The sequence below is a fragment of the Tachysurus vachellii genome, chromosome 17 (genome assembly GCF_030014155.1).
Source record: "Tachysurus vachellii isolate PV-2020 chromosome 17, HZAU_Pvac_v1, whole genome shotgun sequence".
Taxonomy (NCBI): domain Eukaryota; kingdom Metazoa; phylum Chordata; class Actinopteri; order Siluriformes; family Bagridae; genus Tachysurus; species Tachysurus vachellii.
In genome coordinates this window covers 5,900,585-6,044,763 of record NC_083476.1, presented here as the reverse complement: position 1 = coordinate 6,044,763, position 144,179 = coordinate 5,900,585, and the positions used below count along the sequence as shown (strand labels likewise).

Here is a 144,179-nt window from a genome sequence, read left to right as displayed (position 1 = left end):
CTAATAGATAAACAAACTACTGTAGTTGGCATTTTAAAGCACCACATTGTGAGGAAACCGAAACTAAAATTCCATTAATTTGAATACATTCATAATTGCTGTCAGACATGTTTGTTTAGAGAGCTGTAGACCTTTTCAGAATCTTCCAGATGATTCTTGTATTGGGCACAGTGGCTTAGTGGTTAGCACGTTCGCCTCACACCTCCAGGGTTGGGGGTTCGATTCCCGCCTCCGCCTTGTGTGTGTGGAGTTTGCATGTTCTCCTCCGGGTACTCCGGTTTCCTCCCCCGGTCCAAAGACATGCATGGTAGGTTGATTGGCATCTCTGGGAAATTGTCCGTAGTGTGTGATTGCGTGAGTGAATGAGAGTGTGTGTGTCCTGCGATGGGTTGTCACTCTGTCCAGGGTGTATCCTGCCTTGATGCCCGATTACGCCTGAGGTAGTTCAGATAAGCGGTAGAAAATGAACAAACGAATGATTCTTGTATTTAACTTTGTGTGAAAGCAATAAAATATTTTCTTTTCATCTTATCTTTTATCTTTACTGTGGTATTTGTACATGTTATCTTCTTGTGCCAGTAGCTATTTAACGAAAGCAATGAAAGAAAAGAATATGAAGAAACATATATTGGATATTAAGATTTTAACGGTAGAAAATTGGTACAGTAGCTCTAAAGCTGTCAAAACCTTTGAAAATATGAAATTCAAAAAATTGACATAAATTTGTTCATTACTGCATTTTGTAATTAAACATTTAATTTACATTTAATTTTAAATAAATTGTAGAGTCCAATTTTTTAAATATAGATTTTTAAATCATTACAAGAAAAGTATATTTAAAAAAATATTACGACATATATTTGAAAATATTACTTAAGCTGTTAAGCTCTAGTTTATCAAGAGCAATAAATGTTTCAAATAAAGACTACAAAACTCACAGAAATTGAGCTGTTGTTTATTTTATTTCATTAAGTATTTCAAAACTGATTTTCAATTAAAGTACAGGCAAAGGATAAGAAATAAGATAAAATCATCAGTGAGTACATTTTTGTAATTAGTGACAGATTGATGAGTTATTATTATACATATAATTCACTCAGATATATGATTTCATGAGAAATAAAGAGATTTTGATTCTTTGTTAAATGTAGTTGTCTTCATTCATGTTCTTGTCATGTCAATTCTTGCTGTAAGACAGAAACAAATATCAAAATGAGGCCAAAAAAGAGTTCTCTAGTGTACACCATTTCCTTTTTCTGCCTTTATGCTTTCTGAATAAAAGTGCAATGTCGTTCCTTTTGTGATCCAGATTTGGTAAAACGTACCTTAGTTGCAGCAACTGAAGATGACATCATTAAGACTGGTGTCATCTCCTGGGCCCTGAGGTGATTCCACTTTTGTTTTGATGCCACAAATCCCAGTTCCACCACAAAGCGAGCTCCAGGAACCCCAGCTACCCCAGCTCATACCACTGCCTTCCAACACAGAGCCCGTGGAGCATTTGAACCTGGAATTTTAAGTTAGAGAAACATTCCCTGTTATCTTTTCTAGTCAAATTGCTTCATCAAGCAAAGTTATGAAAACGTCCCAACTTTGTTCATATCTTGTTAATAATTACTGAATAATCCAATTAAGATTATAGTAACAGATCAAAAGATTTTTAAATATCAGCTTAATCAAAAGTGTTAATCTTATATTACGCATGTTATTTTTAAATAATATTGGAAATGTGTTTTTTTTTTGTGAGTTACTAATTACCTTATATTGTTAGCTGCAGTATCATCTTTCAATCCCTGTTTACCCTCTACTCGCAGCTGGAAAGCTTTCAGTACTCCCCTGGGGCACCAAATAGGCGATGACCAAGACCCCCAGCTGTAAAAAAACAATTAATAATAGTTAATGCCACTACTATTACTACTTCTACAATAAATAATAATAATAATAATAATAATAATAATAATAATAGGACGAAGAAGAAGAAGAATTTCTATTATAATGATTGTCGTTCTGTTGATAAACCTCCAAATTAAGAAATAATTAACACAACTTACATTTTAACGATTTAAATCGATTTATTTTGAACACATTGAATTATGCTCTATCTTATGTAGATCCTGTAGGTCTTGTATCTATGTATATAATATTCAGTACATATTGTATAACTTGTTTTTGTTTTCTTGCCTTTTTTTTTTTTTTTTTCTTTTACCTTCCTACAGCAGATCTGATAGTTGTGAAGCCCCCAACAAAGCCGTTGGAACCAATGGGCTTAGAGCAGTGAAGAGCAATTCCATTTAGGGCTGTGTCATCATACCAGATTCCCTGATATGACTGAACCTTAAAAACAAACAAGGAAAGAAATAAACAAAAACCTATTTTGAAAATTAAAATCATTTGTTGATTAAATTTATTTAAACTGTGCCTTTTACCCAAACTACACAACAAATATCTATTGTTACAGTCTGTGGTCCACTGGAATAATTCAGCTACTCTTTGCTTTAAATATATGGTTTAATACATTGTGACTCTGACTTCATCATTTATTTCACAAAAAAGCTGTACTTACCTTGAGGCTAAAGCCTGTAGCATAGGTGCCTGTAGGACACTTCTCTGAAATTCCCCATGTTCCCCAGATCTGTCCGTTATTCACAGAGATCGAACTGGGAAACGGCCCGGTAATTCTGCTTTGTGTATCGTTGACACTTGCACACTCCCCGAAGGAAAGCATTAGCAGAGGCAAAACAAGCACAAGATACATTCTTTTGGATAAAGCTGAAACTAAAGTGAAACTGTTATCAGGTAATCAGAATAATTCTCCCTGCAAAAGTGCTCATGCTGACAGAAGATGCTTTGGTATTTATATGCTCTAGCCAATCAGTGCCAGCCCACAATAGGTTAAACTGGTTTAAGTTGAATAGTTCAATTCTTTTCCAAGTGGCTCTAAGTGTGAAAGAGTGTCTGTATAAGTGTGTACATGGTGCCCAGTATTGTTTCACTATAAATAAATAGATATGGAATTAAGTTTTGCAAAAATGTGTGTGTGTGTGTGTGTGTGTGTGTGTGTGTGTGTGTGTGTGTGTGTGTGTGTGTGTGTCATGATTCCAGTTAATTATGTTTATTAGTCACAGATGAAGCATGTGTTGGTTGCCAGCACACAGACTTAATTGTAGTGTATTCTGTAAAACTTTAAATCTTGATCTTTAAATCCTAAATCACTGCTTGGTTCAGTTCTAAGTCCATACAAGAATTTAGTAAATAATTTGGTGCTGAATGTATCTTGATAAAACTGAAAATTAAAATATGTATTAAGATTTGAGATGTGATACACAATTATCTAATAAGTACATAAGTACACAATCGTATAAAACATACTTTCAGTCAATATGTTAGATGTGATATTTCTTTAATACAGCATTATTTAACAATTCTGTCTGTGCTGTATTTAATATTTATATATTTACCAGATATTACCGGAAAGGATAATGAACATAAATAATAAGAGTGTTTATTTTTCCTGTAACAATGTTGAGATGAACAAACAAAAGTTTCCTTGGTATGAATTGCCTTGTTCTTCAGCTCAAGAAATAAACAGTGATGAATTAGATTTATATTATACATTATATAGTATTTTGTGGCCACTCAGCTCGTTTTTAAGATATAATTGAAAGAAATGTAGGGTGTGTGTGTGTAAATAACTACATTAATTATTTATATTTTAATAGAAATAAATAGCAATAAATAAAAGTAAATAGCATTTTTTGTTTTCTTGCATTTAACTTAGATATACATAGATATGAAGCTACAAGCCTATTTTATTTTAATTTGAACATTTTATATTATATTCTCATCAGATTTTTTCTGTGGTATTTGTACATGTTATTTTCTTATGCCAATAGCTAATTGATGAAAGCAAAGTAAGAAAAGAATATGAAGAAACAGATATTGGATCCACATTGGATGAGTTAATTTTTTAGTTTTTGTCTCCTCACACACTCTACAGTTTGCAGTTAAACTAATAATGGAACTCACACAATGTTAGGCAGGTGATTTTAATGTTATGGCTGATCAGTGTACAGTACGTTCATTCCCAGAAATGCCCTGAGAAAACACGGATACTTGTTTTCATTGTGAGCTGTAATTCTTTCCACAATCTTTGACAGGTACAGTAGATTGAGAATATAAAGAGCCACATTTCTGCCAGCATTGTGTGGAAACAGAATCTCAAAATCTATTTCCTCAAATGTAAGCAAACTTGTTCCTTCTTATGCTAGGATTACAGGTAGCCCTTATCAACAGAAGCATACAAAAGATTTGTTTCCTGATAGAGGTCAGCCTCTGCTGTTTCCTCTACCTACCTAAACATTGTCGCAGACCATATAAAATGACATAATAAAAAAAATTATCTGGTTTTAACATAAAACATTAGATGCATGATCGGGACTCATTGAAGTGATTAGTGTTCATCAAAAAACAAATTTTTCCAGTCAACATAAATGAAGCATTTTGTGTTTGTCGGGTTGTTTGCTTTTATAATAAACTTTACTAGAATTGTAACACATTGTCTCTCTCTTGCCAACCTTGAATCCTAGCATTAATGTGGATGTTACTTTGACACCTAGAACATATCTAAACCTTGCTGCAGACTAAGAACACCACGATTAACTTGATTCATGTAAACATGGGGGTTGTTTTAAAGAACTGAAAAAAGACTAAGACGGAAACCTAATCCTCAGGACAGCCAAGCAAAATCAGGCATTTGTACAATTTAGCCTCAGATTAGTCAGCAAATGATCATAAATATATGTTAAACAAATAATCTTTTCACATGTATCGTGTTTATACATAATGTCGTGTTAAAATAAACAGTAGATTAGCTGAGAACTATACAGTAAGTGCATTTTTATTTCCTTCTAAACACTAAGACATATTCCTGCATTATACAGGAAGATTCTCATTGTTGATTAATTCTAAATAATTGCAGTGTTCATACTGTGACAGTTATTCATCACTACTGGCATTAGTATTTGACTGAGTAGATCCCAGAACAAAATTATGAGTTAGATTCACTGCAACACTTCATTCAGATCAACACTTTCATCTCCTTGTAGATCACTTGATGTAGTTAACATGCTCTTCTGAGACTTTTAAAAAAAAAAAAACACCTGAACTAAATATAAGTTTAATCCAACTACAGTAACTACAATTACTGTAACACTTACAACTCACAAACAGTTTAAAATCTAACAATGTCACAGTAAAGCGATAGTGGTAGTACCACTGGAAATGTTTTCAGTTGTTGGTCTTTTTAGGAAAACATAGTAACAGTCAGACATATTTGTCATATGGATTGGATTGTGGTGTGAAGGCAACTTTCACCTTCCACTACTTTCACCTTCGACAAAAGATGGCTACTTTCACCTTCTACGAGAGCAACTCATCTACTAAAATTTATTTTGACACTGCACAGAATTCAGCAACTAGTGTCCTACTTGTGGCCTCAAGATGGTAGACAAAAACGTTGCTTCCAGTGGCAACCATTTCATTGCATCAGCACCATGGATAGCACCACTTTTGGCCTTATAAACAAATTACGGTACCTTTCAGACAGGAACAAAGAGCTACCATCTTCCACAATCCACCAATACCTTGTTTTGGGATCTATCCCTTGTGCTGGAGTACATCAATACCTATTCTTCTGAGAAAGTCCATTTTTGTTAGCAATCAGTTTGAAAAAAACTCATCTTATATGTGTTTTTGCCAGATGATTCTAAAATAATCTTATGACTGCTTAAAGCCATGAAGCCCATATTGCAGTGTTCCATGAAGGCCACCTATTACAATTTTTTTATAATTATCTAGTAAGAAATTGTTTTTGTTTAGTTCATGTAGAGATAAGTGAAGATAAAAAAGTAACAATGATTTAGAAAGAATCTGATGAGACAAACAGTACAAAAACAGCATGTGGAGGCAAAGTAAGTAAACTTACATAAAAAGAAGAGAGCAATAACCAATGGATGAGATTAAACATTAAACTCATGTAAACAGACCAGAAGGCAAACAAGATGTAGAAACCAACTAAAACTACAGTAAATAAAGTGACTGAATTCATAGCAGATGAAATGTGGCTGTAGTTTTACATGAGCAGAGGTGAAGGCTTGGTTATAGACTGGGGTTTCTTCATGGAGTTGGAGCTCCTAGAGATTGTAAGATTGTTTGTAAGATCACTCTTGTAACTCACTCTTGTAATTTGTTTTTCACTTCCTGACAGCGGTTACATACACTAGATAAACTGTGTTACATATACATTATATCACAGTAAAAATTATTATTATAATTTTTTTTTGCTGATCCCAGATTGTTAGGAAGTTGGGGTTGTTGGAGTGACCGCATTAAAATGCCAAATTCAACAAAACGGATCATTTATTAATGATCATTATCATTTGTTATTTTCATAACTATCACTTAGCAAATGATTTATATTATAGTGGTTAATGCTCTGGGTTGTTAAACAAGGTTTAAGCCCCAGCACTGCCAAGATGCCACTGTTGGGCCCTTAAACAAGACAATTAACCCTCACTGCTGCAGAGGCGCTATATAATGGCTGACAATGCACTCTGACCCCAACTGCCAAAGTTGGGATATGCAAAGAAAGAATTTCACTGTGCTATAATGTATATGTGATAAAATAATGGCTCTGTGTTGATCAACAATCCAGAGTGTTAACCACTGGGGCCACAATTGCCACACATTAGGAAAAAGGAATTTGAGTATGTTTTATGATTATATACGATCATTAGCTTCAAAAATGCTGACTTAACACCTGTATCTTTTGCATCCAAACTATTTTAACAAGCCTTTCTTAATTATCCTACCCTTTGGTTGAATCATTGTTACGTTAACTTATCACGTAGATTAAAGTTTGTTAGAGAGCAACAGTGTAGACTTCAGAAGCAAATCTTTGACAAAGTGTATTGTCTAATTCAATTGCCTTTCTGAGCATAAAAAAGCAGATGAAGCTGTTTACATGTGTAAGCAACACATCCTTTCCTCAGTCTCAAATGTCCTTCATTTTCTCTGAGTGGAATTTTGTTACTTTATTCTACTTACTACCAAGCTGATATGATTCTGTTCTGTTTTGAAAGTGCACAATTATTTTACACATATGACAGATCTCCCTCTTACATAAGGAAGTAAACAGGGTTATGGAATTTTTAACTGATCAAAACTGATTTTTTTTTATTTTTCTCATTTGTATCCGTCTGAAATTCACCAGCAGGTATTTGTTCATCAGTGCAGCCTACAGGTACTGAAGACATACAGTACTACAACATGAAAAAGCAGTTAAATGGTATACATTTATACACTTTATATTTGTTACTGTAAAACATACATTCTGCTCATTTTACAGGTTAAATGAGAAGAAGTCTGGATGTTTGCTATGACTGAATTCTTGAAAAAGGGCAAAAAATTTTAAACTTTAAAAAAACATAAATACATTTTACCAAAATGATGAACATCTATTTCTACTTTAAGCTACAGAAATTGGCTGTTTACCTGAAAAAATCTCACTGGGTAACAACATGCCAGTTTAACAACCACAATTGTTCTGATAATGATGAGGCTGATGTTGAAATGCCACGAGTGACTGGTGTGGATGATGCTGATAATCGTAGTGAGATAATCGTTTGTGCTAATCAGCTTTTAGAGGATGCTAGACAGAGTGAAGGCTGCATGGATCTAAAATGTTCACTGCACGTGATGAATCCACAAAGCCAGACCACTACTTGTCATGGCGGAATCTGTTTTCTTCAATCGTTTTCATAATAGTGATTGACAGACTGGTAGCTGAGCTGGACCACCGGTTCAATTCATATGACATTGTAAACCAGCATTTTGCCATTTTAAATAACATTATGTTCCTGACTCCAGAAGATCTCGAATTGGCTGCAGTGAAACTACAAAATAAATACTGCAGATATTTATAAATTGACTTAGTTGATGAACTTCCACATTTTAAGGCAGTCATACAAAAGGAAACTGACACCACAACACAAATGCTTATCAAGACAATAAAACAATAGTATTTAGTGTTTGTATTTCCAAACATAGACATTACTCTCCGCTTATTTCTCAAGCTACCTGTAACAAATGGCAAAGGTGAACGGTCATTTTCAAAACTGACCTTGGTAAAAAAAAAACAGGCTGCATTCTGTTAATAAACATTAATGTCTCTAGAGAGCAACATTACCAATCTCATCAAAGACTTTGCAGCAAGAAAAATGAGGAAGAAAACTTTTCAAAGTTAGGCAATTAAATTTTATTCGTACATTAGCGTAATTTTAAATTGTTCATGGTGAGGGAGGAGCTCATGGTAATGCTGTAGTTCAGGGGCCTTTGCCTATTTAAATGCACCCCTGCCAACACCTTAACCACTAGGCTACCACATCACAATAGGGAGGATTGTCACTGGAGGATTGTCCCAAGAGCGCTCAGCCTCTAAAAGCTCCTCTGTGGTTCCTGGACTGTCATGCTGCTCTTTATCTGAACCATAGAATCCTAAAGACAGGGAATTCAGCACATCCTCAGATTAACTTTCTTGTTTGGCTCTCAACGAAGGCGGTCACATTTTCTCTTCCTCTCCTCCCCTTCACTTTCCCTGCTTTGCTTCTCTCGTGTCGTCTATTGTCTTATACTTTGAGAGACTCTCTCCGCACTGCTCTCCAAACTAAAAATATCATGGATTTGATAAACTGGTCTCTCAATGCAACTGACACTATCCTCTCGACAAGAAGCTTGGGTTCGGGGGAACCTGACTGTCCTGCCGGAACTTTCGCAGCTGGCTATACAATGGACGCATGGGAGAAGTGGCTAGTCGTGTGTCTGGCGCCTCTTTCTGTGGAGGACATTGAAGATATCTACCTATTCAGAACCATGATAACAGGAGTTCTGCTGATTGGATTAGGCATTGCCCTGGTGTATCGAGAGAATCAGAAAACGGTAACAGCTGTCCAAAACCTCCCAAGGCTGCCCGTCATGATTGATGCAGTGGGTAGAGCAGTCAGCACTGAGGCTGGGACTAATAACCGCAATATGGATAACATCATTGAGAAGCTCACTGCTTTGGAAAGAAAAATGGATCGATTTCGAGACCAGAATATACTGAGAGAGTAGTCCTGTAAATTGAAATGCGTCTACTCGCCCCAAGACCAAACAATCCCAAACTTATCTGCTTTCGGCTCCCCTCAACCAGCACTGGCCGTGGCCAAGGCCGCTGTTGGAACAACAACTCCCCCGGCAGAGCACTGCAGCGAGACTCTCTTGCGTTCCTCCCCCCCACTTCCACAGACACCTGCTGATTGTTGACTCTCTCTGGGACCTAATCCATGTTGTCTCCATGGCAATTTGCTGTGTATCGCTATGGCAACCTTGCGGACTGAGGCACCAAGATTTGCCAGGAGAGTGATCTCCAGGCCTACACTTTTACATACATACACACACACACGCACATATATAAAGAAATGCATTCACACCCCACCCCCATCCCACGCCTTCACCGCTTTGTACCACCAGTCTAACAAGCGGGTCTGAGACCAGCTGGATTACTTCCACCCCCCAACTCCCCTCCCCTGTTGCAAGTTGTGTGTTTATATGGCATACTGATTATGTGCTTATGTTGCTGAGGTGTTTTTTCCTGTTCCCACACTGTACTCCCCATAGGAGCATAGTCTGGGGGTTGTTGTGTTTTTCTCCTCTCTTCCCTTATGTTATGCTGTATTTCTTTCCAATACCCTGTCTTCCTGTCCTGTTGTATGTATTGTATGTATGGACAGATTGATGGCTAATTTCACGGTACCTGTGACCAGTGACAATAAAGGCTACTACTACTACTACTACTACCTAAGCACCAATCAGAGCCAATTTTCTTACATAAGCTGTGCCTCTTTTTAGCATTTTATATACATCAGTAGTTTCTTCATCTTCTTCTTTCAGCCTTTTTCCGTTAGGGGTTACCACAGTGAATCATCTGTTTCCACCTAACACTATCCTCTGCATCCTCTACCCTTGCACAAATAACCTTCATGTCCTCATTTAACACATCCATATATCTCCTCTTTGGACTACCTCTTGACCGCTTACTTGGCAGCTCCATCTCCAACATCCTTCTACCAAAATAACCACTCTTTTTTTTTCCTCTCCCTCCCCCTTACTTTCCCTGCTTTGCTCCTATCGTCTCATCTATTGTCTTATACTTTGAGAGACTCTCTCCACACTGCTCTCCAAACTAAAAATCTGGATATTGATTTTATAAACCAGTCTCTCAATGCAATTGACACCATTTTCTCGACGAGAAGCTTGGGGTGCGGGGGAACCTGACTGCCCTGCCGGAACATTCACAGCGGGCTATACGATGGACGTGCGGGAGAGGTGGCGGGTCGTGTGTCTGGCAGCTCTTTCCGTGGAGGACATTGAAGATATCTACCTATACGGAACCATGATGACAGGACTTCTGCTGATTGGATTAGGCATTGACCCAGCTCAAGAAATAAACAGTGATGAATTAGATTTAGTTAGTTAGCTTTTACAGCTCTTTTGGTTGTATTATACATTATATAGTATTTTGTGGCCACTCAGCTCGTTTTTAAGATATAATTGAAAGAAATGTAGGGTATGTGTGTGTGTGTGTGTGTGTGTGTGTGTGTGTGTGTGTAAATAACTACATTAATTATTTATATTTTAATAGAAATAAATATCAATAAATAAAAGTATAAAATTCAATAAAATTCAAGAGCCCTTTATGAAGAACAATAAAACAAGGTCCGTGACGTCGCCCGGTATGGCGCAACCGGGGCCCCACCCTGGAGCGCCTGGTGGCCGGGTCTTACCCCATGGGGCCCGGCCGGGCACAGCCCGAAAGAGTGACGTGGGGCCGATCTCCTGTGGGCCCACCACCTGCAGGAGAAACCGTAAGGGGCTGGTGCAATGTGGATTGGGTGGCAGTCGAAGGCGGGAGCCTCGGCGACCCAATCCCCGGACACGGAATCTGGCTCTAGGGACATGGAATGTCACCTCGCTGGGGGGGAAGGAGCCTGAGCTGGTGCGGGAGGTCGAGAGATACCGACTAGATATAGTTGGGCTCACCTCCACGCACGGCTTGGGCTCTGGAACCCAACTCCTTGAGAGAGGCTGGGCTCTCTACTACTCTGGAGTTGCCCGCGGTGAGAGGCGGCGGGCTGGTGTGGGCTTGCTCATAGCCCCCCAGCTCAGCAGCCATGTGTTGGAGTTCACCCCGGTGAACGAGAGGGTCGTTTCCCTACGCCTTCGGGTCGGGGAGAGGTCTCTCACTGTTATTTGTGCTTACGGGCCAAATGGCAGTGTAGAGTACCCGACCTTCTTGGAGTCTCTGGGAGGGGTGCTGGAAAGTGCTCCGACCGGGGACTCCGTCATTCTACTGGGGGACTTCAACGCTCACGTGGGCAGCGACAGTGACACCTGGAGGGGCGTGATTGGGAGGAACGGCCCCCCCGACCTGAACCCGAGTGGTGTTCTGTTATTGGACTTCTGTGCTAGTCACAGTTTGTCCATAATGAACACTATGTTCAAGCATAAGGGTGTCCATCAGTACACATGGCATCAGGACACCCTAGGTCGGAGGTCGATGATCGACTTTGTGGTTGTTTCATCTGACCTCCGGCCGTATGTCTTGGACACTCGGGTAAAGAGAGGGGCGGAGCTGTCAACTGATCACCACCTGGTGGTGAGTTGGATCCGATGGCCAGGGAGGAAGTTGGACAGACTTGGCAGACCCAAACGTACTGTGAGGGTCCGCTGGGAACGTTTGGCAGAGTCTCCGGTCAGAGAGATCTTCAACTCCCACCTCCGGCAGAGCTTCAACCAGATCCTGAGGGAGGTTGGAGACGTTGAGTCTGAGTGGACCATGTTCTCCACCTCCATTGTCGACGCGGCCGCGCGGAGCTGTGGCCGTAAGGTCTCTGGTGCCTGTCGTGGCGGCAATCCCCGAACCCGGTGGTGGACACCGGAAGTAAGGGATGCCGTCAAGCTGAAGAAGGAGTCCTATCGAGCCTGGTTGGCTCGGGGGACTCCGGAGGCAGCTGATAGGTACCGGAGGGCCAAGCGAGCTTCAGCCCGGGTGGTTGCAGAGGCAAAAACTCGGGTCTGGGAAGAGTTCGGTGAGGCCATGGAGAAGGACTATAGGTTGGCCTCGAAGAAATTCTGGCAAACCGTCCGGCGCCTCAGGAAGGGGAAGCAGTGCCCTGCTCACACTGTTTACAGTGAGAGTGGGAATCTGCTGACTTCGACTGGGGACATTCTCGGACGGTGGAAGGAGTACTTCGAGGATCTCCTCAACCCCACCGACATGTCTTCCACTGAGGAAGCAGAGGCAGAGGGCTCAGTTGAGGACTCATCGATCCCCCAAGCTGAGGTCACTGAGGTGGTTGAGAAGCTCCTCAGTGGCAAGGCACCGGGGGTGGATGAGATCCGCCCTGAGTACCTCAAGTCTCTGGATGTTGTGGGGCTGTCTTGGTTGACACGCCTCTGCAACATCGCGTGGTGGCTGGGGACAGTGCCTCTGGACTGGCAGACTGGGGTGGTGGTCCCTCTGTTTAAGAAGGGGGACCGGAGGGTGTGTTCCAACTACAGGGGGATCACACTCCTCAGCCTCCCCGGAAAAGTCTATGCCAGGGTACTGGAGAGGAGAATTCGGCCGATAGTCGAACCTCGGATTCAGGAGGAACAATGTGGGTTTCGTCCCGGTCGTGGAACACTGGACCATCTCTATACCCTCACCAGGTTGCTGGAGGGTTCATGGGAGTTTGCCCAACCAGTCCACATGTGCTTTGTGGATCTGGAGAAGGCATTCGACTGTGTCCCTCGTGGTGATCTGTGGGGGGTGCTCTGGGAGTATGGGGTCCGGGGCCCTCTGCTAAGGGCTGTTCGGTCCCTATATGACCGGAGCAGGAGTTTGGTTCGCATTGCCGGCAGTAAGTCAGACTTGTTCCCGGTGCATGTTGGACTCCGGCAGGGCTGCCCTTTGTCACCGGTCCTGTTCATTATTTATATGGACAGGATTTCTAGGCGCAGTCAGGGGCCGGAGGGAGTCCGGTTTGGGGACCACGGGATTTCGTCTCTGCTTTTTGCAGATGATGTTGTCCTGTTGGCTTCTTCAAATCAGGACCTTCAGCGTGCACTGGGACGGTTTGCAGCCGAGTGTGAAGCGGCAGGGATGAGAATCAGCACCTCCAAGTCCGAGGCCATGGTTCTCAGCCGGAAAAGGGTGGCTTGTCCCCTTCGGGTTGGTGGAAAGCTCCTGCCTCAAGTGGAGGAGTTTAAGTATCTTGGGGTCTTGTTCACGAGTGAGGGAAGGATGGAGCGGGAGATCGACAGGCGGATCGGTGTATCTTCTGCAGTGATGCGGTCGATATACCGGTCTGTTGTGGTGAAGAAAGAGCTGAGCCGCAAGGCGAAGCTCTCTATTTACCAGTCGATCTACGTTCCTACCCTTACCTATGGTCATGAGCTTTGGGTCATGACCGAAAGGACAAGATCCCGGATACAGGCGGCCGAAATGAGTTTCCTCCGCAGGGTGGCTGGGCGCTCCCTTAGAGATAGGGTGAGGAGCTCGGTCACTCGGGAGGAGCTCAGAGTAGAGCCGCTGCTCCTCCACATCGAGAGGAGTCAGCTGAGGTGGCTCGGGCATCTGTTCCGGATGCCTCCTGGACGCCTCCCTGGGGAGGTGTTCCGGGCATGTCCAACCGGGAAGAGGCCCCGGGGAAGACCTAGGACACGCTGGAGGGACTATGTCTCTCGGCTGGCCTGGGAACGCCTCGGTATTCCCCCGGAGGAGCTGGAGGAAGTGTCTGGGGAGAGGGAAGTCTGGGTGTCCCTGCTCAGACTGCTGCCCCCGCGACCCGGCCCCGGATAAGCGGTAGAAGATGGATGGATAAATAAAAGTAAATAGCATTTTTTGTTTTCTTGCATTTAACTTAGATATACATAGATATGAAGCTACAAGTCTATTTTATTTTAATTTGAACATTTTATATTATATTCTCATCAGATTTTTTCTGTGGTATTTGTACATGTTATTTTCTTATGCCAATAGCTAATTGATGAAAGCAAAGTAAGAAAAGAATATGAAGAAACAGATATTGGATCCACATTGGATGAGTTATTTTTTTAGTTTTTGTCTCCTCACACACTCTACAGTTTGCAGTTAAACTAATAATGGAACTCACACAATGTTAGGCAGGTGATTTTAATGTTATGGCTGATCAGTGTACAGTACGTTCATTCCCAGAAATGCCCTGAGAAAACACGGATACTTGTTTTTATTGTGAGCTGTAATTCTTTCCGCAATCTTTGACAGGTAGATTGAGAATATAAAGAGCCACATTTCTGCCAGCATTGTGTGGAAACAGAATCTCAAAATCTATTTCCTCAAATGTAAGCAAACTTGTTCCTTCTTATGCTAGGATTACAGGTAGCCCTTATCAACAGAAGCATACAAAAGATTTGTTTCCTGATAGAGGTCAGCCTCTGCTGTTTCCTCTACCTACCTAAACATTGTCGCAGACCATATAAAATGACATAATAAAAAAAGATTATCTGGTTTTAACATAAAACATTACATGCATGATCGGGACCCATTGAAGTGATTAGTGTTCATCAAAAAACAAATTTTTCCAGTCAACATAAATGAAGCATTTTGTGTTTGTCAGGTTGTTTGCTTTTATAATAAACTTTACTAGGATTGTAACACATTGCCTCTCTCTTGCCAACCTTGAATCCTAGCATTAATGTGGATGTTACTTTGACACCTAGAACATATCTAAACCTTGCTGCAGACTAAGAACACCACGATTAACTTGATTCATGTAAACATGGGGGTTGTTTTAAAGAACTGAAAAAAGACTAAGACGGAAACCTAATCCTCAGGACAGCCAAGCAAAATCAGGCATTTGTACAATTTAGCCTCAGATTAGTCAGCAAATGATCATAAATATATGTTAAACAAATAATCTTTTCACATGTATCGTGTTTATACATAATGTCGTGTTAAAATAAACAGTAGATTAGCTGAGAACTATACAGTAAGTGCATTTTTATTTCCTTCTAAACACTAAGACATATTCCTGCATTATACAGGACGATTCTCATTGTTGATTAATTCTAAATAATTGCACAGTGTTCATACTGTGACAGTTATTCATCACTCCTGGCATTATTATTTGACTGAGTAGATCCCAGAACAAAATTATGAGTTACTGTAGATTCACTGCAACACCATTCAGATCAACACTTTGATCTCCTTGTAGATCACTTGATGTAGTTAACATGCTCTTCTGAGACTTTAAAAAAAAAAACACCTGAACTAAATATAAGTTTAATCCAACTACAGTAACTACAATTACTGTAACACTCACAACTCACAAACAGTTTAAAATGTAACAATGTCACAGTAAAGCGATAGTGGTAGTACCACTGGAAATGTTTTCAGTTGTTGGTCTTTTTAGGAAAACATAGTAACAGTCAGACATATTTGTCATATGGATTGAATTGTGGTGTGAAGGCAACTTTCACCTTCCACTACTTTCACCTTCGACAAAAGATGGCTACTTTCACCTTCTATGAGAGCAACTCATCTACTAAAATTTATTTTGACACTGCACAGAATTCAGCAACTAGTGTCCTACTTGTGGCCTCAAGATGGTAGACAAAAACGTTGCTTCCAGTGACAACCATTTCATTGCATCAGCACCATGGACAGCACCACTTTTGGCCTTATAAACAAATTACGGTACCTTTCAGACAGGAACAAAGAGCTACCATCTTCCACAATCCACCAATACCTTGTTTTGGGATCTATCCCTTGTGCTGGAGTACATCAATACCTATTCTTCTGAGAAAGTCCAATTTTTGTTAGCAATCAGTTTGAGATTTAACAAAAAACTCATCTTATACATGTTTTTGGCCAGATGATTCTAAAATAATCTTATGACTGCTTAAAGCCATGAAGCCCATATTGCAGTGTTCCATGAAGGCCACCTATTACAATTTTTTTTATAATTATCTAGTAAGAAATTGTTTTTGTTTAGTTCATGTAGAGACAAGTAAAGATAAAAAAGTAACAATGATTTAGAAAAAATCTGATGAGACAAACAGTATAAAAACAGCATGTGGAGGCAAAGTAAGTAAATTTATATAAAAAGAAGAGAGCAATAACCAATGGATGAGATTAAACATTAAACTCATGTAAACAGACCAGAGGGCAAACAAGATGTAGAAACCAACTAAAACTACAGTAAATAAAATGACTGAATTGATAGCAGGTGAAATGTGGCTGTAGTTTGACATGAGCAGAGGTGAAGGCTTGGTTATAGACTGGGGTTTCTTCATGGAGTTGGAGCTCCTAGAGATTGTAAGATTGTTTGTAAGATCACTCTTGTAACTCACTCTTGTAATTTTTTTTCACTTCCTGACAGCAGTTACATACACTAGATAAACTGTGTTACATATACATTATAACACAGTAAAAAAATAATTTTTTTCTTTGCTGATCCCAGATTGTTAGGAAGTTGGGGTTGTTGGAGTGACCGCATTAAAATGACAAATTCAACAAAACGGATCATTTATTAATGATCATTATCATTTGTTATTTTCATAAATATCACTTAGCGAATGATTTTTATTATAGTGCTTAACGCTCTGGGTTGTTAAACAAGGTTTAAGCCCCAGCACTGCCAAGCTGCCACTGTTGGGCCCTTAAACAAGACAATTAACCCTCACTGCTCCAGAGGTGCTATATTATGGCTGACAATGCACTCTGACCCCAACTGCCAAAGTTGGGATATGCAAAGAAAGAATTTCTCTGTGCTATAATGTATATGTAATAAAATAAAGGCTCTGGGTTGATCAACAACCCAGAGTGTTAATCACTGGGGCCACAATTGTCACACATTAGGAAAAAGGAATTTGAGTATGTTTTATGATTATAAACGATCATTAGCTTAGAAAATGCTGACTTAACACCTATATCTTTTGCATCCAAACAATTGTAACAAGCCTTTCTTAATTATCCTACCCTTTGGTTGAATCAGTGTTATGTTAACTTATCACGTAGATTAAAGTTTGTTAGAGAGCAACAGTGTAGACTTCAGAAGCAAATCTTTGACAAAGGGTATTGTAATTCAATATGCTAATTCAATTGCCTTTCTGAACATAAAAACGCAGATGAAGCTGTTTACATGTGTAAGCAACACATCCTTTCCTCAGTCTCAAATGTCCTTTGTTACTTTATTCTACTTACTAGCAAGCTGATATGATTCTGTTCTGTTCTGAAATGCACAATTATTTTAAACATATGACAGGTCTCCCTCTTACATAAGGAAATAAACAGGGTTATGGAATTTTTAACTGATCAAAATTTTTTTATTTTTCTCATTTGTATCCGTCTGAAATTCACCAGCAGGTATTTGATCATGAGTGCTGCCTACTGGTACTGAAGACTCACTGCAACATGAAAAAGCAGTTTTACATTTATACACTTTATATTTATGTTACTGTAAAACATACATTCTGCTCATTTTATAGGTTAAATGACTGAATTCTTGAAAAAGGGCAAAAAAAGGGTATGATGTTTTTCAGTGGCACTGGAATACTATCTGTATGTGTGATATTGTCTGTTTTTTACTTTTATAGGTTACCAGAGTTTATGCTAGATCATTATGTTTGGATGTTTGCATTTCATTACATTTAGCATAGGCCCTTATCCAGAGTGTCTTATATTGATCTCATTTTATACTACTGAGCAATAGAGGGCCTTGGACCTGGACAGACTTCCGATTGGTAGTCCAACACCCTGGAGAGCATTAATGCACGGGCTTATACAGGATGAAGCCCAGGGGCCTGCACTGAGCATTTAAAAATAAATGTTATTAAACATTTTATTTAAAAAAAATGTATAAATATTTTTTAAATAATGTTTTGGTTTGCAGATAATAGTAATACACTCATAAATAAAAAATATATAATCAACTTGATTTGTAAAGTTCGTCGCGACAAACTTTGATGTTGGCTTTGACAAGGCAAGTATTCACTGTTAGTTTTCAGTGTTACTTTTGGAGGCAAGTGGACAGAAAGATAGGATGCCAAAACATTTGGAGGCAAGTGGAGACAAGCATGTGACGTCATCCGAATTCTCCTGAGGAAGTTCCCCTCATTGTTCTGAGTGTTTTGATATGTCACATGTCCATGTTGTAAAAAGTTTTTTGATTTTGCATATTTTGGAGGCGGGGCTGTGGCACAACCGTCCACAAAAGTCGATACACCAATTTAAAAGTTTGTTCAGAGTATCACCCTAAAGGAACTGGCCAAATTTGGTGTAGATAGTTTGAAAGCTTGCCGAGTTATAAACCTCCAAAGTTTATAATGGGAGTCTATGGGAAAAAAGGCAAATTTGAGACCCGGTACCGGAAGTACCGGTACTCAGATCGCTTAGAAAAGTCATAGCAACAAACTTCAGACCATGATCTACAACATATCCAAATTTGGTGCATGTGGCTCGAAAGCCCTAGGCCACATTCAATTTCATAAAGTTTTTTCTAAGCTTAAGTAGGAAAACAGAATGTTTTCTACAAAGCCAACATAATTAGGGAGGTGTGTTATGTGGATAATGGGCACATCCTTCCATCAACCAGTAAGCAGTGACTGCATACAACCATATAGTGTGAAAGATGGTGGATTTCAAGAAGCACAAGAGTGGGGCACAAAGAAAAATGCTGAAATCGATAAAACCATGCAACCAGCAGCTTTGAAAAAAACCTGAACTTACAGGATATTCAAGCCTGCAGACACCAACACCTGTGCAAAAATTTGTGCTAATCAGCTTTTAGAGGACGCTAGACAAAGTGAAGGCTGCATGGATCTAAAATGTTCATTGCACGTGATGAAACCACAAAGCCAGACCACTACTTGTCATGGCGGAATCTGCCCTGTTTCCAAACATAGACATTACTCTCCGCTTATTTCTCATGCTACCTGTAACAAATGGCAAAGGTGAACGGTCATTTTAAAAACTGACCTTGGTAAAAAACAGGCTGCGTTCTGTTAGCAAACTTTAATGTCTAAAGAGAGCAGCATTACTGACCTCATGAAAGACGTTGTAGCAAGAAAAATCAGGAAGAAAACTTTTCAAAGTTAGGCAATTAAATTTTATTCATACATTAGCGTAATTTTAAATTGTTCATGGTGAGGGAGGGGCTCATGGTGTCAATGAACGTGGGATAAAAACGGACCCAAACGCAGGACAGCTTAACAAAAACGGGGATTTAATAAATTAAAGAAACACGAAACAGGACACAGACATAACCAGACATGACAATAACAGGAGACAATAGGATTCCGCGCTGCACGAGGCAACGCGGCTCAATTAAATAATACAGATAATCATTACACATAAGGGACAGGTGTGCAGAGGCAGGGCAGAAAAGACAAGGGCGGGGCAGACATGTGAACATGAAACATAAACAAAAGGCACATGGCCAAAGTCCAGGCAGAGTCCTGACAGGACCCCCCCCTCAAGGCGCGGCTCCCAACGTGCCAAACCATCCTGACAGTCCCGACGGGTCCAGGAGGGGGGAGCAAGGCACACGGCGAGGCAGGTGGGGGGAGCAAGGCACACGGCGAGGCAGGTGGGGGGAGCAAGGCACACGGCGAGGCAGGTGGGGGGAGCAAGGCACACGGCGAGGCAGGTGGGGGGAGCAAGGCACCCGGCGGCGCAGCCAGAGTGGCCGATCGACGTCCACAGCCGAACAGGAGGGCCGAGCGACGTCCACAGCCGAACAGGAGGGCCGAGCGACGTCCACAGCCGAACAGGAGGGCCGAGCGACGTCCACAGCCGAACAGGAGGGCCGAGCGACGTCCACAGCCGAACAGGAGGGCCGAGCACAACCCCCGACGCACCACGGCCAGACCCACCTCTCAGAACCAGGAAAAGGGGAGGGAGGGCAGGGAAAAAACAAAACCTCCACAGAACAGAAAAAAACTCCAGTGGGCAAAACACGGGCCTGCAACACCCCCCGCGGACAGGAAGCGGGGCGATGTCACAGGACACCGAAAAAACAAAACAAAACTCGGGCTGGTGACACGGCCCGCAACCAGGAAGTGGAGCGGCGCCCCCCGCGGAAAAGCCGGAAGCGGAGCGGCGTCCCCCACCGAAAAAATGCGGACCGATGTCACCAAAACCCGCAAAGTCCAGGGAAAAAAAAAATCCAATAACAAAAAAAATGCTCCCGAGCGGCCGGTCCAGGCTGAAGCTGTCCTGCTGGGTCCTGATCTGGCGGAATCCTTCTGTCAATGAACGTGGGATAAAAACGGACCCAAATGCAGGACAGCTTAACAAAAACGGGGATTTAATAAATTAAAGAAACACGAAACAGGACACAGACATAACCAGACATGACAATAACAGGAGACAATAGGATTCCGCGCTGCACGAGGCAACGCGGCTCAATTAAATAATACAGATAATCATTACACATAAGGGACAGGTGTGCAGAGGCAGGGCAGAAAAGACAAGGGCGGGGCAGACATGTGAACATGAAACATAAACAAAAGGCACATGGCCAAAGTCCAGGCAGAGTCCTGACAGGACCCCCCCCTCAAGGCGCGGCTCCCAACGTGCCAAACCATCCTGACAGTCCCGACGGGTCCAGGAGGGGGGAGCAAGGCACACGGCGAGGCAGGTGGGGGGAGCAAGGCACACGGCGAGGCAGGTGGGGGGAGCAAGGCACACGGCGAGGCAGGTGGGGGGAGCAAGGCACACGGCGAGGCAGGTGGAGTGGCCGATCGACGTCCACAGCCGAACAGGAGGGCCGAGCGACGTCCACAGCCGAACAGGAGGGCCGAGCGACGTCCACAGCCGAACAGGAGGGCCGAGCGACGTCCACAGCCGAACAGGAGGGCCGAGCGACGTCCACAGCCGAACAGGAGGGCCGAGCACAACCCCCGACGCACCACGGCCAGACCCACCTCTCAGAACCAGGAAAAGGGGAGGGAGGGCAGGGAAAAAACAAAACCTCCACAGAACAGAAAAAAACTCCAGTGGGCAAAACACGGGCCTGCAACACCCCCCGCGGACAGGAAGCGGGGCGATGTCACAGGACACCGAAAAAACAAAACAAAACTCGGGCTGGTGACACGGCCCGCAACCAGGAAGTGGAGCGGCGCCCCCCGCGGAAAAGCCGGAAGCGGAGCGGCGTCCCCCACCGAAAAAATGCGGACCGATGTCACCAAAACCCGCAAAGTCCAGGGAAAAAAAAAATCCAATAAAAAAAAAAATGCTCCCGAGTGGCCGGTCCAGGCTGAAGCTGTCCTGCTGGGTCCTGATCTGGCGGAATCCTTCTGTCAATGAACGTGGGATAAAAACGGACCCAAATGCAGGACAGCTTAACAAAAACGGGGATTTAATAAATTAAAGAAACACGAAACAGGACACAGACATAACCAGACATGACAATAACAGGAGACAATAGGATTCCGCGCTGCACGAGGCAACGCGGCTCAATTAAATAATACAGATAATCATTACACATAAGGGACAGGTGTGCAGAGGCGGGGCAGAAAAGACAAGGGCGGGGCAGACACGTGAACATGAAACATAAACAAAAGGCACATGGCCAAAGTCCAGGCAGAGTCCTGACACATGGTAATGCTGTAGTCCAGGGGCCTTTGCCTATTTAAATGCACCCCTGCCAACACCTTAACCACTAGGCTACCACATCACCCCGTCGGTTTAGGATACTAAGCACAATAGATTGTGAATATATAAATTGATGTACAGTATCACATGTACCTCTCAGTCCTTGTCCCCAAAACAGCCAACCAGAGCTGTCCCTCTGATGTGCTTGTTTCTAATCCTGTCCATCCTCGTCACTCCTGAAGAGAACTTCAACATCCTCTGCTACTTCCATCTCTGCCTCATGTCTTTTCCTCACTGCTACAGTCTCATTCCCACACAGCATAGCTGATCTCAATACTGTCTTGCACACCTTTCCTTTGATTCTTGCTGACACTCTTCTGTCACACAACACTCCTGACACTTTTCTCCACCCACTCCAACCCGCCTGTACTTGCCTCTTCCCCTTTTTTTCCACACTCCTCGTCACACTGGGTGGTTGACCCCAAACACTTACTGTAAACTCCTGCACCTTCTTGACCTCAGATTACCTGTAATCTCACTGTTCTACTTTCCTCACTCTTGTTCAAACACATGTATTCTGTCTTACTACGACTGACTTTCATTCATCTTCTTTCCAATGCAGAGCTGTACCTTTCCAGGTGTTCCTCCACCTGCTCCCTACTCTCACTACAGATCACAATGTCATCCGCAAACATCATTGCCCATGGAGATTCCTATCTGACTTCATCTGTCAGTCTGTCCATCTCCATAGCACACAAGAAGAGACTTACAGCCAATCCTTGATGTAGCCCATCTCACTGCTGTCATACTCCTCTCATACATATCCTGAACTACTCTGACGTACTTCTCTGCCACTCCTGACATCCTCATACAGTACCATAGCTCCTCTCTCTGCACCCTGTTACTTGTACTTCTCCATTAACAATTTCAAAGCAAAAATTGCTACGGTAGTCCTCTTTCTGGGCATGAAGCCATATTGCTGCTCTCAAATCATCCTTTTCTGTTACACATACTTCCCATCTCTATTTCTCTGTCTCGCCAATCTGTACTCCTCCCCTTCCCTGTCTAACGTGGCATACAGTAGAAACTCATTATATGCTTTCTGTTTGTCCTTTGCCACTTCCCTCTTCATTCTGTGCTGTGGTTCCTTGTAATCCTGTCTACTTTCTTCAGTCCTTTCTACATCCCACTTCTTTTTAGCTAGCCTCTTACTCTGAATGCTGTCCTGTACTTTCTCTTTCCACCACCATGCTTCCTTATTTTCTTTTCTCCTCCCAGATGACATACCTAGCACTCTACCAACCTATCTCACTAATCACTACTTCTGCTGTAGTTTCCCAGTCATCTGGAAGCTCATATTGACCACCCAAAGCCTGTCTCAGCTCCTGTCTGAATTCCTCAAGACATTCTTCCTTTTTCAACTTCCACCACTTGGTCTTCTTTTCTATCTTTCCCCTCTTCTTCCTACCAGAGACATCTTACACATCACTATCCGGTGCTGACTGGCTACACACTCTCCTACCACCACTTTGCAGTCACTAATCTCTCTCAGATTGCGTGGTCTACATAGAATGCAGTCTACCTGCGTACTCCTACCTCCACCCTCTTCTGGAAATACAGTAAGTGTTGACTACAGCCATTTCCATCCTCTTAGCAAAGTCCACCAACATCTGTCCTTCTAGGTTCCTTTCCTTAACATGAAACCTGCCCATCACCTCCTCATCACCTATTCTCGCTTCCCTCACGTACAGTACATGCCCACTGAAGTCTGCTCCAATCACTACTCTCTCTTATCCGGGAATATTCTCCTTTACCTCATTCCAGAATATCTCCTTCTCTTCTAACTCACAGCCTACTTGAGGAGCATAACCACTGACCACATTCAACATCACCCCTTCAATTTTTAACTTCTAATTGATTACCCGGTCTGACATTGTTTCACCTCTAAAACAGGATCACTTCAGGATCACTCGTGCACCATTTATCTTCCTATCCAATACTACATAATAAAACAGTTTGTATCCCTCTCCAAATCTACATGCTTTGCTCTTTCTCTGACTGGTCTCCTGCATACACAGTATATCTACCTTCCTCAACCATCAGTAGAACAATTTCTGCCGGCACCCTGTAGGTCAACAGTGCTGGTGGCGGTCGTTGTTAAGTTGGGCCTCAACTGATCGGTTATGGAATTCACACTAACGATTAGAACTTACAAAACTCTGAAAATTATTTTTAATGTTTTATATATATATAAAACATAATATATATATATATATATATATATATATATATATATATATATATATATATATATATATATATATATATAATATATATATATATATATATATAATATATATATGCGCAGATGGGGTGTGATATGTTGAGCCTTGCTGTGGCCCTCACTCATCCTTTGTACCTCGCTGCACTCCTTGCTCCTCCTGCATCTCACCGGCATCATTTGTCCCCCCAGAATTTTCAGCATGGTCCTGGATTGGCACGTCAGGAGATGCGCCTCCATGGGTGGTACTGTCAGTGTCATGCTTGGACAATTTCCTTAAAGTACAGTACACTGAAATGAAACAACGTTTCTCCAGGACCATGGTGCAACAACAACAAAAAAACAAAGCTACATAAAACAAGACAAAAAACAACATAGAGCTAAGAACTCAAGATCATCTTCACAAAACGGTCTCACCAAGATTATGTAAAAAAAAATATAAATATATAAAACTATTTATCTATTTACCTTTTGTGCCAACAGTTAATTGACACAAGGAATGAAAGAAAAGAATATGAAGAAACATTGGATATTAAACAATCTGTTTCTTCATAAAATTGCTAGTGCTAAAGCGGTCAAAACTTTTGTAAAATATTAAATTCAAAAAAGTTGACAAATTTGTTCATAACTGCATTTTGTAATTAAATTTACATTTAAATAAATTGTAGAGTCCAATTTTGTTATCTAGATTTTTAAATAATTAAAAGAAAAGTATATTTAAAATAATCATACCACATGTATTTGAACATATTAAGCTATTAAGCTCTATTTTATGAAGAATAATGTTTCCAATAAAGACTACAAAAACACAGAAATGTTAAGCCTTTTAACATTTTTATTTCATTAAGTAATTCAAAAGTGATTTTCAATTAAAGTACAGGCAAAGGATAACAATCAAGTCAAAATCATCAGTGAGTACATTTCTGTAATTAGTGACAGATTGATGAGTTATTATTATACATATAATTCACTCATATATGATTTCATGAGAAATAAAGAGATTTTGATTTTGTTAAATATAGTTGTCCTCATTCATGTTCTTGTCCTGTCAGTTCATGCTGTAAGACAGAAAAAAATATCAAAATGAGGCCAAAAAAAAAAACAAAAAAAAAACAGAGTTTTTTATTATTTAAATCATCTTTAGTGTACACCATTTCCTTTTTCTGCCTTTAGGCTTTCTGAAAAGTGCAATGTTGTTCCTTTTGTGATCCAGATTTGGTAAAACGTACCTTAGTTGCAGCAACTGAAGATGACATCATTAAGACTGGTGTCATCTCCTATGCCCTGAGGCGATTCCACTTTTGTTTGGATGCCACAAATCCCAGTTCCACCACAAAGCGAGCTCCAGGAACCCCAGCTACCCCAGCTCATACCACTGCCTTCCAACACAGAGCCCGTGGAGCATTTGAACCTGGAATTTTAAGTTAGAGAAACATTCCCGGTTATCCTTTCTAGTCAAATTGCTTCATCAAGCAAAGTTATGAAAACGTCCCAACTTTGATCATATCTTGTTAATAATTAATGAATAACCCAATTAAGATTATAGTAACTGTAATGGAACGTCATAGGGCTGAGGAGCCATTTGCAGGCTTTAATAGAATGCTCGTAGTACAACAGGCAACGGTCGATGATGGCAAACACAACAATGCAGAGTAGACAGAAATCGTGGTCTAAACAACAGGCAGAGGGTCAGGACAGGCGGCAGAGAATCGTAAGACTGGAATACAAAAACAAAGTAACAACCGGAAAATCACAAGACAAGAAACGCTCAGAATGATAGCCGTGGCAAATCGAGACTTCACTCAGAAGTCAAGTTCAAGTTCGCTTTTATAGGAAGTGGATGATTGTAACCAGGTGGCGGTATAATCAGTCCTCTTATATAATCATAATAAGAGGGTTATGGGAAGTATAGTCCGGAAATACTAATACTCAGGGGAACAGTCCCTCTGGTGGCGATCGGAAGGACGAGGCAGGTGCTTCAACCATGACAGAAACAGATTAAAAGATTTTTAAATATCAGCTTAATCACAAGGGTTAATCTTATATTCTGCATCTAATTTTTAAATAATATTGGAAATGTGTTTTTTTTTTTGTGAGTTACTAATTACCTTATATTGTTAGCTGCAGTATCATCTTTCAATCCCTGTTTACCCTCTACTCGCAGCTGGAAAGCTTTCAGTACTCCACTGGGACACCAAATAGGTGATGACCAAGACCCCCAGCTGTAAAAAACAATTAATAATAGTTAATGTCACTACTATTACTACTACTACTAGTATAATAATAATAATAATAATAATAATAATAATAATAATAATAATAATAATAATAATAATAATAATAATAGGAAGGAGAAGAATTTCTATTATAATTGTTGTCCTGTTGATAAAATTGCAAATTAAGAAATAAATAACACTTACAAATATAAACTTACATTTTAACTATTTAAATCATATGACATGGTTTTCTATTTTGAACACATTGAATTATGCTCTATCTTATGTAGATCCTGTAGGTCTTGTATCTATGTATATAATATTCAGTACATATTGTATACCTTGTTTCTGTTTTCTGTTTTTTTTGTTTGTTTGTTTTTTTACCTTCCTACAGCAGATCTGATAGTTGTGAAGCCCCCAACAAAGCCATTGGAACCAATGGGTTTAGAGCAGTGAAGAGCAATTCCATTTAGGGCTGTGTCATCTCCAATTCCCCGAGATGACTCAACCTTAAAAACAAACAAGCATAAAACTGCTTTAGTAATAAATTTCTTTTGTTGAGTAAATTTATTTGCAGGGTCATTTACTGTAAACTGCACCATTGAACAAAACTACACAATTCTGTGTTATGTTTGTTACATTTTGTGGCCAACTGGAATCATTCAGCTCCCCTTCTTCTCTGACTTCACAATTTATTTCACTTGTACAAATATAGATCATTTAAGTTACACCACAAATACGCTGTACTTACCTTGAGGCTAAAGCCTGTAGCATAGGTGCCTGTAGGACACCTCTCTGAAGTTCCCCATGTTCCCCAGATCTGTCCGTTCATCACAATGATCAAACTGGGAAACGGCCCGATAATTCTGCTTTGTGTATTGTTGACACTTGCACACTCCCCGAAGGAAAGCATGAGCAGAGGCAAAACAAGCACAAGATACATTCTTTTAGATAAAGCTGAAACTAAAGTGAAACTGTTATCAGGTAATCAGAGTGATTCTCCTGCAAAAGTGCTCATGCTGACAGCAGATGCTTTGGTGTTTATATACAAGTTACCTACCCATTCAGTGCAAAGTATTACATAAGTATTGACAGTAATTATCATATTTTCCTCTCAAATATTTGGCATTAATCCAAGTCAAAACCAGTGCACAAAATATTAAACTGGTTTAATTTAATTGGTTCAATTCAAATCATGTTTAAAGCAATAACAAATATTTTACAAATTAAAAAAAGTTTTCTTCAGCAATAATTTGATTGTGTAAATAAAAATTAATCGTTATAAAAAATAAATAAAAGTAATAAATGTTTGCACATTGGTACAGAGTCACTGCTATTGGCTTTAGGTGTGAATGAGTGTGGTATGTGTGTACGCCCTGCAAAGGATTGGCATAATATCCCTACAATCTCCAAAATAAATAAAAATGAAATTAATTGAGTTAATTATGTTTATCAGTCACAAATTTTGATTTTTAAATCAAGATTTTTCTGTTACAATTCAACACTTTAGTGAATCATTTTGTTCTGAATGTATTTTGTCAAAGCTGAAATTTGAAAAGTATTTAAAGATTTGAGATTTGAGATACAAACACAAACACGTATAATAACAATTCTTGAATTGTGCCATTGTTTTAGTTGTCAGTTTTTTAATCACTACAGTAAATTATTTATTACTTAGAAAACTGTATTACATAATATTGTGCCAATAATAAGTATTTATATTAATAAAATCTATTATTATTTCTATAATTGTTCTTCTCCTTATTATTATTATTATTATTACATATAAATTTCTATAAATTTCATATATAAATATGAAAAAACTTTCATACTGTATTATTTAAGAGTACTGTATTTGCCGTACTTAACATTTATATAACACAAGAAAGGATAATGAATATAAATACAAGGGAGTTTCTGTGCCATCCAGGGTATGATTAGATATAACTGTTGAGATGTTTGAGACACACACTAACACCCACACAAAAAACACACACATACACACCCACACACAAACACAGAGACAAACAAAACAAAAGTAAATGTTTCCTTGCTAAACCTTTCCTTGCTCTTCAGATCACTTAGTAAACAAAAATAAATTAGACAAGGTTACTTACTTTTTACAGTTTATTTTTATTTTATTATATATTCTATTTTGTGAACAGTAATCTAAAAGCAGTAATCCACCAAAAAAAAGAAAAAAAGATTGTTTTCAAAAAGATTTGCTGGTAATTCAAAAAACTGTCTTAAACAATTAATGTTGACTGTACTAACACTATCCTGTAGTTTATGTCACTTAGATATTTAGAAAATACAAATATATACTCTGGATGACAATTTATTTAATCAATCAAAACTTTTTCTTAATGTTATAAAATATACACACGCTATATACTGTATAGTCCCCTGAAAGTATTGGAAGCAGCCATTTCATTTGTTTTTCTATACACTGAAGATGTTAGTGTGTGAGATGAAAAGATGAATATGAGACGATAGAGCAGAATTTCAGCTTTAATTTCTTCATGTTTACATCCAGATGTGTTGTTGATTTGTTTGGTAAGTCAGTTTAGAGCCTCATTTAGATTTAGGGCTCAAAATGTACTAAACAGATATACTGTACAGTAAGGGTTTAGAAATGAATACAATTAAATGAAAGCTGAAATTCTGCTCTGGTGTATCATGTTCTCACAGTCTTCTCATAATCGCTTGACGCACTCACCAACACTTTCAGCGGGAAATGTCTGATATATAATACGAATGATATACAAAGGGATCATTTTTAATGATTATAATTATGCTTCAGAAAGTTGTATTATGTTTCCTTTAATCATGCAGCTAAACAGAAAGTAAAACTAAATAAATGATTATGAATCCAGAAAATAAAATAATAATACCTCCTTTATGAATATCACCCACATTCACTGTTACATTTGAAATTTCAAAATTGAGTTTTGGTGGTTCCGTAATTCACATAATGTAGCAACAGAATTAATGTAGTTTGCCTTAGAATTTTAATCACAGTTTATTTCATTGTTCCTTAACTCAAAAATATGAATTTTAAAATATAAAATATTCTGTATTGTACAGAACAATGTTGCAAATGTTGATTAATTATACATAATTGCATGGTGTTGGTAATGTGATGGCTCTTAAGGATCCCAGTAAAAGGACAAAAAGATCAAAAAGGGTTTAGTTACATCTGTGTTTGTTTCCTTGTCAGGAAGTTTCAGTGTTTTTAGAAACTGGAAAAAAAATCGTTGCTGAATATTTTCTTATTTTAGTACATTTACAAAGTAAAAAGCAGAGATGGGGGACTCGAGTCATATGACTTGACTCGAGTCAGACTTAAGTCTCAAATTTGAGACTTGAGACTTGCTTGACAAATATTTAAAAAAGACTTGACGTGACTTTGACTTGACATTCATGACTTGAGACTTACTTGTGACTTGAGTTAAAAGACTCGAAATAACTTTTTTTTTTTTTTTTTTAAATCTGTTTTTGAACGCACGCAAGAGCGTAATCTAACTACGTGACGCAGCAGGCAAACAGAGCAGTAACGGAGCCAGAAGAGTGTCCCTGACATCTGATTGGCCACACCAGGTGCCACCCCGAATTTTTATTTGATAGCATTGGAAGTTTGATGCTGAACGACATCTCATTTCACCTATCAAAAGAAGTCTTCGTTTGACGTTTGGTCGCGGCGCCGCTCAACATTTCAAATCCATCAATCAATGACAATAAAGAGTTGAGAGGTAGAGAAGTATACTAAAACAGACTAATAGTTAAACATCAAATTTCGGTAAGTTTTGAGATTAAACATCAGGATTTAGTTTTCCAGAAAAATATTTTGAAAGTTACGTCGCTATATAAATTGACGTTAGACGCTATTAACAGATTACTCAGACAAGAGAGATCGGTTCGTTCCCCAGTTTAGCCATAATATACATAATATACCTAAAGTTGCCTTGGCCACCCCATGTATAAAACTCTAGTTCCGCCACTGAAGCAGAGGGAGAGCGCGCACTAACTAATAAACCTTAACAGTCGTGACAAAACATGGAAGGTGCTACAATAATTAACCAAAAATAATCACGTTTGGGTACCGGGATTTTGTGATGGACAGGACTCCCTGCAGTTTTGGGCTGTGAACAGACACACCCTCCCCTCTTTGTTCAAGGTAGCGGTAAGAGTTATGGCCATCTCTGCTTCAAGTGCACCTGTTGAACGTGTATTCAAACCTGTATAAATTTCTTCCATTCATGAGCCCCATTCACATTCACTTCCATAGTGGGAAAAAAGAATACTATGGAAGTGAATGGGGCTCATGAATGGTTTGGTTACAAACATTCCTTAAAATATCTACATGTGTGTCCATCAAAACAAATAAATTTATATCATGAGGGTAACATCATGAGGGTGAGAAAATGATGACAGAATTTTCATTTTTAGGTGAACTTTCCCTTTAATATTAATAAATTACACTCACTTCAATCATCTCTCTCTCTCTCTCTCTCTCTCTCTCTCTCTCTCTCTCTCTCTCTCTCACTCTCTCCCCCCAATAGTTAATTCACTTCAAGGTTTGTGTGATTCAATAATTTACATTTTTTGATTGACGTGATTGATTGTTGTTGTTATTCTGTTGTTAAAAAGGAAGGATCTAATTTAAGGATGTGTTCATGTCCCATTAAAAGGGAATGCCTGTTCAAAAAATGCCATTTGGTTGCATAGAACTACATTGCACTTTTTTATACATACTTTTCCATGGTCTTCTGCCATGTTTGAGGCATAGTGAAACTTTTCATGCTTTTATGGTTCCTTATTTTAGCTACATTTACATCTTAGGCTTTGTAGTTTTGATTTTTATTCATTTTTAGATTTTTACTGTATTTACAACTCACCTGTATGTGGACACCTTTTAAAAATAAATGCATACAGTATAATCATTTTTTGTTGCAAATAAAACTCTCATAGAATTTTAAATACTATAAATACAATAAATACTGTAGATTTAACTTTGTTTAATATATACATTTAGTTAAATCATCAAACATCTGTATGACTTGCCAGTGACTTGCTTGACTCAAGCTACGACTTGACTTGAATTGCTTGACATAAAGCAGTGACTTGACTTGACTTGACACTCACAAAAATTGACTCAGACTTGCTTGAGACTTGAAGGTTAAGACTTGAGACTTACTTGTGACTTGCACATGTGTGACTTACTCCCACCTCTGGTAAAAAGAATTATTTAAAAAGCTGTATGAATATTATAATAAATATGAATGTACAGTTTCTATTTTGTGAACTAAATAAATAATAATAATAATAATAATAATAATAATAATAATAATAATAATAATATAAACAACAATATAATACTTTTTTGTGTTTGAAAAGGAATAAAGGAATAAACTGAAAAAAGTAAGTCAGTTTAGAGCCCCATTTAGATTTAGGGCTCAAAACGTACTAAACAGATTTAAGGGTTTAGAAATAAATATAAGGAAATGAAAGCTGAAATTTTGCTCTGGTGTATCATGTTCTCACTGTCTTCTCATAATCGCTTGACGCACTCACCAACACTTTCAGCGGGAAATGTCTGATATATAATAAGAATGATATACAAAGAGATTAATTATAATGATTATAATTATGCTTCAGAAAGGTGTACTATGTTTCCTTTATATGTGTCAGGGAGTGTTTTTAGAAATTAGAAAAAAAAATCACTGCTGAATATTTTCTTATTTTACTACATTTACAAAGTAAAATTAACGAGAAGTACAAAGTGTAAGAATTATTTAAAAAGCTATATGAATATTAAAATATAATAAATAGGAATGTACAGTTCCTCTGGACTGGCAGACTGGGGTGGTGGTCCCTCTGTTTAAGAAAGGGGACCGGAGGGTGTGTTCCAACTATAGGGGGATCACACTCCTCAGCCTCCCCGGAAAAGTCTATGCCAGGATACTGGAGAGGAGAATCCGGCCGATAGTCGAACCTCGGATTCAGGAGGAACAATGCGGGTTTCGTCCCGGTCGTGGAACACTGGACCATCTCTATACCCTCACCAGGTTGCTGGAGGGTTCATGGGAGTTTGCCCAACCAGTCCACATGTGCTTTGTGGATCTGGAGAAGGCATTCGACTGTGTCCCTCGTGGTGATCTGTGGGGGGTGCTCTGGGAGTATGGGGTCCGGGGCCCTCTGCTAAGGGCTGTCCGGTCCCTATATGACCGGAGCAGGAGTTTGGTTCGCATTGCCGGCAGTAAGTCAGACTTGTTCCCGGTGCATGTTGGACTCCGGCAGGGCTGCCCTTTGTCACCGGTTCTGTTCATTATTTATATGGACAGGATTTCTAGGCGCAGCCGGGGGCCGGAGGGAGTCCAGTTTGGGGACCACGGGATTTCGTCTCTGCTTTTTGCAGATGATGTTGTCCTGTTGGCTTCTTCAAATCAGGACCTTCAGAGTGCACTGGGACGGTTTGCAGCTGAGTGTGAAGCGGCGGGGATGAGTATCAGCACCTCCAAGTCCGAGGCCTTGGTTCTCAGCCGGAAAAGGGTGGCTTGCCCCCTTCAGGTTGGTGGAGAGCCCCTGCCTCAAGTGGAAGAGTTTAAGTATCTTGGGGTCTTGTTCACGAGTGAGGGAAGGATGGAGTGGGAGATCAGGCGGATCGGTGTATCTTCTGCAGTGATGCGGTCGATATACCGGTCTGTTGTGGTGAAGAAAGAGCTGAGCCGCAAGGCAAAGCTCTCTATTTACCAGTCGATCTACGTTCCTACCCTCACCTATGGTCATGAGCTTTGGGTCATGACCGAAAGGACAAGATCCCGGATACAGGCGGCCGAAATGAGTTTCCTCCGCAGGGTGGCTGGGCGCTCCCTTAGAGATAGGGTGAGGAGCTCAGTCACTCGGGAGGAGCTCAGAGTAGAGCCGCTGCTCCTCCACATCGAGAGGGGTCAGCTGAGGTGGCTCGGGCATCTGTTCCGGATGCCTCCTGGACGCCTCCCTGGAATGGTGTTCCGGACATGTCCAACTGGGAGGAGGCCCCGGGGAAGACCTAGGACACGCTGGAGGGACTATGTCTCTCGGCTGGCCTGGGAACGCCTCGGTATTCCCCCGGAGGAGCTGGAGGAAGTGTCTGGGGAGAGGGAAGTCTGGGTGTCCCTGCTTAGACTGCTGCCCCCGCGACCCGGCCCCGGATAAGCGGTAGAAGATGGATGGATGGATGGAATGTACAGTTTCTATTTGGGGAACTTAATAGATAATAATAATAATAATAATAATAATAATAATAATAATAATAAACAATATAATACTTTTTGTGTATTAAAAGGATTGGACTGATGAATATGCTTTATATTGTTTTTTTTTTATTATTTTAATTATGATTTAGATTTTTTATTTTATTATGCACGTTTATATAACATTCATTCATTCAGCCTCATTCAGCCATGTTGCAAAGTATATGATCAGTGTTCTGCCATTTGCCAAGCTGTTTTGTCATTTTCCCTGGATTTTGATTCTTTAGCTGTTCACTTTTTTATTCTGCCAGCCTTCTAATAATCTATTTGTGATCAATTGATCTGTATCTGTTTACTGTTTTGAGACTTCCTTGGGTTTTAGATTTGTCTAAAACCTGCATCCTCTTCAGTCAGGAATGAACTCAGGAATGAACTACAGAATTAGGTCATGATTTTGCCATAAAGGTAAATACCAGTGAATGTTACTGCAAAAGAACACAAATATGAAAAAGAGAAACTGATTGTTATAATGATTAACAAAAATGTGCAATTAACAATTAGCTAATTTGCAGTTAACAATTAATGGTCTAGGGAACTGAATGAAATATATAGAATCAGATTTTAATTTTGAATTAAATTAGTTATCTGAAAACTTAAAATTTAAGATTTGTTAGTGTGCTAAGTCTTTTAGAGCCTGCTGAAGTGCTAATTCTAACAAGGAATTGTTTTTATTCTGTTTTCCATAATATCCCTAGTGGCGTCTCCTGTAAGGCTATAATACTATTCTTAGATTACTATCTAGACATTTCCATGATTTAATTTTCCATGTATATTGCAAGACTATCCATGTACTAGTTTGTATGTTTTAACAAAAAGAAGTTCTATAGCTACTAACTTATTATTTTAATACTAAGCATTGACGTATGAAAAAGACAACATATTTTCAGTTTCTATGGTTAATTCTCCGCAGACCACCAGAGAGAGTCCTTCTGCACCTTCTTCATCTGTTGACAGAGGTGTCAAGTAACGAATTTTGAGTATCTATACTTTAATAGAGTAATTATTTTTTAGCATACTTTTTACTTCTACTCCTTACATTTTCACGCAATTATCTGTACTTTCTACTCCTTACTTTTTAAAAATAGCCTTATTACTCCTATTTCATTCCGGCTTGTTTTCATTCTGGCTTGTCATCTGTCAGGACTCTGCCCGGACTTTGGCCATGTGCCTTTTGTTTATGTTCTGTGTTCACGTGTCTGCCCCACCCTTGTCTTTTCCTCCCCGCCTCTGCACACCTGTCCCTCATGTCTGATTAATTATTTGTACTATTTAGTTGAGCTGCGTTGCCTTGTGCAGCGCGGAATCCTTTGTTGTCTTTGTCTGGTTTTGTCTTTGTCCTGTTTAGTGTTCTTTTAGTTAATAAATCCTGTTTTTGTTAAGCTGTCCTGCATTTGGGTCCGTTTTTACCCCCGCGTTCATGACAGTCATCATTAAAAAAACCTACCAAGATAAATTGTGCCATCCGGATAGAGTGAATGTGATTGTGGTTGGATGACAAGTATAAACATATACCATTCCAACACCCTATTGGTTTGTACACGACCCATCAAACCTGCACATGACACAAATCACGTGACACTTCAGTTACCACAACGCCGGACATAGCAGACGGAGCCAAGTACGAAGATGTCCGTGGCAGAGGCTCAAAACTCAAAATCAATGTCTCAACAACCAGCACCAGCACCAATGAGGACGTTGGTAGCCAGGAAGACCAACCAACCTCAACCCTTATACATCCCTGGCCGTACCTGGAAGAAGTGTTTGAAATGGTTGGATGGAAAATAAGTCATTGCGCATGCACTGTAAGCTACTCGCACCCAAATACCACGAGCTAATGGCTTTCAAAAACTCGCCGTCTAATTTAAAAAAGCATATTGAGGTAAGCTGAAATTTTGTTACCAGTCAATTATTAACAAATTCGACTTTAGCCAAACGTTATCTGAGCTTAAATTATTGCTATATCTGTAAGTTAATTGTGCAAAGCTATAGTTTTTGTTATTATCAGTCGATTATTGACAATATTGTAGTGACCTAGTAACGTACTAATAATGATAAATTTGCAATGTTTGCTATGGCAAACTTTTGTACATGCCAATGGTTTGCTTGCTACCAGAAGGCTATGATTCAAACTAGTTTGGTGGCTCAGTGTGAGATTTGAAATTCAACTTTAAACAAATGTTACCTGAGCTTATATTGGTACTACTGTATGTATAAATATTAAATATTACAGATAAATATTACAGAGGGATCTTTAAATAAATCCTGCTGTAATGTGATCTAGTGATGGCCAGTTCGTGAATGAATCGACTGATTCGTTCTAAACAGTTCGCGTCTTGAGTCAGCGCTGATCCACAAGTTACTAAAGTTACTCACTTTCGGTCATACCTGACAGTCGGACCGACTCTAAATAAACTAATATCCCGGAGTATATTTAATTCCTGTACACTAAACTGACATGTTGTGCTGAGAGAACTGTGAGCTCGAGCTGTTGACACTGCGCATGCGTGAATTACCGAACCGATACAGCGAATCATCAGTACAGAACTGAGAACTGCTTGTTTCGGACGCGTCCGAGAACCGATGAACTGATACAGTGAATCATCAGTACACTGAACTGAGAACTGTTTGTTTCGGACGCGTCCGAGAACCAATGAGCTGTTGATACTTCGCATGCTTGAATCGCTGAACTGATACAGCGAATCATCAGTACACTGAACTGAGAACTGTTTGTTTCGGGCACGTCCGAGAACCAATGAGCTGTTGATACTGCGCATGCTTGAATAACTGAACTGATACACCAAATCATCAGTACTCTGAACTGAGAACTGTTTCTTTCGGACGCGTCCGACATACTGAGAACCGGTTAGCTGTTGATACTGCGCATGCGTGAACCTTCAGAGCAAATTTTACATAGTGGGATATGCATAGTAACTAGTCATAGGCTATTAAACATTTTTATAAAAAAAAATCATACAACTGTTCACTCAATATGTCAGTTAATTTTACTATTGAATGTTGTCTAGGTTAGTCTGTATTTTTATATGCTGCTTTTTGTAAGTTGATGAAGATTAGTTTATTAACTTTATATCTTTAAGACACGTAAAACATCCACGTTTGCACATCAATGCCTGTACTGGGTTTTAGTTGCAAAACTTAAATGTAAGAAACGTATTCCAGTAAAGTTATGATTACAAAGAACTTTTCGAATGTGTTAAATTAATTGTATTAATATCTGCCGGCAGCGGGATGATGGAATTTGCGTCATTATGTCATTGTGAATGACGTCATTACGTCAGGACGTAAAAGAACTGGTGAACTGGATTTTTGAACTGGTTCATTGAATCGAGCTGTCCGAAAGAACCGGTTCGCAGAAAAGAACCGAACTTCCCATCACTAATGTGATCGCGCATCCTATTGGCCACGCCGGTGGTGCTATTGCGCGCTGAGTTCGAACTATCTGCAGCAGAGTTAGAGAGAACTGCTGTGGGTGAGTTGTTTCTTTTGCAGCTCCGTGCTAAAAGCTATAAAATATGCGTTTCATGTTCGAATATTAGACGATGCATGTAAGGGATTGCACACAGTGGTTGATTTTTGGAGTGTTTTCTGTATATATTTCTTGAATTTTGATCATTTTATTTCCATTTGCATGAACGAATGTGCGCCATTTTCCCATGTGCTCTCTAACTACGTGAAATGTGAAATGTTTCTTGAATAGATGGAGCTGTACATCATCTCAATGACTCACTATTTTCTCCCTTTTACTGCTCTGTGCGCAGGTAATTGTTTATTATATAGCATTTACTGTGTTTTGCAAATGTTTATTGCAAACTGTTGTAACAGATGTTCTAATAATTTTATTCAATGTTATTCATATTCTCATTTAATGTTAAATGCACTATACGATCACAACATTTAAATTTAAGAAGAAAAGAAAAAAAAGCAAAGCCATGTTGTGTAATTTCTTGGATAAATTACAATTCAGAATTTTGATTTATTTTTATTTGTCTTGTTAAATACAACATTTTGAGTAAATTGTTTATTGTTTGTTATATTGAGAGCAGAGTTAGAGAGAACTTCTGTGGATGGAGCTGTACATCATCTCAATGACTCATTATTCTCTCCTTTTTACTGCTCTGTGCGCAGAAAATAAACTGTAATATCATCCACATTCTGAGTGTGTGCTGTTGAAGAGTGGGTCAGACCGAGCCAGATTAGACCAAAGGTCACATTGGTGCTGTGACTCAGGACTTCAATCAAGGTGGTCGAAGATGATCACAACATTGGACCGGCGGACCTGTCGTCATTCTTCACTGCACAGAACCTTCAGCTAAGCTTTTATTAGTTATTGCTGGACTTTAAAAATAAATAAATAAATAAATAAACTTTTGAATGGGCACTCTAAAGTGGTTTGATATTTTACTGACCAGGCATCGCAGCAGTGTAATATAGTGTACACATTTTTTTTCTTATTTTCCCATTTCTATACTCTTATTACTTGATTATGGAAAACACAAGGTTACCTGGATCTCGGTATGTGAGCAGTCCGGTTAATGTTGGTTGAGGGAGAGGTCTATTAGTGACACCAATTCCTTTCCCAGATGTTAGCTCTAGCTCTAATATGGGTGCTGCTAACAATGGTATGGGGTTAGAAGCAAATGCATTTCTTGTGCCAAGTACTAATAAAACCGCCATTAATGTGAATTGCAGTTCTGAAACTACACAGCCAATTAGTACATCAACTCCAGTCCTTACCAGTGACATGATGAGTCAGATGGGTAACATAGTGCAGCAAGTAGGCCTTCAATTGGCAGATAGTATCCTCGCACATTTGAATTTGCACAGTCAATCAGAAGTTGCACCTGAGCATACTCGTAATAACCACAATAGTAGATACACACCTGAGCAATGCTCCATGCCAAGTACATCACAGATTCAAGTAGTGCGTCAGAGGGACATTAAAGATCCTCCTACTTTCAGAGGTGACAAATCTGACACTGTTACACTCGATGAGTGGGTTGAGCTCATGAAGAACTTATTGAAAAAGGGGTTTCTGCCTACTGAAGAGCAAGGTGAAGAAATTTTAATCCACTTGAGAGGCAAAGCCAAAGATGTTGTTAAAGTGGGGATGCTGTCTAGCTGATTAGATATCAGAACAAATCCTGATGCAATCTACACCCTACTACGGAAGCATTTCAGTTGTCAACAGTATTCTCCTGCTCCCTTGCAAGATTTCTACACTACCCTTCCAGAACCTCAGGAGGATCCCTTTGATTACTGGTTACGCCTGAACCATACTGCTGACATCACAACTGAGTATCTGAAGCAACAGGGAAAGGTGCTAGACAACCATCTGATCGAAGTCACATGCATGTTCATTAAGAATTGTCCAAACTCAGATCTAGCATTGACATTTCGTTCGAAAACCATTGACAAATGGACGGCTCATGAAGTGCAAGAGATCCTGAACAAGTATCATTCGGAGAAAAATCTCAGAGCCTTTGGACAAGGAAATAGACGGATTGAATATGAAAATAGTCTCACTTAATGAGATACGTGTAAGTCCCGGCCCAGACCCAGTGAAAGCTGAAGAGGATTCACTTCAGTCGAAACAATCAGAAAACATAGCTCTGGAAAAAGTGATCAGTATGTTGGAGAGAGTTCTGATGAATAATAGTAGTAATGCACAGTCGAGCAAGGAATATAGAAAGAGAAGCACTAGAATTGCCTAGAATTCCAGGCTTGAATGATACACCATGCTTAGTGTGCAAGTACACCTCACATTCTGCTTTTACTCACTGTAAAGACAAAAGGCTTTGTTTCCAGTGTTTTTCGCCTGACCATCCCAGATTCCGGTGTCTGATGGAAAGGAAGAATGCGTCCCTCAGTCAACCAGCAGAAAGCTTTAATTGATAGTGGATCAATGGCATGTGCTATTAGCGAGTCTGCTATAGAAAAGGTGCTAAAAAGTATCCCAGATATGACAAGCCAGTTAGCAGAAGATATTGTCATTGTTGGTTGTGGTGGCCATCGTCTTGCCCCTACTGCAGTCTATGATCTTACAGCTACAGTGTACGGTTCCTCCATGATAATTTCTGCTTTAGTTGTGCCTGGGCAGACTGAAGAAATGATTTCTGGGCACAAACATCATAAAGAGACTTCTGATGCAACTGAGAGAAACTGACGGTTACTGGAGGCTCATGTCTAAGTCAAGTAACAATGAGAGTGATGAATGCTGTATGTTTCTGTCTCTTTTCTCAAATGCTGAAAGATGGAGAGGTGAATCCATACCAAAAAGTTACAAAGGAGTGTGACGGTAGAGCCACAAACAGAACATCTGGTTTGGGGTAAGCTACCTTAGTCTTCTGTCTTGTCAGTAGGCAGCACTGTTATTGTGGAACCGACTGAGTCCAGATCAAGACAAATATTGGTCGGGAGGGTCATAAAACCGCTGTGGGGAGATGGTTCTATCCCCTTAAAAGTCATCAACCCCACTAATCACCGAGTTGTGTTGAGGAGAAATGCAAAAATAGCTGACATGTCACCTTGTATTGCTGTGCAAGATTTACCACTGCTGAAACAGATTCAGTGAAATCTGCAGTGTACGGAGGAACCCTTACCACCTAGATCCAGTGAAGAGATGAAGCGTGTCTTGAGTGATTTGAACCTTGGCGATCTTGACTTGGAATCATGTGAAGTTTCAACTCACTGGAAAGATAAGCTGTTGCAAATTATTGAGAAGTATGACTCAGTTTTCTCAAGAGACAAAATGGACTGCGGAGAGGCTAAAGGCTTTGTCCATCGTATTAACCTCACTGATGACAGACCCTTCCGTTTTCCATATAGGCTTATACCACCAAGCCAGTATGCTAAACTGAGGACAGCATTAAATGAGATGGAGGATAAAGGAATCATCCGCAAGTCACATAGTGACTATGCTTCCCCTCTCGTACTAGTTTGGAAAAAGAATGGAGATCTCAGAATCTGCACTGATTTTAGGTGGCTAAACGCAAGGACTGTCAGAGACGCCTACCCTTTACCACACAAGTCTGATGTGTTAGCTGCATTAGGAGGCAACACCTTCTTCTTAACCATGGATCTTACCTCAGGGTATTATAATGTCCCTGAAGAAGAAGAACACAAAAAGTACACTGCATTCTCTTCCCCATTTGGACTCCATGAGTATAATAGGCTTCCCCAGGGTCTCTCTAATAGCCCAGACACTTTCATGAGAATGATGATGTCTATATTTGGAGATGAAAATTTCAGCAGTGTACTCTGTTACATTGATGATTTGATGGTGTTTGCCCCCTCTGAGTCAGTAGCCCTACAACGTCTTGAAATGGTTCTCTTGCGGTTGTCACATCACAACCTAAAGTTGGCTCCAAAGAAATGTTGTTTCTTGAGGCGTTCTGTGAAATTCCTTAGCCACATTGTATGTGAAGAAGGGATTAAGACTGATCCTAGTAAAGTTGAGGCAATTAACAGTATTCAGGCTTCTGATCTGATGGCGCCTGATGGAAAAACACCATGTCAGAAAAAGATCCTTTCTTGGAATGGTTCTATATAATCAACATTTATTGAAGGATGTTCAGCAAAAGCAAAGCCTCTATTCAAGTTGACATCAGGTTCAGTAAAACAGACTCCTGTCACAAAGGGACGCAAGCCAAGAAAGAAAGTTAGTTACCTCAAACTTTCCCCAGCTGACTGGACGGTTGATTGTGAAGAAGCTTTGCACACCCTAAAACTAGAATAACGAAAAATGTAACACTAGCTCACCCAGTCTTTGACCTACCTTTCGTTTTGGCTGTTGATGCATCTTTCGATGGAGTGGGAGCTGTATTGTCGCAGGTTCTGGTGGGTGAAGAGATTGCCAGACCCGTAGCCTTCGAAAGTAGAACTCTGTCTCGCTCACAAATGAACTATCCATCTCACAGATTAGAGTTCTTTGCCTTAAAGTGGGCTATCTGTGAGAAGTTTAGCCATTGGCTGAGAGGACGGCACTTTACGGCATGGACCGACAATAACCCTCTAACATATATTCTGACTAAACCTCGACTTGATGCATGTGAGCAACAATGGGTGGCAAAACTTGCTTCTCACAATTTTGATCTGAAGTATGTCCCAGGAGCGAAAAATGTTGTCACGGATGCTCTGAGCCGTGAGCCATTTGTCCAGTCTTGCATAGGCCATCGCCTTATCACTGAACCGTATTTATCCCTTCTGAAGGATGTCAGTTGTGTAGTTGACAACACTGTCCAACGCTTTCAAGTGCACTTGTAATCAGCAGGTGGTGCAGAGGGACGGCAAAGGTTCTTGTGACTCTACCAGTGTTGAACACTTGCCTTCAGGTTCTTCTGGGAGCCAGGAAGTTTCTGCAGTGTTGGCAGCACACAATACTGGGGGTTTGAGTGAAGTATTAGGGACAGTGCCAGCCATCTCAGAACCTCAACAGTTTAGTCCTCCTTTGCAACACAGCAATATAGTGCTTGAACAGGAAAAAGACAGCGCCTTGTGTCGGATTTTGTACTATATTGAGAGATGTCGGAAACCATCTAAGAAAGAACAATCAAAGGTCACCGTGATAAACTGGTTGTCTGTAATGGTGTGCTTTATAAGGAGAAAAGAGATCCAAAATTGAACAAGAAACTCTACAGTACCTGTTTGTTGTACCTGCTTCATTGAAAACTCAAGTTCTCCACGGAATCCATGATGCAGCAGGACATCAACACTGTCACTTACGAGACAATAATTCTTCTGGATTTGAAAAAAGAACTTGATTATGTGAAGAATTGTCATTGATGTGTGGTTGGTAAAACTTCAGAACCCAATGCTTGTGCCCCATTAGGGAGCATCCGAACTTCAGAACCGCTTGAGCTTGTTTGCATCGACTTTTGGTCAGGAGAAGTCAAAGAAGGAAAGTCGGTAGACGTACTGGTTGTGAGGGACCATTTTACAAAAATGGCCCATGCATTTCCATGCCAGAATCAGTCTGCCAAACAGGTTGTGAAAAGACTCAGGAATGACTTCTTTCTGGTCTATGGATTCCCCAAAAGAATTCATTCTGACCAGGGGGCTAATTTTGAGAGCAAGCTTATCAAGGAACTATTGACCATGGTGGGTGTAGACAAATCACACACACCACCATACCACTCCATGGGTAACGGCATTGCCGTGAGGTTCAATAGGACTCTTGGAAGCATGATCAGGACATTGCCTCCTAAAGTTAATTCCGATTGTGTCAGAGATACTGGACTCGGCAAGCACGGGTGCTGGGAACCTACAGGACAGAGATGATGCCAAAGTGACAAGTGATGTGAATGTGACAAGTGATGTTGATCTTCCAGAAGTACAGTAAGAGGTCAAAACTCTAACTCAACTCAAGGAGAACAAGTCAAGGATGAGGTTATCCACGATGAGGGGTCTGTGGTTTGCACACAGCCAAGGCACGTAGAGGCAGCAGTAACTCGAACTAGACTTGGCAGAGTCATTAAGCCTACTAAAAGACTGATTTATGAAATGAACAAACACCACATAGACAGTTCAGACTCTACAGTGAGTTCTTTTGTTTATCTAGTTAAAAGCATTTTCACTTAAAGTGTTACATTTGATTTCATGCAAAGTTGAGGACACTGAAACAAACTGATATAGAGATTGGAAATCGATTGAGTTATTACACGATGGAATTTTTGAGGTGTAACAGGCATCTCTTTAGTCTACTTTCAGACTGGGGTTAGGCGCCTCCCTTGTCTCTAGGTACTTCTTATTGAAGAATCTTTTGATTGACGTATAATCATACTCGTTGCAGTTTTTATTCCTTTCTTTATTCATTGACAACATGAAGTGGGAGTTCCATACCCTGTTTTTTTTTTTCTTTCTTCACTGTTGTTTTAGTTCTTGTTATGGTATATCCACATTAAGCAGGATTTAAGGGGGGTGTATGTAATAAATAGGGGGGGTGTAAGGAATAAATATTACAGAGGGTTCTTTAAATAAATCCTGCTGTAATGTGATCGCGCATCCTATTAGTTAGAGAGATTAGAGAGAACTGCTGTGGGTGAGTGACTGAAACAGGTAGCCTAATGCATCCCAAATTTTTCAACATTATCATATTAATATAACATTATAGTCATTATGACCTTTAGAAATATATTTTTTTAGGAGGTTTGGTAGTGCACAATAGGCCCCTGTGGCACATCCTAAGTGTTTGTCCTTAATGGCATTTTTTCCTTGCATTACTTTTACTTTTATACTTTGAAGTAGTTTTGAAACCAGTACTTTTACACTTTTACTTGAGTAAAAAGCTTGAGTTGATACTTCAACTTCTACAGAAGTATTTTTAAACCCTAGTATCTATACTTCTACCTGAGTAATAAATGTGAATACTTTTGACACCACTGTCTGTTGATGGTTTCATTTCCCCTTTATTATGCTCATGTTAGGTGTTGTGACTGCGGCACGCACACCGCCGCAAATTCATGGAGGAAAAACCGCTCTTCGCCCTCTGCATTTGCAGCCAAGAAGAGAGAGTATGTAAAAGGTGGCGGTTCAGCACCTTGGCCATCGATTTTTCAAACTTCAGGCTAGTGAGAGGTAAGGGGGTTGTGTGCCTGACGGAACTAATGGATGTTGTCCCTTTGATATTCTTTTTCAGAAACCTCCAGCTGATCCAGAACTTTTTCCGGCTGATTGCCGGCTGAGCCTATGCTTCACTCCTGGAGAGGACGGCTTCACCTTTTCACTGCCGTCCCCCTTCTGCTGCCTAGGCTTGGAGCCTGGACGACACTGCTTGCTCTAATCCCATCTCTGTGCGTATTCTTCCAGGTCGCATCTCTCTAAGTGCCCTTCAGTGTGTTCACATGTTTCAGTGCTTCACTCTTTCTTTGTCAACATTTTGTTGATGCCATATTTGTTATTACATTGGTATAGTCTTTTTCCTATTGTTTATGTTTTGCTAAAGTAGAAACAGTTATTATGCTTACAAATAGAGTCATATATTTATTTAATATAATTGCTACATACATTTAATCTTGAACTCTGTTTGACTGGCTGAGCTCTCCATGCATGTTCTGCCCCAAAAGCACGCTGACACACTGTAGAGGTTAACGGCTGACCAGTGTCTGCTCTCCTGGATTCAGGAAGCACCATTACACTGCTGCGCCTTACAGTTTTTATCTCAACCAGAAAAGCTGGCAAGGACAATTGCAGTCTCGTGTATTCATGCCGAGGTACGCTCAGTCTCAGCCGTACTAGTCCAGGTCTGCATCCCAGCTGGAGAGTGCCCGCATCTGATGGGGCTCATCCCGAAGCTTCACACCGAATGGGATGCTGCTTCCCCAGGTGAGTCTCTTCAGGATGCTATCTTATTGTTATCTGTGTCAAAGCAGGCTAGTAGGGAGGGGAGATTTGGTAAGAGCAGAAAGAGGACAATTGTCTGAAACATTGTTGGGGAAACAAATAGAAGGTATAAACCAAGGCCCTGAAGGTCAGCTACCCGCCTCAAATTTCCTGGTAAAGGGGGGCCTCCTGTACTTTCATAGGGAATGCCACGGTAAATCCTGTGCCCCATACCTAAACTGCCCTCCTCTTTTTCATTTAAGCACCTAAGATTGTCCATGTACCTCTCTCAGACTGATGAATTCATGGAGTGGTTCAATCAGACCCTCAAAAGGATGCTATGCCAGGTAGTAGATGAGGACTTCCTCTTTGCTGTCGGGGAAACTCTCCAGGCTTCTGGGAGTTTCACCCCCTCGAACTCCTGTTTGGACACCAACCTCAAGGACGGTTGGACATGGCCCAAGAAGCTTATGAGGAACAACGTTCCTCGTTCAGTAAATTGGTCGACTTTATCAGGGAAATGCAGGCCAGAATTGACCAGGTTGGCCCAATCAAAGAGTATCTTGAGTCGGCCCAGTGAAAGCAACAGAGGGCCTACAATCGCCCTGCACAGCCCCAAGAGTTTCAGCTGGGTGATCAAGTTATGCTTCTTGACCCACACACAGCATGCAAGTTCCTGGCCAAGTGTTAGGGCCCCTACATGGTCCATGAGAGAGTAGAACCTTTAAATTACTGTCTCCAGCAGCCAGTTAAGCAGACAGACCCGCATCTTTACAATATAAACATTCTGAAAATCCAAACTGCCCTCAGTACCGCCAGTGGCCATGGCCAATGCTGGATTATTTCATTAGGCCTCTATGGATATCCATCACCTCATGGATATTGTCCTCTCGCCTTACTGGCCCTTTGCAGCAGCCTATCTGGATGAAGTCATCATCCACTCTTCCACATGGGTTGACCAACTATACCACTTCAGGGAGGTTCTGGGAGGCCTCAGGAAATGCAGAATCACAGAAAATGTCATCTGAGTCTGACCGAGACCACAGTAGAAAAAGTTAGAGGCCAACCACCTTGCTATGGATGAAGACAGCTAGAGAAACTTGAGCAAGGCAGGGCTGCAGGACCTGATGGTATTTCTCATTATTCATTAGGTCTAGGGTGGAAATAAATGGGTCTCCCCACAGACTCAACAAGAAACCATCGACATGGCCCTGCTGGAGAAATTTGGTTGAATACCGGTGTTATGGGCCACAGCACATATCTCAGTTGTACATTGCATTGCTGTACATTGCATTGCCCCCACCCCCCATATTGATATGTACAATATCTTTGAACACTCCAGGAACAAAGTCTAAGCAGGTGGAGGCTACTACTCCACTCCTACTCTTTGGATTGAAACTATTACTAGTAGGAGAACCACTTTTAGAGTCAGTAACAAACAGATAACAGAGCCCCAGATAACACTTCCTGAACCACAGAAAGGAACTTGTGGCCTCCAGATAGGCGTCAGCCATCTAGTGCTGCACAAAAAGTGAGAAAGCAGGGGATGCCTCCCCACAGAAGCTCCAGCAATGGGTACATGGCTAGTGAATAAATAACAGCCACATATACTTTATCTTAAGGGTAGCAGGGGCAAACTACAGTAATGTACCGACCGAACACTGAGTTCCGGTCAAGTGCTAAAAAAATCTATATAAACATTAACAATACATATAAATACAAAATTGAAATATAAATAAGAAAAAGTGAAATACATCAAATTAAATATTTAAATACAGATGCTTGAAACACTTACTGAGGTTTTCTGCTCTGTTGTCTCTATTTGTCTCTATAAATAAACACTAAACAGGTGAACTTGAACCTCAGTTCATGTAAATCTAGGTATTGTTTTAAAGAAGTGACAGAACACTAAGATGGAAGCCTAACCCATAGGATGGTTATTTGCTTTCATTTGTACAATTCAACTTCAGTTTAGTCAGCAAATGTCCATAAATATATGTTAAACAAGAAATCTTTTCACATGTATCATGTTTATACATAATGCCATGTTAGGATCATGTCATGACATTATGTATAAACACTTCATGTTTTTAGTATTAATACTGTACCTGCCCGTGATCTTATCTAAGGAATTATTTCCTAATAGATAAACAAACTAGTTGGCATCTTGTATTGGGCACGGTGGCTTATTGGGCAGTGTTTAACACATTTGCCTCACACCTCCAGGGTTGGGGGTTCGATTCCCGCCTCCCCCTTGTGTGTGTGTGGAGTTTGCATGTTCTCCCTGTGCCTCGGGGGTTTCCTCCGGGTACTCCAGTTTCCTCCCCCAGTCCAAAGACATGCATGGTAGGTTGATTGGCATCTCTGGAAAATTGTCCGTAGTGTGTGATTGCGTGAGTGAATGAGAGTGTGTGTGTGCCCTGCGATGGGTTGGCACTCCGTCCAGGGTGTATCCTGCCTTGATGCCCGATGACGCCTGAGATACGCCCGAGGTAGTTCGGATAAGCGGTAGAAAATGAACAAATGAATGATTCTTGTATTTAACTTTGTGTGAAAGATATAAAGCAACAAAATATTTTCTTTTCATCTTATCTTTTATCTTTACTTTACTATCTTTTATCTTTTATCTGTACTGTATTTGTACATGTTATCTTGTGCCAGTAGCTATTTAACGAAAGCAATGAAAGAAAAGAATATGAAGAAACAGATAATGGATATTAAGATTTTAAAGGTAGAAAATTGGTAGCTCTAAAGCTGTCAAAACTTTTGAAAATATGAAATTCAAAAAATTGACAAATTTGTTCATTACTGCATTTTGTAATTAAACATTTAATTTACATTTAATTTAAAATAAATTGTAGAGTCCAATTTTTTTAATAGAGATTTTTAAATCATTACAAGAAAAGTATATTTAAAAAAAATATTACGACATATATTTGAAAATATTACTTAAGCTGTTAAGCTCTAGTTTATCAAGAGCAATAAATGTTTCAAATAAACACAGCAAAAACGTCAGTGTTATTTCAACACCCATAGTGTTAAATTTAACACTTTCCCAGAGTTTATATAATCAACACCAGTTCAGAGTTAAATTAACACTTTGGATCGTGTTAATATTTTAACTCCATAATAGTGTTAAAAATGTAACACTCACTGTTGTTTCTTAACACATTTAAGAGTATTTTTTACACTAAACATGTGTTATTCCTTTTCACTGGGGGTGTTAATTCCTAACATTCACAGTGTTATTTTATGACACTTTAAAGTGTATTTTTAACTCTTTATCATGTTACTCCCTTACTCTTAAAGTGTTAATTTAGATCATTCAGTGTTATTAAAACTTTACAGTGTATTCATGACAGTTGTGTTACTGTACATTCAATGTTCTGAAAATGCTTTTTCACTACAAGAAAAAAGAAACATACGAAGAATTCAATTCTTAAACTCAATGCACATTTACAGAGAAAATAATGGTACAATATGAAGGCTGTCATCTCCACCATAAGCACTTTGTAAGTCAAAAGGCTTGTAAATTTGAAGACAGTCTGCTTTTATCACATCTTTTTCATCACTTTCAAACACTTTGAACATTTTGTAAACTGTGAAAATCAGCCTGAAATGACTCTGAGGTTTCTGGCTGGTAGCATGCACTGCTTGACAAATGAAACATTTGAACATATTCATATGTCATTCAAATGTTTTGCCCGCAACTAACGAACTCCTGGAGACTCATCTGTTGTGGTAACATCAATGTTGTAGACAGTTGTCTGCAGAAAAGTGTAGAAATGGACCAGGGTCTCATCATAAGACAAGTTGAACACGTAGTGGGATTTAAACAGTTCATCAAAAGCACCCAATGAGCTGGTGGCTTGGCAGAGGATGAGCTGTTTGTCAACAGCGATGTAGAAGGTACAGTATCAATCGTCTTCTGGGTTCGGCCAACTGCAAGGATGTATGCTTGTCTCTCTTTCCTGCACATATACATTGATGCTGCAGCATGACTAAAAGAAGAAAAAAAAAATTATAAATGTGTACACCTTCAAATGAATCTGACACCGTTGCAATACCAACTGCAGGCAAAATAAATGCTTATGGTCCAGTATGGCCTTATGGTACAGTAGAGCCGTTTCTCAAACAGTTTCACGCATGTTAAATTCTATATTTGAAAACAATAAATCTCTGTATGTTAAGATTTGTGTTATATGATCAGGGTCAGATAAGTCATCCCTCTCTCACATACTGTGTCCCACTAATGCAGAGAAACAATTTTCTTTCACCAAAATGTACATAAAAGTACCAGAATGAAATTAATAAAAGTAGGCTACTCATAGTGCAGTAAATTTTCCTTGTCAGTGTTTTATATTATGATGTTTTTGGGTTAATATTAGATAGCAGTTTGTGCAACATACATATAACAGGGTTAATATTACAGCTGCATTAATGTTTGTGTTGCATTTTATTGTTGTAGATGTATCCTGCTGCTAATTCTAACTACTTATACTGAGATCCATCTCTTAAAAAGTCAACTATATGGGAAGAAGGGAAAAATTGTGATCTACAAATTAATTTAATAATCTAATTAAATAACTAATGGTTATTGTCCATTTGCTTCTGTTATGGAACAGTTGTTAGACCTATGAAATGACATAATTATGCTGCATGTCACAACATTTTGGAGTATTGACAAAATCTATAGCTGAATAACATATCACAATTTACATGTCTAAAACACATTTCTTACCTCTATTATTTCAAGACATGTGAACTTTATTAGACTTTTGTCTAGGAAGCCACCGGAGAAGTCGTCAGAATCTTTTAGATCTTGAAATAGGTTGAGCCAGAACTGTGCATGCTGTTTCCTCAAAAATCCCCACCAATGCTCTATCCGTTGGTTATGATTGCTTGAGCCATACAAATAGCAATTTCTCGAAAAGTCGTCCGTATGATCATGTCACATCTGCATTGTTCCATGTAACAGTTCTCTGTCCCTAAGTCTGAGCGAATTCGGGTGGCTGTCCCATTCCTTGATAACACTGCATCAATAAAGTATCCAGCGATGACCTTGGGATCACTACTGTACTTGTAGAGTATGCATGTAGCCATATCACCATTCGTGAAAACCCGTCGATTGCACCATTGATGCAGATCCCATATGGTTTGAGTTTATCATATGAATCAACATGCCATAAAAAGTTCGGGCCTGGATTATGATACAAACGTCGCCGAAGACGATTCCGGCGCCTCAGTTGCACTCCATGGGGATCCAGTATTTTCAACAATTGCCTGATTCTCTCTTGTGTCACCACATAGCCAGCCTGAATGCATTTCAGATGCATCATCTTATATCAGTGAAGCATACCATATCGGTTCTACTGATCCTGGAGAAACAGTAACGTCAAGCAGATCAGAATGTTCTTTTTGTCTGAACAGGCGCAAAGTCTTGAGGTGTCTGCGCAAAGTTGACGCACTAATAACAATACCATTTATATTACTTAAAGACAGCAGTATCTCCCAATGTCTCAAACCCAAAGTAAAATAAAACCGGATTAAACTTGAAAGGCGGGACATGTTTACTTCCATGCAATCCACCTAAAATAGAGCTCCTGGCAGGATTTTGAGGGATCTCATTAATTCAGAAAAACAGAACGATTAATTTTTTTTTTTTATGAAAAATGATCTCATAATTCTGAGATAATTAACTCCTTAATTCATAAAAACAGAGTGAAAAACTTTTTATTCAAGAAAAATGCTCATAATTCTGAGATAATTAACTCGTTAATTCAGAAAAACAGAGTAGATTTTTTTCCTCAAGTGAATGTAATACGCTTCCGTCTGTATTCAAGGACACAACTCACTGGAGGAAATCAGACAACACTATTTAGTCTCCTCACTTGGACCTTGGACCTCTAGCCCCATCAGGTGGCCAAAACCTGCCACTACATCGCCTCCTTTTAGATCAAAGTATACTTGTTTTAACAGAACTTTAAAATAATGGGATACATTTAACAGTATAGCTATTATTTAACACACTTATTTTATAACTTTACAAATTCCTTCAAATCCTTTCTTTAACTTAAAAGTGTATTCAGAGAAACTAACAGAAGACCTTTTACTTCACAGTAGCCATTTTTGTAGACTTAATCTTAAAGTTAATGCAAACTTCAGGAAATCAAACATGTATTTCCTAATAAACATTTAACTTTTCCAACCGAAAATTAGGACTCCTTTTTTTCCTTTTACTCTGTGGTGTATATGCATGTGTTTCACATTCAAAGGTCTAGTCTCTCAGGAGCCTTAGACAGCCTCCCTGACCTAGTCATTATCATTTCACCTGGTGCAGAAGGCACCGAAATTTCCTGAGGTGTGACTGCTTGAGAGTTCAGTCGTAAGGAGAGGCTCAGCTGGTATTTGAGCTTCGCGTGCATAAATCTCACATCTCTTGACCATTTGCTTTAGTGCAGATGTGATAACTGGCCACCAGACTGATTCTCTGGACCTAGCTAAACATTTGTTGATACCTTGATGCCCCTGGTGCAGTCTCTGTAGGATATCAGGTCTCATGCATTCAGGGATTATAAGTCTCTCTCCTTTCATGAGCAGTCCTCTTCCTTCATGCAAGACTGACCGATTGGGCCAGTAGGATACAGTAGCAGCTGCTCATGCACATCTTGTCTGTGCCAGCCGGTGTGGCTGGCAAACTGTCTACTACACTGTCCAGATAAGCTTTGCATTCTCTTTCCAAGTCTAGCTTGGAAGAGGCACTCTTTCCATCTCTGTAGCTGTGGCTGGAAGAGGCACTCTGGACAGGGTGTCTGCTGTTATCAGGTTTTTACCTGGGACATGGATGATGTTGAAATTAAATCTGAGCAGCCTGACATCGTGCTCTGCCCGGTCTCTTCCTATAACAAGGACATCATCAGCATGACATAGGACCCCGTCAACACCATCAATCAGCTGAGCAGGGCCGGCCCTGGCCAATTTGCTGCCTTAGGCAAGATTTCACCTGGTGCCCCTGGAATCACAGACAGTTGTGTTCCGATCATTTTGTTCATAAACTTACACAGAAACAAACTGCACAGCTTTGTCCTGTTTTTCTTTATTTTGAAAATATTTTGGAAACACACACAAACTATATAAAAAAAAACTATATTACGGAGACCTTGCTTTCCTTGCCTTTCTTACAGCAATAAAATATATATAATAAATATATAAATAAAATACTTTTATTACTCAGGTAATAAAATATATATACATATATATTAATATAAACAAAATATATATATATTAATAAAAATAATAATTTGGGCGCACGGGCGCCCCTAGTGGTGGGCGGCGCCCTTAGCATTTGCCTATTCTGCCTATGCGCAGGGCCGGCCCTGCAGCTGAGAGATCCTCTTCTGGAAATGTTCGGGTGCAGAAGATATACCGAAAGGTAGCCTTTTGAAGTAATAGCGCCCCTGTGGAGTAATGAATGTAGTCAACAGCATTGAGTCTTTGTGGTGTGGTACCTGCCAGAAGCCTGATGTTGCATCGAGCTTTGTAAAAACTCTGGCTCTCCAGCTTGGCCAGTGTCTCGTCCACTGCTCTCGTCCAATGTCTCTCTCTGATGACACTCACCTTCAGCTGGGTCCACGCAAATGTGAATTTTCCCCGATGATTTCACTATCGGGACCATGCCCTGTCGGTTCTGTCGGTTCTTCAACACGGGCTATGACTCCCATCTTCTCCATCCGGGCTAGTTCCTCTTTGACTTTGGCCCGGAGAGGAATGGCTACACATCGCGGTGGAGAGAGGGCATTGCATTGTGTTGCATTGTCTCTCAGCTTAATTTTGTACTCCCCCTTAAGGTTACCCAGCCCTTTAAATACCTCTGGGTAAGTTGAGCAAAAGTGAGTCTCTGCATCGTCAATGCTATTGAGCTGGGGGATCATCTGTAGTCTGCGGATATCAGGAAGACCCAACAAGGGTGTGGTCAGGTCTTTCACAATAAACACCTCCTCCTCTTTTTGTCCCCTCTCTGAATAACTGCATGCACTTGCCCTTTAACATCCAGAGGTTGGTCAGCGGGACCCAGTAGTATCTGCCATATCTATCCAGTGTGAATTCTGATTCTGGGATCCCAGTCACAGACGCACCCGTGTCCACTTTAAAACACAATGGGCTGCCGTTTATGGTAAGTATTTCAGTCCATGTGGATGACTGTGGATCTTCAACTGAAACCAGCTTTTGAACTGATCTGCACACAGCGCAAAGTGTCCCTTCTTTTTTTACATTTTCTACACGTAACGTCTTTTGCTGGGCATTCAGTCCATGAATGTTTTGGGGTTTTGCCACACTTCTCGCTCTGTTTTGACTTAGTTGAGGTAGACTGATGCTGATAATGGCTTCCACGTTGAAAAGATTTTTTTCTTTGAGCCCGTCTCTTACTGTAATGAGACAGTACATCTATTTGTCCTGGCGAATCAGCTGACCGCAGAACAGCTTGTTGCTTTTTTACTTCCTCGTGTTGCCTCTCTTGAACTATAGCTGTAGCTAAATCCAAATTTGGGTTGAGCTGCAGTTTCTCAGACAATTTAGCATCACGTATGCCAACCACAATCCTATCTTGGTTCATTTCCTCACGTAAGATGCCATATTTGCAATGTTCATCTAGCTTATGTACTGAGGTAATAAGGTTTTCTGCAGATTCGTCAACATCTTGACATCTTTTATTAAACTTGGCTCTTTCATAAATTACATTATGCATGCCTAAAAAATGTCCATCAAATGCCTTTTTTACCTCATCATAGTCTTGGTCAGAATATGGTCAGCCTTTTCACCCATTGTATAGATGAGAGAATTCACCTGGTATGTGCCATCTTTTTCTTTCAATCCAGACCCAATCCTGAAGCATTCAAACCTTTTAATCCATGTGGGCCATGAGCTTGGCTTGAAATCGAATGGTCCCGGTGGCATCATAGTAAACATGTGGTTCATGCTGTTTGCTTTTAGCTTGCCGCTAGCCTGTTGTTAGCTCTCACTGACTTGCTCTCTCTCTTGCTCCACAGCGCCACAGATTATCACTCTCGCACCATTAAACTGCTCCAGGTTCTTATCTGTGCCACTAGACACTGTCTGTCGTGGGTTAACTATTTCTGACACCATGTACTGTTCCTCTAGCTCCATCAGGTGGCCACAACCTGCCACTACAGGTAACAACATTTTTATTGTTGATGACAGTTATGTTGTTGATGAGGCTGATGTTGAAATGCCACGAGTGACTGATGTGGATGACGCTGATAATCGTAGTGAGAACTCTTTTTTTTTATTTTAAGTGTATAATTATTAAATATTTGGCAGTAATGTTGTTTTTCCATTAACAGATTAGGTTACAAATGTGGAGCTAAGTATGGTGTTTTTCAGTGGCACTGGAATACTATCTGTATATGTTATATTGTCTGTTTTTTACTTTTATAGGTTACCAGAGTTTATGCTAGATCATTATGTCTAGACGTTTGCATTTCATTACATTTAGCATAGGCCCTTATCCAGAGCATCTTATATTTTATTCTACTACTACTCATTTATTTTACTACTCATCATACTACTGAGCAATTGAGGGCCTTGCTCAGGGGCCCAGCAGTGGCAGCTTGTCAACCTTCCGATTGCAGGGCTGTCAAGTGTCATGCATTGAGAGTTAAAGTCATGCATTTTGGTCTTTTCTCCCGCTCTCCGGCCACACATTGTATTTGTCACACAGAAAAACTTATGATCATATATTTAATATGCCGCAGCGCCCAAAAAGTATCAGTCCGCACCGCTCTCTCTATGAAACCGGGCAGGAATCAAGCGCGCCTCCCCTGGAGTTATTAGTAGAGCCTGACACTTATCAGCCAATCAAAAAAAAAGGCTACATAATAGCCAATCAGAAAATAGCACTATTGTATCTGGGTAAGATTTAATGCAACAACCAATGAAAAAAGTATATCCTGGAATTGCTCAGCATCATCCTTGTTCACCCACAGAGAAAACCACTGGAGCTGCGAGCATCACTGTGAGAACAGAGTAAGTCATGATCTCCTGTTGTAATGTTACAACAAATTAACAACTTGTTTGACACAAACAAGGACATTTTGACTGCTGTTAGAGAAATCCCAGATAATCTAATGATCTAATCCCAGATAATCAGCATCAGTTTTTCATGAGTGTCTGTAACTTAGCTAACAGTTTTACAGCCTGTTCACTGACAACACCTGCTCAGAACAAGTAGTCTAGGCCAGTGGTTCTCAAACTGGGGGCCCTGAAATGGTGCCAGAAAACATCTGAATAATAGAGGCCCCTGGTAGAAAAGTTAGAGGCCAAAGACCTTGCTATGGATAGCAAAGTCTAAGGACACCAATGCAAGGGTGACACGATGGTTTCTATCTGTAAGGACTCTGCCCGGACTCTGGCCACGTGCATCTGTTTATGTTTCTCGTCACGTGTCTGCCCCGCCTTCGTCTGCTCCTCCCTGTCATCACACCTGATCCTTATTGTGTCATTGTCTTCTTGTATTTAACTGTGCCGCGTTGCTTCGTGCAGCGCGGCATCTACTGTGATTTGTCCTGTCTAGTCTGCGTCCTGTTTCATGTTTTCAGTTATTAAACCCTATTTTGATTTATGCTATCCTGCGTTTGGGTCCGCTCTGTTTCCCGTCGTTACAGAAGATGCCGCCACATCAGGACCCAGCGGGATAGCAGCTACTTGGACCGGCTGACTGGGAGTACTTTTTTCGTGTTTGTGTTTTTTTTTTCCCCCTCTGGACTTGGCGCGTTTGGCGACGTGGGTCCGCATTTTTTCGGTGAGGGGCGCCGCCTCGCTTTTGGTTTTTTCGCGGGGGGCGCCGCCTCACTTCCTGGTTGCGGGCCATGTCGCCAGCCCAAGGTTTGTTCTGTTTTTTCAGTGTCCTGTGACATCGCCCCGCACTTTTTGGTGGGGGGCGTCGCTTCACTTTTGGTTTCCGTGGAGGACGTCGCCCCACTTCCTGTCCGCGGGGGTGTCGCAGGCCTGTGTTTTTTCCTGTTTTTGGACTTCCCTGTTTTGTGGAGGATTTATTTTTTTTTCCCTCCCGCCCTCCCTTTCCTGGACTTTGGGGGTGGATCTGGCCGGGGTGCGTCTGGGGTTGTGCTCGGCCCTTCAGCTCGGCTGTGGACGTCGCTCGGCCCTTCAGCTCGGCTGTGGACGTCGCTCGGCCCTTCAGCTCGGCTGTGGACGTCGCTTGGCCCTCTCTGGCTGCGCCGCCGTGTGCCTTGCTCCCCCCACCTGCCTCGCCGTGTGCCTTGCTCCCCCCACCTGCCTCGCCGTGTGCCTTGCTCCCCCCACCTGCCTCGCCGTGTGCCTTGCTCCCCCCACCTGCCTCGCCGTGTGCCTTGCTCCCCCCTCCCGGGCCCGTCGGGACTGCCTGGACGGATTGGCGCGTCGGGAGCCGCGCCTTGGGGGGGGCTCTGTAAGGACTCTGCCCGGACTCTGGCCACGTGCATCTGTTTATGTTTCTCGTCACGTGTCTGCCCCGCCTTCGTCTGCTCCTCCCTGTCATCACACCTGATCCTTATTGTGTCATTGTCTTCTTGTATTTAACTGTGCCGCGTTGCTTCGTGCAGCGCGGCATCTACTGTGATTTGTCCTGTCTAGTCTGCGTCCTGTTTCATGTTTTCAGTTATTAAACCCTATTTTGATTTATGCTATCCTGCGTTTGGGTCCGCTCTGTTTCCCGTCGTTACACTATCTAATACCAATGTTTTTTTCCTTTGCGTCAGGGGCTAGGATAACCTGCCAGTGCCCCTTCATTAGGTCAAGGGTATAAATAAATGGGACTTCCCCAGCCTCAACAAGAAACTATCAACATGGCCCTGCTGGAGAAATTCAACAGCTCTGTGGACCACTGCCGAGGCTTCCTGCGGCAGTATGATTTTTTTCCATGTGACAACCAGAGGCCTACATGGATGATGCCACCAAACGCGCATTTTTAACATCACTACATATGGCTCTGGATTGGGCAGCAGCAGAATAGGACAGCAGCATCCAGAAATGTTCTTCTACTTTAGCCAGCTAATCAGGCAGGGCAGGACATTTGAACTCTGACTGCCACTGACAACGCCATCTATTTTAGATTCCTGGTTGCACAGAGTGGATGAAATAACATGCACCAAGCACATGTTGCAGGTGGAGATGGCATGCAAGTAACAAGACATTCCCTGTCACAGTACATCACCACAGCCATTAGATTGGATAACCTCATTTTGTCACAACACCCCTCACAAACTTTGTTTTTGAGTGCCGCAGTCACACCTAAACTGGTGCATCTCTAAAAGACCCAGGTACAGCCCAAAAACCGGCAGCTGGTATAAGAACTTCACCTCCCCACCTCACCATGGGCTACACCACTCCAGGTCACAGTGGTGGATAATCAACCCATAGAGAACAACTGCTCTACACATAGGACTTTTTCTGTGATAGAACGTGTGATGTACATTATCTAGTTAATGTACGGAACTGACACGCTGGTTCCCCACATTGTATAAAGAACTGTATGCACTGAAACCTCATGCTGCTACACCATGACCATTGAAAGCCCAGACTCTGGAGCACCCACACACATCTCCCAAGAATACGGGTGTCTTGAGCACAGCAAATATCTTAGTTTGTTTTCAAACAGTAACTGTACATTGCATTTCTGTACAATGCATTGCCCCCCCACCCCCACCCCCATATTGATATGTACAATATCTTTGAATACTCTAGGAACAAAGTCTAAGCAGGTGGATGCTACTACCCCACTCCTACTCTTTGGATTGAAGCTATTACTAGTATAAGAACCACTTTTAGAGTCAGTAACAAACAAATAACAGAGCCCCAGATAACACTTCCTGAACAAGAGAAAGGTTCCAGAAAGGAACTTGTGGCCTCCAGATAGGTGTCAGCCATCTAGTGCTGAACAAAAAGTGAGAAACCAGGGGATGCCTCCCCACAGAAGCTCCAGCAATGGTTACGGACGAGATCCCGGACGAGCCCCCACTTGTTACGACCCCGAGTTATGTCTAGGGAGTTCTCAGAGTCAGCAACTAGTGATGACCAATGTGGATGTGAATGGACGGACCAGACTAACCGGTACAGTGATAATTTCTATGAATTTCCGACCACAGTAATGACGTATGCGGACACAGTGCTTGTAGTGAGTTTGTCTTTACTGTACAAAGTGGTAATTATATTTACAATAATATATACACAATTATATACAAATGTTTTGTACTGCTGCAACAGCCGGGACTGGAAAATCAGCGGCGCCAAAGAAAAGAAACAAACAGAAAGTCAAAACCCGCTTACCTAGCACTGTTTTATATTAGTCACGCTCATCTACAAACAAAAGTGAAACCAAAATCCTAACTACGCTATACTTCCCTCACTAACTAGAATACAGGGGGAGGCACCGCCCCTTACCTGAAGTCTCTAGACACGGAAGTATACTGCGTGGTGTACAATGTATGAGCGCGCTCCTTCTTACCTCTTCTAGCCCCGTACGTAGAACAGTATTATACCCAACAACTATCCAACCACTCGCCAACAACTCGCCAACAAACAACCCAACAATGAATTGACATGACGTTCACGTTTTTATAGTCGCGGTCTTCTTCCGGGGGCGGTGTCCGTACGCTGCGTCTCCACCCTGCACCGACCGGTATTGGGTAAACTGCATTGTATTCGCGCAGCCAATCCTCTGTAACACAAGCAATTACAATACAGCTGCAAAAATACGTGCCTTGGCACGTAACATGCCCCTACACAAAAAAAAAATCCTCAAAACACAGTAGTTGATTTTTTTCTTTTAAAACTCTAGAAAGAGCATCAGCAATTTTATTTTCAATACCTTTTTTATGCTTCATTTCTAAGTTGTATTCTTGAATTACAAGAAACCATCTCATGAGCCGTTGATTGTGGTTATACATTCAGGACAAAAACACAAGCGGATTATGATCAGTATATACCACTACAGGCAAGACCACTTGAGCCAACATATACCTCAAAGTGCTGTAGGGCCAACAGTAAAGCTAAAGCTTCTCGCTCAATCGTGGAATACTTTACTTGGTGTTTGTTTAATTTTAGAGAAAAGTAGCAAACCGGATGGTTTACTTCCTTCGCATACTCCTGTAACAACACTGCTCCGATTCCCACACCACTTGCATCAACCTCCAGTTTAAAAGGTCTGGCAAAGTCAGGAGCAACTAGAACAGGAGCAGAACACAACAAAGCTTTCACATTTTTAAAAGCAATTTGACAATCAGGAGACCATCTGAATGTAGTAGTGGGACTTAGTAAGAACGTTAAAGGCTCAGCAACCGAAGAAAAGTTTTTACAAAACCCTCTGTAATAACCAACCATTCCTAAAAATCTACGTAATTCCCGTCGGGTTGTGGGAGCTGGAAAGTCAAGAATGGCCTTAACTTTAGCCTCCAATGGAGAAACATGTCCTTGGCCAACCCTCATCCCAAGATAAACCACAGTGGCTTGTGCAAACTCACATTTTGCCAAGTTTACCGTTAACCCAGCTTCTGTTAGTCTAGTGAAGACAGCACGAAGGGATTTAATGGAACATCCTTTGTTACTTTAATGTCATGCTGTAAGACAGACGTCTGTGTGGGTACATCACCAAATATCGAGGGAAATTCCTTAATTAAAGCTACGATATCTTTACGCTGAGGGTCAGGTAAATGAGCAACCAACGAAAGAGTATCCGATTGAAGAGTTTCTAAAAGCTGTGAATTTATCAGCCTCGCACCTAACTGGGTGGATGATCGATTAATCACGGCCCGTCAGAGTCTGAAGACTCAACAACAGACACTATTGCTACTGTCGCTTTCTTTTCCCCTAGTGCGAGTTCTGGAACGCTATCTACAGACACTTCACGATCTACAAACAGCTTTAACATATTTATGTGACACACCCGACTTTTTCGTTTCCGATCTGGAGTCTCAATGACATAATCAGTCTCATTTAACTTCTCCCTGATTAGATATGGACCTAAAAACTTGGAAGAAAGAGCAGATCCAAGAACAGGTAGAAGAACAAGTACCTTGTCACCCACTTTAAACTCCCGATGTATTGCTTTACGGTCAAAGTGACGCTTCATCTTGGCTTGAGATTCGCCTAGCATTTTCTTCGCCAATTCACATGCTTTGTGCCAACGCTCACGAAAAGTACTCGTGTAATCCAAAACATTTTTCTGTTGCGGTTGTTTGTTAGACATAAAAGTCTCTTTTAATACCTTCAATGGGCCTCTAACAGAATGTCCAAACACTAGTTCTGCTGGACTGAACCCCAAAGACTCCTGCACTGCTTCTCGTGCAGCAAACAAAACCAATGGAACACCTTCGTCCCAGTCTTTCCCACTGTCCATACAAAATTTCCTTAACATGGATTTCAAAGACTGATGAAACCGTTCTAATGCTCCCTGTGACTCAGGGTGATATGTACTTGACATTTGGTGTTGCACGCCTAGCAGCTTCATGACTTGTGAGAACAAATTAGACGTAAAATTAGATCCCTTGTCCGTTTGGACAATCCTAGGTAGACCAAACACAGTAAAAAATTTTGTAAGGGCTCTCACTACTATCTGTGCAGTAATACGGCGCAAAGGGATAGCTTCTGGAAAACGTGTAGCAGTGCACATAACAGTAAGTAAAAACTGATTTCCTGCCTTTGTTTTGGGCAACGGCCCTACACAGTCAACCAACACCTTTTCGAAAGGTTCCCCCATCACTGGAATAGGATGCAGGGGTACCGGAGGGATTACCTGATTTGGCTTTCCTACCTTCTGACAGGTCTCACATGACGAACAATATTTAACAACATCTTGACGTAGTCGTGGCCAAAAAAAATGTTGTAGCACTCGCCTGTAAGTTTTTGTGATCCCTAAGTGCCCAGCCCAAGGATTATCATGAGCTACACTCAGGACCAAGTGTCGATACTTTACCGGGACTACAATTTGAAAAACAGCATCTTTCACCTCATTTATTCTAGATGTCCACTTACGCATTAACAAACCATCTTCAAGAAAGAAAGCTACTTGTTTCTGGCTCATTTCATTCGAGCCAAGTACAGAGTTAAAGAAACAGCATAAACTTTCATCACAATGTTGAGCAGAAATTAATTCATTTCTAGTAACATTTTTACTAGATAATGGGCTTGTGAGCAGCTGGGTTTTAACCTCTGGTTTAATCAATTCCTCACACACTTCCTGTACTAAGAAAGAGTCAGAAAGATCCAACACATCACAAGAATACTTTGCTTTTGTACGCGTGATAACACATGAGGGAAAAACCTCAGGAAGCTTCTCTGCAAATTCATCAGATTGGCAGTCCGCACACACCTCTGTTACTTCTATTACTGGAACCACTTTTCCTCCCGCCATTACCTAAAATAAAATCTACTCCAGCAACTGGTAAGACTGGCGTGAACTCCAACCTTAACTAACCCAGTCACCACATGAGATTTCAAAGTTATGTAATGTATGGGAATACGAACATACCCCATCTCCAAACCTTGACAAAGAGCATGGGATCCAGTAAACGTTTGTTCAGTCAACGGAAGTACTCCTTCACGTATAAACGACTGAGCAGCTCCTGTGTCACGTAAAATGACAATTTCCTTTTCTTCACCTTCTGAAACACCAACACTACCTTTAGAAAGAAAAGGTTTGTAACACTCATCAGCATTCACCACGGACTTCTGTGAAATTGTTTTTACAAAACCCACACTTTTTGGTTGTCGCTCCTCACGACCAGTACCCTTTTCTGGTCTTTCCTGCTTTCGTTTTAAGGCAAAACAATTAGCAGCCACATGGCCAAGTTTGTGACAATAAAAGCACTCACCAGCGATTGATCTTGTTCTGCTACAGTATAACCAGGTGGACTTACTTGTCTCTGTTGCTCCGCTTTGGAGTTCTGTTCCGCTGGAATTTGTTGCTTAGGCCTAGATAAGAACAACGTCTTATGTGTTAGAACAAACTCATCAGCTAACACAGCAGCTTGAGAAAGAGTGGTAACCTTACACTCATTCAAATAAACAGAAACTCGCTCTGGTAGACAATTTTTAAAGTCCTCCAACAGCATTAATTCCCTTAATGACTCCTGATTAGTAACTTTACTGGCTGCAGTCCACTTGTCAAAAAGGAGAGACTTCTCCCTTGCAAATTCCACATATGTTTGTATCTGTCCCTTTCTAAAAGTACGAAACTTCTGACGATAAGCTTCAGGGACAAGCTCATAAGCACGAAGGATTGCAGTTTTCAGGTACAGACAATGATGAACAAACCTCCTGGGCTTTTCCTACCAGCTTACATTGTAGTAATAATGTCCACAACTCCTTTGGCCACTTTAGAGAATTAGCAATTCTCTCAAACACACCAAAGTAGGTGTCAATTTCCATTTCTCTAAAAGGCGGGACTAGCGCAATATGCTTCGTAATTTCAAAAGAAGTGCCTGATACCACCGCATCTCCTGGACTGGGTATAACTGGAGTCGGAGACGGAGACTCAGGCTTAGGAACAGGGAGTGGAAGCTGACTCGGCTGGGTAGTAGACTGAAGAGTGAACTCCTTCACCCTCATATCTAACTCCCATAACCGAAGTTCCCTCTCCAGTTCTAGCGCCATCCGTCGGATTGTGATTTTTAGCTCACGCTCAGCCTGTCTCTGCTCCACTCGCTCCTCCTTGTCCAGTTCCAAACGGCGTATGCACACTTTCATACGAGCATTCTCTAAAGACCCAGAAGTTTGGGGAGAGAATGCTTCAAACCTAGGTAGAGTCGCCTTGATTTTAGGAAGGGGCAATTCAGCCTCCTCTTTTTCTGTGTCAATAGGAGTGCTTACACTTACAACCGCTCCAGGGTCAGCTGGCAGACTTAAAACATGTAACTCCAAAAGTTTTTCCACCACAAACTTTTTAATTTCCTTTTTTAATAATTGTCTGGACAGCGACATTTCAAAGTGAGCCGCAATCTCCAACAAATCATCCTTTCTACACTCGTTCACCCTCTCTAGAGAGGGAGCACTTAAGAAGGCTTGTAGCTCAAACACAACCATAGTGTCTATAAGAAGAAGACCCAATGAGCTCTTCCACTCACTACACACAATATTCACCGCTATACAGGAACCTATTAAAGATCCCGGACGAGCCCCCACTTGTTACGACCCCGAGTTATGTCTTGGGAGTTCTCAGAGTCAGCAACTAGTGATGACCAATGTGGATGTGAATGGACGGACCAGACTAACCGGTACACAGTGATCATTTCTATGAATTTCCGACCACAGTAATGACGTATGCGGACACAGTGCTTGTAGTGAGTTTGTCTTTACTGTACAAAGTGGTAATTATATTTACAATAATATATACACAATTATATACAAATGTTTTTTACTGCTGCAACAGCCGGGACTGGAAAATCAGCGGCGCCAAAGAAAAGAAACAAACAGAAAGTCAAAACCCGCTTACCTAGCACTGTTTTATATTAGTCACGCTCATCTACAAACAAAAGTGAAACCAAAATCCTAACTACGCTATACTTCCCTCACTAACTAGAATACAGGGGGAGGCACCGCCCCTTACCTGAAGTCTCTAGACACGGAAGTATACTGCGTGGTGTACAATGTATGAGCGAGCTCCTTCTTACCTCTTCCAGCCCCGTACGTATAACAGTATTATACACAACAAACATAAATCGCAACAGCAAATCTCACAGCATATAATTCTCAAACAACTTTCCAACAACTATCCAACCACTCGCCAACAACTCGCGAACCAACAACCCAACAATGAATTGACATGACGTTCACGTTTTTATAGTCGCGGTCTTCTTCCGGGGGCAGTGTCCGTACGCTGCGTCTCCACCTTGCACCGACCGGTATTGGGTAAACTGCATTGCATTTGCGCAGCCAATCCGCTGTAACACAAGCAATTACAATACAGCTGCAAAAATACGTGCCTTGGCACGTAACAATGGCTAGTGAATAAATAACAGCCGCATATACTTTATCTTAAGGGTAGCAGGGGCAAACTACTGTAATGTACCGACCGAGCAGAGGATTGAGTTACAGTAAAGTGCTAAAAAATCTGTATAAACAACTTTAACAATAAGTATAAGTACACAGTTCAAAATTAGTGTGCTAAAAATAAAATAATAAAATAAATACATTTGTAGTAAAAAAAGATGAAATACATCAAATTAAATATTTAAATACAGATGCTTGAAAAACTTACCGAAGTTTGTCTCTATTTGTCTCTATAAATAAACACTAAACAGGTGAACTTGAACCTGAGTTCATGTAAATCTAGGTATTGTTTTAAAGAAGTGACAGAACACTAAGATGGAAGCCTAACCCATAGGATGGTTATTTGCTTTCATTTGTACAATTCAACTTTAGTTTAGACAGCAAATGTCCATAACTATATGTTAAACAAGATTTTTTTTTACATGTATCATGTTTATACATATTGCCATGTTAAGATCATGTCATAAGATCGTGTCATCTATAAACACGTTTTTCATGTATTAAGATTGTACCTGCCCATGATCTTATCTAAGGAATTATTTCCAAATAGATAAGCAAACTAGTTGGCATTTTAAAGCACCACATTGTGAGGAAACCGAAACTAAAATTCCATTAGTTTGAATACATTCATAATTGCTGTCAGACATGTTTGTTTAGAAAGCTGTAGACCTTTTAAGAATCTTCCACATGTCAGGTTTGGTAAACACCAAGGTTCAATTAAAATGGTCCATTATTATTCATGATCTTATCCTGGAACTCTCAAAATGATCTCACCAACAAAGTTTATATAAAAAATATATTATACTCAAACAGCATTGTTTATTATGTTTTTTTTTTGTATTTAACGATTTTAGTTTTATTTGAACATATTACTTAATCTAGGAACTAAAGTCAAAACAACAAAATGTTCATATTTATATCTTATCTTTCTTTTTTTTTTTTTACTGTGGCATTTGTTTACATTATCTTCTTGTGCCAATAGCTAATTGATGAAAGCATTGAAGAAAAAAAAAAAAGAATACGAAGAAACAGATATTGGATCCACGTTTAAAGTGACAAAACTCTAAGATGGAAGCCTAAAAAAATGCATGAAACAGTAAATAGCTTTTTTTATATTGATTCTTGTATTTAACTTTGTGTGAAAGACATAAAGCAACAAAATATTTTCTTTTCATCTTATCTTTTATCTTTACTGTGGTATTTGTACATGTTATCTTCTTGTGCCAGTAGCTAATTGACGAAAGCAATGAAAGAAAATAATTGTCAGGCCCCCGGATCCTGTGGAAAGTAGACAGACCCGTCGGCAGGATAGCTTCAAATGAATGGGGTTTAATACACAAGGGAAACAAACAGACATCCACACGCCACGGGGAACTAACGTAACTTAATCTAACTTAAATACACTAATGAATCCGCCCTGCCATCGGCAACGCGGCTCACATAAATACACACACACAGTCAATCACAGGATGGGAAACAGGTGAGGAGACAGGGAGGAGCAGACGAAGGCGTGGCAGACACGTGACAATAATAAAAACATTCGCACGTGTCCAAAGGTCCGCGCTGATCCCTGACAAGAATATGAAGAAACAGATATTGGATATTAAGATATTAAAGGTAGAAAATTGGTAGCTCTAAAGCTGTCAAAACTTTTGAAAATATGAAATTCAAAAAATTGACAAATTTGTTCATTACTGCATTTTGTAATTAAAGATTTAAATTAAATTAGTCCATTTTTTTATCTAGATTTTTAAATCATTACAAGAAAAGTATATTTTAAAAAATCTTACCACATATATTTGAAAATATTACTTAAGTTGTTAAGCTCTAGTTTAAGAGCAATAAATGTTTCAAATAAAGACTTCAAGAACTCACAGAAATTGAGCTGTTGTTTATTTTATTTCATTAAGTAATTCAAAACTGATTTTCAATTAAAGTACAGGCAAAGGATAACAATTAAGACAAAATCATCAGTGAGTACATTTCTGTAATTAGTGACAGATTGATGAGTTATTATTATACATATAATTCACTCAGATATATGATTTCATGAGAAATAAAGAGATTTAGATTATTTGTTAAATGTAGTTGTCTTCATTCATGTTATTGTGATGACAATTCTTGCTGTAAGACAGAAACAAATATCAAAATGTATTTTTTTAGTTGTTTAGTGTTTAAATCATCTTTAGTGTACACCATTTGCTTTTTTTCGCTTTCTGTATAAAAGTGCAATGTCGTTCCTTTTGTGATCCAGATTTGGTAAAACGTACCTTAGTAGCAGCAACTGAAGATGACATTATTAAGAGTGGTGTCATCCCATATGCCCTGAGGCGATTCCACTCTTGTTTGGATGCCACAAATCCCAGTTCCACCACAAAGCGAGCTCCAGGAACCCCAGGTACCCCAGCTCATACCACGGCCTTCCAACACAGAGCCCGTGGAGCATTTGAACCTGGAATTTTAAGTTAGAGAAACATTCCCTGTTATCTTTTCAAGTCAAATTGCTTCATCAAGCAAAGTTATGAAAACGTCCCAACTTTGATCATATCTTGTTAATAATTACTAAATTATAATTAAAAAAGTAATAATAATTTAAAAAGCGTTAATCTTATATTACACATCTTATTTTTAAATAATATTGGAAATGTGGTTTTTTTTTGTGTGAGTTACTAATTACCTTATGTTGTTAGCAGTAGTATCATCCAGCCATCCCTGAAAACCCTCTACTCGCAGCTGGAAAGCTTTCAGTACTCCACTGGGGCACCAAATAGGCGATGACCAATACCCCCAGCTATAAAAAACAATTAATAGTTAAAACCACTACTACTACAACTACTACTACAATAAATAATAACAATAATAATAATAATAATAATAATAATAATAATAATAATAGGAAGAAGAAGAGGAAGAAGCAGAAGAAGAATTTCTATTTTAATGATTGTTGTGTGAAAAACCTGCAAATTAAGAAATAAATAACACAGCTTACATTTTAACGATTTAAATCATATGACATGGTTTTCTATTTTGAACACATTGAATTATGCTCTATCTTATGTAGATCCTGTAGGTCTTGTATCTATGTATATAATACTCAGTACATATTTTATACCTTGTTTTTGTTTTCTGTTTTATTCGTTTTTTTTTTTTGTTGTTGTTTTTTTTTACCTTCCTACAGCAGATCTGATAGTTGTGTAGCTCCCAACAATACCGTTGGAGCCAATGGGTCTAGAGCAGTGAAGAGCAATTCCATTTAGGGCTGTGTCATCATACCAGATTCCCTGATATGACTCAACCTTAAAAACAAACAAGGAAAGAAATAAACAAAAAAGTATTTTGAAGATTAAAATCATATGTTGATTAAACTGTGCCTTTTACCCAAACTACACAACAAATAGTTATTGTTACAGTTTGTGGTCCACTGGAAAAATTCAGCTACTCTTTGCTTTAAATATACTGTATGGTTTAATACATTGTGACTCTGACTTCATCATTTATTTCACAATTATTTCTTACAAATATAGATCATTTTACTTATACCACAAAAAAGCTGTACTTACCTTGAGGCTAAAGCCTGTAGCATAGGTGCCTGTAGGACACCTCTCTGAAATTCCCCATGCTCCCCAGATCTGTCCGTTCAGCACAGAGATCGAACTGGGAAACGGCCCGATAATTCTGCTTTGTGTATCGTTGACACTTGCACACTCCCCGAAGGAAAGCATGAGCAGAGGCAAAACAAGAACGAGATACATTATTTTGGATACAGCTGAAACTAAAGTGAAACTGTTATCAGGTAATCAGAATGATTCTCCCTGCAAAAGTGCTCATGCTGACAGCAGATGCTTGATTTTATACTCTACCTAGCCAATCAGTGCAAAGAATGACATCAGCATAGACTGTGATTATCATATTTTTTCCCCACTCAAATATTTGGCATTAATCCAAGTTTGAAGACAGCCCACAAAAGGTTAATTGGTTTAAGTTGAATAGAATGCCAATAAAAAACTATAATTTAGGTGTGAAAGAGTGTCTGTATAAGTGTGTACATGGTGCCCTGTGAAGGACTGGCATCCAATAGTTTGTTTCACTATAAATAAATATGGATTTAAGTTTTGCAAAAATGTGTGTGTGTCATTCATTTTCTACTGTTTATCCAAACTACCTCGGGTCACGGGATGCCTGTGCCTATCTCAGGTGTCATCTGGCATCAAGGCAGGATACACCCTGGACGGAGTGCCAACCGATCGCAGGGCACACACACACTCTCTCATTCACTCACACAATACAGACAATTTTCCAGAGATGCCAATCAACCTACCATGCATGTCTTTGGACCCCCAAAGCACAGGGAGAACATGCAAACTCCACACTCACAAGGCGGAGGCGGGAATTGAACCCCCAACCCTGGACGTGTAAGGTGAACGTGCTAACCACTAAGCCACCGTGCCCCCCTTGTGTGTGTCATGATTCCAGTTAATTATGTTTATTAGTTACAGATGCAGCATGTGTTGGTTGCCAGCACACAGACTTAACTGTACTGTATTCTGTAAGCCTTAAAATCCTGATTACTGCTTGCTTACATAACACGACATGTATTTCAGTTCTGACCCCATACAACAATTTAGTGAATTATTTAGTTTGGAATGTACTGAAAATTAAAATATGTGAAAGTTTTGTCCTGATCTTATGAAAGAAACAGAGATGCACTCCATGATAAGCATTATTATTATTATTATTATTATTATTATTATTATTATTATTATTATTATTATTATTAAATAATTACATAAGTACACAATCATATTCAACATATTTTCATTCAATACGTGAGATGGATATATTATTATTTCTTTTTGACAATATTATTTAACAATCCTGTATATACTGTATTTAATATTTATATAATACAAGAAAGATTTACCAGAAAGGATAACAAACATGACAAACAGCTTTTTTTCCAGCTCAGGTTCTGTAACATTGTTATGATGTTTGAGATGAACAGATGAAATAAAAGTAAAAGTTAAGTTTCCTTGGTAAGAATTTCCTTGTTGTTCAGATAATAAACAGTGATGTATAAGATTTAGTTAGATTTTGCAGCTTTTTTGTTATATTGTACATTGTATGGTATTTTGTGGCAGGGATCCAATTCAATTTTCTGAAAACGAAATTACCAAATAAAAAAAAAAAAACTAAATAAAAACATTAAATATTCAATCCAAAGACGTGAAAGGTGTAAGTTTGAGTGTGTGTCTGTGTGTGTGTGTGTGTAATTTTGCCCTGTGATAGACTGGCAACATGTCCAGAGTTTACCCTACCTTGTGCCCCGAGTGTCATGGCATAAGTTCCAGGTACCCGAAGCAACGTAAAAAATAAACAACATATTAAAGTTTTTATTAGTAATTTTTTATTTTTACATTTCTGCTCCAGTGTTCTACGTTTCTCTCTTTAGAACAATTAAAGAATACATTGGATATAGAATGACTAGTCACTAGTACTGTATATAAGTAAAAACCAAGTATTTATTTAGAATTTAGGCCAGCTTACATGAAATCCCCCTGTAATGGAAAAATAATGTTCTTACAAAAAATATTTTTAATTAATATTTTGACTATGGACCAATGGAAAAGTTTCATTTCATTCATTTTGTTAATTTTCACTTGTAACATCCCTTAATACAACAAATTAATCTACTTTCCACCCATATTTTTATGCATACTGTGAAGATATGAAACGCTAACTGAAGATGCCAGTGCTGATATAACACACAGTGATGTTTCAAATGATGTAAATGATGTAATTTAGCACAGGTAAAAAAAAAAAATACCAGAATTAATTCATGTAGTTTAGGCTCCAAATTGCCTGAGAACAATAATCCTAGTTTATTTCCTTGTTACTATGGTTGTTAAATTCCTCACACATGAAACTAAAATTCCATTCACTTTTGGAATACATTCATAATTGCTGTCAGACATGTTTGATTAGAAAGCTGTAGACCTTTCCAGAATCTTCCACATGTCAGGTTTGGTAAACACCAAGGTTCAATTAAAGTGGTCCATTATTATTCATGATCTCATCCTGGAACTCTCAAAATGGTCTCACCAACCAAGATTATGTTAAATAAATTACTGAAACAGTAAATAGCATTTTTGTTTATTTCTTGTATTTAACTGTATGTGAAAGATATAAAGTACAAAACTATTTTATTTTAATTTGAACATCTTTATTAAAGAAAAAGGAAAGTCTAAATATTCATATTCTTATCTTCTTCTATTTTTTCTGTGGTGTTTGTACACATTTTCTTCTTGTGCTAATAGCTAATTGACAAAACCACTGAAAGAAAAGAATATGAAGAACAGATATTAGATCCACGTTTGAGGAGTTATTTTTTTAGTTTTTGTCTTCTCACACACAGGTTTGATGAAATGGCAGAAGAACATCATAAGAAACTGATGAGCAGAATTTATGGTAGCATCTGCATGTATCTGAAGATACAGTTGAGGTAAATTGAGAAGTTTACACCCCCCTGCTGAATCTGAAAAATGTTTATTCAAAAGAAATAAGAGGGATCTTAGCATTTTCAGGGTTTTTATTTATTTATTTATTTATTCATTCATTTATTTATTTATTTATTTATTTATTTATTTATTTATTTATTTATTTCTGCTCTGAATTATCTATTTCACATAACAGATGTCTACATAAAGTCCACAAGACAAAATAATAACTGAATTTACCCAAATGAACCAGTTCAAAAGTTTACTTACACTTGACTCCTAATACTAAGTGTTGTGACCTCAACTGCAGATAATGAGAGACCCAGTTAAACATAACTGAGAGATGTTGGACCATTGTGATAAACAGTGTTCTCCACTACCATCATCCAGGATCTCATCCTGGAACTCTCAAAATGGTCTCACCAACAAAGTTTATATAAAAAAATGTGGAAAATATATATATATATATATATATATATATATATATATATATATATATATATATATATATATATATATATATATTTATTATGTTATTTTTTGTATTTAACTATTTTAGTTTTATTTGAACATACAGTATTACTTAATCTAGGAACTAAAGTCAAAACAACAAAATCTTATCTTTCTATTTTTTTACTGTGGTATTTGTTTACATTATCTTCTTGTGCCAATAGCTATTTGATGAAAGCATTGAAAATTGAGAATACGAAGAAACAGATATTGGATCCACATTTAAAGTGACAAAACTCTAAGATGGAAGCCTAAAAAAAATGCATGAAACAGTAAATACAGTAGCTTTTTTTATATTGATTCTTGTATTTAAGTTTGTGTGAAAGATATAAAGCAACAAAATATTTTCTTTTCATTCAAAACTGATTTTCAATTAAAGTACAGGCAAAGGATAACAAATAAGATAAAATCATCAGTGAGTACATTTCAGTAATTAGTGACAGATTGATGAGTTATTATTATACATATAATTCACTCATATATATGATTTCATGACAAATAAAGAGATTTAGATTATTTGTTAAATGTAGTTGTCTTCATTCATGTTCTTGTCCTCTCAGTTCATGCTGTAAGACAGAAACAAATATCAAAATGTATTTTTTTAGTTGTTTAGTGTTTAAATCATCTTTAGTGTACACCATTTTCTTTTTCGCTTTCTGTATAAAAGTGCAATGTCGTTCCTTTTGTGATCCAGATTTGGTAAAACGTACCTTAGTAGCAGCAACTGAAGATGACATTATTAAGAGTGGTGTCATCCCATATGCCCTGAGGCGATTCCACTTTTGTTTGGATGCCGCAAATCCCAGTTCCACCACAAAGCGAGCTCCAGGAACCCCAGGTACCCCAGGTCATACCACGGCCTTCCAACACAGAGCCCGTGGAGCATTTGAACCTGGAATTTTAAGTTAGAGAAACATTCCCTGTTATCTTTTCAAGTCAAATTGCTTCATCAAGCAAAGTTATGAAAACGTCCCAACTTTGATCATATCTTGTTAATAATTACTAAATTATAATTAAAAAAGTAATAATAATTAAAAAAGTGTTAATCTTATATTACACATCTTATTTTTAAATAATATTGGAAATGTGTTTTTTTTTGTGTGAGTTACTAATTACCTTATGTTGTTAGCAGTAGTATCATCCAGCCATCCCTGAAAACCCTCTACTCGCAGCTGGAAAGCTTTCAGTACTCCACTGGGGCACCAAATAGGCGATGACCAATACCCCCAGCTGTAAAAAACAATTAATAGTTAAAACCACTACTACTACAACTACTACTACAATAAATAATAATAATAATAATAATAATAATAATAATAATAATAATAATAATAATAATAATAATAATAGGAAGAAGAAGAGGAAGAAGAAGAGGAAGAAGCAGAAGAAGAATTTCTATTATAATGATTGTTGTGTGAAAAACCTGCAAATTAAGAAATAAATAACACAGCTTACATTTTAACGATTTAAATCATATGACATGGTTTTCTATTTTGAACACATTGAATTATGCTCTATCTTATGTAGATCCTGTAGGTCTTGTATCTATGTATATAATATTCAGTACCTATTTTATACCTTGTTTTTGTTTTCTGTTTTTTTCGTGTTTTTTTTTTTTTTTTTTACCTTCCTACAGCAGATCTGATAGTTGTGAAGCCCCCAACAATACCGGTGGAGCCAATGGGTCTAGAGCAGTGAAGAGCAATTCCATTTAGGGCTGTGTCATCATACCAGATTCCCTGATATGACTGAACCTTAAACTAAATTACCAAAAAAAAAAAAACCTAAATATTTTACATAAAAAAATAAAATATTCATTCCAAAGACATGTATAGTAAGGTGTAAGTTTGAGTGTGTGTGTGATTTTGCCCTGTGATAGACTGGCAATATGTCCAGAGTTTACCATGCCTTGTGCCCCGAGTCTCCTGGCATAAGTTCCAGGTACTCCTAGCAACTTAAGAAATAAACAAAATTGTAAAGTTTTTTATTAGTAATTTTTTATGTTTACATTGCTGCTGCAGTGTTCTACGTTTCTCTCTTTAGAACAATTAAAGAATACATTGCATATAGGATGACTAGCCACTAGTATATAAGTAAAACCTATATAAGTATTTATAAATAAGTATTTATTTAGAATTTAGGCCAACTTAGGTGAAATACCCCCGTAATGGAAAAATAATGTCCTTAAGAAAAACATTTTTAATTAATATTTTGACTATGGACCAATGGAACAGTTTAATTTCATTCATTTTGTTAATTTTCACTTGTAACATCTCTTAATCCAACAAATTAGTTTACTTTCCACCCATATTTTTATGCATACTGTGACGATATGTAACGCTAAGTGAAGATGCCGGTGCTGATATAACACTTAGTGATGTTTCAAATGATGTAAATGATGTAATTTAGCACAGGTAAAAAAAAAATACCAGAATTAATTCATGTAGTTTAGGCTCCAAATTGCCTGAGAACAATAATCCTAGTTTATTTCCTTGTTACTATGGTTGTTAAATTCCTCACACATTGTGAGGAAACTGAAACTAAAATTCCATTCACTTTTGGAATACATTCATAATTGCTGTCAGACATGTTTGATTAGAAAGCTGTAAACCTTTCCAGAATCTTCCACATGTCAGGTTTGGTAAACACCAAGGTTCAATTAAAGTGGTCCATTATTATTCATGATCTCATCCTGGAACTCTCAAAATGGTCTCACTAACCAAGTTTATGTCAAATAAATTACTGAAACAGTAAATAGCATTTTTGTTTATTTCTTGTATTTAACTGTATGTGAAAGATATAAAGTACAAAACTATTTTATTTTAATTTGAACATCTTTATTAAAGAAAAAGGAAAGTCTAAATATTCATATTCTTATCTTCTTCTATTTTTTCTGTGGTGTTTGTACACATTTTCTTCTTGTGCTAATAGCTAATTGACAAAACCACTGAAAGAAAAGAATATGAAGAACAGATATTGGATCCACGTTTGATGAGTTATTTTTTTAGTTTTTGTCTCCTCACACACAGGTTTGATGAAATGGCAGAAGAACATCATAAGAAACTGATGAGCAGAATTTATGGTAGAACTGCATGTATCTGAAGATACAGTTGAGGTAAATTGAGAAGTTTACACCCCCCTGCTGAATCTGAAAAATGTTTATTCAAAAGAAATAAGAGGGATCTTAGCATTTTCAGGGTTTTTATTTATTTATTTATTTATTTATTTCTGCTCTGAATTATCTATTTCACATAACAGATGTCTACATAAAGTCCACAAGACAAAATAATAACTGAATTTACCCAAATGAACCAGTTCAAAAGTTTACTTACACTTGACTCCTAATACTAAGTGTTGTGACCTCAACTGCAGATAATGAGAGACCCAGTTAAACATAACTGAGAGATGTTGGACCATTGTGATAAACAGTGTTCTCCACTACCATCATCCAGGATCTCATCCTGGAACTCTCAAAATGGTCTCACCAACAAAGTTTATATAAAAAAATGTGATATATATATATATTTTTATTATGTTATTTTTTGTATTTAACTATTTTAGTTTTATTTGAACATACAGTATTACTTAATCTAGGAACTAAAGTCAAAACAACAAAATCTTATCTTTCTATTTTTTTACTGTGGTATTTGTTTACATTATCTTCTTGTGCCAATAGCTATTTGATGAAAGCATTGAAAATTGAGAATACGAAGAAACAGATATTGGATCCACATTTAAAGTGACAAAACTCTAAGATGGAAGCCTAAAAAAAATGCATGAAACAGTAAATACAGTAGCTTTTTTTATATTGATTCTTGTATTTAAGTTTGTGTGAAAGATATAAAGCAACAAAATATTTTCTTTTCATTCAAAACTGATTTTCAATTAAAGTACAGGCAAAGGATAACAAATAAGATAAAATCATCAGTGAGTACATTTCAGTAATTAGTGACAGATTGATGAGTTATTATTATACATATAATTCACTCATATATATGATTTCATGAGAAATAAAGAGATTTAGATTATTTGTTAAATGTAGTTGTCTTCATTCATGTTCTTGTCCTCTCAGTTCATGCTGTAAGACAGAAACAAATATCAAAATGTATTTTTTTAGTTTAAATCATCTTTAGTGTACACCATTTTCTTTTTCGCTTTCTGTATAAAAGTGCAATGTCGTTCCTTTTGTGATCCAGATTTGGTAAAACGTACCTTAGTAGCAGCAACTGAAGATGACATTATTAAGAGTGGTGTCATCTCCTGGGCCCTGAGGCGATTCCACTTTTGTTTGGATGCCGCAGATCCCAGTTCCACCACAAAGCGAGCTCCAGGAACCCCAGGTACCCCAGGTCATACCACGGCCTTCCAACACAGAGCCCGTGGAGCATTTGAACCTGGAATTTTAAGTTAGAGAAACATTCCCTGTTATCTTTTCAAGTCAAATTGCTTCATCAAGCAAAGCTATGAAAACGTCCCAACTTTGATCTTGTTAATAATTACTAAATTATAATTAAAAAAGTAATAATAATTAAAAAAGCGTTAATCTTATATTACACATCTTATTTTTAAATAATATTGGAAATGTGTTTTTTTGTGTGAGTTACTAATTACCTTATGTTGTTAGCAGTAGTATCATCCAGCCATCCCTGAAAACCCTCTACTCGCAGCTGGAAAGCTTTCAGTACTCCACTGGGGCACCAAATAGGCGATGACCAATACCCCCAGCTGTAAAAAACAATTAATAGTTAAAACCACTACTACTACAACTACTACTACAATAAATAATAATAATAATAATAATAATAATAATAATAATAATAATAATAATAATAATAATAATAATAATAGGAAGAAGAAGAGGAAGAAGAAGAGGAAGAAGCAGAAGAAGAATTTCTATTATAATGATTGTTGTGTGAAAAACCTGCAAATTAAGAAATAAATAACACAGCTTACATTTTAACGATTTAAATCATATGACATGGTTTTCTATTTTGAACACATTGAATTATGCTCTATCTTATGTAGATCCTGTAGGTCTTGTATCTATGTATATAATATTCAGTACATATTTTATACCTTGTTTTTGTTTTCTGTTTTTTTCGTGTTTTTTTTTTTTTTTTTTACCTTCCTACAGCAGATCTGATAGTTGTGAAGCCCCCAACAATACCGGTGGAGCCAATGGGTCTAGAGCAGTGAAGAGCAATTCCATTTAGGGCTGTGTCATCATACCAGATTCCCTGATATGACTGAACCTTAAACTAAATTACCAAAAAAAAAAAAAACTAAATATTTTACATAAAAAAATAAAATATTCATTCCAAAGACATGTATAGTAAGGTGTAAGTTTGAGTGTGTGTGTGATTTTGCCCTGTGATAGACTGGCAATATGTCCAGAGTTTACCATGCCTTGTGCCCCGAGTCTCCTGGCATAAGTTCCAGGTACTCCTAGCAACTTAAGAAATAAACAAAATTGTAAAGTTTTTTATTAGTAATTTTTTATGTTTACATTGCTGCTGCAGTGTTCTACGTTTCTCTCTTTAGAACAATTAAAGAATACATTGCATATAGGATGACTAGCCACTAGTATATAAGTAAAACCTATATAAGTATTTATAAATAAGTATTTATTTAGAATTTAGGCCAACTTAGGTGAAATACCCCCGTGATGGAAAAATAATGTCCTTAAGAAAAACATTTTTAATTAATATTTTGACTATGGACCAATGGAACAGTTTAATTTCATTCATTTTGTTAATTTTCACTTGTAACATCTCTTAATCCAACAAATTAGTTTACTTTCCACCCATATTTTTATGCATACTGTGACGATATGTAACGCTAAGTGAAGATGCCGGTGCTGATATAACACTTAGTGATGTTTCAAATGATGTAAATGATGTAATTTAGCACAGGTAAAAAAAAAATACCAGAATTAATTCATGTAGTTTAGGCTCCAAATTGCCTGAGAACAATAATCCTAGTTTATTTCCTTGTTACTATGGTTGTTAAATTCCTCACACATTGTGAGGAAACTGAAACTAAAATTCCATTCACTTTTGGAATACATTCATAATTGCTGTCAGACATGTTTGATTAGAAAGCTGTAAACCTTTCCAGAATCTTCCACATGTCAGGTTTGGTAAACACCAAGGTTCAATTAAAGTGGTCCATTATTATTCATGATCTCATCCTGGAACTCTCAAAATGGTCTCACTAACCAAGTTTATGTCAAATAAATTACTGAAACAGTAAATAGCATTTTTGTTTATTTCTTGTATTTAACTGTATGTGAAAGATATAAAGTACAAAACTATTTTATTTTAATTTGAACATCTTTATTAAAGAAAAAGGAAAGTCTAAATATTCATATTCTTATCTTCTTCTATTTTTTCTGTGGTGTTTGTACACATTTTCTTCTTGTGCTAATAGCTAATTGACAAAACCACTGAAAGAAAAGAATATGAAGAACAGATATTGGATCCACGTTTGATGAGTTATTTTTTTAGTTTTTGTCTCCTCACACACAGGTTTGATGAAATGGCAGAAGAACATCATAAGAAACTGATGAGCAGAATTTATGGTAGAACTGCATGTATCTGAAGATACAGTTGAGGTAAATTGAGAAGTTTACACCCCCCTGCTGAATCTGAAAAATGTTTATTCAAAAGAAATAAGAGGGATCTTAGCATTTTCAGGGTTTTTATTTATTTATTTATTTATTTATTTATTTCTGCTCTGAATTATCTATTTCACATAACAGATGTCTACATAAAGTCCACAAGACAAAATAATAACTGAATTTACCCAAATGAACCAGTTCAAAAGTTTACTTACACTTGACTCCTAATACTAAGTGTTGTGACCTCAACTGCAGATAATGAGAGACCCAGTTAAACATAACTGAGAGATGTTGGACCATTGTGATAAACAGTGTTCTCCACTACCATCATCCAGGATCTCATCCTGGAACTCTCAAAATGGTCTCACCAACAAAGTTTATATAAAAAAATGTGATATATATATATATTTTTATTATGTTATTTTTTGTATTTAACTATTTTAGTTTTATTTGAACATACAGTATTACTTAATCTAGGAACTAAAGTCAAAACAACAAAATCTTATCTTTCTATTTTTTTACTGTGGTATTTGTTTACATTATCTTCTTGTGCCAATAGCTATTTGATGAAAGCATTGAAAATTGAGAATACGAAGAAACAGATATTGGATCCACATTTAAAGTGACAAAACTCTAAGATGGAAGCCTAAAAAAAATGCATGAAACAGTAAATACAGTAGCTTTTTTTATATTGATTCTTGTATTTAAGTTTGTGTGAAAGATATAAAGCAACAAAATATTTTCTTTTCATTCAAAACTGATTTTCAATTAAAGTACAGGCAAAGGATAACAAATAAGATAAAATCATCAGTGAGTACATTTCAGTAATTAGTGACAGCTTGATGAGTTATTATTATACATATAATTCACTCATATATATGATTTCATGAGAAATAAAGAGATTTAGATTATTTGTTAAATGTAGTTGTCTTCATTCATGTTCTTGTCCTCTCAGTTCATGCTGTAAGACAGAAACAAATATCAAAATGTATTTTTTTAGTTTAAATCATCTTTAGTGTACACCATTTTCTTTTTCGCTTTCTGTATAAAAGTGCAATGTCGTTCCTTTTGTGATCCAGATTTGGTAAAACGTACCTTAGTAGCAGCAACTGAAGATGACATTATTAAGAGTGGTGTCATCTCCTGGGCCCTGAGGCGATTCCACTTTTGTTTGGATGCCGCAGATCCCAGTTCCACCACAAAGCGAGCTCCAGGAACCCCAGGTACCCCAGGTCATACCACGGCCTTCCAACACAGAGCCCGTGGAGCATTTGAACCTGGAATTTTAAGTTAGAGAAACATTCCCTGTTATCTTTTCAAGTCAAATTGCTTCATCAAGCAAAGCTATGAAAACGTCCCAACTTTGATCTTGTTAATAATTACTAAATTATAATTAAAAAAGTAATAATAATTAAAAAAGCGTTAATCTTATATTACACATCTTATTTTTAAATAATATTGGAAATGTGTTTTTTTGTGTGAGTTACTAATTACCTTATGTTGTTAGCAGTAGTATCATCCAGCCATCCCTGAAAACCCTCTACTCGCAGCTGGAAAGCTTTCAGTACTCCACTGGGGCACCAAATAGGCGATGACCAATACCCCCAGCTGTAAAAAACAATTAATAGTTAAAACCACTACTACTACAACTACTACTACAATAAATAATAATAATAATAATAATAATAATAATAATAATAATAATAATAATAATAATAGGAAGAAGAAGAGGAAGAAGAAGAGGAAGAAGCAGAAGAAGAATTTCTATTATAATGATTGTTGTGTGAAAAACCTGCAAATTAAGAAATAAATAACACAGCTTACATTTTAACGATTTAAATCATATGACATGGTTTTCTATTTTGAACACATTGAATTATGCTCTATCTTATGTAGATCCTGTAGGTCTTGTATCTATGTATATAATATTCAGTACCTATTTTATACCTTGTTTTTGTTTTCTGTTTTTTTCGTGTTTTTTTTTTTTTTTTTTTACCTTCCTACAGCAGATCTGATAGTTGTGAAGCCCCCAACAATACCGGTGGAGCCAATGGGTCTAGAGCAGTGAAGAGCAATTCCATTTAGGGCTGTGTCATCATACCAGATTCCCTGATATGACTGAACCTTAAAAACAAACAAGGAAAGAAATAAACAAAAAAGTATTTTGAAAATTAAAATCAAATGACTTCATCATTTATTTCACAATTATTTCTTACAAATATAGATCATTTTACTTATACCACAAAAAAGCTGTACTTACCTTGAGGCTAAAGCCTGTAGCATAGGTGCCTGTAGGACACCTCTCTGAAATTCCCCATGTTCCCCAGATCTGTCCGTTCATCACAGAGATCAAACTGGGAAACGGCCCGATAATTTTGCTTTGTGTATCATTGACACTTGCACACTCCCCGAAGGAAAGCATGAGCAGAGGCAAAACAAGCACAAGATACATTCTTTTGGATACAGCTGAAACTAAAGTGAAACTGTTATCAGGCAATCAGAATGATTCTCCCTGCAAAAGTGTTCATACTGACAGCAGATGCTTGATTTTATACTCTACCTAGCCAATCAGTGCAAAGTATGACATCAATATAGACTGTAATTATCATATTTTTTTCCCCACTCAAATATTTGGCATTAATCCAAGTTGAAGACAGCCCACAAAAGTTAAAATGGTTTAAGTTGAATAGTAAGGAAAAATTATGTCCATGGTTTCCATGGCTTTAATTAGATTATGTCAATAAAAACAATAAGTAACCAATTGGCTTTAGGTGTGAAAGAGTGTCTGTATAAGTGTGTACATGGTGCCCTGTGAAGGCCTGGCATCCAATAGTTTCTTTCACTACAAATAAATAGATATGCATTTAAATTTTGCAAAAATGTGTGTGTGTGTGTGTGTGTGTGTTATGATTCCAGTTAATTATGTTTATTAGTTACAGATGCAGCATGTGTTGGTTGCCAGCACACAGACTTAATTGTAATGTATTCTGTAAACCTTAAAATCTTGATTACTGCTTGAATTTAGTGAATTATTTAGTCGGAATGTATTTTGTAAAAACTGAAAATTAAAATATGAGATGTAGATTTGAGATGTAATACACACAAGCACGCAAATACATAACAATGTCACTGATTCTTGAATGATGTGAATTTATGTTTGTCTTGATCTTATGAAAGAAACAGAGATGCATTCCATGATAAGCATTATTATTATTATTATTATTATTATTATTATTATTATTATTATTATTAAAGTGCATAATATATGCACTTTAAGAGATTTAAGGAAATAAATCGTAAAAATGTTTACATAATAATTAGAATAAAACAGCAATATATTTTTTGTTGATGTCAGTTTGTTTATGTTTTTAGTTAAAGCCATAGAAAGGCGAGAGGGAAAATATAATTTTGTTTCACTGGGGAATTATTATGTTGGCTTTGTAGAAGCCAACATTCTGTTTTCCTATTTCAGCTTAGACAAAGATTTATATAATTTAATGCGGCCTAGGGCTTTCGAGCCACATGCACCAAATTCGGATATGTTGTAGACCCTGGTCTGAAGTTTGTTGCTATTACTTTTCTAAGCGATCCGAGTACCGGTACTTCTGGTACCGGGTGTCAAAATGGCCTTTTTTCCCCATAGACTCCCATTATAAACTTTGGAGGTTTATAACTCGGCACGCTTTTGAGCTATCTACACCAAACTCGTCCAGCTCCTTTAGGGTGATACTCTGAACAAACTTTTAAGTTGGTGTACCGACTGGCCTTCCGGTTGTGCCGCAGCCTCGCCCTCAATATATGCAAAATCAAAAAACTTAAAGTATTTAATATTTATATAATACAAGAAAGATTTGCCAGAAAGGATAACAAACATGACAAACATCTTTTGTTTCCAGCTCAGGTTCTGTAACATTGTTAAGATGTTTGAGATGAACAAACTAAATAAAAGTAAAACTGAAGTTTCCTTGGTAAGAATTTCCTTGTTCTTCAGATCAATAAATAAACAGTGATGTATAAGATTTAGTTAGTTAGATTTTACAGTTTTTTTTGTTATATTGTACATTGTATGGTAATTTGTGGCCAAATTCAATTTTCTGAAAACTAAATTACCAAAAAAAAAAAAAACCTAAATATTTTACATAAAAAAATAAAATATTCATTCCAAAGACATGTATAGTAAGGTGTAAGTTTGAGTGTGTGTGTGATTTTGCCCTGTGATAGACTGGCAATATGTCCAGAGTTTACCATGCCTTGTGCCCCGAGTCTCCTGGCATAAGTTCCAGGTACTCCTAGCAACTTAAGAAATAAACAAAATTGTAAAGTTTTTTATTAGTAATTTTTTATGTTTACATTGCTGCTGCAGTGTTCTACGTTTCTCTCTTTAGAACAATTAAAGAATACATTGCATATAGGATGACTAGCCACTAGTATATAAGTAAAACCTATATAAGTATTTATAAATAAGTATTTATTTAGAATTTAGGCCAACTTAGGTGAAATACCCCCGTAATGGAAAAATAATGTCCTTAAGAAAAACATTTTTAATTAATATTTTGACTATGGACCAATGGAACAGTTTAATTTCATTCATTTTGTTAATTTTCACTTGTAACATCTCTTAATCCAACAAATTAGTTTACTTTCCACCCATATTTTTATGCATACTGTGACGATATGTAACGCTAAGTGAAGATGCCGGTGCTGATATAACACTTAGTGATGTTTCAAATGATGTAAATGATGTAATTTAGCACAGGTAAAAAAAAAACAGAATTAATTCAAATAGTTTAGGCTCCAAATTGCGTGAGAACAATAATCCTAGTTTATTTCCTTGTTACTATGGTTGTTAAATAAAATGTGGCGGAGAGCTGACACTCCCTTATTTGGTACCCTGGTCTGAAGTTTGTTGCTATTACTTTTCTAAGCGATCCGAGTACCGGTACTTCCGGTACCGGGTCTCAAAATGGCCTTTTTTCCCCATAGACTCCCATTATAAACTTTGGAGGTTTATAACTCGGCACGCTTTTGAACTATCTACACCAAACTCGTCCAGCTCCTTTAGGGTGATACTCTGAACAAACTTTTAAGTTGGTGTACCGACTGGCCTTCCGGTTGTGCCGCAGCCTCGCCCTCAATATATGCAAAATCAAAAAACTTTTTACAACATGGACATGTGACATATCAAAACACTCACAATAATGAGGGGAACTTCCTCAAGTGCATTCTGATGACGTCACGTGATGTTACGTGAAAATTAAAAATTAGCACAACATGAACATGTGACATATCAAAAGGGGAACTTCCTCAGGAGTATTTGGATGACGTTACATGCTCGTCTCCACTTGCCTCCAAATGTTTTGGCACCCTATCTTTCTGTCCACTTGCCTCCAAAAGTAACACTGACCCTTATGTGCACTCGCCTGCAAAAAGCACTGGCCTTTGCGAATACTTACCTCGTCAAAGCCAACATCAAAGTTTGTCGCGACGAACTTTACAAATCTAGTTTAATTGTTGCTATCGCTTCCGGGGGGGCACACGAGGTAGAAGAGACGCACGAGGTACGCGGTAGTAATGTCCATACAATTTGCACTTGTAAGAAGTGTTAAGTTATATTGCTGTTTTTTGTTTAAAGAAGAAGCTGTTAACCCTCAAGTTTATTCCTCTTGAGTTAGAGAGCCCAATGAGGTATGTGTTTGTTGTTAATTGCTTTATTTATAATCAGCCAATTTAAGTGTATTTTCTTACTTGTTGAATGTGCACTTTATTTAAGTTATGTATGTCCTTCCATAGTTCTGACGGTATTTGGGCATTTTCGCATCTTTGGAATTTCGACACTATCGGCATTATTGGCATTATTGGAGCATAAGGCTACAAGACATGTTGAAGACTTGTCCAAAATAAATGTCTGTTAAAAACCAAGAACGACCTGAGCCTTTTATTCAACTCGAGGGGAGTAACAATTATTATTATTATTATTAAATAATTACATAAGTACACAATCATATACAACATATTTTCATTCAATATGTGAGATGGTTATATTATTTCTTTTCAACAGTTTTTAACTATCCTGTATATATTGTATTTAATATTTATATAATACAAGAAAGATTTGCCAGAAAGGATAACAAACATGACAAACAACTTTTGTTTCCAGCTCAGGCTCTGTAACATTGTTAAGATGTTTGAGATGAACAAACTAAATAAAAGTAAAACTGAAGTTTCCTTGGTAAGAATTTCCTTGTTCTTCAGATCAATAAATAAACAGTGATGTATAAGATTTAGTTAGTTAGATTTTACAGTTTTTTTGTTATATTGTACATTGTATGGTATTTTGTGGCCAAATCCAATTAAATTTTCTGAAAACTAAATTACCAAAAAAAAAAAAAAACTAAATATTTTACATAAAAAAATAAAATATTCAATCCAAAGACATGTATAGTAAGGTGTAAGTTTGAGTGTGTGTGTGATTTTGCCCTGTGATAGATTGGCAATATGTCCAGAGTTTACCATGCCTTGTGCCCCGAGTCTCCTGGCATAAGTTCCAGGTACTCCTAGCAACTTAAGAAATAAACAAAATTGTAAAGTTTTTTATTAGTAATTTTTTATGTTTACATTGCTGCTGCAGTGTTCTACGTTTCTCTCTTTAGAACAATTAAAGAATACATTGCATATAGGATGACTAGCCACTAGTATATAAGTAAAACCTATATAAGTATTTATAAATAAGTATTTATTTAGAATTTAGGCCAACTTAGGTGAAATACCCCCGTAATGGAAAAATAATGTCCTTAAGAAAAACATTTTTAATTAATATTTTGACTATGGACCAATGGAACAGTTTAATTTCATTCATTTTGTTAATTTTCACTTGTAACATCTCTTAATCCAACAAATTAGTTTACTTTCCACCCATATTTTTATGCATACTGTGACGATATGTAACGCTAAGTGAAGATGCCGGTGCTGATATAACACTTAGTGATGTTTCAAATGATGTAAATGATGTAATTTAGCACAGGTAAAAAAAAAACAGAATTAATTCAAATAGTTTAGGCTCCAAATTGCGTGAGAACAATAATCCTAGTTTATTTCCTTGTTACTATGGTTGTTAAATAAAATGTGGCGGAGAGCTGACACTCCCTTATTTGGTACCCTGGTCTGAAGTTTGTTGCTATTACTTTTCTAAGCGATCCGAGTACCGGTACTTCCGGTACCGGGTCTCAAAATGGCCTTTTTTCCCCATAGACTCCCATTATAAACTTTGGAGGTTTATAACTCGGCACGCTTTTGAACTATCTACACCAAACTCGTCCAGCTCCTTTAGGGTGATACTCTGAACGAACTTTTAAGTTGGTGTACCGACTGGCCTTCCGGTTGTGCCGCAGCCCCGCCCCCAATATATGCAAAATCAAAAAACTTTTTACAACATGGACATGTGACATATCAAAACACTCACAATAATGAGGGGAACTTCCTCAAGTGCATTCTGATGACGTCACGTGATGTTACGTGAAAATTAAAAATTAGCACAACATGAACATGTGACATATCAAAAGGGGAACTTCCTCAGGAGTATTTGGATGACGTTACATGCTCGTCTCCACTTGCCTCCAAATGTTTTGGCACCCTATCTTTCTGTCCACTTGCCTCCAAAAGTAACACTGACCCTTATGTGCACTCGCCTCCAAAAAGCACTGGCCTTTGCGAATACTTACCTCGTCAAAGCCAACATCAAAGTTTGTCGCGACGAACTTTACAAATCTAGTTTAATTGTTGCTATCGCTTCCGGGGGGGCACACGAGGTAGAAGAGACGCACGAGGTACGCGGTAGTAATGTCCATACAATTTGCACTTGTAAGAAGTGTTAAGTTATATTGCTGTTTTTTGTTTAAAGAAGAAGCTGTTAACCCTCAAGTTTATTCCTCTTGAGTTAGAGAGCCCAATGAGGTATGTGTTTGTTGTTAATTGCTTTATTTATAATCAGCCAATTTAAGTGTATTTTCTTACTTGTTGAATGTGCACTTTATTTAAGTTATGTATGTCCTTCCATAGTTCTGACGGTATTTGGGCATTTTCGCATCTTTGGAATTTCGACACTATCGGCATTATTGGCATTATTGGAGCATAAGGCTACAAGACATGTTGAAGACTTGTCCAAAATAAATGTCTGTTAAAAACCAAGAACGACCTGAGCCTTTTATTCAACTCGAGGGGAGTAACAATTATTATTATTATTATTAAATAATTACAAAAGTACACAATCATATACAACATATTTTCATTCAATATGTGAGATGGATATATTATTTCTTTTCAACAGTTTTTAACTATCCTGTATATATTGTATTTAATATTTATATAATACAAGAAAGATTTGCCAGAAAGGATAACAAACATGACAAACATCTTTTGTTTCCAGCTCAGGCTCTGTAACATTGTTAAGATGTTTGAGATGAACAAACTAAATAAAAGTAAAACTGAAGTTTCCTTGGTAAGAATTTCCTTGTTCTTCAGATCAATAAATAAACAGTGATGTATAAGATTTAGTTAGTTAGATTTTACAGTTTTTTGTTATATTGTACATTGTATGGTAATTTGTGGCCAAATTCAATTCAATTTTCTGAAAACTAAATTACCAAAAAAAAAAAAAACCTAAATATTTTACATAAAAAAATAAAATATTCAATCCAAAGACATGTATAGTAAGGTGTAAGTTTGAGTGTGTGTGTGATTTTGCCCTGTGATAGACTGGCAATATGTCCAGAGTTTACCATGCCTTGTGCCCCGAGTCTCCTGGCATAAGTTCCAGGTACTCCTAGCAACTTAAGAAATAAACAAAATTGTAAAGTTTTTTATTAGTAATTTTTTATGTTTACATTGCTGCTGCAGTGTTCTACGTTTCTCTCTTTAGAACAATTAAAGAATACATTGCATATAGGATGACTAGCCACTAGTATATAAGTAAAACCTATATAAGTATTTATAAATAAGTATTTATTTAGAATTTAGGCCAACTTAGGTGAAATACCCCCATAATGGAAAAATAATGTCCTTAAGAAAAACATTTTTAATTAATATTTTGACTATGGACCAATGGAACAGTTTAATTTCATTCATTTTGTTAATTTTCACTTGTAACATCTCTTAATCCAACAAATTAGTTTACTTTCCACCCATATTTTTATGCATACTGTGACGATATGTAACGCTAAGTGAAGATGCCGGTGCTGATATAACACTTAGTGATGTTTCAAATGATGTAAATGATGTAATTTAGCACAGGTAAAAAAAATACCAGAATTAATTCAAGTAGTTTAGGCTCCAAATTGCGTGAGAACAATAATCCTAGTTTAATTCCTTGTTACTATGGTTGTTAAATAAAATGTGGTGGAGAGCTGACACTCCCTTATTTGACACAGTGGATTCCAGAAAGAGATAATAAAAAAAAACAAGTTAAAGGGAAACATGTTTTTCATGCTTTTGGTAGTAAGATTGTACCTGCCCATGATCTTAGCTAATGAACTATTTCCTTATAAATAGTAGATAAACAAACTTGTTGGCATTTTAAAGCACCACATTTCTAACAGCATTATGAGGAAACTGAAACTAAAATTCCATTCATTTTTGGAATACATTCATAATTGCTGTCATTGCTATTATCTGGAAGATAATAATGTCTAATTAGTTAGTGTGATATATATATTTAAGTAGCCTAGTAGTTGTATCAACATCTGCAAGCGATCAATACCTGGCTGTTAAATTAAATAAATTCAGTACAATTCAAAAACTTTTTGACAATATTTATTGTCACGTAACATAGAACTGAACATATGTATGATTGTGGATATGTATAACGTCCTCTCATTAAATAAATAAAAGTAGGGCTACATTTCAAAATAAGATAAAAATAAATAAAATGTGAAAATTGTGTATTTTTTAGATGTGTATCATCTAAATACCAACTAAGAAAAACAATATTTTGGAATAATTGAACCTACACAATATTAGGCAGGTAGTTTTAATGTTCTGCCTGAGAAGTGAAGATTAATTCCCAGAAAAGCTCTGAGCAACAAACACAAACTTGTTTGCATAAGGAACTGTATTCTTTCCGCAATCTTTGACACATTGAGAACCACATGTCTGACAACATTTTTGAGAAAGTGAGTAATGGAGAAATTAGATTTTGTTTAACTTCCCAATTCTGCAAACAAACCTGCACTTCCATAATTGAAACAAAACCGTATGCTCATACCTATAAGCATATAAGCATACAGTATATACCTCTAACCTTATGCCTAACCATAACCCTCTTATCTAATGAATTATTTACCATTATATAAACAAATTAGTTTGCATTTTAAAGCAACACATTTTTGTCAGCATTGCTAATTGACGAAAGCATTGAAAAAACAAAAAAAATACGAAGAAACAGATCCACGTTTGATGAGTTATTTTTTTAGTTTTTGTCTCCTCACACACTGTACATTTGCAGAACGTACACAATATTAGCAGGTGGTTTAATGTTATGACTGATCAGTGTATGTCAATTCCCAGAAATGCCCTGAGCAAACTTGTTTGCATAATGAGCTGTAGTTCTTTCCGCAATCTTTGACACATTGTTTGGAAATTTGAAGAATTTCTGCGGTCATTTAAAGAATTTCTGACAGCATTTTGGTAAACTGAAACTCAAAGTCCATTCCTTCAAATGTTATCAAACTTGGACAATTGTATTCTATGACTGCAAGAAGGTCTTAGCAACAGAAACCTGCATAAGATTTTTTTAACCTTAAAATGACCTAGAAGTTGATTAACCATGTCCTGTATATTGGTCAGGCTCTGCTGTTTTCTCTACCGACCTAAACATTGTAGCAGAAAATTAAAAAAATGAATGGAAAGTTTTAACATGAAACATTACATGCATGATCGAGATGCAGTGATTAGTGGTAACCGAAAACTAAATTTTTCCAGTGAACATGAATGAAGCATGTTGTGTTTGTCGATGTCAGAAAACGGGGGTAAATAAGAAAACTACAATCACGTGGAAAACAATAGGGAGACAAGGCAACGAACACTATACTGGCACCCTTGAGTCCTGGCATTCATGTGGGTGTTACTTTGACACCTAGCACAAATCTAAACCTTGTTGCAGGGAAATTAAAAGTCAAAGTCTATTCCTAGAAATGTAGTCAGACTTATTTGTTTAGAGAGCTGTAGTGTGGTTTAGGAAACAGCAAGCTTAATAAAATAAAAATTAGCAGCTAATGTATCCATTTTAAAATGAATTCATTCTTAATTCATTCTTTTCATTACCTGATGTTATGTTATGTAAAAAACAAAACTATTTTATTTCACTTTCAATTTCTCTATCAGGAAAAAGGAAATTCAAAACAACATTTTCTTTTCATGTTATCTTTCTATTGTTACTGTGGTATTTGTTTACATTATCTTCTTGTGTCAATAATTGTGGAGAGCAAAGAAAAGAAAAGAATATAAAGAAGCACAGACTTTTATGAGTTTATTTTTTAGTTTTTGTCTCATCACACACTGGTTTGAGCATATTACAGAAGAACATCTGAAGAAAACAATGAACAGAATTTATAGTAGCATCTGCAAATATCTGAAGATACAAGATGAGAGATAAGAAAAAACTTTAACTGCCTTTCCAGTCACCAGATTTCAACCCAGTTAAACATCTTTGAAAGATTTTTCAGCAATGTGATAAACAGTGTTCTCCACCACTATCATCAAAATACCAACTTAAATACTATAAAACCCTTTGAAATAATGGTGTGTATCCCTTCACTATAGGTCCAGATGCTTGTAGAATGTCAGCAAACACACACAAATTATTCGCAGCAGTAGAGCCGCACATCATTCAATGCTGTATCGTCTCCCACACCTTTTGGTTCCTCCACCATTGTCTGGATTCCACAGATGCCAGTTCCTGTACAGGAGTCACTCCATGAACCCCAGTCACCCCAAGACATTCCTGCCCCTTTAATTTCCGCATCGTTTTCACTGCATTTAAACCTGGTAAATATTAAACATAATATTTGTATAATAGTTGTATGTATATTTTATATGGAATTAAATATTATTGTGAAAAGTTAGAAGTGTGATTACGTGCAATTGGTTGTGGAAATCTTAATAATGTCACATGCAGGTCATTTGTTAATTGGAAAAATGTCAGCACTTTTTTATCTGCTCCTTTTAGTACCGTTCAGTAAAGTTTATGATATACATCCTCCCCTTCCATTAGAAAACAAACAGCATTTAATGTTGTTCTCATGCAAATTTGATGAGGTTGCATAAATGTGTATGCTAAAATGATTGTATAATATAGATATCATGTGATTACTTGATATTATTTGCTGCTGTATCGTCCCACGCGGTTCCTTGGTAAGGTTCCACACGCAGCTGAAAACTTTTTAACATTCCCGAGTTACACCATTGAATATCTGTCCATTTACCCCAGCTGGAAAAATAAAACACAAACATGAACAATGTTCCTGTTTTACAGTATTTGTTTGTTAAACTCTGTAAATTTCAATCAAGCCAAGCGATTTGTAATGATATTTGTAATGTTGTGAAAATGTGAAAAATAGCCATCATGATACCAATGCTATCTAAAGCATTAATGGCTCAGCCAACATCACCTGTGTCATCATCATAAAGTGCCTCGATTAACACCAGTATGCAAAACATAGGGACAGCGGTCTACACACCACCTGTAATGAGTCTGTCTGTGTTTCTGTCCTGTTTCTGTCTGCTGTCTTTCCCGGTTGTTAATTGTTTGCTCCGCCCACTCTTTGGTTTCCATGGACATTAATTGTACTCATTCATCTCCTCAGGTGTGTTGTCTTTGTCTCTGATCGTTTTTGCATGTTGGATGTTGGTGTGCCTGTTCCTGTTTCCTGTTAGCCCTGTTTGCTGCCTTGTTCTGTCTGCCTGTCTGTTCAGCTGTTTTTTGTGTTTTGGATGAGTAAAACTTTAAAATCTGCATTTGGATCCTCACTCGCCTTTGTCCTGCATCGTAACACCACCATTACTGAATAATCAGAAGTAAACTGATCGTCATGCTCTGTAACAGACCAGCCTGTCTCTATAAATCAAATTAAACATGATATAGAGTGTCAAGATTCCATGTTTCCATCATGGAATGTTTCTTCATGTCAGAAGACCTGTAAAGTGAAAGTGAAAGAGACGTGACATACGGCTATGTATGGTGACCTATACTCAGAATTCATTCTCTGCATTTAACCCATCCAAAGTGCACACACACAGCAGTAAACACACACACACCGTGAACACACACCCGGAGCAGTGGGCAGCCATTTATGCTGCGGCGCCCGGGGAGCAGTTGTGGGGGTTCGGTGCCTTGCTCAAGGGCACCTCAGTCGTGGCCGGCCAGAGACTCGAACCCACAACCTTAGGGTTAGGAGTCAGACTCTCTAACCATTAGGCCACGACTGCCCCAGTCAGTCAGTCAGTGGACAGTTAGTGCAATAGCAATGTTTAAAGGTGGCACAGAAGCTTCTCCTCTTTATAAGGAAACCTCAAAAGTAAACCTCAGCAAGGACCTGTTTGTCACCTCCTATCTTTACAGTATGAAGTATTCTAAGGTACAGCATTTCAATATGAAACACCAGCTGCGCTGCCATAGAAGGAGTTGCATGCAATGCTTCTGGCTCTTGGGACATCTACAACACAATCTTCAGAACCTCCACCTTCCTTGTACACATTGAGGTGCACAGATTTTGTCAGCATATGTGTCCATATTGCCGCCATAGCAGCACAGTCTTTCGGGTTGGCAGCCATCATGGGATTAGTGCTTCCAGGTTGGCAGCCATTTTATGCACCTTCAGCACTATAAAAGGACATCAACCACACTTCCTCCTCACCAGATGGTCTCCTCAGTTTGCTCTGTTGTAGTCATCCAGCCTTTTTCTCTGTTTTGCTCTTCCATTTTTGATTCTGTTTGTTCCATTTTTTGCTTCTGACTGCTCTTTGATATCCTGTTTGCCTGACTGCCTGACATTAGGACCATGTTTGACCATTCTCCTGCCTGTTTCCTTGGACATTATTTGGATTGTTGTTACTACTGTGACTGTGATTTTGCTGAGCTTTTATTTAAAACCATTGACACTAGTACTCTGACGCCTCGCATTTTGGTCCATCCCCCGTCATACTGACAGTCTTAAAGTGAAATAGGCCAATCATTTAATCAGTATGAGATTAGATTCATACCACATTTAGCCACATACCAGTGGCACTACCACTATGGCAATGTTTTCAGTTGTTGGTCTTTTTAGGGAACATTGTGAAAGCCAGATATCACAAATCCTTTGGACAAGTTCTAGCCGCCACAGAATTTTGCAACTAGAGTCCTGCTTGTGGCAGTGATAGTACCTTTGGACATGTTTTTTTTTACACTTTTTAGTCTTCTAAAAGGAGACAGTAACAGTCAGTCATCAGGATGGAATGCGATTCATTTAGTAGTAAGATCGGACACATTTTCACTTGTTGGTCATTTTCAGACAACACAGAAACAGTCAGACATATTCGTAATAATCGAATGTGGTGTATAAGCTACTTTCACCCCAAAAGCTTTTCTTATCAGTCCATGCATGAGACCAACTCATCTACTAATATCTATGTTGAAACTGCACAAAATTCAGCAACTAGTGTCCTACTTGTGGCCTCATGATGGTATCAGGACATCAGCACCATGGACAGTGCTGCTCTTTGGGCCTCATAAACAAATTACGGTACCTTTCAGACAGGAACAAAGAGCTACCATCTTCCACAATCCACCAATACCTTGTTTTGGGCTCTATCCCTTGTGCTGGAGTACATCAATACCTATCCTTATGAACAAGTGCATTTTTGTTAGCAAAAGTTTGAGATTTGACAAAAAACCCATCATATATGTCTTTGGCCTGAAATGATCTTATGACTGCTCAAAGCCATGAAAGCAAATTTTTTTAAATCAGTTGGCTGATTTTGCAATATTCCATGAAGGCCAGCTATCTTTCAGATGAAGGCATTAACACTAGCCAACTGTTCACCTGTTATGGAGGACCATGGTCTATGGTGGACATGCCACCCAATGAGGAGCATCTCCTTCTCAGGGACAAGTATGCATTTCAGGATGTGCACACTCTCCAGATACTATAAACTTATCAAGAACTCTATCATTGTAGCGGTCCTTTCTGAACACCTTTTAAAATCATTTCTTAAATAAATTTATTAGACTAATTATGTATATAATAGTGGTTATATGGCAACAGACAATCTTGTGTAATTCCATTGATAGGAACTTTATAATAAAGTAAGGGTAAGAGGCCAGATACTACAGAATGACATTGTCTCAGGGAAAATACGAAATAAAATGGGATTTAAAACACATACCTTCCAGTATCAGATTGTACTGTGGCATAGTCAGTGTATGGTCCTGATCCTTTAAGTGAGTTAACACAATGAAGACGGATTCCATTTAGTGCAGTGTTATCACCAATTAGCAAAGATTCCCAGTAACCTGCAACCTAAAAAACAATATTCTGTTGTCACTGCAGCCCTTATCAACAGTATCAGAAGCAAATGAATGCATGTATGAATTCTTCTATAGTACATAATTGACATACAGAAAAACAGTTCACTTCACTAACTAGTGGTTATATTGTATATGGTAAATAGTAAGAATAGTATTTTTTCATTAAAGCTGCCTGCTACCCAGGGGGGGCACGGTGGCTTAGTGGTTAGCACGTTCGCCTCACACCTCCAGGGTCGGGGTTCAATTCCCACCTCTGCCTTGTGTGTGTGGAGTTTGCATGTTCTCCCCGTGCCTCGGGGGTTTCCTCCGGGTACTCCGGTTTCCTCCCCCGGTCCAAAGACATGCATGTTAGGTTGATTGGCATCTCTGGAAAAATTGTCCATAGTGTGTGATTGCGTGAGTGAATGAGAGTGTGTGTGTGCCCTGCGATGGGTTGGCACTCCGTCCAGGGTGTATCCTGCCTTGATGCCCGATGACGCCTGAGATAGGCACAGGCTCCCCGTGACCCGAGGTAGTTCGGATAAGCGGTAGAAAATGAATGAATGAATGAATGCCTGCTACCCACTAAAGCTGTATTTCTACAGACTTTTAGCAGCTTGACTCTGTTGATTCCTAATTTCATAGGACTATCAAAACTGTAATAAATAAATATTAATTGACCAACAGCAACAGTTTGTTTCTATGTATCAATTGTGACAAAATGGAACGTAATGGAAAAAAATGGAAATTAGCTTGGAGAGCTCTTTGATAAAGAAACATGTTTATTTCCCTTAAAACAAAACAGAATACTCACCTTTAGACTAAAGCCTGCAGCGTAGTATCCCATTGGACACATTTCTTTAAGACCCCAGGTGCCCCAGCGTTGTCCATTATCCACAATTAACAGTGATTTAAAGGGTCTGTCAGCGGTCCGCTGAGCTCTTTTACCCTTTACATGGCATCCAAATAATGCCAGAAAAACAATCAGTGTACAACAAACTAGCCTAAGCATTGTTGCAGCCTTGGTTGATAGCACTTTCTCCTTCTACTGGTGTTCTATCTTTGCAGGTTAAAGATGTTCTAGCCCAGGCTTTGGTCAAAAAATATTTTGTCTATTGATTTTTCTAGTTTTTTTAAAACCTTGATTGAGCACACAGTTCAGAAACAAAGACTTTGATCCTAAACCATAATCCCCAAAAAGATATATCAAGCATCGCGTTAGTTCATGCAGGCCACGTCGTCAAGCATGTGTCCACGACGCGCACCAATCCGGTTACGACATCCATATTATCTGACCATTTAAATTCCCAATCATCGAGCTGCTTTCTAGCGCATCGCTGCTGCTGCGATTTAAACTCCCTCCTCTAACCCCGACCCCACCTATCCGGAGCCCGTTGTTCGTTGTACCAGTTTGTTATAAATCTCTCTCTCTCTCTCTCTCTCTCTCTCTCTCTCTCTCTCTCTCGCTATTTATTTATTTATTTATTTATTTATTTCCCCCCCCCCAAAACATGTAAGCGAGCATATCTAATACTATGCATCAGGGGCGGTTCTAAGATTTCATCTTTAGGGGGTTTAGCCCTCAGTGACAATTTAAAAGAAGAGTTTTATATTATATATTATATGACTACATAGTAAGCCAAAAGTTATTAGGTATTATTTAAAATGGCAAAAGTGGACACCAAAATCTTATGCATGATGTAATGATGCCAGTCTTGAATCACATCAGTTCATGTATGTGTGCATTCTCTACGAACAGTGTGTCTAATGAATGCAGTCATTAATAAAAAAAAAATATTCACAAGACAAAGACCAAATCAATAAATGTTATTTTTATTTAGTATTTAATTACTTGTTTGCATTAATATTTTGTTTGTGCTATTAACTCTGGTAATAAGAACAGTGAAATTTCACTGTTTTTGGTTGCCGTCTTTGCGGTTTTCCGCCGATTAACGTTATAGATAAATGCCTCCAGCTCTTACAGTACTAACGTGCACGCTGCGCGTGCCTGTGCTTCTCCGCTGCGCGTGCCTGTGCTTCTCTCTGTCCATCCATGCGCACGGGCGGGCGCGTGGATTTTTGCCCAGAACAGAACCATACAGCCAACACTAACTGGATGCATATACTCTAATAAATTCTCATTTGACAAAGTGGTCCTGACTGAACTAGTGTTAAACCAAATGCTATGAATCTTTACTTAAGAATAAATTATTTATTTGTGCCATTTTTTTTTGCTGTGTGTTGATTAGACCTAATTAACCTAGCTAACAGTAGTAACAGTAGTTACTCACATGGAATAAATATACTCCTTAAAACATTAAATAATTTCTCCAAAATAGTTGGGTTTACTTAATAACATCTCATAACGTAACAGTTGCATTCATAATGTATTTATGGTTATAATAAAGGAGTTCATATGGTGCTTTCAGTGTAAATCATTGTCATTTGTAAACACAGATAAAAAATCAACACACTTTTGATAAGCATGTGTGTATATTACAATTGTTATATGATTATCTAGAAAGTGTTTAGTTCATTTGCTGGGCTTTGACAAAACTAGAAGAGACAAGTAAAGATAAAAAAGTAACAGTGATTTATTAGAAAAAATCTGATGAGACAAACAGTACAAAAACAGCAGGCGGAGGAAAACTTCAGAGATCAATAACCAATGGATGAGATTAAACATTAAACTCGTGTAAACAGCCCAGAAGGCAAACAAGATGTAGAAACCAACTAAAACTACAGTAAATAAAGTGAATGAATACATAGCAGGTGAAATGTGGCTGTAGTTTGACATGAGCAGGGGTGAAGGCTTGGTTATAGACTGGGTATTCTGGGAGTTGGAGCTCCTAGAGATCAGAGTGTTTGTAAGATCAATCTTGTAACTCACTCTTGTAATTTTTTTTCACTTCCTGACAGTGGTTACATACACTAGATTAACTGTGTTACATTTACATTATATCACAGTAAAAAAAAAAAAAAATACATTTTTATTTTTTTTTTGCTGATCCCAACTTGTTAGGAAGCTGGGGTCGTTGGAGTGACCGCAATAAAAGGATAAATTTAATAAATTTATTAATGATCATTATTGTTTGTTATTTTCATAACTATCACTGAGCAAATGCTACCCACTTATTTATATTTCATAAAATTGAATCACTCACAGGATGAGAATCCACTGCAAATGGTAATAATGATGTTATCCTGTAATTCAAAAGCAGAACATCAGATTTTTGGAAACTATGAGAGTCTTGTTAAATAAAGACAAGTCATCATAAGGCACTGCAGTAAAAGTAATATAAATAAACTAATAATTATAATGATATCAGGCACAATGTGACTGACATATAGAAACATTTAGTTTGATATTCCTGAGGAGATCATCAGACTTCTGTGCTAGACTCCACCCTCCTTCCATTCTAAAGACCGTCTGTCATTCATGTCATCCACAAGGTTTTTCAATCTTCCAAGGTGGTGCAGCGCTCTAAAAACAAAATCCAAACATCAACACATATAAGAGCTGATAAAAAAGGATAATGTGTGAAATAAGGAATAAAACTGTTACAGATAATAACCATAATCAAGCGTTCAAGAGCTCTAATGTATAATGTAGATTGAACATTATGTAATGTTTAACTGACCTTTTTAACGATTGTCCACCAGGAATTAAATCATAATCTTCAATGTCTGGTTGGGGAACCTGGAAAAAACAGACAGAGTCTGATGTATATTTCTCAACAAAAGGGCTCTACACATTTCTTTTCAAGAAATACACCTCTACACATTTGTTTTCCTTTCAGGAAAATCTGAAAAAAGACCAAAAGTGAAATATATTTAATTAAAATGGTAACACGTGCATGTTGTGTTATAACATGAAGTATAAGCAATCATATAATCGTATTGGGGCAATGGTGGCTCAAGTGGTTAACGCTCTGGGTTGTTAAACAAGGTTTAAGCCTCAGCACTGCCAAGCTGCCACTGTTGGGCCCTTGAGCAAGGCCCTTAACCCTCACTGCTCCAGAGGCGCTGTATCATGGAAGACCCTGCACTCTGACCCCAACCGCCAAAGTTGGGATATGCAGAAAGAATTTCACTGTAATGTGCTGTAAAGTATATGTGATAAAATAAAAGCTATAGACTTCTACTTCTTCCTCTATAATGAATTCAGCTACTGAAGTGTTAACGCTCAGTGAAGGTCCAAAGCCTAGATAAATTGGGAGGGTTGTGTCACGAATGACACTGGGCGTAAAACCTGCACCAAAATCTAATATGCAGACCATTTATACCCTGAACAGGGAGCAGCTGAAAGACCAACAACATTTCATCAGTTTTTAAAAACTCACTAATATATTGACTTTTCTCTACCTTATCATTGTCTTGGTTCTCTGTCTGTATTAGTGGATTTGAAACAGGTCTGATTGTAATGTCTTCTATTTCATCTTTTTGTTGTGTTACTTTCTGCTCCACAGCCTGGAGGCTAAACAGCATCTGTTTTAGGGCTTCGACTGGACCAGGGTGTTTCCTGCTGCTGTAACCGGAAGAGAACGAACCTAAAGACTGAGAGACACATTAGAAAAAAGAAAATTGAGTATGTTTTATGATTATAAAAGATCATTAGCTTTGAAAATGCTGACTTAAGAATCTATATCTGTTGCATCCAAACTATTTTAACAAGCCTTTCTTAACTATTATACCCTTTGGTTGAATTACGTTATCAGGTAGATTAAAGTTTGTTAGAGAGCAACAGTGTCGCCTTCAGAAGCAAAACTTTGACAAAGGGTATTGTCTAATTCAAGTGCCATGAAAAAGCAGATGAAGCTGTTTACACGTGTAAGCAACACACTGTTTCATTACTTTTTCTCTGAGTGGAATTTTGCTACTTTATTCTACTTACTAAGAAGCTGATATGATTCTGTAAAGTTTCTTATTCTCAAAACTTGTTTTGAAAGTGCACAATTATTTGACACATATGACAGGTCTCCTTCTTACCTAAGGAAATAAACAGGGTTATGAATTTTTTTTTTTACCTTCTCTTTTGTATCCGTCTGAAATTCACCAGCAGGTATTTGATCATCAGTGCAGCCTACTGGTACTGGAGACTTACTGCAAGATGAAAAAGCAATTAACTGGTATACATTTATGGATAAACAGATCAGGTTATAAATGTGGAGCTAGGTATGGTGTTTTTCAGTGACAATGAAATACTATCTGTATATGTGATATTGTCTGTTTTTTACTTTTATAGGTTACCAGAGTTTATGCTAGATCATTATGTCTGGATGTTTGCATTTCACTACATTCAGCATAGACCCTTATCCAGAGAGCTTTACATGTTACATGATTACTCTAAGGAGTGTTAATATAGATGCTGCTAGTATATATAGCACAATAGATTATGAATATATAAATTAATGTACAATGTCACTGGAGGATTTTCCCATGAGCGCTCAGCCTCTAAAAGTTCCTCTGTGGTTCCTGGACTGTCATGATGCTCTTTATCTGAACCATAGAAACCTAAAGATGGGGACTTCAGCACATCCTCAGCCCTTTGAATAAGTGAGCCGATCTTATCGCCTGAGAAGAGGCACAGAGAAGCTTTAATTATAAGAAGAAAAAACAGAAATTAACAAATAGTTATTAGTAATAAAAATGTCAGCATCACAGACCTCTAAATGGCTTCGTATTATCACCAGTTTGTTCGATGAGGTTCTCTTGACCATTCAGTTCCTCATGACTATCAAAAGTTTTCCGCTCCAGCTTGTTGACCCACGCCGGAACATTCCGAGATCTAACATTACAGTCATATTCCTCCAACCAGGCTGGGTACTTCAGATCAGGAATGCTAGTCAAACCAGAAAACTCCATCTCTGACTTGTGACTGGTCATCCATCTTGGAAGGTGATGGGATGAAGAGCCGTGCGTAATTGTTTTTGTGGACATAAAAGAGTCAGAGTGTAGAGATGCATGATTCAGCTTCAAATTTCCAATCTGTAAATCATCCACACATAGAGTTCTGGATGCAGAACTATTTGAGGACTTATTTGGGCCTTCGGCTGGCCTGGGTCGAGACCAAACACTCGAGCTAGCGCTGATCCCTAGCCTGGAACTTTCTAATCGGGAGAGAAAAGCTGACGTGCGGGTCACAGGAAGAGAACCGTCAACAGGAAGTAGCAGCAGATCATCGGTGGTCATGCTGAGGTGGTCTGATTCTCTGCGTTTTGAAGCTGTGGGAAGCTTCAGGAAGTCCAACTCTTGGTCTGTAAGGCTTTCTTTTAGCACTGTGAACCAAACAAGAGAACATTAGAGTAGCAGTGTTACTCATATACATATATAGCTTCTTTCATTTGAAACAGTAGTAGTCCGAGCTACTGTACAAAGTTTTCTGACGACAAACATTAATGATCAACAAAAGATTCAGGTTAAATTACCTCTAGCTCATCTAAATATTTACATATAAATGATTTGAACAATGTGGGTCATTCTGAAACATATTAACAAATGAACAAACAAGGCTGTTGTTTATTGGACAGATTTCTAGACCTTTTCACCTTTTTTTCTGATTGATTTAGTGATATCAGATTAACCTAAGTACCAATCAGAGTCCATTTGCTTACATAAGCTGTGCCTTTAACTGACTTTTTCCTTCTCTCTCAGCCTCGTTTTAGCATTTGATATACATGGTTAGTTCATGTGTGCTGATAGTTAGTATATGTACCTCAATAATTTGTAAGCCATGATAAGAATGAGAATTTAGCAGAGTCGTTGGACGTTGTTTGATGTAATCTTGCTTATGTAACAAGTACTGTAAAAATGTATGAACTTACAAAACCCTATAGTTTCCGACAACAATTTTTAATGTTTGTGTTACCGAGCTTCACTGACAAACCTCATGATACTAAACGCTCCTGATCCTAAAGGATTAACAGGAATGTTGCCATTAGGACTGTAAAAAAAATTCTTTATCCTAAAGTGCACACTACTTATACACATACATTTATCATGAATAATTTATTATGAATTTAATTATAATATTTTTATAATTATAATTTATCATGCTAATGTAGAGCACTATTGGTTATGAATGTTTTGTCACCGACTTTTTCTTATCAAATATAACAACAAATCACAAAATCAACCTAATGCATTTCACAAGGCCCTCCAAATACATCTTAACACACTCTAAACTATGGTTTTTTATAAGATTCAATAATCAACTCCACCATCTCTGTTTCTGTATCCTGTGCGCAGCACATGAGGTGTGATCTGTTCCTTAGGAAGCTCCAGCTCCCCCACCGAGGTCACAGAGGATTGAAAATCAGCAATGTAAGCATCCAGAGCATCAGAGGCTGACTCATAATGCCTGTCTTTGTATTTGATAGTGTGAAGAGGCTCAGGGTGCAAAGAGCTTCTCAGTCGTCCTGAACTGGCTAGCAACGTCGTGACTGTCGACTCCGGAGATGGGACACCATCTACAGATGCCATGATCCATGCAGCGTATCACCATTGTCCGGATTCTCTAACTGAAAAAAAAATCAAATGATCTTAAATTTCTCACATTTCTTTGACCAAAATCAGATCAGACCAGATTAATCTTCATTATCACTGTGCAGTGTAAGTATACAAAGGCTATGACATGCGGTTAGCTTATGACCAGAAGTGCAAGTAATTTGAAATATTGACTGTAGAAATAAAATTCAAGATTTATGGACAATTATGGCAGTTTAAAGTGTAACAGTTAAGATGTGCAAATTGTGCACAAGTGTGGAATAGAGGATGTTATGAATGTCTTAAGGGGGCTGGGTGGGTCGGTTAGTGGGTGGGTCTCGCATCTATTACCACCAGCAAGCAATGTGTACAGTCGTATGCAAAAGTTTAGGAACCCCAGACAATTTCCATGATTTTCATTTATAAATATTTGGGTGTTTGGATCAGAAATTTCATTTGGATCTATCAAATAACTGAAGGACACAGTAATATTTCAGTAGTGAAATGAGGTTTATTGGATTAACAGAAAATGTGCAATATGCATCAAAACAATTTAGCAGCTATGTTAATTTACTTCTATTTAAGATTTTTTGAATTGCAGTCATTTAAGAAGTCACTATGAGTATCTTAAGTGTTATGTATTACTAACTTCAAATAAAGGTAACTATGTTAAAATATTCGCCCATGAAGCTTATGATCTTCCCTTTTCACACAGTAACTCAGTAACATCCAGCATCTGTTTGTTTTGCTAAGTGGTTGTCAAGCTAACGGCTTTTAAGCTAATAACGACCTAATAAATATGTTATTGCACACTTTAAACTGTAATACGATTGGAAATATTTTAGGAAAGATCTTACCGTTAGTCCTGTGTGAGGGTTTATAAAGTTTATTTGCACACAAAGTAAGTGTCAAAAGTTAACTAGCTTTAGCAACAGCCTTGTTCTGAAATGGAGAAAAATCGAATCAGCTGAAGTTACCGCGCCTGGATGCGCATGCGCAAAGGTCACGTGACGCACTGTAAAAGACTCAGTGATTGTAGTGTATTGGACATTTGTCTGCATGTTAATATTATTATTGGTAGTAATTTAGAGACTTTTAAACTCCACGTTTCTATATAGACTGCACTTTCCACGAATTTTAAACTCCACGTTTATAACCAAAGACTGCATACACTAGGGAGCTGAACCACTTCAGACCTGTTGCCTTCACCTCCCACCATGAGGACCATGGGTCAGATCATCCTCACCATGGGTCAGATCATCCTCACCATGGGTCAGATCATCCTCACCATGGGTCAGATCATTCTCCATCACCTCCGTCCCACTGCAGTTTGCATATCTTTCTGCTTGTCCACACCGATGGACAGCTGACTCACCTGGACACCATCAAGATACGGCATTTTAGCAGACGCCCTTATCCAGACCGATTTACATTTTATCTCATTTTTATACAACTGAGCAATTGAGGGAGCAATTGAGGGATATGGGAATTGAACTCACAACCTTCCAATTGGTAATCCAGCACCTTAAAAACTAGGCTACCACTTCCACAAAGAAAGCCACACCATCAATTAATCAGCTCCACAAGTACAATCAACGTGATTTCAAGACTTTAAAACAACTGAGAGTGAAATGTAGATAGTTTCTTCTTCCTTCAGTTGCAGCGTTGATGATGCACCCAGTGATGTTCAGATGGAACTAATTGACCTGCAGGCTGACACACTTCAGGTAAAGCACTTTAGATCAGTCTCACTGCACTGAAATTTTATTTCCACAAATTAAGAGACATGCTCGGAAGATACTTTTGTTCTCTTCGGATCTACCTACGTATGTGAACAGACATTTTCAGTGTTAAGGTTCAACAAATACAGATAAAGATCCTCCATCACTGATGATCACCTCACAGCTGTCCTGTGTATGTCCACCTCTGACAATCAGCCAGATTTCAATGCACTTGTTATAGCCCATGACAGACTGGATTTTTCCCACTGAACAAGTAAGATGAAACACTGATGTAATCATTATTTTTATGTTTATTGCTTCTTTAGGTGTATTTCTTTCTATTTTATATACCATATTTTCATATATTAAAATAAATGGGGGGGGGGGGGGCACGGTGGTTTAGTGGTTAGCACGTTCGCCTCACACCTCCAGGGTTGGGGTATTTGCCTGTTCTCCCCGTGTCTCGGGGGTTTCCTCCCCCGGTCCAAAGACATGCATGGTAGGTTGATTGGCATCTCTGGAAAATTGTCCGTAGTGTGTGATTGTGTTAAACCTCTGAAAAGAGGGAGATGTAAAAGAATGACATGAACATGGGGTTTCTTCACTGCCAATTTTATGGGAAAATAATTTTGTATTTATCACAATTTACAATAACTTTGCAAAACAGCATCCATTGTCTTGTTTCTTCCTTTTATCCATTTTAACAGCACTCTTAATTATAGAACATTTTAGTGATTTATATATAATATTTGGTCATTTATAATCAAGACATGAATCAATTAATACAGCTTTTTGGTAATGCCTGATACAGACAATTCAAAATACCATTTATATGCTCTTTAACTAACTTGCATCTATACCTCAATTCTGTAATCCACTTTTCACATTTCCATATATTCACCTTTTTCTTTTCCACACATCAATCAACACTAAATTACCGAATTAAACATTAAATACAACACGCCAATGTTAAACTCTCTCGATATGTATCTTCATAGCCTCGCGCCATTATGTAGGCCTTGCGCCCTCTCACACCTGAGCTCGTGCATCGTTAAACTAATACACATTTAAACATTTCCAACAAAATACAATCGATATAATTTTAACCTCTATATACTCTTAAACATTATATTATAATCACATAAGAACATTTTATCGTTCAAACTGCCCCCTGAAAAGAGGGAGATGTAAAAGAATGACATGAACACGGGGTTTCTTCACTGCCAACTTTATGGGAAATGAAGAAAACCGCGAGTTCTCCCTCTAGTGAACCAGCAGGCAAAAGCAATCGATCTGATTGTACCAAACGAATGCAGATGAACTAAAACTACAAACAAATGACCTAGGTATATTTTATAAACAGTTGTAAGCATTCAAAATATTTGTAAATTATTTTTACTGTTTTCCTCTTTCAGAGTACACAGATTTATTTCCTCTTTTTGAACAGGCAGGCAAAAGCAATCACTCATATAGAATGCAGAAGAACTAAACACAAATTTGTTTTGTGAATTTAAATTCATCATTCAATCTGTCACAGTTGCATGAGTGAATGAGAGTGTGTGTGCCCTGCGATGGGTTGGCACTCCGTCCAGGGTGTATCCTGCCTTGATGCCCGATGACGCCTGAGATAGGCACAGGCTCCCCGTGACCCGGGGTAGTTCGGATAAGCGGTAGAAAATGAATGAATGAATGAATGAATGAATAATTGCATATTATCTGTCATATCGTGTCATGTGAAAGACTCTATCTATAACATTTATATATCAGTAACAGTATTGGACCAAAAAAGCATAAATCTCTAAAATATGGCTTCACTTAGCGTTTAACTCAATTGTTTGCATGTCTTATTATTTTTTCATTTTCTGTGATATACAGTGTAGATTTTTATTGACGTAAACATCATATTGACCTTATCATCATGGCCGCTGCCGGGTTCAATAGACATGAGTATCAATTGTGCACATGCGTAGTAAGGCTGTGACAGAGCTTGTTGTCCCTAAAGAAACAGACAGACACTTCGGCTAAGTCGGTTTATAAACACAGTTTATAATAATTATGAAGTCTTGTTTCGTGTACAGCACAGGAGTGCTCTCTGTTCTTATTATAATAGCAGGAATTGCGATGGTTCTGGCTCATGTTTTCCAAAACCTTTTGTACAACAGGATAAAGAAGGTAAGCAAATCAAAACAAACTTGTCCTTCATGCTACTATATTGTGGTGCTTAATATGTTAGCATTTGGTATCTTTTTAATAAACAAAGCCATGATTAAATCCATTTTATAGATGAACATAAACTGTATTAATGCATGACGGAACTCATGGTCAAATAGCAAATATCCCACTATTACACAAGTGTTAGTAATGTTGTTCTTTTTAAAAATACAGTTTTCTAATGAAATAATTGTCATGTCATGTGGCATCATGATCACTGCTCCTCTTCTAAGATTTATTATTGCAGCTTAGGGTCAAATGTTTATGTGAAGTGTGCTGATAGAGCTGATAAAGGGACAGTGGGAGAGGATTTGTGATTAAACTGAGATCTTATAGCAAAGTTGAAGTTCATAAGATTTTATAGCAAAATTGAGGTTTAACTTAAGGTCTGTAAGGTATATACCAGAAGTATGTCAAAGATCTTTTTTAGTAAATATGTCTTTTTTTTTGCTGAAATCTTTTGGAAAAAAGGAGCCTGAAGTTATGACAAAAGGACGTAGGACATAAAGTTTATTATATAAGGCATGAGATCCAGTATTTTATATCCTCTCTATAGCCTAGTGGTTAAGGCGTTGGGCTACTGATCAGAAGGTCATGTGTTCACATCCCAGGTCCACCAAGCTGCCACTGCTGGGCCCCTGATTAAGGCCCTTAACCCTCAACTGCTCAGTTGTATAAATTTGAGATTAATTGAGAGTCGCTCTGGGTAAGGATGTCTGCTAAATACCAGAAATGTAAATGTAATTTTGCTACTGTTGCTATAGTACTACTCGGTGTATGAAGTAAAGCTTCCTTCACCCGTTTCACCGCTATAGGGAGAAGAAATCAATATACATCAATGGAAAAGATTTGGCATAATAATATTTCACCTAGGTTTCTGCTGAGAGAATTAAAATGTCAGGATTGGGATCAGCATTCATATCCTCCAACACGATTCTGTGAATGAGATGCACATGATGTATGTTTCTTAGCATTACTTTTTAAGATTGGTGTCTGTTTGCTGACTCTCTAACCTTTTTCTGCCGACAAATCATTTAAATCTTATCTTTTAGCATTTGTCACATGCATAAATGTTTGGTGATCTTTAACCTACAGGAAGTGGTGCTAGAAAATGGTACCGATGCCTTTGCTGTGTGGAAGGATCCACCTCCGCCTGTCTACATGCAGTTTTACTTCTTCAATCTGACAAATCCTAAGGAAGTGCTGTCAGGAGACAAGCCTGCTGTGATTGAGCTTGGCCCATACACGTACAGGTAAAGAGAAGTCACGTGTATAACCACTCACTTTTTCACTTGGAAATAAAATAAAATCTCATTAAAGGCTTGACTGTTTGGTACAGTAAATGACACAGTAAGAGAGACTTTCAGTAGCGTTTGTCACACATCTGTTAACAACTTCACACTCTCAAAGAGGTGAAATTAAGTGTGATATACCACTGACTGAAATCATTTGGTAATGGAAACTGCTAGAACAGGGCTGAACAATCTTATTTACTAAGGGCTAGTGTGGGTTCAGGCTTTTATTCCAATCGACTAGGAGACAAACCTGATTCCACTTGCTTAATTAGTTGCTTTGGGCTTTCGGTAAATTCAGCTATGACTTCTGCTTGGTTGGAATGGAAATCTGCACCCCATCAGCCCTTTCCATGTCAACACTGGCCATGCCTTTTCTAGGACATAAAGAGGACATGGTCATGGCTGGATATGGGCAAACTTTACCTCACCATCCTCAGGACATTACAACAGAAAGATGTTTTATTGATATTACATATCTATGTGACATGACAGACAAAAACAAAGGCTGCAAAATGATTTCAGGTTTGTATAAACCTTTGTACTCCTTTTTATTGTTCACTGTGTTGCACAGCGGGTGTGATTTCTTTTGCCCTTCACGATGCCTTCAGAACTGTAGATCGTAGATGTGGTTAATTTGCTGAACAGTTCTAACACATGCATAGGGCTGCTTTCACATATTCACTAATTAATCTATCTGAATCTAATCCCGGTACAACTCTTTAGGCAGCTAGTGTTTCACACTTTGGTGGGTGATAAGAGCGTCTGAGTGAGAATGTTAAGTCTGGGCCGAATACAGTAAGCAATTCAAACCCAAACTGCAAAAAACAAACCAAAAAAACAAAAACAGAGCTGTAGATCTGCAGAAATGCAATGACTTCTGGATATTTGGCCAAACAAACAAAAAAGAGAAAATAAACACTTAAAGACTGGATTCTCTACATTTAATCTGATATTTTTGTAATTATCTAATAATTATTGAGTGCTGAGATGTTCTTCATGCTTAGATTTAGTTAACTTGGCATACGATGCAGAAGAGTTTTACAAACACGTTTTCAGTCCTAAATGATCTTCCACCAGTTGTTGTTTTTTATTTGCTTTTTTTTATTTAATTATGTGAACTGGGAATCTAAACAAATCAACTGGCAAATGGATTAAAGGTATCAAGGTACTTTGCTCTGTTTAATTATGTGAACTGGGAATCTAAACAAATCAACTGGCAAATGGATTAAAGGTATCAAGGTACTTTGCTCTGTTTACCCATCATCAACAATCCCTAAAGTATATTACTTTTGTTTACTTTCTATGGTAAAGCATTAAAGCGAAACAAAGACCAAATAAAAGCCAGACTCACAGAACAGCTGGAATTCAGAGCTTGTTCTTGCATGTACTATTTTTGCAGCATATTTATTACTATGGTAATAACACACACACACATATACATACACACACATCAACAGCAAATCTCAGAAATCTCATGCCATATTGCTAAAGCTGTCTTTCAAGTTACTGTGTGCTATGTTGTGGTTTTGCTTTTTTTTAACTTCCCTTTTTTCGCCCCAAGAGAGTATCGGCCTATGGAGGGAGTAAATTTTATGGACAACGGCACTAAAGTAGCTGCTATTAACCCAAAAACATACATTTTTGAACCCAACATGTCACGAGGATCTGAAGATGACATAATCAGGACTGTCAACATCCCTGCAATGGTGAGCCACTTGTTCACATGTCACCCAGTTCACTCTTACTCATCAGCTGATATTACATTCTCACATGATGATAATTGTGTAAAAATAAATCTACATTTTAGCTACTTTTATCATAATGTAGAATTTAAAACAGGAGTTAAAGTTCAGACGTATTTTGAGCTTTTTAACCACAAAGGAAGTTAAGGTTCAGTTTGTCATTAGGGTTAGAATTAGTTTTATACAGACATGCATGCATATTTCTATAAATTGCTATATTTAAGATTTTTTTTTTTATTTCCTTAAACATATTTTTGCACTTTCACTTCAACTTTTTTGTTTTTATGCATTCAGTTATTATTATTATTATTGTACAACAATTCAAGCTTTCAATTCAGTTATTTTGGCACTCCAAGTGCAAAAGAGTGCTCATTCGTGCAATTATTCAGTCAGAGCAGTCCGTAAAATCATGCAGATGCCGATTAAGAGCTTCAGCAGACTTTAAGATTTTGTGCAGTTTGGTTGAGCCAGTGCCCAATGTAAACTCAGAGTCCTGTACTTAGCTGATGGTAATGAAACCCAATGTGGTCTTGTACTGTTGAAGCTCATTCACCACAAGGTTCAGTATTTTGAATACACATCACAGTTGTAAGAGAATTTAAACTGAGTTACCTTAGAAGCTTGAGCCAGTGTGTTACCCAGGTGTTCAGCTCCGGTGTTCAGCTCAGGCCATGTCCACACTAATACGTTTTCATTTGAAAACGTATATTTTTCTCTCCGTTTTGGCCTTTCGTCCACACTGAGACAGCGTTTTAAGTCAACGAAAACGTAGCTGTTGGAAGACGCTCTCCAAAGCGGATAAATTTGAAAACGCCGTCTTCGCGTCTTAGTGTGGACTGTGAAGACGGAGGCTTTTGAATACTATGACGCATTTTTAGTCATGTGATTCAGTCGCAAGTAAATAAACGCCTAGCGTTTCATGCGCAGTAGGGAGATGTAAGCGTTTTCATACATTTCAGTGTGGATAAGCAACTTTTGGAAAACGTTTGAAAATGATAATGTGGACGCGGAGCGTTTTTAGACGTAAACTCCGTTTTCAAATATATCCGGATTTGTGTGGACATGGCCTCAATTGTTCAGCTCATGTCAGGACTCAGCCCGGACTTTGGCCACGTGCTTTTGTTACGTTTGGTGTCACATGTCTGCCCCGCCCTTGTCTCTTCCTCCCCGCCTCTGCACACCTGTTCCTCATGTGTCTAATTGTTATTAGTACTTAGTTGAGCCGCATTGCCTTGAGCAGCGCGGAATCCTCTGTTGTCTCCTGTTGTCGTGTTCTAGTCGTGTCTGCTGTTGTCTTTGTCCTGTTCTGTGTTTTTTAGTTAATATACCCTGTTTATTTTAGCTATCCTGCATTTGGGTCTGTTTTATCCCTGCGTCGTTGACAGCTCAGGTGTTCAGCCCAGGTGTTCAGCTCAGGTGTTCAGCTCAGGTGTTCAGCCCAGGTGTTCAGCCCAGGTGTTCAGCTCAGGTGTTCAGCCCAGGTGTTCCTCTCAGGTGTTCCGCTCAGGTGTTCAGCTCAGGTGTTCCTCTCAGGTGTTCCACTCAGGTGTTCAGCTCAGGTGTTCAGCTCAGGTGTTCAGCCCAGGTGTTCAGCCCAGGTGTTTCAGCTCAGGTGTTTCAGCCCAGGTGTTCAGCTCAGGTGTTCAGCCCAGATGTTCAGCTCAGGTGTTTCAGCTCAGGTGTTTCAGCTCAAGTGTTTCAGCTCAGGTGTTTCAGCTCAGGTGTTTCAGCTCAGGTGTTTCAGCTCAGGTGTTTCAGCTCAGGTGTTCAGCTCAGGTGTTTCAGCTCAGGTGTTCAGCTCAGGTGTTACTCGCCTAAGTAACCTCAGGCTTGTTCATTGTAGATAAATAAAAACACGTTTAAATATAAGTCTAATATTAATCTTGATTTTTTTATTATATTAATCTTTGTGTAATATTAAACTTTTTGTATTATGTTTCTTATGTTCTGTAAAGCTGCTTTGAGGTTATGTCTCAATAAATTCATTTGAATTGAATTGAATTAGCCAGGTGTTCCTGCAGAACTGCTGCTCTCTGGATGCATTTTGGTTTTTCTAGTCATTATATGTTCTAGGTGTGTGGGGGGAAAACAGCCCATCTGGCACCAAATACCCTGCAACTTTTGGTCTGTATCTGCATGAGTTTATGTACAGCACCATTACTACTTGATTAACAGGTGGAATGAGCAGGTGTAAAGCTGTTAAATTATTAACGAGTTTGTTATTTCATTATGAATCACAAATCCTTCCCCTACACAAGTGTCATTTTGTATTAAACCATATTTATATTTTTGGTGTGTGTGATTTACTTCCAGACAATAATGAGAAAGTTTCAAAGTCCCTTCTTTCAGCGTATAATCTCTGATTTGATGATAAGTAAAAATGAGAGTCTTTTTGGGACGTGGAAAGTGCAAGAGCTGCTCTGGGGATATGAGGACCTGGTACTCAAGGAACTTCAGAAACTCCACCATGACCTGGACCCAAACTTTGGCCTATTTTACAAGGTAATGTGAATAAATGATGGTATATTAAAATAAATAAACCTTCACAGTGTGAGAGTGTGTGTGAGAGTGTGTGTGAGAGTGTGTGTGAGAGTGTGTGTGAGAGTGTGTGTGAGAGTGTGTGTGAGAGTGTGTGTGAGAGCGTGTGTGAGAGCGTGTGTGAGAGCGCGTGTGAGAGCGCGTGTGAGAGCGCGTGTGAGAGCGCGTGTGAGAGCGCGTGTGAGAGCGCGTGTGAGAGCGCGTGTGAGAGCGCGTGTGAGAGAGAGTGTGTGTGTTAATAATATTTAGTTACTCAGTTCTGAAATCTGAAACTGTTGTACTCAAATAAATTCAACAAGCTTTTGCTTCTTCACTTTATATAACAAACTTATTATTATATTATTATACATTTGGCACGTGCCATTATCCAGAGTGACTCACATTTAATCTCATTTTTATACAAGTGAGCAATTGAGGGTTAAGGGCCTTGCTCAGGGGCCCAACAGTGGACCTGGGTTTCAAACTTACAACCTTCCGATCTGTAGACCAACACCTTAACCACTAAGCTACCACATCCCCTGGGAAAAAAACCCTTCATATGATGGACAATTCAGTAGTTCTGAATTTATAGTTCTATATTTATACTGAAATATATAAACAGTTAGTTTCACTAATTTGCCTGAGTGAGTGCTGATGTTTCCTATAAGAACACTAGGACAGTTTAATGCATGTATCACTGCTTGTCTGTGTTTGCCATGTATTTTGTTAATCATTGAATTTACTTGTGTATTTGGCTTCAGATGAACGGCACAGGCGATGGAGAGTATGTGTTTTACACCGGCAAACAGAACTATCAGGACTTTACCCGAGTGGATCTATGGAGAGGCCAGAGGTAAACATGTCTAGAATTACAAATACATGGGAAAAAAAACCAAACAAAATTAAATCGAAATAAGTTTTGAGCTATGTTTCTACTGAAGCCAAGTTTTTTTTTTTTTTAATCAAATTTCCTTAGTCATCTTATTACCACACAGTGCTTCTTTGTAAGTCTGTTTTCTAAGCATTCATTCATTTATCTGCAGTTTGTGTGATTTTGTTGTTTCTCTGTTTGCAGTATGCTGGATTGGTGGACCACAGATCAGTGTAACATGATCAATGGAACAAATGGAGCAACCTTTCATCCCATCATCAACAAGACAGAGAAGCTTTACATGTTTTCATCAGATCTCTGCAGGTGAAGACTGAAACATAATCATCTTGTCTCTATTGCTGTTTATATCTACACACAAATGAAAAAAGCATAGTTCTTTGGCTTGTGTGAAGTGTAAAACCTGCCATCTTCATAAATAAGAGATAAATATACATTTTGAGATGATTACACAATTAAATGCCAAGTGACAACAGTTTAACGCACAAGTGATTTTGACATCTGGTCCGGTCACTTGATTCAGTCGAAACTGGTATATTTGCGTCCATCTTACAGCATCACAAATGCACAAGCACTCACTGTTTTTTGTTTTTGTCCCTCTTCTGTGTCCCACAGTGTTTCACTGTCTCTCAGGGTACATGTACTGTATATTGTGGAAATTAACGATGTTATCTTGAAACACTAAAACACTGTTGCAGGTTACTTTAGTTCCAGAACTAGTTGACTTGAGTACAAGATTCATTCGTGGGAATCGTGACACAGTTCCAGTGCAACCGAACTCGCAGCAACTCCCACAGGTAGTCAGGTAGTCTCAGGTTCTGTACCGAGTCCATTACAGATTCATTGCCATTATTTATAATGTTACAGCTATAAGCTAGCTAAACTAGATTTACTGTTTCCATTACACACAAAAAAAATCACAATATTTGTTGTTTGAATCATTGAAGTTGAACTAATCAGTACATTGTATCGCAGACCTCTAACCCCAAACTAGATGAGGTGGCCACCATGATCACAGCCCTAGTTATTTTTGATAATTGTGGGTCATTTTTTAAATACTTTAATAATTTAGATTTTTTTTCCCCACTATGAAATGAAATTTATTATTATTATTATTATTATTATTATTATTATTATTATTATTATTATTATTATTATTGTGACTTTTATTATGACGTCTACTCCAGTTTATTGTAGGATTCTTGTCAGTTCAGTATCTCAGAAATATTTGGTTGTTTTCTTTACCGTCTTTGTTCATTATTTGGTGAACTGTCTAACATTGTATAGATCAGCACATGAATAAATATCACCCTACATTTCAGTCAAGTTCTTTGTTTGAATAATGAAATGTTTTGGAACATTGTTGGAACACTCCCGCCTGTTTGTGATCCGTTTTACAAAGAGCACGATGCAAATGCAGAAAGATATTACTGTAAATGTGTGAAATGAGTGACTACGTCTGCAAAGCTTTTTAGAAATGACTGATGAACGATGATACAGATTTACACAGTACAATTTCAGTTCATGGTTACATGACTAACTGAGTTCTGTTTGTGGTTTTTAGGTCAATCTATGCTATATTTGAGTCAGAGCTGAGTGTCAGGGGAGTTCCTGCTTACCGTTTCGTCCCTCCCAGCGAAGTTTTTGCTAATACAACCATTAATCCGGATAATGCTGGATTTTGTGTGGGAGGAAATTGCCTCAGTTCGGGTCTGCTGAATGTCAGCGTCTGCAAACAAGGTGTGTGTGTGTGTGTGTGTGAGAGAGAGAGTGTGTGAGAGAGAGAGTGTGTGAGAGAGAGAGTGTGTGAGAGAGAGAGTGTGTGAGAGAGAGAGTGTGTGAGAGAGAGAGTGTGTGAGAGAGTGTGTGAGAGAGTGAGTGAGAGAGTGAGTGAGAGAGTGTGTGAGAGAGTGTGTGAGAGAGTGTGTGAGAGTTTGTGTGAGAGTTTGTGTGTGAGTTTGTGTGTGAGTGAGAGTGTGAGTGAGTATGTGAGAGTGTGAGTGAGAGAGTGAGAGTGAGTGTGTGTGAGTGTGGGTGTGAGTGAGAGTGTGAGTGAGAGTGTGAGCGAGAGTGTGAGTGAAAGTGAGAGTGAGTGAGAGTGTGAATGTGAATGAGAGTGAGTATGTGAGAGTGTGAGTGAGAGAGTGAGAGTGAGTGTGTGTGAGTGTGGGTGAGTGTGGGTGTGTGTTCTTATAGTTTAAAAAAATATTAAGAATGTATTAATTGATGAACTGAACCAGAGTAACAATGTCACCATGTCACAAAAATGATTTATTTTCACCATTTATGAATAACCTGCTGACTTGTCACTGGATCATTATCACTGGTGATAACCAGCCTGTTCTTTCTTAAAAACTAAACAGAACAGTCTTTTGTTTTCAGTAATGCGACATCACATTGTAAGAAAACAGAATACACATCAACCAATTTTTCAGTCAGTTCAATATTTTTAAAGCTGTTTTGTTTTGCAACATTTTATGAATCTCAACACAATTTAGATACTCAGAAACAAACAATTTAGTTTATACAGACGGACAGAAGGTTGGACCATATTTAGGGGCCATATTTTATTCTGATGCACTGAAAATGTTTTCGCATAACATTGTATGTTGTAGCTTAATGTTTGTTTGTTTTTTTTTGTTTTTTTTTATTAGAATATTACAGAGAAAAATATTAAACTTGGATACAACAGTAAATACATGACATTTACCCAGTAACAATGTGAAAATTCCAACTGTGTGATTTAATTTTAATTTTGTCTCTGTCTCATTTTTTTTCTCATTGTTTATTCCATTTCCTTGTTTTTAACCTTTTTTTCCCCACAGGTGCTCCAATCATCATGTCCTCTCCTCATTTCTATCAGGCTGATAAGAAGTTTAGTGATGATGTATACGGGATGCGACCCAAGAAGGAGGAGCATCAGACGGCCATCGACATCAACCCGGTATGTATACATTCATTCATTCATTTTCTACCGTTTATCTGAACTACCTCGGGTCATGGGGAGCCTGTGCCTATCTCAGGCGTCATTGGGCATCAAGGCAGGATACACCCTGGACAGAGTGCCAACCCATCGCAGGGCACACTTTGGACCGGGGAGGAAACCGGAGTACCCGGAGGAAACCCCCGAGGCACGGCGAGAACATGCAAACTCCACACACACAAGGCGGAGGCGGGAATCGAACCCCCAACCCTGGAGGTGTGAGGCGAACGTGCTAACCACTAAGCCACCGTGCCCCCTATGTATACATTATTATTATTATCATCATCATCATCATCATCGTAGTCGTAGTAGTCGTAGTAGTAGTAGTAGTAGTAGTAGTTGTATTTGTTATTGGAACTGTTGGTTAAAACAGAAAAAAAAAAAACTGTACTGTATGATCTATTATGTATGATCTGCATTTAGTGCATTGTCCAGTCCTCCTCTTTTTTGTCTATTAAGTAAGTAAGTAAGTTTATTTATAGAGCACATAATGAAATGACCGTATCCAACAATAAGTATAAAAGAAGAAAGATGTAAAAGGAGGTGATTAGATAATAATAAGCATTGTTGATGTCTGGAGGGAGCTGATTCTATAGATGAGGTCACCTTTCCGTTAGAGGTGAGATCTAGGGACGTGTAAGAGAGATTGTTTAGAAGACCTAAGGGAACTAAGTGCTGAGTAAGAATGAATTAGGTCTGTAATGTAAGAAGGTGTCTGTCCTATTAGTGCTAAAACAATTAAACGAATCTTGAACTGTATTCTAAAAGAGAGGCAAAAAACTGAATCTATGTGAATATGAATATGAATCTAATCTTCTTTGTTACAAAAACCTGACTTCTGCATCTAAAAGCTTATTACAGCACATCTTTATTGAATTTGAATTCAAATTTAATATGAATCAATAGAATGTTTCATACTTAAGCTTGGAACTAGGGATGGGCGATATGGCCTAAAATCCATATTGCGATATACATTGCAGCCTCTTGCGATAACGATATATATTGCGATATATTATAATAGAACCATTTTAGAACAGGTTACACAGACCCTTCGGAAAGCCAAACTGCTAAATGTATTTTTTTTAAGAAAGAAAGAAACGTATGTCGTTTTCAGAACATTTATTGTGCAAAAGCAAAAATGTAATTATACAACAAAATGTTGCAGATAAATAAAAGTCTTTCCTTCTAAAAGGCACTATACTTAGTTTAAGTCCTTGGTTCTTAAATGCCACCCAAGTTGCAGAGAACAGAAAAACTGGTATCTTTTTAGTTAAGGAACATACACTGTACTGAAAATACTTCCAGTATTAATTAGGCAAAGAAAATTATTTTGTGTAAATGCACAGATACTTTAAATAAAAACATATTTCAAACCTGCAGCCGAGGTAACGCATTTGGTTTTAAACATTTTGTTCTCCTAATGAAATTAAAACTGGTGTCTTGTTAATAAAGGAACGGACACTGTGAATTAGCTCTTAGCTGGAACTTTTGCCCCACACACTCTACAGAGTATATTTTTCTGCTGCTCGTCGGACGGCTTAAATCCAAACCAAGTCCAAATAATAGATGTTGCACCGGTCTTTTTCACGAGCTCCTCTGTTTCGCTGACGCTTTCAGCCATGTTTATTCAAGATGATGAATATGATGATTTGTTGGGGCCGGCTGCAGCTCGTGGCTCTAAATTTCACGGGTAGATTGCAACATGCGTTATCGCGATAGTGCAATAGAATTAACATCTCTATCATAGGCCAATTTTGTATATATCGCCCATTACTACTTTGGCACTTTATAAATAAGCCTGCTGTTACCTTGGACACGTTTATAGAGTCAGCAATCTGTAACGGCAGGAAAGCTGAATAACTTTATACTTAGATTTCACACTTTTATTTTTTTTAATAAAAATGGGCAAAAGATCTTCGGAGTGCAGCATTCACTCGACTTTTCCCCCCGTCGGTTCGCCATGTACATAGTTCAACACTTCAGGATTGACCTCAGCATTATTCTTCGTATTAAAAAGAAAAAAAAAAGATTTCACAAGCACTTTTTTTTTCTCAGTCTTAGTAAATCAAGGTCTAAGTGCAATCTTCAAACCATCACGCATCGTAATGTTCATTTCGTTGAGCACAAGAGGGCGATATATATGACTATTACTCACATGTTACAGCATTCAAGACAAAAATTCTCTCAGAAACTCTGAATGAAAGGTTTTGCAATATATCTTTCCTGTTTTTTTATTTATTTATTTATTTTAGATTTAAAAAGAAACAATACAAGGATGTCAGAATGGATGTAGAATATACTGTACTTGGACTTTGAATGCTAGATACATTTGGTTATTTACTTACTGTATTTATAGAAAGCACTGACACGGTCAACATAACCGTTGACAGGTTTGCACACAGCTCATGGTGATATGAATAAGCTATCAGCTGCCCTAATAACCAAACCTTGTTCAGTTATGTTTAATAGTTAAATATTAACAGAGAACTAAGAGCAAAATATGTGCTGTGGCAAAATAAAGGACAAACATTCAGTATCATATATAATGTGGTGTTTTATAGATGCTCAGACTGTCTATTACTGATATTATATCCTGAGATCTTATTATTTCCTGTCGATTTCCTGAGATCTAGCTGCAAGGAAATTCACAGGTTTATATTAATGCTCAAGTGTAGTAACTGTGAAGTCACTGAGACTTGTATGATGGACAGTTCATACAATCTTAAATGAATAACATAGAAAACATATAAATAAAAAATAACTTAGTTGATTAGTTGATTTCTTTGCACTAATTGCTCTTTGCTTTCTTCTGTCACCATCTCTCTTTCCTGTATATGTAGCTCTATGTTTTATTTTGTTTGATTAATTTCCTATTAATTTTATTTTAGTTTGATTCCTATGTGCAATCATGTATTTGTATTTTCTTGTATTTCCTTTTTTATTTTTTACTTTTTTTTAAGGTTTGCATATGTGTGTATGATGCTCGGTTTTGTTTTGTTTTGACTTTTTATCATTTTGACATGGGTCTGCAGATGAAAAAAAATGACTTTTGGGGTAATTCTGGCACATTTACAGCCAACTAATAAACTAAATGAAACTAAACTAAAAAATAAATTTCATTGATAGGATGAAAATGTATACACTGTATGACCAAAAGGTTGTGGCACCTGACCATCACAACCAGACGTGCGTTTTAAACATCACGTTAGAGATGTAGTCGCCTCTTTTGCTGTTATAATAACTTTGACTCTTCTTGAAAACTTTTCACTAGATTTTGGATTTGTGCTCATTTAGCCACAAGAGCATTAGTGAGATGAGACACTGATGTCAGGTGAGGAGGTCATGGCTCTAGAGAAGGACACTCAAGTTCTTCCACTCCAACCTGGGCAAGCCATATCTTTATGAACCTCTCTTTGTGCACAGTGATATCGTCTTGTTGGAACATGTATGAACTTGGACTGTGTAGACCTGGTGAAGTGAACTATACAGTATAAAAAGACGTTCTATACAAATTGTGTGCCTCCAACTTTGTAGTAACAGTTTGGGCGCGAACCACATATGGGGTGATGTTCAGGTGTCTACAAAATTTTGGCCATGTAGTCCACAAGGAGATTTATTGAGCATTCATAGAAGGAGTCTCCAGGGTCAGAAATCTGTAAAGGAAGAAAAGCTGAATAACTTTATACTTAGATTACACTTTCTTCATGAAAAAAGATATTTGTTCAATGATTCACTACACGAGAAATGATAAAAAGCAACCTTATAGCAACTTTATAACTATAACGACGTACAGTAAGTGCTAACAGGAAGAAGCATGTTTCACAACATGTAATTAAAGTATTACAGTAATAACGATTAAAATGTATGACATCATTTATTAATAAAGTTACAGATACTGTAATTGCATCTTTAGTAATTAATTAAGTTAGTAAGATCGTAGGGTAGATATACAGATACTTGTTAAACTTAGAATAGATAACCATGAAAAAGTTAAGTGAAGACTTGAAATTTATTAAAGGTGTTATATAGAAAATATATAAAAGTTTTCATTTTATTTCCAAAGCTCACTGGACTCGTGGTGCAAGCAGCAAAACGTCTTCAGGTGAACGTCTTCATTGAGAAGCTTCCAGCCTTCAGGTACGTGCACGTGCATGCACGTGTATTATGTGTATAAACCAGACAATTTAAAAAAACGTGTTTTCTGTTCTCCGATCTGGCCCTTACATTTTTTTTATATGGGTCATGGTCCTGACTAGGCCACCTTCCAACTCCCAACAACTTCCACATAGCATTGCCACTGTGTTTTATTTGGGTGTCTGAGAAGTCGAAGGTCATTTTCCACGCTGGATCCAGACATGCCAGAAATGTGCAACGAGCACGATATCAGAGCAGCTGCTCAACACAATTACAGAGATAAATCAGGGTCTGAAAGGCTGAACGACTTCAAACAGCCGGCTCTGATGATTTACAGCACACTAAACTTCATCCAGATCAATGCACCGAATTAGTCACCTTTATAGTAATAAATTAAAATAACAAATCCCTATTTATATTATAGTAGAACTTAGTAAAATAAATTTTAACCTATATTTTACTAACATGATTCCATGATTGTTCACATAGTTATAAAATAAACAACAAAAGCATTGCGTTTGTATGCTAAATGAAGATTAAGGAATTTCACTACGAGTCGCTAAAGCGTTTCACTCCACGTCGTACTGCGTATGATTGCGATTGATAAGTGACCAATAAAATTAGAATTTGATTAGCCTGGCATTAGCCTGGCATAAGGTCTAATAAGAGCTACTCATTTTTCCACCTGCTTGAGTCTGAAATAAATAATTTACAACAATCGTGTTATTCCTAGTCATTTTAATTTTTATACCCAGTTTTTATAGGTTGTAGTTGTCCTTTATTTTAAATAAAGTAGTAAAAGTACAACTTTGCATTAGAACTTAAGTTTGACTAATTTTAATAAGTTGTTAGTAATCAGGGGTGGAGAAAAGCTCTTGTGTGCTTCCCAATACTGTGCTTTAGTTGCTTCATACAATACAACAATAAACGGTGGTAGCTAGTGTAATTTTGAAGAAAATATTAAAGAGAGTAAAATAGGAATAGTTTCTGAACCATCATCACCTAACAAACAATATCTTCTGTTGTTAATCTAAATTATACAAACTTAACGGTTTAATTAAAATATGAATTATATTATCAGTCCCAGGCTACCGATTTGTCCTGATTTGTTGTATGGGAATCAATTTAAGGTAACAGACACAGATGTTTGAAGTTTACTTAAGTTTAGAACGATTGATACACAACTGTACCAGAGTTTGTTTGATGCAGACAAAAATCCAAAAATGCCAGATGCCAGATGCCAAAAATCGATAGTCATAATAAAATAGATTTTACTTTTTCTTTTCTGATACCGATGATTATCGCTACTGCTTCAATACCAATACTACTACTATCAATACTGCTTTCTTTAAATTATTTAAGACTTGTAATTTTTTTTTCACTGAAGCACTACCCAGATAAACTCTTGCCCAGAATCCCTTGCATAGTAATTATAACAAAATGTCTTATCTTATCTGGAATAAACCTATTCAAAAAATATCAGAAAGTCATTTTCTGTAGTGTAAAGTCAACGTGTGTGTGTGTTTGTGTGTGTGTGTATGTTTGCATAGGTGTTTGTGTGTATGTGCATGTGTGTGCATGATTGTGTAGGTGTGTGTGTGTGGAGGGGTATGTTTGTATATGTGTGTGTATGTTTGTGTAGGTGTTTGTGTGTATGTGCATGTGTGTGCATGATTGTGTAGGTGTGTGTGTGGAGGGGTATGTTTGTATATGTGTTTGTGTGTATGTTTGTATATGTGTGTGTATGTTTGTGTAGGTGTTTGTGTGTGTATGTTTGTATATGTGTGTATGTTTGTATAGGTGATTGTGTGTGTATGTTTGTATAGGTGCCTAATTTGAGTGTGCATAGGTGTTTGTAGGTGTGTGTGTGCATGTAGGTGCCCATGTGTGCATGATTGTATAGGTGTGTGTATGTTTGCATACGTTTTTTGGGGGGGTGTGTGTACGTGTGTGTGTGTACGTGTGTGTGTGTACGTGTGTGTGTGTATGTGTGCATGGTTGTTTAGGTGTGTGTATGTATATGTGTATATTTGTATAGGTGTTTGAGGGTGTGTGAGAGTGTGCATGTGTGAGCATGTGTGCGTGATTGTAATGATGTGAGTGTGTGTTTACGTTTGTAGAGAGAGAGAGAGAGAGAGAGAGAGAGAGAGAGAGAGAGCGAGCTACGTACATTCTTACATAAACATATGTCTGAAACAATAAATGAGGAGGAAGGAAGGAAGTGGGACATGCATATCCTGCTCAATGTTCTTGTAACTTCACAACCTACATACGCCAGACGTATGAGATCATCTGTTTGATTTCACTTTAGAAGATTAGAGAAAAAAAACAGTCTACAGGTGTGTATTATTGGAAAGCCGACTCCCAAAGGATTATCAACTCAGTGTGTTGCTGAAAACAAAGCACTGAGGAGAGGTTTAACCACAAACAAGAACTAAAAATAACTTATAGTGTTGTGTTTTACAATAACCCTTACTTTTAGCTCAGGTTTTTAACTTTCAAAATAGACTCAACATCCAGGATACAAGCTATGAGAGGAAATGTTAGTAATTGTGATATTTGTTTTTGGTCCCTCTTGATCTTACAATAATTAATACAAATCTGTTTAATACTCATGGATAATACAGATAATACAGGTGTTTAAAAAAGACGGGGATGTGATAACCTAGTGTTTAATGTGTAGGATTACTGAGCTGATTACTGAAGGTTGTGAGTTTGAATCCTAGCATCTAAAAATCCTAAACTGCCTAACATCTCTCAGTAACACTCAATAACACAACTGAGTGTTTTTTTTTTTAAATAACGTTCAGGAGAGTAAAAACACAGAAGCTGGTGAGACTTGTCTCACATGACATTACATGTGTATATTTATTTATGCTTCATTTAATTGTGTTTATTCATAGACAGAAGTTAAACTGTGTTTTTTAAAATATTAAAAAATAAAATATTTTACAACACAGTGTATATCACAAAAGAGAGGACATAACACAAAAACAGAAAGGAAACGCGCACACACACACACACACACACACACACACACAAACTCTCCTAAATAGGTCTAGAGGTTTGAAGGTCATGGCCATTAGTAAATCACATGCACATATGCACGCACAAGAACCAAATAGAGGTTAGGATTTAACCATGCATAAAAATATCAACTTGAACCAACTTTTGGAACACACCTCAGCTTAAACCGGCTTTTTAAACCATGCATACTACCAAAACCTTTTTATTTTTAGGAAACTAAAAGAAATTCATTATAGTATTTTCACAATAAGTCGACACTTGATAATTGACATACTGTATTATTTACATAAGCTAAGCAATAAAAGAGCTTGGGGTGCCCTTGCAAATCCCCAGTGGACTTAAACAGTTTTTTTATATGTTTAACATATATCTCTCTGAAATGGTAGCATGTACCCTTAACACTTCATTGTACTGTACTATATTCCTGAGATTTCCTCTGTTACTTCACTTGAACTGCTTTCAATAATGATTTGCATTTTATATTTTTTGACCAACTTGACTAGTATTTAATTATATTTTGTATTCCTTGTATGTTTAGGCATTTATTAAAGACTTTAGGTTAGTCAGTAAACGAGTTAGAATTCGTGTGGGCTAAAAACATAACACACATGCGCATGCGGGCACACACACACACACACACACACACACACACATGCACAGGATACAACCAGTGTCCATGTCAATAATCCATAAGTCTAGTTTATAATTGTAATCATTAAATATTCGCTCCTAAAGATATTCAAATCTGTCATAGATGTCAATATCTTGTACAGTATAATGTGCTCCATAGATTTTTTTTTTTTATCCAAAAAAATGAATGTTTGTCATTACATTCACAATAATAATAATTCATAATAAATTAGGTCTCATTTGAGTATTTTTTATTGACCTCGAGTGGCTTTTTGAGTGTAAAATTTGACTAGAACACACAGTGCTGCTCTTGGGGCTTGACTTTGGCTCATTGACCTGGGAGTTACTTAAACCATGAACAAAATTAGAAACCTGCTTTAAGGTTCCCACCAGCACTAAAACTCCGTTCAACTGTAAACTGAATTTAATCTCTGTTGTTAATTGTTGCACAGTCCATGTCCTTTAATAAATAAAAGTTTGATATTGTTTTATTTGCAATTGATTGTATGTATTTTTTTTTCTTTTGCCTTCAGACAAACTGGTGATGTCAGAACTTTGGTCTATCCAGTGATGTACATTAATGAGGTAAAAATTTCAGAATATATATAACCTTTTAATGGAATTTTTTTAATGCAGTGTTAATAACTGTCTGATATCTATTAAAAAACTGTGATAGATTATAAATCATTGTAGATATAGTACAATAGTCACTTCAAAGCAGGAAAAGTGTTCTTAAGGTTAAGGCCAAGAGGCCAAGAGTACACAATGAAAGCAGATTTCCACAAAATTTATGGAAATTTATTTCTTATTCATGTATAACACAAGTTGCTCAAAATGAATATTTTAATCAGAAAAGGCAACAACACAAACAATAGTGAGTCATAACGCAGCTGTACCGTGTTGGCCGAGCACTGTCGCCCAGCTCTATTGATATCCTGTGAATGCATTTTTCAGATGGTCAAGAAGTCTTTAACCTTGCAATAAATCATGCCACAATCTAAACAGCTGCTTATGTGCTTAACCTCACTGTTTATGTGCTTCTACATCTTTCTCTTGTTAGGATGTACTCTGGGTGTTTTCCACTCTCATTAGTCTGTGAATTATGGTTAAAGCCAGCTGTTTTATATTGTATTACTTGTCAGAGTTAAGTGTGTCAAATGAAATGTAAGTTATAACAATTCTTCATAAACTGCTGTATATTGTTTATACTGTATATACAATAACAGGAGTCAGTTGTTAGAGACAGCAATGTCTTCCATACCATAATGATACTGCAGTTAACATTAAACGTATGCTTTGGCACATATTTCACCACGACCTTAAGGGTTGCTTTAAAGAACGTGACTAAATTAATTTGGAGATGCCTTCCAATCCTGAAAGTGTGATACATCGTTTGTAAGCTAGCTAGCAATGCAAGGCTTTACATCGCTAGCAAACATCATCATGGTGAACAGAGTACCTTGCTTTACCTTACAAAACCAAAAGCTATCAAATATAGTGGAAAATTTCCCCATTTGATAAATGACCGTTACTTTAGCTATCAGTAACTTAGCCAGTAGCAACGATCATTGGATACATCAACAAGTTGCCATAGGAGGTTGTGTTATATTTGAATTGATTTCCTAATTGAACTAGATTCCTGCTTTAATTGTTTATTTCCCAGAAAATGATGTATTTAAAAATATGTACCAGTTAAGGAGTTTTAATTACAGATTAAAAAATATATTTCTTTGTAGTACAAACCTTACTCCAACTGCTTACACTTCCTTCTTTAACGATCTGTGATAATTCCATTAAAATGGTTATTAAGACCTCTAGTGTTTGTGTATTAAACATAAGGATGTGTGTCACCCTGTGTCAGGATGTTTTACCCTGTTTTCTGATAATTGTCGTGCACTATCAGACACGAAGGCAGATGTTTTAGTTCGATAGAGCAAACTACAGACTTCCCGGCATCACTTCCTCATATGTTGTGTTCATTTCAATTTCAAAGATAATAGGGTGGGTTCTTCCAGCCATTTGGACTCCTCAAGGTCAAAATTTACCTTCACTGCCAAGTGGCGTAAAGGTTAATATGATGCATTTTGTACTCAACAAATTTAGAACAGTTTGTTTACAAAGAACTAGTGCCCATAGGAGTTATAATGAACTATCATAAACCTGCCGTTACCCTGTAAAAAACAGCATTGTTTATCCCATTTCCTGTAGTCGTAATTACATCTCCAAATGTTGATTTAATATTTGGGACATAAAATGAGGGTTTCATCTGGCAAAATATCTGTCAAAGAAAGGAACTATCAGTATATAGAGGCTTCTCTTTATAAACTCTGAGAAAATATAGGCTAACATTAAAGCAAACATAATATGAAAATGTTGACGAAGTAAAAAGACAACAAAGAAATCATTTAAAGCTGGTGTGTAAAGATGGTTTTGTTGTTGTTTAAAAAATAAAAATAAAACATTTTCAAATGGTTGGAATCAAGACATTTTTCATGAAAACTGATACTTCCATTCGTCAAAAAGTGGCGTAATGAATAGAAAATATAGCCAAGACATTGCCAAGATTAGAAATAACTATTTCTTTTTAAAAATCAAATAAATTTAGTGCTTTTTAAATGTAGTGCTTTAAATTTAGTACTTCATCAAAACAAACCTCAGTCTGCAGTAATTATTGCTGTGCAGACCTTTGGTTGTCTGGCTGCCAGTTTGTTGAGGTTATCTACAGAAACGTAACCCCATGCTACCTAAAGTACCTCCCTTCATATTGGCTTGACTAGAAGTCAGTCCCAAGTCAGATTGGCTTGACTAGAATTTTTCTTTTGTACCATCTGGTCAAGCTGCTCCTAGAACAGCTCAATAGGTTTGGCATCCAGTGATTACGCCACCAAATTCATTCCATCCGAATGTTTTTTTCTTAAAGAGGTCTTGCATAACAGGGATGTGCTTCTGGTCATTGTCCTGCTATCAGCTGAAACTGGCTCTAATCAAGCTCTGTACCCAGGATATGACATTGTGTTGAATACTGGAATGAGAGCCTTAATGTTCAAGATTCCTTTTAATCTGTACAAATGTAACAAAACAATCTCTGAGTCAAATAGCATTATGACCTCAACTTTTAGACATAAAAGAAGTCTAGCTCCTCAAATCCAGGCAGCAGTTCAGGACAAATATATTGGGAAAGTACGGCAGCTCAATCAAAGCAAATGGGAACGAAAGAGTGTTTTGTAATATAATGATGGCAGCATTTACTTTTTATTACTGAAAACATACCTCTACTTTGGTGAGAAGCTACCGAGAGTTAGCTGGGGATTTTGAATCATTACCCAGCTGTAAAGCTTCTTTAGCTGGAGAATGTTTGATATTCAGCTTCTGTGTTTCTGGTGGGTTTTTCTTTATTCATCTATTAAATGGCTCTTTTTATTTTTTTACTCTGTTTTTATATGTATTTTCTGCTTTATATATTTCTGCTTTTTATATTGTTATGTAACTTTTTCAACTGGCTAACGGTGTGTGGCTGGTGTTTTTCTGTAATTTATATATTTATATATACCAGCAAAGTAGGCAAATGAGTAGACAGATTCTAAACTATGAAGCTTTTATTTTCTTATTTTATAACACTGCAGGACACCTGAAGGTCCAGAAGATAATTATATCCTAAGATTCATGAATAGTTTAGACATGTTTATACCTAGAGCATTACAGTACTTTAGTACACCAAGGGTGTCACTGCTATTTAGGCATCATGTTTGATGTGTCAGATGTGGTTTGGGGTATAGACTGAATTCCCATTGAAAGTGTATTATAGGAAAGGATGTGTGTCACCAAGACAAGAGCAAGCACAGCTAGCATAAATAAACTAAAGGTTTTATTTTATACTGAATATCAGGTCAAATCTTGGGAGTCTATAAGAAAATAATTTAACAGAATTATTTATCAGTCACTAAGACTCTTCATTCTTGACTTTGTTACTAAGATTCTGACCATATTGGTGGGAATTTGATTGGAAACTACTACAACCTTCTGTAAAGTCTCTTTACAGAAGGTTGAAGAACTCTTTACATTACATTATATTGTTGACCTCATGACCTTGTGTTTTCAGATTATATTTCAAATCATTTGTGGGAATGTGAAAGACATTGGAAGTGCAGTGTTTTTGGTTGAACCATGCCTATTAATCCACATATATGATTATATTTGTATGTATCAGCATATACAGTATTATCTCATGAAACTTTGGAACAAATGTTGGTGGTTTGTATGACAACTACATGTGTTGAAAATGAACATGACATTGATGAGAGATGAAAAAATGGTTAGTCTACGAAATGAACGTTTTCTCATTTCAAAACACAACACATGCCATGAAGCATCATGCAGTGTGAAGCTAGTTCAGTAGTAGAATATACACAGAATATACAGTTTGTGTTTAATCGGTATTGTGTTTCATCAAATCTCTATCCCATTTTTCTAAATTGAAGTCGATCCCAGTAAGAGACGATTCACTAAATGCTGGGACTGAAAACCCAAAAGCTTCAGAGTCGATTCCACACAAATGATTCGCTTTGCATGCATGTGACAAGCAAAAGTAAAAAATGTTTTTTTTAGTAAGAGAGTAATTTATATAAATATAGATTTATTTAACTAAATACAGATTTTTTCTACATCATCATTTTTTCTAGATCATTCTACATCAATTGTTACATCAGTACTTTTTCTTCCCACTTCTCAGAGTGTACTAGTCGATGAGGATTCAGCTAAAAAGCTTCAAAGTGTGGTTAACCAGGCCAACGTTGTGATTAACGTGCCCTTCATCATTATTGGTGTCGGCATCTTATTAGGCATTGTCTTCATCGTGCTCATGTGTCGTCAAGAGGTGAGACATAAAGTTTATTACAATATTTGCAACAATAAAATTATAATTTGTAGAGTAATATAAATAAATACAAATAAAAAGATGATGCCAAATATCTGATTTTTAAATATAATAATAATAATAATAATAATAATAATAATAATAATAATAATAATAGTAATAATAATAAAAAAAAATTATTATTATTTAGCCTATAGATCCTCATGTTTTTAAATGAATGTTAAAGTGTGGTACATTTCTTAAAAACAAATTATGACAGGAAATAGTTGTATTTTGTTTGTTTTGTTATTAATATTGACTTAGATCCTGTGATTTATTTTTATAAACCTTTAACTATTTAATATTTAAATTTAAAAGTGTAAGGAAGTTTAAAAATATAAAATATAAAATGATAATTTATTAGAAAATTGGTAATGCAAAGATAATGCAAATACCAAATTATTTTTTTGTGCTTCCTGTTTATTGACAAGATTCATGAGATTGCATTGTTAAGTGACTGAATGTTAAGATATCATATTTTTGGGATTTTATAATGAAATACTGACTGATGTGTTATTAGATTCTATCATTTTAAAACCATTTTGAAATTTTCATTTGTGTGTCTCCCACAGCGGGGCACTCCTGAAGAATCCCAGCCTTTGCTGAGCTCGTAACACAACAGGAAGTCAAAGTTTCCGTAAATGTCTGTGTAGTCGTAAACTGAAAGTAGCTTTGCATTGAACCGAACCTGAAACCCTTCAATAATGCCAGCAAATGCAGTATTTTCACACCTATTTGTCACACTAGAAAGACTGACATTTTACTTTTCATTTGAAAACACAATAACAAACACATAATCCCAGCCTAAATAGATTTATTGTGTGAATTTAGCTAGGATATATTTGCATGCCGTGCCATAATAGTCATCGCTTATCATAAACTCTGATATGTCTTACATTTCCAGGATAGTACTAGCTTTCATTCATTGATTACTTGCAGAAATGTTAATAATTGTGTTTTCTGAATATTGTGCATTTTTGAGTCAAGGAATTTCCGATAGCAAATTGTTAGCTACAAATTCCTCAATTTATATTTAAATTTACATTTACAGCATTTAGCAGATGCTCTTATCCAGAGTGATGTACGCATCTCTATTTTAAATCTCTATCACTGAGTGCATTAACTCTGGTTTACCAGGTTTCAGACTTAAGCTACCATGAGCCTAAACATTGTTCAGTTTCAATTGGTCAACATTGGTCAATCTTTTGAAGATACCTAGTGACTCAGCTGTCCAGACTCCTAGTGGAAGTTCATACCCTGAGAGATGCTGGGATTGGACAAGCAGTGCTGGTAGCACTGAGTGTGTGTGGTGCAGTGCGATGAGTGATGAGGGCTTGGAGGTAAGACGGAGCTGGTCTATTTTTTCCTTTGTAGGCAAGCATAAGAGTTTTGAATCTGATGCATGCAGCTATCAAAAACCAGTGTAGAAAGCGGGGAGGTATGCGAGAACTTTTGGATCATTTTCAGAAGATGAATTGCGTTCATAGGTAGACCTGCAGAAGTGAGTTACAGTAGTCCAGTCTTGTGATGACATGGCCAAATCCTTCTAATGTTGTAGTGAAGGAACCGACATGAGCGTGTCACATTAGCAACATGTGAGGAAAAGGATAGTTGAGTGGGTTGCAAGCTGTGACTGAAGGGGAGATCAGATTGTTATGCAGGGATATTGCAAGATCATGACCTGGGGATGAATCACATGGAATGACTAGCAGTTCAGTTTTGGTAGGATTGAGCTTCAACTGATGAGCCGTCATCCATGTTAATATGTCTGCCAGACTTGGTAAAGGGCCGGTGGTAGCCTAGTGGTTAAGGTGTTGGGCTACCAATCGGAAGGTTGTGAGTTCGATCCCAGCTCCTCCTAGCTGCCACTACTGGGCCCCTGAGCAAGGCCGTTAACCCTCAATTGCTCAGCTGTGTAAAAATGAGATAATGTAAGTCGCTCTGGATAAGGGTGTCTGCCAAATGCTGTAAATGTAAATATTTAGATCCGAACAGAAGCTGTGGTATCTGAGGGCTCAATAAGTTGAGTATCATCAGCATAGCAGTCGTAAGAGAAGCTGTGTGAGGAAATAACTTCACCAAGAGAGTGAGTATACATGGAGAGGACCACGTACTGAGCCCTGTGGGACACCACTGGAGAGTCTTCATGGAGCATATATCACTCCCCTCCATGTATATTTTGCACATACCCTTGAACAATACACAAACAGTGGCGTCCTGTGCCATCATTTCATCAGTTAAAGTGAACTTTTTTTTGTAGTTTAGGTGTTTGTTTGGTGCTTCATCTAATTGTGTGTAATTTTACTGTTGGCTGAATCTGAACATTTTACCACTATAATAATTTATATAGGCTTAATATTATTTTTACCATGTTTACTCTTATTGTTGGGAAATTCCCACTGTTCATTGTTCATTGAGTTTATTTTAACTTTTGCAAAATGTCTTGTGGATGTCAATGATATTGTGCTTTTAAATGTCCGAATATTATATTTTAATTTGCTTGTTGTTTGTTCTACAACTTGAACAAATCTGATCATTAGCTGCATTTTGCAAACTGGCCTCATTTATTAGTCTTTTAGTAAAGTTGGGAGTAAATCTACAAATCTCCTTAAAGGTTTGTGTTGACAGATAGCCATGAGGGTAAAACCCTTCAAAACATTAAAAAAATTTTTGACACTCTACTATACCAAGAAGAAAAAGTTTAATGCATGAGATTATATCTTACTGCTCTGTGCAGGCAGACCAGCCATGTCCTCCATTTATATGCCACCATTTCTTATTTTAGTGATAGTTGTTTAATTTGATTGATTTCTCTTAATTTATGTCTTCATTCTTAATTTATTTAGTTTCTTTAATTAATGGCAGTAATACAAAACAACTGGGTTCCACAAAATATTTCAGACGGTATTTTTATTCTCTGACCTAGTAACCTAGCATGTGGAAAAGCAAACACTCCAAAGCAAATCCTTAAGTGACCCTTTGCTAAAGACGAGGTTTACATCAGTTAAAATTCTTCTTATACCGTAAATCTTCACTCGCTCCTGTGAGTTAAATATTAATTTTTTTTCTGAATTTGCATGATTTTCATGAGAACCAAATTTCTTGTGAAGTACTTAAGATTTCCACATAAATCTATTTGTATCTAACTTCATAAAACAGACACACTGTGGACATTTAGCCTCAGTCCCAAATGTTAACTTGTTTTTTTAACTACAGTTTCGCGTTTCTAAGACTATGTCGCAAACTTTAGTTACAAAAAATCTACTAAACTGATATTTTAGTTTAATAAAATCACGTTGCCTTAAAGACACTGTGAGTGTATGTCAGTTTTAAAACTGATTAATGGCTAGAACCAGAGAAAACTGTTGTACAAATAACATTCAAATTAAATTGTAAGTCTAGCTATTATAGCTTTATAATTTCCACACCGCTGGTGAATTCTGACTCGATTAAATGCGGCGTGTAATTAGACGATTTGTAGAATAAATCATCTTAAACACGAATAAGATAAAGATTGGTGTTTGGTGTTGGAGGATAGTGTTTTTACTAATTTCTACTAATTTGGCTGTTTTGCATGTGAATTTTCCATTCACGTGCATATTGTGCTTTTTGTCTTTAAATATTTTAAATTCTGTTTAGTTTTGTGGTAAATTTTATTGGTGGTTCGAAAATGTGTGGTTCTGTTACTTGTGAATGTTTTCAAAGGGATTAGAGAAAGATCATTTACTCCTGCACTTTAATGAGCAACCACTTGTCAAATGTTTTGTTGTGTATTTCCACTAAACAATGTGATATTTTAAATATCATCCATAAAAATGCAATGAATTTTTAATGAATTTTAATGTCATTCAACTCACACCTGATTTTTTTTTGCACACTTTGTCCATTTTCCATTTATTCCGATGAGATTTTCTTAAAAAAAGCCAGAATAAAAAAACAAGATATTGCACTCTTAATGTAACAATGACAAGAACATTTAAAGTATACATTAACAAACAGTATTTACATTACATGACTGCAATGTTGCTAGAATTGACAAATAAAAAATAAGTCTTTTATAACGTGTTAATAAACCAAACGCGCTTTGTGTTATTTATATTTATTTTTTATGGATTGATTATATTTACTGAAATAACGTAAGATGTATTGGCTTAATGAATCTGATATACGGAGAGGTGACAAATTAAAGGGAAAAAAGTGCCTTGGGAACATTCTGGGACCAACACTAGCCACCAAAACAGGAAATCTGTGGAACTGTACTGGAGTGATGAACATTCTTCCAAAAGATATTCCCTTAGTCGGTGTTTACTACGTCACTCCAAAATCTCCCGTTGGTATACAGTTGGGTTGATATCTGGTGACAGTATCAGCAATACCACCAGGTTAACATCATTTTCATCCTCATCATCAGTTCAGTGAGCTTGCGTTCCCTGTGGATGGGGCGGAGTCATCCTAAGAGGCCACGCCCATCCTGATAGAAATGTTTCATCGCAGTACGTTTTTTTTCCTTTAATTTGTCACTTGTTTGTTTGTTTGCTGTTCCCCCACACATCCCTCATTAAATATCAAATAAGAAAAAAGATCAGTACTGATGCTTCTGTACTTTAATTAGATTTAAAAAAAAAAGAATAATTTTTTAAATAAAATGATAATTTTTTTTTTCAATTTTCTTTCATCAGAGTTGTTATTGTACAAAGAAACGTCCTTTTTTTTCCTCTCGTTATCCAGAATGTTCTTTTCATTTTCACAGGAAAAGTGAAAGTGATTTATTTATTTTTTTTGTTAGGACGAAGAGGATTTAGGCTGGAATGCACAGATGTTTCTCCTGGAGGAACAGACAGGAAAAATAACACAGTAAACAATCCAGATATCTGCATTCAAATAATAACACAACTACATAGAAGTGGCATAATCTGATATCTATTATCATGTATGTTTTCCTGTCTAAGTCATCTCACACAGCTTTATTTGTGCCTTGAGTTTAAAGACCTGTGGTGAATTTAATAGGTTTACGTATCCTAATGGATTCACAGAAACTATATGTCCAAAGGTTTGTTGATGTTAAAACAATGCCTTAGTATATTGTAGCTGTTCACTGGAACCAAGAGGACAAAATTTGTTTAATGCCCCATGTACATAAAGTGAGCTCCATGAGCCGAGGTTGCAGCTGAAGAACTCGAGTAAGTGGAACACTGACTGCACCCCAGACCTCATCACTTGGTCTGGAGGTCATAGTTTAGATCTACAGTCTGTGGCCAAAAGTTGGTGTAACTTTAATTATCATCTCCTGTGTTTTTTAAACTTCCCATTTCTGATTGAAGAAACATTGCAGTTATTATAATCTCCTCTTTTCTGATAAGGTTTTCCACAATATCTTGGAGCTTGAATATGAGGATTGGCTCATTCAGCCAGGAGAGAATTAGTAAGGTCAAATGAGGAGGTCTGGTTTGCAGTGTTCCAGTTACTCAAGTTCTTCAGCTCCAAACTTGGTTCCTGTCTTAATGGAGCACGCTTTATTTACATGGGGAATTACACAATTTTTTTCCTGTAAGTTCAAGTGAAGGAAACTAAATCTACAGGCGTTATTTTTACATCAACAAACCTTTTTCCATAGGCTGTAGCTCTAAACTGTGTTGTTAGTTGGTTGTTTTTGTGCTGAGATTTGGCCAGAGTACATGTTATGTTTATATAGATATAGCATTATGAATGGAAATCACTTTACAGTTCTCAATATTTATCATTGGACCATATTTACTCTTCTACACCAAAGCCTACATACAGATTTCAGTGTACGTCCTGTCATATTTGTACAAAACTCTGTCTTGTGGTTTATTATTTTTAGTGTAATGGTATATCTTCTGATTTGCTTTTCTTTAAAAAAAATCCCTTCTTTTTGAGTTTTAGATCATTTTTTTATTTGTTTGTTTTCTTCAATTTTGATACAGCAATATATTAATAGTTATTAGCCTTTTGGACTAATCACAAGTTGAATAGGTTTAATCAGGTTTTATTCTGGCATAGAATATGGAGATGTTATGCTGCATCTTTAGGGCGGTCGGGAATAATAAAGGAAACTTTATGGTACCAATAAATGGGCAATATACAGTATTATTGCACAAAATAATGAGCCTACTCAATAAATAGTAGGAGCATTATACTACATTAAAAAACTGTACTAAAGACTCTTATTGAATTTATTTTACAGTTGAAGGAGCTCTCAGCTTTAAACAATTTTGTGAGTCACAGAATAGAAAACCAGTACATTTCTTTTTCCCCTTGTGACTTATGGCTAGACTGATACGATTCTGATAAGATTAAAACCATCTCTTAAGTTCTCTCTACTGCTGACTCATTTAATAGTTTAATATCTTGATACGTGCTTATCAAATGCTATTGGGTCAATGTTCAGCAATCGTATGTCTCAACTGTATTAAGTAAACATGTTTTTTTTTTACCACTGTTTACAAGACAATTATTTTCAGGAACATTCAAGAACTAACAGGAAGCATAGATTTTATATTTATTCCCTTTCGTATGTGTGATATTTCTTTTAATGCAGAAACTTTAAGGTTATTGAATAACACTCTCCGGTTTCTCTTTTTTCTCTCTTTAAAAAAAATCAGCATATCGTGTTACAAAGTGATAGCACTGCCGATTCCTACAAATGTACACAAACATCCCCTTGCATAAGACTAATATATCAGTAATCACAATCTGTCTTTTGGGCCCAACCTCCATCTAAGTCCCTGTGTACATTGCTACTATTGATAGCATAGCATTTAAGAATGAGCACATTAATATAAACATTGCAGCTGGACCATCGCCTGAGGTGTTGTTGTAGAAATGAATCAACAATTTAACAGAAGATTTGAGTCATTTTTTTTTTACCTGCAGTAATTTGTGCCACATTCGTAATTATCTCTGCATCCTGCACCCACTGGCTTCAATGTGTTCCAGCGCCAAAGTAGAGAACGCTTGGCACGGTGTATGAGTCCTGATGCCCAGGTGTCCACTACTGGAGCTGTCTCTACCTGCAGACAGTCAAACAGACAGCCAGACAGACAGAGGTATTAGACTAATAATCATATGAGTAATCCTTGCCCAAAGTGAGCAGGTAAGTACTTTAATTTTATTTATCTGCTCATTTTAGTGTATAGAATTTGACATGGTTCATTAAAAAAAACAGATTTTAGACAGATGAAAAACTGTCCTTGAGTCAAAATATCCACACATTCATTTGCTTTAACAAGTTCATTTTTTCTATTACTGTGTCTAACTAAAACGTTAATCCTTAATCGAGAGGAAACGAGTAAACAATTAACGAGAGTGAGAGGAAATGGTGAGTCTTAGATGAATTAGAAAGATGATTTAGTTACATGTTTAATTGGACAACGATTAAGCCAGGAGTAATTCATTTTAATGTATAATTTGTTCATATATAGTGAATTGACTTGAAAGAAAAAGAAAATGGGGTTGAAGTTTGATAGTTTATATATGAGAATATGCCAATTTCAGGTCATGTTTTGTTAGACATGTATGACAATATGTATTAAATGTGTATTAAAATATACAATATATTAAAGGTGCTGCATATGAGAATATGACCCTACTGGGGTAAAAATCTATGGCTGTATCAAGAAGATGTTAAGGCTACTTTACTGATAATTGTATGAGTCACTCAAGTGGACTAAACATGCTTGCATATTGCAGTCATTTCATAATGTAATCAACATTAATCAACAGCTTTACATGAACGAATTTAGAATATATTGAGTAAATTTGTGTGTGTGTGTGTGTGAGAGAGAGAGAGAGAGAGAGAGAGAGAGAGAGAGAGAGAGAGAGAGAGAGAGAGATTACATTACAACGATTGTAAACATTTTCCGAACTCTAAAATCTCACAGCACCTATTCGAAATTCTACAGAGAGAAATTGGCATGAACTAAAACATCGATTGTTTTAGTTTGAATTTTTAAGTCATTAATACTTTCTTTTGATCTGAGAACCATACAGATAAGATTTGCATTCAGTTGATGCCCAAATTGATCAAAGTGTGAAAATTAAATTATTTAATTAAAAAAAATATTTTACCACAGAATCATAATATTAATTTAATTGGTATGGTGACACATGTACTGCCCATTGTATTTTACATGACTTATTCTTTCTTTGTTTTTGGATATCAATTAGTACAAATGACATTACTAAAATTAAATGAATATCATTTTAGTAATGTCATTTGTACTAATATCTGATGTCAGAAATAAATTAATTAAATAATTAAAATAAATGAATTCATTCATTCATCTATATTAGGCAACCCTAGTCAAAGTGGATCAATTAGTGAAATAAAAGCAGCTCTTAATAGAGGATTCACACTATATTGTATGATGAGTGTCCTACCTGGATCACACAGATTAGAGACACAAGCACAGTAAGTGCAAAGAGCGTGATTCTTGATGGTCTCATGATGGAGAGCAGTTGTATTTATTTTCCGTTTGTCCACAATTGGAACTCACTGTTGCGCGAGTGAAAGCGAGTTATGTGCAACGTGCTTATATTAGAGCAGATAATCTGTCTGATAAGGCTATTGAAGGGCAAGGTTCACTTGCGATGGCGCGAAGAGGAACACTTTAACCAATGGAATCGAGACAAGGCCACGTCTACAGTGAAGCCGCAATCAAGTGGGAATTAAAAAAATAATTGTAAAAGAATGTGTGTGTGTGTGTGTGTGTGTGTGTGTGTGTGTGTGTGTGTGTGTGTGTGTGTTTGTGTGTAAGACTAGAACTGCAACAACATGACAACATTTCAGTGTAAGGGTCCAGCATTAATTTAATGGAATTCTAAATGTTTTATTGTCAACCCTAAAGTTTATTGTACAATCGTTAATCTTAAGGTTTATTATTCAGTAGTAGATTTGTGAGTTATAACTGCAGAGCAATATAAATGTCAAATGAAGACATATCTATTATGAGATAAAACATGTTTTTTAATTATTTTGAATTTGAATTATTTATAAAATAATACACAATATTTTGTAACCCTATTAATATGATAAACAATCTATTTATCTATCTGTCTATCTATATAGCTATACATCCAACCATCCATCTATTTTTTTCTATTTCTGTTTTTCTACCTGGACTAATCAAGACCTTTTCAAGACCAGCATGGAATATTCACGACTCGTCCCCATTCCATCCCAACATTAACTGCACCAGTCAGAAATCTCTACCATCTCTGTTGTTGAAAGGAAGGGTGTGTCCTGCATGTTATCCACATTTACTTGGCAGTTAATGCTCATCCTCTAGTGTTTGGATGTACTTTGTGTCCAGTCTGTCAGGATGGGCCAGAAGGGAGGACTCAGCGAGCAGGTTTGAACCAGCTTGAGTCCAGAGAAATGGAACCTTAAGCGGCAGGTCTCTGGTGGATAGCCAAACCCCCTGAACAACACGATACGGGGTGCCGGACGGCACTTGCGATTGGCACACCAGGCGTAGCTCCTACAAGCACTGAGTAGGACCGCACAAGCTTTTCTCCAGACATGTCAGCAACGCTTGACCAGGGCAAGGGCAGAGGGAACCGAGGCCTCCATTTCCTGATTGGAGAACAGTGTAGGCTGGTATCCATATGCAGCCTGGAAGGGGGAGAGACCCGTGGCAGTCGACAGCAAGGAGTTGTGGGTGTATTCCACCCACACCAGGTTAAAGGACCAGGAAGTAGGTTCTTTGGAACACAGGATGCAACGTCCTTTTTCTAGTTCCTGGTTTAGCCGCTCGGTTTATCCGTTAGACTGAGGATGGAACCCAGAAGACAGGCTGATGGTGATCCCCAGGAGCTGGCAAAACTCTCTCCAGAAGTTAGAGGTGAACTGAGGACCACGATTGGATACAATGCTGTGTGGGAGGCCATGATGGCAAAAGCCATGGTGGGGCATGAGCATGGCTGTTTACTTGGCTGACGGAAGTTTGCGCAAGGCATTGAAATGGGCCATTTTGGAGAATCAATCCACCATTGGAGAGGATGGTGGTGAGCCCAGCGACACGGATAAACCAGTAACAAAGTCTATGGAGACATGAGACCAGGGCCACCTGGAAACAGGAAGAGGATGGTGCAAGCCGGCTGGGGGGCCCCGGGGTGTCTTATGCTGAGCAAAGACAGGACATGCTGCCACGAACTCCCAGATTTACTTCTTTATCATAGGCCACCAGAAGCACTGCTGGAGGACTGACAAGGTACAGGCAGAGCCAGGGTAACAGGAAAGATGAGAACTGTGGCACCATTGGAGGACGGGAGTGTAGACGGTCCGGAACAAACAACCTTCCCTCTGGACAGCCCTCTGGAACTGGAAGACTGGAGATGGCCTGCTGGACCCTCCTTTTAATATCAAGGTGAAGGGCTCAGACCATGACGGAGGAAGGAAATATGTTCCACAACAGGTTCTCCATCCTCCTCCATGGTGAATTGCCGAGATAGAGCGTCCAGCTTGGCATACTTGGATCCCGGGCGATAGGGCAGGGTGAAATTAAAATGTCCAAAGAAAAGACCACAGCGGGCTTGCCTGGAATTCAGACGCTTAGCCGAGCAAAGATAATCAAGATTCCGGTGTTCCGTCCACACTAGAAAGGGCTGGCCAGCACTTCCAGGGCCAACTTGATGGCCAAGAGTTCCTGTTCACCTATAGGATTTTTCCATTCAGCCGGGCTGAGGTGCCTTGAGAAGAAAACACAAGGATGGAGCCGGTTGTCTTTGGCAGATTGCTGAGACACGATGGCCCCCATGCCGTCATCAGATGCATCCACCTCCACAATAAACTGCTGGTCTGGGTAGGGGAGAGCCAGGATGGGAGCTGTCATGAAGAGGCCCCTGAGTCTGGTAAAAGCTTGCTCAGCTTCAGTATTCCAGCTGAAGGCTTAGAGTGTGGAGGTTAGCCGGTGTAGGGGGTCAGCGACAGTTCTGAAGCCCCTGATGAACTTGCGATAGAAGTTTGCAAACCCCAGAAAGCGTTAGAGCTGCTTTCTGTTATCTGGGAGTGGCCAGTCCCTAACTGCCTTGACCCGGTTGGACCAGGCGAGAGAATGAAGGCGAGAGAATGAAGCCCAAAAAGGTGGTACTAGTGGTGTGAAATTCACATTTCTCAGCTTTCACATACAGATGATTTTCAAGGAGGTGTTGGAGCACGACTCGAACCAGATATTCATAGAAAAACAAAGAAAAACCCTGCCCCCGCTGGAGATGAAGAGTGATGAATGAAGAGTGGACGAATGATGCCAGCCTTGAGAGAATCCTGGATGTACTGTGCCATGGTCTCTCTCTCTTGGGTCCGGTCAGGTGGTAAAGACGGCCACGGGGTGGGGAGTAGCTCGAGGCAGGAGGTCAATTGCCCAGTCGTAGGGCAGATGAGGAGGAAGGACGGAGGCTCTGGTCTTGCTGAAGACAAATCTCAGGTCATGGTAGTCCAGAGGCACAGAACTGAGGTCTGGTGGAGTCTGGGGTTTCGAGTCGAGGCAGTGAATGTGGCAGTGGGGTCCCCAGTCCAAGATAGGGCCGCTGGTCCAGTCCAGGTTTGGATTGTGTTTCTGAAGCCAGGGGAATCCCAGCATAATGGGCGCTTGCGCCGATGGAATTATCAGGAATGTTATCCACTCACAGTGATGTTCGGCGACCGTCAGGCGTACAGGTTGATGTAAAAACATGTTTATAGAGCATGACAATGCAGTACAGTACTTTTTCAGTATTCTAGTACTTTCTTACTCTACCCTGTCATTTACAGCTCTCACACCATACCCTAAACATGTGAGCCAGAATTAAAAAAAGTTAGCACAGCTTTCATCTTCTTGCATATCCCAAAACAGATGATATTAAAAACTCATTGCATACCTATTGATCCATGTACATGTTACATGACCAAGAGTGCACTCATATCATGAATATTATAAATTGTTAGTGTTTAATTTCATTTACAAAGCTATCAGGGCCAGTGTGCACTGCTTTATATTAAGTATGTGGACAGTATGAGTATTTTTCTCTCATAGGCATTATTTACACAATGAAAAAAAGGTAATATCTGAGCTGTAGAAAAGTGCATGTCAGATTTAAAGAAAGACTTGTACTGCTTTTGCAGTTTTAGGTACCTTTAATTTCTGCTTCTATAATAGCAGCTCTGTATTACTGTGGCTTCTGTCTGTGCTCATGGAAAGGTCAGGAGGTTTTACAGTTTTTACTTTATAATCATTAAGGAATTTACGCATTTTAAACATGGAGAAGATTCTGTGCCAAATCACACTGGTGAACAAATGGTTCAAACGGTGCTTCTCCTTTTCATTTGTGACATGAACATATAGCACGGCATAAATAAAATCCTTCAGAGCCTTACAGCAATCTCCTGGATATTGTTTTCAAGAGATCAAGCAATGTACAAAGAATAAATAAAGCAATAATTGACTAAAGATTTTGCTTTTCAGATGAATGTTTCATGTTTTCTGCATGACTAATGAAAAGGAATACAATTTGTTTATTGTATTTTCCATATTTTCACCAGTATCCTTGCTTGCACTTTAAAATCCAATGATGCATTACATTCACTTCAGAAACAAATTTAGCTTTTAATTATTTAGAAGCAATTGCCTTAATAAGATTAATGCAATGAAGGTTTTGCTTTATATACAGGGAGTGCAGAATTATTGCTATGAATTATCAAGCTGTATAGGCTCGAAAGCCTACAACCAATTAAGCATATTAGGTGATGTGCATCTCTGTAATGAGAAGGGGTGTGGTCTAATGACATCTACACCCTATATCAGGTGTGCATAATTATTAGGCAACTTCCTTTCCTTTGGCAAAATGGGTCAAAAGAAGGACTTGACAGGCTCCGAAAAGTCAAAAATAGTGAGATATCTTGCAGAGGGATGCAGCACTCTTAAAATTGCCAAGCTTCTGAAGCGTGATCATCGAACAATCAAGCGTTTCATTCAAAATAGTCAACAGGGTCGCAAGAAGCGTGTGGAAAAACCAAGGCGCAAAATAACTGCCCATGAACTGAGAAAAGTCAAGCGTGCAGCTGCCAAGATGCCACTTGCCACCAGTTTTGCCATATTTCAGAGCTGCAACATCACTGGAGTGCCCAAAAGCACAAGGTGTGCAATACTCAGAGACATGGCCAAGGTAAGAAAGGCTGAAAAACGACCACCACTGAACAAGACACACAAGCTGAAACGTCAAGACTGGGCCAAGAAATATCTGAAGACTGATTTTTCTAAGGTTTTATGGACTGATGAAATGAGAGTGAGTCTTGATGGGCCAGATGGATGGGCTCGTGGCTGGATCGGTAAAGGGCAGAGAGCTCCAGTCCGACTGAGACGCCAGCAAGGTGGAGGTGGAGTACTGGTTTGGGCTGGTATCATCAAAGATGAGCTTGTGGGGCCTTTTCGGGTTGAGGATGGGGTCAAGCTCAACTCCCAGTCCTACTGCCAGTTTCTGGAAGACACCTTCTTCAAGCAGTGGTACAGGAAGAAGTCTGCATCCTTCAAGAAAAACATGATTTTCATGCAGGACAATGCTCCATCACACGCGTCCAAGTACTCCACAGCGTGGCTGTCAAGAAAGGGTCTAAAAGAAGAAAAACTAATGACATGGCCTCCTTGTTCACCTGATCTGAACCCCATAGAGAACCTGTGGTCCATCATCAAATGTGAGATTTACAAGGAGGGAAAACAGTACACCTCTCTGAAGAGTGTCTGGGAGGCTGTGGTTGCTGCTGCACGCAATGTTGACGGTGAACAGATCAAAACACTGACAGAATCCATGGATGGCAGGCTTTTGAGTGTCCTTGCAAAGAAAGGTGGCTATATTGGTCACTGATTTGTTTTTGTTTTGTTTTTGAATGTCAGAAATGTATATTAGTGAATGTTGAGATGTAATATTGGTTTCACTGGTGAAAATAAATAATTGAAATGGGTATATATTTGTTTTTTGTTAAGTTGCCTAATAATTATGCACAGTAATAGTCACCTGCACACACAGATATCCTCCTAAAATAGCTAAAACTACAAACAAACTAAAAACTACTTCCAAAAATATTCAGCTTTGCTATTAATGAGTTTTTTGGGTTCATTGAGAACATGGTTGTTGTTCAATAATAAAATTAATCCTCAAAAATACAACTTCCCTAATAATTCTGCACTCCCTGTATATATATATATATATATTCCTAATGAGAAAGACTGTGGAAATGAAAAAGAAAAACACTGAGATGATATGATGAATATACATTAACTACACCAGTCAAGACCCTGCAAAACATCTACCCGGATTAATCATGACAATGACAATAAATCTTTAAATCTTGTGTGAACAAAATTAATATTTTCTTCTTTGAATTTTCAGGTAGCAAAAAATCTCAAAACCTTGAAACCCACCATTACTAAGCAAGACCCACTTGGATTTGATGCTGCCAGTCCATCTACTGGCATGTTTTTTGAAGGTTGTAAAAAAAAAACAAAGTGGTTTCCCAGAGGTTCAACACAAAAAAACACAATTGTTTTCATGTGTATTTAATGTTTTTGTGTCACATTGTCTTAGACTTGTTCCTTTACATAGTCCTGACTCATGTGCTGTTGTATTGCATCTGACACCATGGTCCAGCAGTTATGAAAATGTATTTAAATCTATCCAAAACAGTATAGGTGAATGTCAATAAAACCCACATGACCAGTGAAGCTGTAATTAACTTGTAGTGCCTCTGTGCTATCCCTGTCTTAGCCAGGAAAGTGTTTTTCCATGTCCAACAGAAACCTCTGTTTTTGGAAGGAAGGGTGTGTCCTGCATGTTATCCACGTTTCTTGTCTGTTTACTTAGCAGTTCATGCTCATCTTCTGTTGTTTGAATGTACTTTGACATTTAGACCTATCTTTTTTCTTAGTACTCGATGGATGTTGGATTGGTATGTGTATTGTGTTTTGGGTTTTGGTATTGGCAGGTTGTATTTCTTTAGCTTGTTGTGATAGTTGATTGGTTGGACTTCATCTTTTTTCTTGTTGGCCTGGTTTACTCCAGCTTTTTATTGTCTCTATATGCTGTAGAATTACAGTTAAACATCACTTGAATGAAGAGATCCAAACCTTTTCCAGCATAACTAAGTCCATGAAGACATGACTGGCCAAGGCTGAAGCTGAAGAACCTGAGTGGTCCACACAGAGCCCTGACCTCACACCCAATGAACATCTTTGGGATGAATTGGCCTCCACACCCAACATCAGTGCTTGACCTTCATTAATGCTCTTGTGGCCAAATGAAAAGTGGGAATACTTCTGCAATGTGATCTTTAGCAAGCACATATGATAGCAATGTCAGTTTCTAAAAAGCATTGTCCATAAAATGTATTTTTTCCATGTCCAGTGCTTGGATGTCTCATCCAATATGTGATGATTTTTTCCCAATTATGTGCTTCAAATATGATTCAGATTCAACTCTTGTTAAATGTTTTATTGCAGTTTACCTGGCATTATGTGTTGGTTGCTTCTTTTGGTGAACAGGGTATTTATTATTGATGTGAGAATCTAGATCTAAGAATAAGTTTGAATGTGACTTAATGTAACTCTTTACATGTAACATCAGCATTTCATAGTTCATTATTGTCTACTTAAACTTCAGAGTAACCAGATTCAAATGGGATCCTATTTTATTCTGGGTAACATCAGATTATAAATTGTGCAGGCATTACATAAAGATGTCAATCCAAAAATAATCAGGTTGGCTGTACAGTGTATCCATATGTCACTTTAAAGGGTTCTTTACTTCTTAAAGTGTATAACTTTAGTTGAACTTTCATCACTACAGGCAGAGAATTTACTGTATAGAGGCCATTTATATTTTAACTTCCTGTTCAGACCACCAAAGGAAGTCTGCACAAATGTGAAAAAAACTTTTTTTACTATACACATTTTTTGTTTATCTCACCTCCAACTATTGAAAAGCATTTTTAAATCTCTCTCTCTCTCTCTCTCTCTCTCTCTCTCTCTCTCTCTCTCTCTCTCTCTCTCTCTCTCTCTCTCTCTCTCTCTCTCTCTCTCTCTCTCTCCCGCTCATACACACACTAAGGTAACTGCTTTGAAACTCAACACCCCATAGCTGACTGTGTCATAATTCTACCAAAAGGAACCACATACATCCATGAGGAACTTCAGAGCTCCAGCTGTGTAATATGTCAGTACCAGTAGGAGGGATGTTCAGATTACTTAATAAACACAGTACACTTTGTTTACACACTCTGAGTGTTTTCCAAGTATAGTGGTTGTATAGACCTCTCTCTCTCTCTCTCTCTCTCTCTCTCTTCCCTCTGACTGTTTTATTTTTATGACAAACATAGCACACCCTTTACAAATGTTCCCCCAGAGCTAGTTCTCTCTCTCTCTCTCTCTCTCTCTCTCTCTCTCTCTCTCTCTCTCTCTCTCTCTCTCTCTCTCACACACACACACACACACACACACACACACACACACACACACACACACACACACACACACACACACTCCTGTCTCTTTTCTGAGAATTCTATTCAGCCCTAGGTGAAGGTCAGATTTGTGCTTTTGTTTTCTGTGGCCTTGCACTGTCTCATGAAATTTTCCACATTTTCAGACACAAGGAGCTTTGTGTGTGTTTGTGTGTATGTGCGTTTAGGTGGGGGTTGTATAATTAAAGTTGTGGCAGAGTCTTTCACTTGAGAATTTATAAAATTGTATATTTAAGAATTGTAAAAGTTAGGGTTAGAGGCCAGCTTAGTGTTCAAATCGTTCCCTATGATGTAATTCATTTGAACTCAAGTGAAATATTAAAAAAAAGGAACTGGAAACAAAGGACCTTTGTAAGATTTACTTTAATTTATTCAACATTTTAGACATTAGTCCAGTGTTGAATATAGGAACTCTAAGTGTTAAATCTGAATTAGCGGCTGTGTGAGAAATCAGTGTATTACTTAAGTTCTTGAATGATATTATTGCCCATTGTCTTCTGTGACAGGACTGTGTGTGTGTGTGTGTGTGTGTGTGTGTGTGTGTGTGTGTGTGTGTGTGTGTGTGTGTGTGTGTGTGTGTGTGTGTGTGTGTGTGTGTGTGTGAGAGAGAAAGAGAGAGAGAGAGGAAGAGAGAGCGTCATGGTGAATACAGTCTAGCTAAGTGTGTGACCTTGCAGAGCTGCTCCAAATACACACAGGCATTTTCACCCAGTCTCCCTCCCACACACTGGATTCAGTGTTGCCAGATTTCTCCAATGTTATTTAACCTTATTTTAATCACACAACCCTGAGAGCAGTGACCTTAGACCTATAAGTTAGATTTACTTCTTTTTTTACATTAATATATTTAATAGTGAATTGGTGTTTAAAGCTTAATATCATACTATGAAGTCATAACTTAAAAAAGTATGGATTCTTAACCTATAATCCCAGTTAGACGGGTGAATATTTATGTAATGCACAGCATATCGATTAATTCAGTAAGTTAATATCTTAATCATGCAAAGAATCCATAAATGTAAATGTGTTAGATAACAGTAGTATAAGCTCAACTCTATGGCATGCTTT

General features: G+C 38.0%; 10 protein-coding genes across 13 annotated transcripts; 1 reads left to right on the top strand and 9 right to left on the bottom strand.

The window, feature by feature from the left end:
* Positions 1–943: 943 nt before the first annotated feature.
* LOC132860253 (vitelline membrane outer layer protein 1-like) lies at positions 944–2,823 on the bottom strand. The gene is made up of 5 exons (XM_060891385.1): positions 2,564–2,823; positions 2,207–2,334; positions 1,759–1,872; positions 1,326–1,507; positions 944–1,187 (listed from the first exon to the last, which is right to left on the bottom strand). The coding sequence occupies exons 1-4, from the start codon at positions 2,753–2,755 to the stop codon at positions 1,327–1,329; spliced, it is 615 nt and encodes a 204-aa protein (XP_060747368.1). The 5' UTR covers positions 2,756–2,823; the 3' UTR covers positions 944–1,187; position 1,326.
* A 22,403-nt stretch (positions 2,824–25,226) lies between these two features.
* Positions 25,227–27,200, bottom strand: LOC132860021 (vitelline membrane outer layer protein 1 homolog). The gene is made up of 4 exons (XM_060891055.1): positions 26,964–27,200; positions 26,597–26,721; positions 26,105–26,218; positions 25,227–25,407 (listed from the first exon to the last, which is right to left on the bottom strand). Exons 1-4 carry the CDS (start codon positions 27,153–27,155, stop codon positions 25,227–25,229), a joined length of 612 nt encoding a protein of 203 aa, XP_060747038.1. The 5' UTR covers positions 27,156–27,200.
* A 38,576-nt stretch (positions 27,201–65,776) lies between these two features.
* On the bottom strand, positions 65,777–67,707 carry LOC132860016 (vitelline membrane outer layer protein 1-like). The gene is made up of 5 exons (XM_060891047.1): positions 67,461–67,707; positions 67,069–67,196; positions 66,578–66,691; positions 66,171–66,352; positions 65,777–66,024 (listed from the first exon to the last, which is right to left on the bottom strand). Exons 1-4 carry the CDS (start codon positions 67,650–67,652, stop codon positions 66,172–66,174), a joined length of 615 nt encoding a protein of 204 aa, XP_060747030.1. The 5' UTR covers positions 67,653–67,707; the 3' UTR covers positions 65,777–66,024; position 66,171.
* A 3,671-nt stretch (positions 67,708–71,378) lies between these two features.
* Positions 71,379–73,177, bottom strand: LOC132860370 (vitelline membrane outer layer protein 1 homolog). The gene is made up of 6 exons (XM_060891558.1): positions 73,169–73,177; positions 72,808–72,858; positions 72,531–72,664; positions 72,021–72,134; positions 71,615–71,796; positions 71,379–71,470 (listed from the first exon to the last, which is right to left on the bottom strand). The coding sequence occupies exons 1-5, from the start codon at positions 73,175–73,177 to the stop codon at positions 71,616–71,618; spliced, it is 489 nt and encodes a 162-aa protein (XP_060747541.1). The 3' UTR covers positions 71,379–71,470; position 71,615.
* A 1,531-nt stretch (positions 73,178–74,708) lies between these two features.
* On the bottom strand, positions 74,709–76,675 carry LOC132860368 (vitelline membrane outer layer protein 1 homolog). The gene is made up of 6 exons (XM_060891556.1): positions 76,667–76,675; positions 76,306–76,356; positions 76,029–76,162; positions 75,516–75,629; positions 75,117–75,298; positions 74,709–74,982 (listed from the first exon to the last, which is right to left on the bottom strand). Exons 1-5 carry the CDS (start codon positions 76,673–76,675, stop codon positions 75,118–75,120), a joined length of 489 nt encoding a protein of 162 aa, XP_060747539.1. The 3' UTR covers positions 74,709–74,982; position 75,117.
* Positions 76,676–78,205: 1,530 nt separating this feature from the next.
* Positions 78,206–80,030, bottom strand: LOC132859995 (vitelline membrane outer layer protein 1-like). Its single transcript, XM_060891009.1, has 5 exons — positions 79,784–80,030; positions 79,520–79,647; positions 79,018–79,131; positions 78,619–78,800; positions 78,206–78,484 (listed from the first exon to the last, which is right to left on the bottom strand). The coding sequence occupies exons 1-4, from the start codon at positions 79,973–79,975 to the stop codon at positions 78,620–78,622; spliced, it is 615 nt and encodes a 204-aa protein (XP_060746992.1). The 5' UTR covers positions 79,976–80,030; the 3' UTR covers positions 78,206–78,484; position 78,619.
* Positions 80,031–89,028: 8,998 nt separating this feature from the next.
* Positions 89,029–94,156, bottom strand: LOC132860315 (vitelline membrane outer layer protein 1 homolog). The gene is made up of 4 exons (XM_060891477.1): positions 93,873–94,156; positions 92,938–93,071; positions 89,885–90,001; positions 89,029–89,556 (listed from the first exon to the last, which is right to left on the bottom strand). Exons 1-4 carry the CDS (start codon positions 94,068–94,070, stop codon positions 89,373–89,375), a joined length of 633 nt encoding a protein of 210 aa, XP_060747460.1. The 5' UTR covers positions 94,071–94,156; the 3' UTR covers positions 89,029–89,372.
* A 1,478-nt stretch (positions 94,157–95,634) lies between these two features.
* Positions 95,635–101,578, bottom strand: c17h18orf54 (chromosome 17 C18orf54 homolog). Of its 4 annotated transcripts, XR_009649792.1 has the most exons (10): positions 101,401–101,578; positions 100,279–100,578; positions 98,725–99,336; positions 98,476–98,632; positions 98,086–98,161; positions 97,424–97,615; positions 96,700–96,758; positions 96,404–96,542; positions 96,223–96,262; positions 95,635–95,907 (listed from the first exon to the last, which is right to left on the bottom strand). XR_009649792.1 is itself a non-coding variant. In XM_060891335.1 (8 exons), exons 2-8 carry the CDS (start codon positions 100,538–100,540, stop codon positions 96,455–96,457), a joined length of 1,446 nt encoding a protein of 481 aa, XP_060747318.1. In that variant the 5' UTR covers positions 100,541–100,578; positions 101,401–101,578; the 3' UTR covers positions 95,635–96,454. The 4 variants fall into 4 exon arrangements, 1 of the variants encoding a protein (XP_060747318.1); XR_009649791.1 differs by having other exon boundaries at positions 96,223–96,542; XR_009649789.1 differs by having other exon boundaries at positions 95,635–96,262.
* Positions 101,579–104,249: 2,671 nt separating this feature from the next.
* Positions 104,250–129,252, top strand: scarb2c (scavenger receptor class B, member 2c). Its single transcript, XM_060890374.1, has 12 exons — positions 104,250–104,436; positions 105,571–105,728; positions 107,332–107,476; positions 109,826–110,014; positions 110,791–110,882; positions 111,105–111,224; positions 112,483–112,658; positions 113,744–113,862; positions 117,965–118,038; positions 122,226–122,277; positions 126,422–126,565; positions 127,177–129,252. Exons 1-12 carry the CDS (start codon positions 104,320–104,322, stop codon positions 127,216–127,218), a joined length of 1,428 nt encoding a protein of 475 aa, XP_060746357.1. The 5' UTR covers positions 104,250–104,319; the 3' UTR covers positions 127,219–129,252.
* Positions 129,253–131,193: 1,941 nt separating this feature from the next.
* Positions 131,194–135,145, bottom strand: LOC132859604 (liver-expressed antimicrobial peptide 2). Its single transcript, XM_060890376.1, has 3 exons — positions 135,005–135,145; positions 133,493–133,635; positions 131,194–131,429 (listed from the first exon to the last, which is right to left on the bottom strand). Exons 1-3 carry the CDS (start codon positions 135,068–135,070, stop codon positions 131,387–131,389), a joined length of 252 nt encoding a protein of 83 aa, XP_060746359.1. The 5' UTR covers positions 135,071–135,145; the 3' UTR covers positions 131,194–131,386.
* Between the last annotated feature and the right edge of the window lie 9,034 nt (positions 135,146–144,179).

Coding starts and splice junctions, on each gene's coding strand:
- LOC132860368 (XM_060891556.1), bottom strand. Junction 75,630..76,028: donor ATCAGATCTGCTGTAGGAAG/GTAAAAAAAAAA, acceptor TGTTTTTTACAG/CTGGGGGTATTGGTCATCGC. Junction 75,299..75,515: donor ACTACTGCTAACAACATAAG/GTAATTAGTAAC, acceptor TTAAAATTCCAG/GTTCAAATGCTCCACGGGCT.
- LOC132860021 (XM_060891055.1), bottom strand. CDS start 27,155: ATGTATCTTGTGCTTGTTTTGCCTCTGCTCATGCTTTCCTTCGGGGAG. Junction 26,722..26,963: donor CTACAGGCTTTAGCCTCAAG/GTAAGTACAGCG, acceptor TTTGTTTTTAAG/GTTGAGTCATCTCGGGGAAT. Junction 26,219..26,596: donor ATCAGATCTGCTGTAGGAAG/GTAAAAAAACAA, acceptor TGTTTTTTACAG/CTGGGGGTCTTGGTCATCAC.
- LOC132860370 (XM_060891558.1), bottom strand. Junction 72,665..72,807: donor GACTCGGGGCACAAGGCATG/GTAAACTCTGGA, acceptor TTGGTAATTTAG/TTTAAGGTTCAGTCATATCA. Junction 72,135..72,530: donor ATCAGATCTGCTGTAGGAAG/GTAAAAAAAAAA, acceptor TGTTTTTTACAG/CTGGGGGTATTGGTCATCGC.
- c17h18orf54 (XM_060891335.1), bottom strand. CDS start 100,540: ATGGCATCTGTAGATGGTGTCCCATCTCCGGAGTCGACAGTCACGACG. Junction 96,759..97,423: donor AGAACCAAGACAATGATAAG/GTAGAGAAAAGT, acceptor TGTTTTTTCCAG/GTTCCCCAACCAGACATTGA. Junction 96,543..96,699: donor GGTGGACAATCGTTAAAAAG/GTCAGTTAAACA, acceptor TTTTGTTTTTAG/AGCGCTGCACCACCTTGGAA.
- LOC132860016 (XM_060891047.1), bottom strand. CDS start 67,652: ATGTATCTCGTTCTTGTTTTGCCTCTGCTCATGCTTTCCTTCGGGGAG. Junction 67,197..67,460: donor CTACAGGCTTTAGCCTCAAG/GTAAGTACAGCT, acceptor TTTGTTTTTAAG/GTTGAGTCATATCAGGGAAT. Junction 66,692..67,068: donor ATCAGATCTGCTGTAGGAAG/GTAAAAAAAAAC, acceptor TGTTTTTTATAG/CTGGGGGTATTGGTCATCGC.
- scarb2c (XM_060890374.1), top strand. CDS start 104,320: ATGAAGTCTTGTTTCGTGTACAGCACAGGAGTGCTCTCTGTTCTTATT. Junction 104,437..105,570: donor TGTACAACAGGATAAAGAAG/GTAAGCAAATCA, acceptor TTTAACCTACAG/GAAGTGGTGCTAGAAAATGG. Junction 113,863..117,964: donor CGGCCATCGACATCAACCCG/GTATGTATACAT, acceptor TTATTTCCAAAG/CTCACTGGACTCGTGGTGCA.
- LOC132860253 (XM_060891385.1), bottom strand. CDS start 2,755: ATGTATCTTGTGCTTGTTTTGCCTCTGCTAATGCTTTCCTTCGGGGAG. Junction 2,335..2,563: donor CTACAGGCTTTAGCCTCAAG/GTAAGTACAGCT, acceptor TTTGTTTTTAAG/GTTCAGTCATATCAGGGAAT. Junction 1,508..1,758: donor ACTGCAGCTAACAATATAAG/GTAATTAGTAAC, acceptor TTAAAATTCCAG/GTTCAAATGCTCCACGGGCT.
- LOC132859604 (XM_060890376.1), bottom strand. CDS start 135,070: ATGAGACCATCAAGAATCACGCTCTTTGCACTTACTGTGCTTGTGTCT. Junction 133,636..135,004: donor CTCTAATCTGTGTGATCCAG/GTAGGACACTCA, acceptor GACTGTCTGCAG/GTAGAGACAGCTCCAGTAGT. Junction 131,430..133,492: donor TGTGGCACAAATTACTGCAG/GTAAAAAAAAAA, acceptor CTGTTCCTCCAG/GAGAAACATCTGTGCATTCC.
- LOC132859995 (XM_060891009.1), bottom strand. CDS start 79,975: ATGTATCTTGTGCTTGTTTTGCCTCTGCTCATGCTTTCCTTCGGGGAG. Junction 79,648..79,783: donor CTACAGGCTTTAGCCTCAAG/GTAAGTACAGCT, acceptor TTTGTTTTTAAG/GTTCAGTCATATCAGGGAAT. Junction 78,801..79,017: donor ACTACTGCTAACAACATAAG/GTAATTAGTAAC, acceptor TTAAAATTCCAG/GTTCAAATGCTCCACGGGCT.
- LOC132860315 (XM_060891477.1), bottom strand. CDS start 94,070: ATGCTTAGGCTAGTTTGTTGTACACTGATTGTTTTTCTGGCATTATTT. Junction 93,072..93,872: donor CTGCAGGCTTTAGTCTAAAG/GTGAGTATTCTG, acceptor ATTGTTTTTTAG/GTTGCAGGTTACTGGGAATC. Junction 89,557..89,884: donor ACAGCAGCAAATAATATCAA/GTAATCACATGA, acceptor AATATTTACCAG/GTTTAAATGCAGTGAAAACG.